Here is a 134,783-nt window from a genome sequence, read left to right as displayed (position 1 = left end):
AGGGGATGGGCATATTCACACCTAACAGGTACAATGCACACTATCCGGGTGATGCACACAGTTATAACTTTGACTCGAATGGTACAAAAGCAATTTATGTAACTAAAACGTTTGTACCCTCATAATATTCTGAAATAAAATTAAAAATATCTTTTAAAATTAAAAAAAAAAAAGTAAGTTTGCACAGTGTACCTCTCTCTGTTCCCAGCAATTACTTTGTGTCCAAAATGAGATGCAGCAACAAAATGCAGATTATTACAAATAAATCCAAGCTTATACTGGAAATGATGATGGCTAATGGAATCATATCGTCTTTTATTATATGTCTAGGAACTGGAATAATGTCTCTTTTATTATAAGAGATCAAAAGTTTTTGGTTAAATAAATATTTTTCTAGAGGTATGCTATTTTTATTGAAGACTGCCATTTAAGCAGCTGGACATCACTAAGTCATTGGACTTTCAAATCTTTGTTTATTTTTTACCCAAAGGATCTGAGATTTTTCCTCACCACTATTTCAAAACGCTAAAGTACAAGGTAAAACCAACAAAAATGTTTCCTTACTCATTGACTTTTTCATTATATTCAGTCTCATTTTTAGTCATTTGTCTTACCCAGATAGAATCTTTCTAATATACTTTCTAATATACTAATATTCTAATATACTAATCTTTCTAATTGTTCTAATATACTAAATGTTCTAATTTCAATGTAATGTCTCACTTAATATTGAACTATTAAACAGCTACAAACTGATTTGTCTGTGTATCCAAAAAGGTCCCATTTAACTAATTTTTACTCCAAAAGGTAAGGCTATCTATCTACATTTACCACCAACTATAAACTGCTAGAACAAAGCTTTTGCTGTATTGTTTTATCATCTATTTTATGTGTTTATCTTTTCCAATTGATTTAAATATATTAGGTAAATACTTGCATTAAAGTTCTGGGACAAATAATTTTCAAAGTGACTAAAATAATATAAAATAAAATGTTACCCTTATGGGTAACCATTAAGGGTAATGGTATAATTGCTATTCCTGTTCACATTTTTGACTGGTTATCTAGAGTTACAAATATATTTAGACTTTATTTTTAATATATCATTAAAATATATCTTTAAAATCTGTATTTCTCAAAATATTTATCCATACTTCCTATTTCCACTTCCTGACCTCCCACACACATTTTTCAACCCCGTAGAATCTAGCTTCTGTCCCATCATCATCACCAATGAGCACTATATCACTAAATTCAACCAATATTTTTCAGTCCTTGAATGTCATTACTTGATTTCTCAAGGCTTTCCACACTTGGACCGATTACACTCTCTTTCCCTGAACATCTTGACTCTACTCTCTCCTGTGATCCTCCCCCTATCTTTCTAATCACCCTATCTGTGTCTTCTTTGTAGGCTTATTCTCTTCTATCTGGCCATTAAATGTAGGAGCCTCCCCCGCAATATCAGTCTAGGGCTGTCTCTTCATCTCACTCCTCCCTTTCTTTCTAGGAAATGTCACATGCACATAGTGGTTTGATACACCCTATTACACCAGCCCTTGCATGCAGATGGATTGCAAATTTATATCTTTGGCTGGACAAGTCAGCTGGCCCCAGACCCAGTTATCCAACTGTCTAATTGTGGCAGACATTGATAAGCACCACTTAGACCCCAATCCCTTCAAAAAAGACTCACCCTCCAGCTGCAAAGAATGTGTAATAGCATGCTGACAGCCTTTGACTTTGGCTCCCTCAGGGTCCATCTCAGGTTTCAAGACAAAGTCATACTCTCCTTGGGAAGGTAGTGATGATGGAGCAAGGCCGTGGGACAAAGGCCTAACCATATCCACACAATGCAGGTCTCCTCTACTCTTTTGCTCCACAACTACCGGAGACTTGTCAGCTCTGCATCATGGTCTGATGCTCCCTCTGCCCAATTCTCCCTCCTCCACTTTTCTTTCACAGGTGTTACTCCCCAGTAAAACTTTTTAACTTCTAATTCCACCTCAGCATCTGCTTCCTGGAAAACACAATGTTTTATATTAGGAGTCATCCATGAAAGCCTATGTGGACAGGCATATGGGAATGAGCACAAAGGGTGAAGATCTTTGTAGCATATATTAACACTCACCAAAAAGTACCCACTATGCCAAGAGGGACTAAACAATTTAGGCAAAATGAATTGACTGGCTGGTGATAACCAGACTTTCTTGGTAGCCACTCCAGTACTAGCTAATAGCTAGAACAACAAAGTAGTCAAGGTAGCAGAGATGGAGGCTATGCATGGGCCTTATACCATAGACTCCCACGGCTTCCTCTGAATGCCTTGTTTGCCAGCCACAGAGACCAAAGCCAAGTCCCTATTACAGTACTCGTCTTTGAGGAAACCAGCTGGCCGCTTGGTAACAAGTTGACTATATTGGACCCTTTCTATCCTAGAAGACCAGCAATTCTTTCTTGTAAGAATAGATAAACATCTATGAATTTGCTTGTTCTGCCCTCAAAGACTCAGCCAGTACCACTATGCCTGATCCATAGGCATGGAGTCTCCTACAACATAGCATCTGACCAGGAACCCACTTTATAGCAAAGCAAGTACAGGAATGGGACAATGACCATGGGATACACTGGCCATATCACATACCTCACCACCCAGAAACTGTCAGCCAGAGAGCATAATGAAATGGCCTTCTAAAGGCACAGCTGCAGCACAAGCTTAGAGGCAATGCTCTGTTAGAATGAAGCACCATTTTTCTAGGACACAATATATGCTTTGAGTCAGAGATCTATACATGGTTCTGTGTTCCCAGTAAAAAAGAACACAAGCATTCAGAAACCAAGTGTGGACGAAGTAACCCCACTTTCCATCACTCCCAATGATGTACTTGGGGGACTTTGAGGCTTTCTATCCTCTCCACTCTGGGCTCTGCAGGGAGTACACTCTTGCCAGGGGACACAGCAAAGATCCTAATGAACTGAAAGCCACAGACACCACCTGGGCTCTTACGGCAATTTGTAACTAGGGACCAGTAGGTATGGTGAGGAGTTACCATAGCATCAAAGGTGAATAATCATGATCAGCAGGACACTTAGGGCTCTGTGACACATTCACAGCATGGAGGAGTAAGTGTGAAACTCAGGGGATCTACTTGGGTGTTTCTTGGTTTCTCTCTTCTCCAGTTATGATTGTGAATGGAGAAGTACGGCAACCTTAGCTTGAGAAGGATCTGATTATGAGGCGCTCTGACACCTAGGAATGAAAGGCACATCACTAGCAGCTCACCAAGAGCAGCAGAAATATTACCTGAGGCTGCAAAATGATTCTAATGGAGAAAACTAGTGAAGAAATTGAGTCACCAAATAATAGGCATACTAGATTTTTTTTTAAAAACCTACACTACCTGGGTCAATGTGATATTTATGTTGCAAATAACAATTTACTTTCAGTAAAAGAACAGCATCTACCTCATTAAGTCTTGTTCATTTGAACTTGGTTTTGTTAGATTTTTGGTGTTTAATTTCTAAATGTACTTTGGGTTTGTGAATGTGCATCTACATACATAAGTAATTAAAACCTAGTTTTATGGTTGTATTTATACAGCAACATTTGTCATCACTGGGAGTTCATGAAAGCTAGTGAGATTTGTTTGTAAATTACTACTGTTTGAGATAACACTACACAACATTAGTACTTGAGTGACTGGCCCAGTCTCCTTAAATTTTCTCTGAATCAGAATAGGGTCAGCTTGGAGCCTGGGTTAAAACAGCTTTCCAAGGGAAATTACATGGCTCTGGGGGCAGGAATGGGAAGGCCAAATAGGTACAGTGGCCTAGTGAGCTTTCCTGATCCTAGTATAACAAAAATGGTTTGTGACAATTGTTGTCACTAAATGATGGCTACTCAAAATGGAAAAGTTAACTTTTTCAACATGAACAAAATTAGATCTGTTCTTGCAGCCATCCCACACAGACTTCTTTCTGTCATGTTAATGTTTAAGAGTTTCATTTAACTCATTTCTGACAGTAAACCTAAGTGCATTTCTCCCATATGACTTGGAATCATTTAAAAAATAACACTATAATCATCAATAAGATAATCCATCAAATACTGTATCTTGCACTTACATTACAGGAAACTGAAGCCTAAACATATTAATTATGGTCTTAAACTGTCATTGAATAGCATGTCAATACAACCAAGAGAAATATTTTGGCAATCTGAAAACAGTATAGCTTATGACACTGATTTGGTGATCTACATCAAACGAGACAGTTACAGCAATTAGAACCATTGTACATTGATTAAGATGTTTCCATAGAGAAAGGCTGAGATAAAAGGAAACCACCTAGGTTTCACTTATCAATAGCAAATCAGGAATTTAGCAAAACTCAGTGGAGGTTGCCTAAATTATTAATAAGTATATAAACACATTAATTTCCTACTTTTTCACCTAATTTTGTGAGAGAAAACCCAACACCCAAACCTAAATAGTAACTGACAGAGATCCTTGCTCAGAACAGTACTTTTAATATCAAGGGGAATGACAAACTTTAGGATCTATGGGCTTGAAGAAACACAGTAGTATCACCAGACCCAGCTTTCTTTTTTTGCAGAAAAAGGAAACAAAAGACCTATTTCAGGCAAATTGCTATTGAATTCTTTTCCTAAAACAAACAAATTTATTAATTTAATTACATTAAAAGAAAAAAGAAGCAAATCTTTTAAAGAAGACCTGTTAGGAAATCCTTTCTTTTATCTAATTTCCCATGTGTGGTCATAATATCCCTGTATTTCCTGCTGATACTTACACTCCGAAACAGAAGCAGGAAGACTGTGAACGTGTGTGGACACTGGTATGCCATTCATACGGACACACTTAACTAATCTGAGTTACATGGACAAGAAAGCTGAAGAAAAATGTGTTCACCCCACATCTTTGATCTGGAGGAGATGACTAGGGATGAGCGGCTAGCTACTCACTCAGCTCCTAACAGGGTGGTGTTACCTTAAGTGAATCCCTCACCAGCTTGGCTCTCAGCCTTGAAAGGCTGACCTGGTCTGCCAGTACACCATGCAGCATCTCACTGATCCAACTCACAGACTGACATATAAACCAAGTATATTAATTTGCAAAGGAAAAAGTGTTTCCCACTGCTCATTCCCATAGGAATGCTACATGAGAAGCTAAATTATAATCAAAAGCTTTCTTGGAGACTATTAACTTGGAATGAGTGGTGTCATTTTTATGCTGTCTCTGGGCCAAGGTATCCTGTCTCTAGACACAGTCAACCTTTGCCTCTGTGCTCTTTCTCTTTCTGAAATTTCAGGGCTAACCAAGCCCTCACACCATCTGACTAACACATTCTTTCTTTAGCTACTAAATACATTCCATCAGGTTACAGTTCAATGTTACCTGCTGGGCAACCATTCTTTCTCTTTAGAGAAGATTTTGCTATTCTATGCTGTGATCTGTTTAAACTTGTAATTCTCAACAGGTAATCTAAAGTCTTTCTGAGGAGGAAGGGAGCTCACCTTCACCCCCAAATATTCATAGCACATAGTAATCTTGAATTTCAAAAATTCCTCCTTCTTTAGATTCCCTTACATGTCTCTGAAGTGTCATTTGGGCAAAGTACTGTTTTAAGCAGAACTGCATTTAAAGAGAAAGAGAGATAATTGGGAAGTGTTAGTATTTGGATTGGGGAGGGTACCAGTTTACTTTAGCCATAGTCAGTCCCCAGACCAATAGGTCAGAAACTCTAAAATATACACAAGATGAAAGTAAAGAAAACCAAGAAGAGTCAGAAACTAGAAAGGCAAACAGAAGTCATGACCCATGAATAGTGAAACGCAGAACATAGAGTCAGTCAGAAAACTGGTGCAGGCAGGAATCAAAAAAGTCAGAGTAGGATTAGGGCTGCCCTAATCCTGGACAGTTCCAAGGGGCACCTTTCACATCACTGTCGATATGAATGGTGCCTGCTGGAGCTTTGCATGCACACGCATGGTATTTACAAAGGCCCTGGACAGGAGAGGAAGATCTGAGGCCTAGATGGTCAGGAATCAGGGAACTGAAGGGGGGCAAAACAGGCAGGACAGAAGATGTGAGGCCATGGCATCAAGAGGACTTTAAAAATTCAACACTTTGTCTTAGGGAATTTATCTATAGTTCTGCCAAGGTAAAAAGACATTTCCTAAGTATGACTGGTCTATAACAGCGAATTGAAGCAGGCTATATATCCTGCTGTAGTGAGGAGAGGTTGAGTAAGGAAGACAGCAAATCCCAACAGTAAGAGTTATTTATAGCTGGGATTTCATTCCAAGGTTCACACTTGATCTAGAGTGATGTTTCCAAACATATATTCTGATCCAGCCTTATGCACCATTAAAAAAAATGCTTCTGTGGCCGAGAAATGTTTGAGAAAAGAGTGGAATGTTTTCCCCTAGTAGGAATTCACAATTCCCAATAATTTATAATTATTCATACATAAAAGGCAAATCCAGTTTATTTGAATATAGAATAATACTCTTTTGGTAACATTAAGATGCCATGGAATACACTTTAGGAATGGGCATTACTGTTATGTGAGATAACTTCTTAATTCTCCCAGACAAGATTGATTGTACATTTCCATTTAGAAATGTGCTCCCAACTAGACAAGATGAAAGAAAAGGAGATCAGGGGAAATACATCAGTTCGGAAATTGTTTGTGCTGGTAACTGAGGCTCAACTACCATAGCTTAAACCCATTAGCATCTCAGTCTCTTTCTGTCTTTGTCTCTCCTTCTCTCTCTCTTTTTGTCTCTCTGTCTCTCTCTCTCTCTCTCTCACACACACACACACACACACATACACACACGCATGCGTACGTATTCTGGAGGCATGCAGTTCCGTAGTGCTATATGGTCCTACAAAGTTATGAGAAAGTTAAACTTTGTCTTTCTATTTCACCGTTCTTATCTCACAGCTTCCATCCTATGATGGTTAATTTTATGTGTCAACTTGACCAGACCATGGGTTCCCAGATTAAACGTTACTTCTGTGTGTCTCTGTGAGGGTGTTTCAGGATGAGGGTGTTTCAGGAGGGCTCAATAAGGTAGATTGCCCTCCCCGATGGGAGTAGGCATCATCCAGTCTATTGAGGGCCGAACAGAACCTGGATTTATACCAGCTGCTCCCCTGATTCTCAGGCCTTTGGTCTCAGACTGATTTATACCACTGGTCTTCCTAGGTCTCCAGCATGCATACAGCAGATCAACGGACTTCTCAGCCTCCATAATCACATGAGCCAATTCCTCATCATAAGTAATAAATAAATAAATATCTTCTATTGCTTTGGGTGCCAAAGTTACATGATGGGTGCCAGGAAGAAAGGGCAAGACAAGGCACAAAAACCTCTCCTCTAGGCTGAGTCAGCCCATCACTTATGTTTTCTTTTAATTGAGTTAAAATTTACATACAATAAAATGTACATGTCTTACCTGTATAATTCAATGGGTATACTATGTAAACCCATTAAGACATAAAATGTTTCCATAATGGCAGCAATTACTGCCTCCTTCCTCTCAACTCCAGTCCCCACAGACAGCCACTGTTCTGATCTATTACTGTAGTTTAGTTTTGCCTGTTCTAGAGCCTCATAGATATGGATTCATGCAGAGTGTTCTTGTCTGTGTCTGGATTCTTTCATTCAGTATAATGATTTTGAGATTTATCTATGTGATAGTAAATGTCATTTGTTCCTTGTTTTATTTTTTAAAAAAAGTTTTCCTAAGCAGTATTTCATTGTATGAATATGCCACAATTTTTATTCACTCTCTTGTTGAAGCCATTTGTGCTGCTTCCAGTTTTAAGCTTTTATGAATTAAGCTGCACAACTATTCTTGTATAAATCTCTTTACGAAGGTATGTGTCAAGCTCTGTCCGCTGAGAGGACCTGAGAATAGCAACATTCCAATAGTAATGACCACACTTTGTGCCCAGTACTTCATTATTAAATTACCATTCTCAACTAAAAGGAAACCAGGAACTCTTGAAAGAACGACTGATCCAAAAAGTGGAGCAAAGAAAGTACAAAATGAGCCTAGAACAAGAGGTCTGTTTATTTACTTACTTATTTTATGAATAACAATTTTAAATTTTATTTTATAATCCATAAAAATCCATAAGTCCATGAAAAAAGAAAGAAAGAAAGAAAGAATTCTATTAATATAGGGAATGCTATTTTTACATAGTCCCAAAGAATTTCTCCCATAAAAATTATTAATTACAGTGAGAACAAAAGATAACTTTACAGTGGAGAAAACTGACAGGAAACACCTTCAAGTGGTCAAAGTGAATGATATATTTTGGATTTTGTCCCCTCCAAATCACATGTTGAAATATGATCCTCAGTGTTGGAGGTGGGGCTTAGTGGGAGGTGTTTGGGTCATGGGAACCAATGACCCTCTGAACGGCTTGTAGTAGTGAGTTCTCACTTTATTAGTTCACATGAGAGCCTGGCACCCTCTCTTCTCTCTCTTGTTCCCTCACTTGCTATGTGACACACCTGCTCCCTCTTTGCCTTCTGTCATGAGTGGAGGCTTCCTGAGGCTCTACTCAGAAACAGATGCCAGCACCATGCTTTTTGTACAGCCTGCAGAACCATAAGTCAAATAAACCTCTTTTCTTTATAAATTATCCATCCTCAGGTATTTCCTTTAGAGCAATGGAAAAAGGACTAAAATAGTGAACGTTATCAAAAATGGGTGTAGTGGGGAGCAGGAATGCCACCTCCCAAGATGTCCACATCCTAATTCCCAAAACCTGTAAATATGTTACCTTAGATGGCAAAAGGGACTTTGCAGATGTGATCAAGTTAAGGATCTTGAGATGGGGAGAACTGTCCTGGATTATTAAGGTTGGCTCAACGTAATCACAAGGATCCTGAAAAGTAGAAAACGGAGGCAAAAGGAGTCAGAGAAGGAGAGTTAATGAAAACAGAGTTTGGAGTGATACGATTGTTGGTTTTGAACATGGAAGGGGGCAATGGGTTGAGGAATGCAGGCAGCCTACAGAAGCTAAAAAGAGAAAGGAAACAAATTCTGCCGCAAGCCTCCAGAAGGAATGCAGCTGTGCTAATACCTTGATTTTAGCCCAGTGAACCCATGTCAGGCTTCTGACCTCCAAAGTGCGAGATAATAAATTTGCATTATTTTTAATTATTTTAATTAAAAAATAACCTAATAATTTGTGGTAATTTGTTACAGCAGCAGTAAGAAATAAAAACAATGGGATATATTTTTTGCAAGGAAAGGAATTTGGGATTACTTCTAAGATATTCCTGACAAAGGCACAGAACCTAAATTTAATCATGAGGATATATTAGACAAATCCAAATGAAGGACATTTTACAATATAACTGGTCTGTAATTTGCATAAGTGTCAAGGTCATGAAAGTCAAGGAAAGACCAAGAAACTCTTCCATATTGAAGGAGACTAAGGAGACGTGACAAATAGTACAACATATGATTCTGGACTGGATTCTTTTTCTGTAGAGGACATATTGGGAAAAATGGTGAAATGTGAATGAAATCTGAAGATTAGATGATAGTAATTCACTGATTACAGCTATGTAGGAAAATGTGACTGTAGGAAATACACGCTAAAGTATTCATGGGTGACGATGCATCACATCAGCAACTTACTCTCAAACGGCTTAAAAAAAAATTCATTATACTGTACTTGCAAATTTTCTGTAAGTTTGATATTGATACTATTTTGAATAAAAAATAACCTAAAACTAGGGGGAAACCTATATACAGATTATAATTAAGTCTTTGGAACCTATGAATAAGGAAACTGACGTTCAAGGGTGAATTAACTTGTCCAAATGCAGGTAACTAGTAAATGACAGAATGTAACATCAAATAACAGATGCAAACTCCTGGACCAGATTTATAAAGATTTTTTCCCTGTAGGAGACAATCCTATTACATCATCTTGGGTCATTTTAAATTGTCCACTTCTTCATATCAAAAATTTCAAATGTTTCTGTCTTCAAAGTTGGGTTTCAGTCTACTTTCTGATTCTATTCTCATTGTGTTGTTCAAAGCAGCCACATGGAGATCTTTGATCTCTTTGGGTTCAGGTCATCCAAATTCAGTTCTCCAGTGGTGGTAGGGAGAGGCTGGGGGATGAGAGATGGGAAGTAAGGGAAGATATTCTTTTTCTCCAATTTAACTCCATCTCTGCTTTGCACAGCATCCTTCCCAACTTCCATTTTCTATCATTCTCCCCAAATGAAAACCCCAGATGAGGCATAGGTACTAAAATGTTTGGGAAATATAAAGAGTATCATGGAAGACAAAGAAAACCATTACATTTCCTTCTTCCCAATCTAAGAAACTATAAGGATATGGCCTATATATCATTCTATACTTTTTCTACATATTGTAAAAAGTAATTGATATTATGATTTTCCCATTTAAATATTGTGCCAGTGTTTCCACAGTATTCTCTGAATGCATTCTGCCTGATCTTTGTTCTAATTTAATATTCTTCCGTTTTTGTCAACAGCTCATCTAAGTGCTGACAGCTCAAATAAGCAGCATATGCTCTTCATTCATTCTTGTTTCAAATAATTATGTGAGCAAACAATTATTAGTTGCTAATTTGTCATTTGTCAGAAGATATTTTTATTCATGTATTTAATTACCAAATCTCTCATCTGGAGTTTACACTGAGGCATTATAACTTCTTGTAAGTACCCATTAGTTCATGGGGCTCAATCCCCAACTTTTTCCCTCCCTCTTCCATAGTTCTCTACCTCTGCCTAACACTTTACCTCCTCCTTCCATTGCATTCCATTGCATCTCTGCTCAATTGCAAAACTCTCTGTACCCTCAAACTTTTCTAAAAGTGTTCTTGCAATTGTAATATGAATAACATTGTCAAACTCTGTCTTTGCCCTGTTTATATTTTTAGTCTTGAAGCCTGCTATAATGGGTTATTCTTATTTTCTCCAATTCATATGAAAAGAGGGTTAAAATTTCCCTGCTTCCCACTGCCCTTTAGTTGTCCTCGTATGACTTCCCCTTTTTGCCTTCCATGTCTTACACCACCTGCTTCTTATACTTGTGCAGCCTGGCTTTCTAGGCTATATGATCTATGTACTAGATCTACATGATCCAGCTATATCTAGGCCTATGATTATAAAACAATGTCATGATAACTCTGAATATGACCAAATTCCATCATTGTGAACCACTGCTCCCTTGATTATGGATTTCATTTTATCTTTGTAAAGTGTTCCCCCAGTAGTTATTTCATGTGTGCCTACTACTCATCCTGTCTGTTACAGTTACCGCACTTCGTATTCTTCTATTTTTCCAAGTTACCATGTCTTCCGTATTCTTCTACTTTTCTTTCTCTAGTTCTCTCCATGTGATATGGACTGCCCTTTGAGCTGCCTACAGTAACACTATTTTCCAGTTTCTACCTATGAAATTTCTAGGAGAAAAACCCTAGAACCCAAGAGACATTGGGGGGCACTTCATTATATTTGTAACCTACCAAATTCTAACACTGTCCTACTTTCAATCATTATTTTAGCCTAAGGTTTAGATTCTTCTCTCTCACTTCTGACACTATTATCCTTTGACTTCAACATCTATTCTGGTTCATTAAATATTATGGACTCATATCTCAACCACAAAAATTCCACTCAACTCCTAGCCACCAGCACAGCCATATCATAGATATTGCCTTCTAGAGGAATTTTGCCATTGCTAAAATCTCAAATTCTGAGTTTCATCTCATTGCCCCTTCTCTTCAACTCTCTCTATTCCATCCTTATTCTTTGCTCCCTAGGAGGCTTTATGTTCAGGTAGAGCATTTAATTACAAATAAAGACATCCCAAGTTCAAAACCAAATTATTTCTCCTTTGCCTGAATTTTTATATTAGACAGATCTTCAAGGACAAAAGCTATACAGTTTATTATTCATCGTTATATCTACTCTTTGTTCTTTGAAAAATGATTAGCACATACTAGACATTCATAAATGTTTGATGAATGGTCACTCCTGAATTACTAAATATTGGACATTGTTGGCAGGCTGGCTAGATATCCTTCACAAAAACATTGAACATCCAGAAGAATTGGCAGGGGAGGGGGCAAAGGATGGAGGACAACAAATTCCCTCTGCAAAGATATTCCCTCTTTCCCCTTCCTCCATTAGATTTATGTACATTACTAAACAAAATCTAAAGCATTAGTACCTGAATATCTTACGTGTAAACTATTATAAAATAATGTGAAAAATTTGAAGGCAGAATTGTTGTTTTTTTTTTTTTTTGAGACAGCGTCTCACTCTGTTGCCCGGGCTAGAGTGCCATGGTGTCAGCCTCGCTCACAGCAACCTCAAACTCCTGGGCTCAAGAGATCCTCCTGCCTCAGCCTCCCGAGTAGCTGGGACTACAGGCATGCACCACCATGCCCGGCTAATTTTTTCTGTATATATTTTTAGTTGTCCATATAATTTCTTTCTATTTTTAGTAGAGACGGGGTCTCGCTCTTGCTCAGGCTGGTCTTGAACTCCTGAGCTCAAACGATCCACCCGCCTCGGCCTCCCAGAGTGCTAGGATTACAGGCGTGAGCCACCGCGCCCGGCCTGAAGGCAGAATTGTGTAGGATTTTTTTTTTTTTTGCAGCCATGCTAATATATTACAAAGCTGGAACAATTTGAGGAAGAAAACAGAATAAAGTAGTATTGGACTATAACCCAATGTATATGATAAATATCTATGAATTTATACTGATATAAATAAATGATTGAATAAGTTAAGAAATGAAAAAAAATAAATCTCCCATATAGAGTAATTCCTAATAATTTGTGTAGATATTCCAACCCTCAAGGAGAAGGGTATAGAATAACTCCCCACTCCTTACATGTAGGCTGAGCATAGAGACTTCCAAAGAGTACAGGAAATGGGGGAAAATGTGTAACTTTGCAGGGGAGAATCCTGACAAAAATTACCTTAGCCAGGTGATCAAGATTCACATTAATAGTGGAAAGTCATGTGGAGAGTATATACCTTTGATGTGATGTGATGAAACTGGCAACTAACCTCTGTGGCCTTCCTCCCCAAAACACATAATCTAAGTCTAATCATGAAAAATATCAGACAAATTCCAAAAGAGGGGCATCCTATAAAATACCTGACCGGTACTTCTCAAAACAGTCAAGGTCATCAAAAACAAAGAAAATCTGAGACACTGTCAAGCCAGAAGGAACCTAAGTAGACATGACACTTAAATGTAATATGTCATCCTTGATGGGATCCAGAATAGGAAAAAACTAAAGAAATATAGATAAAGTATGGACTTTGCTTAATAATACTATATCAATATTGGTTCATTAATGGTAACAAATATACCATACTAATGTAAGATGTTAGTAATAAGGGATTCTGAGTGTGGGGCATATGTGGACTCTGTGATATCCTCTCCATTTTTCTGTGAATCTAAAACTGTTCTAAAACATAAAGTTCTATATATTTAAAAGCTTTTTGGCTACATCTAAGGCTGGTCTCTAAGTCTGTGGCCTTCCTTTTTCACTGCATACCAATTAAAAGTTCAAACTTCTTAGCTTAGTATCCAAAGACCTAGGAGATGGCAAAATACTGTCCTTTGATAATTTGCAGTCTTCTCCTATCAAGAGGTGAAGGCTTTTCTTCCAACTCTTGTATGTGGAAGAGTTGCTAATATGAAACAATTAGAGGCTTGAAAAGTTCTTAAACACTGAGACATACCTTGTTTGCTGCTCTGGGAACACTGCTGCCACATGAATAAGCCCAAGCTAGACAACTGAAGTGATAACATGGAGAACAGAGGCACACCAGCCATTAACCTATCGACTAGACATGTGAATGAGGGCATCCAATCCCAGTTGCTCTCCCAGCTGACTCCAGCTGCATGGGTGAACCCAGGTAAGTCAGCACAAGAACTGGCCAACTGCTGATAGCCCCACTGCCCACCCATTAAATAGTGAACTAATATTAGGTCATTAAATATGAAATGTCCGATTTCAATCAAAAGTGTGGTTTATTATATCTCAAACAAGAACCAGTACAATTAATTAAAGTATGCACCTAAACTGTGGACATAGTTTTGTCGTCTTAATGGTAGCTTGTTTATGCCAGCAGCAAAGAAGCCTGGAGAACAAGTGGCGATGAAATGGTAAAAGTTGTTTTCCACAGCTTGTTGAGAACTGAATATTTTTCTTTGCAAGAAATGGTCCAAAGCCTGGAAGAAGTGGTAGTCAGTTGGTACAAGGTCTGGTGAATACAGTGGATGGACAGAGTTTCCAATTCCAGCTGCCGTAGTTTGAGCAGTGTTGTTTGTGTGACATCTCATCGAGCATTGTCTTGCAAGAGGATTGGCCTGTCTCTATGGACCAATCTGGGAGGCTTAATAGCAAGCATCTTCACCATTTCATTGAACTGGTTGCAGTAGACATCTACTGTAATCAACTGACTAGTTTTCATGAAGCTGTAGTGGGTAATACCAGCACTGGACTATCAAACAGACACCATTAACTTTTTTGATGAATGTTCGGTTTTGGACTGTATTTTGGCACTTCATCTTTACCCAACCATTGTGCCAAATGCTTGTGATTGTAAAAAAGAATCCATTTTTCATCACACGTAACAATACAGTGTAGAAATGGCTTGCCTTTATGTCATGACAGCAAAGAAAGGCAAGCTTCGAGACCATTTCTCTTCTGATGTTTAATTCATGTGGAACCCATGTATCTGGCTTCTTTACCTTGCTGATTTGTTTCAAATGGTCCAATATTGTTGGAATAGTAATGTCAAACCTTGCTGCTAGTTCACATATAGTTTGAGATGGATTTGCTTCCACTACAGCTTTCAGCTCATCATGATCCACCTTGGTCTTAGGTTACCTATGTGGCTCATTTTCAAGATTAAAATCACCAGAAGGGAACTTCTCAAACCATTGACATACTGTGTGTTCATTAGCCACAACCTTCCCAAACACTTCATTGATATTTCAAGCTGTCTGTGCTGCACTGGTTCCATAACAGAACTCATATGCAAAAACAACATGAATTTTTGACTTATCCATGGTTTCACAAAAATTGCTGTAAAAAAAATGTGAAAGAATCATGAGCCAAAATGTGCATTTGAAAGACTGAGGATGTACCTTCACAATAAAAATAAAACAAGAAATGTCAAAGTGAAATGTCAGCAATATCAACTGTCAAACTTAGTACTTAAATCAGACATTTCATACTTAATAACCCAAAAATTGTTTTAAGATACTAAAAGTTGGAATGTTTTGTTACACAGCAAAGCAGCAAAGCCTAACTGATACACCTCTCTATTACCTTACCTGACCCAAATCATATTTCCACCTTTGTTTTCCAGAATTCCCCTATGCTCTAACCAAAGTGCAGGGTTTTTTGTTCCCTAGAAATACTTTGCACTTTTCTAAATATTTGCTCATGAAATTTTCCTTCACTTGACATTACTTTCCTCCCAAATCTCTGCTTAAGGAAATGTCACTCATCTTCCCCTTCTACAGAAAGTCTGATACATAAATATAAAGAGGGGAAGAAAACTTGGTTCACCAGATTTCCTCTTAGAAAGAACACTATATTCTTAAGAAATGCCTTGGTGTAAAAGGTGAGAGCCTGAAGGGCATCATATTGATTAGGATAGAGACTCAGCTGGAGAAACAGAAACCCAAATTATAAATGGATTAAACAGAATAGAAGTTTATTTCTCGCTCATGTAACACGGCATAGTCAACCAAAGGTAAGCACAAGGACTCCACAGTGTCAGTCCATCTTGTTGCTCTGCTATTCCTGTTGCCCTTTCCTGTATAGTTCAAGATTACTCATTACCACCACACCCACATGCCAGCCAGAAGGAAGAAGGAAAGGTGAAAAGGAGGGCAGGCTCATTTCTTTAAGGAAAAAAAACAGATGTTGCACAGTTCCGTTCTGCTTATATCACTTTGGCCAGAGTACAGGCATATAATTATACCTGGCTGAACAGAAGGCTAGGAAATGTAATTGTTATCTTGGCACTCAAATATTCAACTATTACTATAGAAGAAGGGAAGAATTATTTATGGGGCTCAATATCGTCACTATCACAAGTAAGCTCAAGTATATTAGCATGCCAAAATGCTATGGAAAAGGCAAGATGACAAATTGGCTTTGTTCCTGAAAGGCAGGAGAGAGAAAGTAGGAAAGGCGAGAAAGAAGCCAAATGGTGGAAGGCTATGATTCCTCCCTGAAACCTTTAACTCTTTTATGAATTTATTCTAAATTCTTGGAATGAGAACCCTCATGGTAACTGGTGAAGAAATTCAATTAAGGTAATATAAAGTACTATATGCCTGAATGTAAGAATTTGAGGAAGAGAGAGCCATGATAGTATGAATTCCTAAAAACCTGCAGATGACAAAGGATATCTTTGAATGTAACTGGACTTTGGAATTGGGCATTAAGAAAATCTTACTTTGATTTCACAAGATAGGAGATAGGAGACCCTAACCGACATCTGAGTACTGCCAGTTTCTTTTAAAATCCAAAACATTTAAACAAACAAGGGTGCTAAAAGCAGGAAGTAAAAATGAAAAAAACATGGTTTCTTTAAAAATAATCAGTGTAGAGTTCCTAATCATGCCACTTATAGCAACTATAAAGTTAGCAATTTGAGAGAGCTTTAGTTAGGCTCAACATAGTGTTAGTTTTAGCTACTGGAAATAGACATGAAGTATGAATCATTTTCCTAACTGAAATGTAGGCTAAATGTAACCATCACAGATTTTAAGAATGTCACCCAAATTTCTTCTCAGCCACACTTTGTGTACTGACACTGAGGCAGTAAAGGAAACAGGATGAACTGGCTAATTTCCAGTCTTTTCAACAGAGGCCAAATGGACTATAGTTTATATTAGTGGAAACTATACAACAGAAGGACAACTGTGCATTTCTGACAGATTTTGGCATGCCTGATTACAAAATAATTCATTGGTGAATAGGACTCATTACCAATACAAGCTCTCATGGAGAAAGTTTATTCAGAATCAAATAATCATAAAGTCATCAGGAAACTCTAGGTGAGCCTTGATGTTTCCTTTTCACAGAAAGTGATCTACCAGTTGTTAACCAGGTGCAACACAGGTAGCCCTTTTAGAAGAAATTGCTTGTTAAACAATTAGCCCAGGCCGGGCGCGGTGGCTCACGCCTGTAATCCCAACACTCTGGGAGGCCGAGGCGGGCGGATTGTTTGAGCTCAGGAGTTCGAGACCAGCCTGAGCAAGAGCAAGACCCCCGTCTCTACTAAAAATAGAAAGAAATTATCTGGCCAACTAAAAATATATATAGAAAAAATTAGCCGGGCATGGTGGCGCATGCCTGTAGTCCCAGCTACTCGGGAGGCTGAGGCAAGAGGATTGCTTGAGCCCAGGAGTTTGAGGTTGCTGTGAGCTAGGCTGATGCCACGGCACTCTAGCCTGGGCAACAGAGTGAGACTCTGTCTTAAAAAAAAAAAAAAAAAACAATTAGCCCAGTCTCCTAAGCTGTGGGAGAATAGAAGTTGAAAATATCTGGTCATCCAGGAAATGCAGAACATCACTCCATCCCATTTGAGCTACTGGTGAAAACTTCAGTTGTCTGCCCAGATATTCAGGTAACCTCTATGTTACTAGTTACTGAGATATAAAATTCAGGTAGTTTCTATAATATATTTCACTTTATTAGCAATATGAGAATATCTATTATAATAATATTCCTTTTGTGTACACACAATGGCTTGCAAGTTCTTATGTCAGTTACATTTAAAAATATGTTGAAAGTAATATGCAATAACTTTTTTCCAGCTTCTAACATAACATTTACAAAATCCTAATATTTTTAATCCCTTCATCTCCTATGAGAGGGCTCAACATCTCTGAACTGTGCTCTATAATCACTTCTGTTCTTGACTGTCACTGGAAAAGACTCAGGTAGATACTCCACTTCCAGCCCTTTCTGGGGCCCAGAGGCAACCCTGGTCTTTGGAATACCCTCAGCTGTGTTGATTATCTCTTGAAAATACTGGTAATTTCCAGGTACATGTTTCCTCCAAACTCCATTTCCTATGGCGCAATGCTATTAACTGGAATTCCAGTCCTGGTTATCCATTCTGTATCTCCCAAATTTCAAATTTTACCACACACAAAAAAGATAATGAATTAAAACATACATACATACTGTGTGAAAACTTTTATTAACTATGTAAAACCAAATACTATGCATCAAATATTCCTTTAGCACAATAATATTTTTGAGCTATTATTAATAATTGGTTGCTGCTTCTTGCTGTCCTTACTTGTACCTATTTTCCTTCCTCTACCATAAAGGCAGCCTTGATAATTTTCTCAGAGAACATACATACGGGCTAGAATAAAGAAATGAATTAAATTTTTTAATGTATTTTTATAAATTTATATGTGATAATAGCATTGAAATCCAGAGCTTTCAATCTTTAAAAACTAAGAGAAGGAAGTTTAGCCCTCCTAGATCAGAGTTTATATCATGACCCAGAGCATGGGGAGAATGCTGATGACATAGAGCAGTTTTTCCAAACAAAAGGAGTAAGAATTTTGACGAACCTGAGAAGGGACTCCATATGCTGCTCCCTTCATAAAGTCAAAATCCTAGAGCAGAAGGACAGGAATAGAAACCCCAGATACGTTTATGGGGATCCCAGAGAAGGTACTACTTTCTGGTTTTCCAGGGTTTAGTCCAGAAGATTCCATGTTTTAGTTAGCTAGTGCTGGGGGGGAAAAAAACATTACTCCAAAACATAGTGACCTAAAACAACAATAATCATTTTATTATTGCTCCTGGTTTCTGTGGGTCAGGATTTGGGGAAAGGCTGGGATAAACAGTCTGACTTGTGGGCCTCTCATGCTTTTGCAGTGAGATGACGGCTGAAGCTGGAGCAGTGGATGGAGGATGTCCACAAATCTCTCCAAAAGGTGGAGCCTAATCTCTATCCACCTGAGAGTCAGCTGGCCCTAGTGACTCACTTCTAATGAAGAGAATAGAATGGAAGTGACAATGCAAACTTCTGAAACTAGGTCATAAAAGGCTTTCGGCTTCCTCCTTGCTCTCATTCTTGGATCACTTACTCTTGGGAAAGCCAGCTGCCATGTTGTGAGGACACTCAAGCATTCCTATAGAAAGGCCTATGTGGTGAGGAACTGAGGTCTTCAATAGCCAGATATGATGCCTCTTGCCAACAGCCACATGAATGAGCCATCTTGGACCTGGATCTTCCAGTCTCAGTCATGCCTTCAAGTGACTGCAGCCTCAGCTGACATCTTGATTGCAACCTCATGACAGCGCCTAAGCAAATCACACAGCTGAGCCACTCCTGAATTCCTGACCCACAGAAACTATAAAGAATTTCTTTCTGCATTAAGCTACAACATTTAGGGGTAACGTGTTATGCAGCAATAGATAATTAATAAGGGAAGGGAGGCTGGAGTAGCTAGGGGCTCTCCAGTCATCCCTCTCTTTTCATACAGTCTCAGGCCATTCCACATGGTTTTCCTGCATGGTTTGGCTGATAGGCCTTTTAGAACCTATTTTCAGAAGTCACATAGCAGTACCTCCTGCATATTCTATTGGTTAAAAGAGCCACAAAAGCTGCCTAGTTTCAAGAGGAGGGGGTCATACACCACTACCTCTCAATGGGAGGAGTGTCAAAGTCACATTGTATGAAAAACTTGTTGGATATGAGATACCGTTGTAGCCATCTTTGAAAAATATAATCTGCCACATTGCAAGCCTTATAGGGAAGTTCCAGATACAATCGGGCATTTGAATAGACTGACAGTGTTATTAACTTAGGAATCATCAGTGAGTATATAGAGGGCAATTGAAGCCATTGCAGTAGGTGATATCATCACTTTGGGAAAGACAATAGAATGAGAAACGGGCCTAAAAGGTCACTGTGATGAACTCTGAAATTTAAAAACCAGGCCAGCAAAGAAATGTTTAGAGAGGTAGGAGGAATTTCAGAGTACTGTATTGCAAAATCAAGAAAAAGGGTATTCAAAGAAGGAAGAGGTGTTCATTTCAGTAGTAAATGCTGACAAATTAAGTAAAATGATCATAGAAAATGGTTCATTGGATTTAGCGATGTGGAGGTCATTAATGATCTTCAGTGGCATGCTGGGCACAGAAAAGTTGAAAAGAGAATAAGCGTAGTTCTGGAGGGAGATGAGAACAAAAGTAGTTCTGGAGGGAGATGAGAACAAAAGTACAAAAGAAGGGATTAGCATTGAGTAAGAGAAGAAATATCCCCAGGATTGGAGGGAAGGAATTTAGGATGAGCACACAGGTGTGAAGGCAGGCTACTGAGGGAGTTTATGCTTAAAAGTCTCCGTAAAGGTCATTTGTTGAGAGAGAAGTAAAAGGAATAGCCATCAGCATCTGAGGAGCACTCTGAAAGTTTGTTACAGAATGAAAAACAGATGTATTCCTTGCAAACTTATAGTGTATGATTCATGACTTTTAAGATTTCACTGGAATCTAACTTCATTTATTACTTGTTCAGGCAACAATAAAAAGAAATGCAATCACCCATTTTGCTTTCTATTTAAAATTTAATAAAAGATTAAAGAATATCAGATTCTAACACCAAGTGAATATGGGAATGATAGGAAAACCATGGTTACTTGTTGCATCCTACCATCAGTTATAAGTCATCTACCCTAAGGAAATTTAATTTTTAAATCCTTCATTTATTAGTTTATCAAATTGTGGTTGTGGTGAAGAGAGAGATAGGAAAAGACCCAGAAGTAAAAGACTGCAGATTTCTTTTCAGTTTTACCCACTGCAGGAGACAGTTATCTTATACAGTACTATACTATCACCTTTTCAAATAACATATTTTTAATATTATATATGAGACATTATTGTATCATATATTTCTCCTGTAATTGGTCCACAGAGGTAAGGCAGCATGGGTTCCTTCTCAGAGGAGAGTCTTGTGAAAATGTGTTATAGGCTTAAAGATCAAGAGTGTTCTCAGTAGATAATGATTCCATGGCAGATGGCTCTTTTGGCAAAGGAAAAGAAAGTAAAGATCGCAGCATCATGTGAAAATGGACTCCTGTTCAACAAAAATGGAGCTTATCCAATTATATGGAACTAGAGAACAGAGTTTCACCCTGTCTCCGAGAATGACTGCAACGGCCTTATGCTATACCAGGTTGAACCAACATAGACCAAAGTTGGGTATAAATGTAAACTTCTGGTAAGAAAAGTAAAGAGACACAGAAAAAGATATTAGTGATACTGTTACTGAAGTCACATATCTTCCTTACCCTAGGTTTGCTAAGATAGATATAATACTGCTGCAATGGCTATAATTACAAAACATGATTATACATAATAATGTTATTTTCAAGTCTAAACAGATGGGCCATAGCAACTCTGCTTTCCTAGTCCTATTACTCCTAATTTCATTAAACTAAAAATTGTGTATTACACGTCTTTGCCAGGTCTGCCCACTTAAGATGCAGTCATCATAACAAAAGTATTATGCTCTGGAATTTGACAGTTATATTTATTACAATGTAGATATTCTTAAATTAGGTATTCAAAGACTGGGTTGATATTTCAGGGGACTTGGGGGAGAGGAATAACATGCTTGGCAAGAAGTGTCTTCTTTCAGGTCTAGATTTTAACTAATAATTTCAGGTCAAGAAAGACCTTTAGCTTGCATTGTTTACATGCATTTGTTGTATGTGTATTAGGGGTATCCAGTGAACCCCAGGAGAGGGAGATTCCTCAAGTAGGAGGCCATATCTCTTTGTTTAATACTAAAACACTTTGCCCAGTAAGATGAAAACAGGAAAATTTCCAGGAAGAACCAAAAAAAATTTTTTAAAAATGGAATTTATAAGAATCCACTTCCATACCCATCAGCAATAAACTGCCATTTGGAAATGTAGCTTAAAATAAGTTAAAAAGGTATCTAGAGACATATTTGATAACCCAATCCTCTTAGAATTGTTCCCCTAACAATCCCACAAATCCCACAAAACAGTCAAAAAATAACAGTTCTCTTTTGTTGTTCTGGGTAAAAACAAATAATATCTAACACTTCAGAGTGCTATTTGCCAGATACTGTTCAAAGTTCTTTGAGTAAGTAAGAGCAGTGGATGTTGGTCCACCTTTCCTAATATTTGCAATTTAGCTTAATCTGATGATACCAAGTGATCTGATTCATATTTTGTCTTCAGCCCTCATTATTAATTATGAACAAGAGTTATAGGCAGTTGCCAGTAGTTGGTACTTCAACCAAAAATGTTCGGTACAAAGATGCACTGAAAATACTACTATAATGTAAACTCCTCCACTAAAATATATGTTCCTTAAGGGTAGGTATTTTGTCTCTCTGTTCTTCACCATGTTTCCTGTGCCTAAAATAGTGCTCAGTCCAAAGTAGGTGCTCAGGAAGATATGCAGAATAAAATGAATGAATGAGTGTATCACAAATGTGCAAACTCCTGAAAGTTACAAAGCTTACAGGGGTTCCTTGTTTCTCTGTCACTGCATATTCTGCACAAGGGAATTAAATGTACGTTGAATAGAAGGGAAGATTAATCTACAATAAATCTTTAAACTAGAGAGCTATTCTATATTTGGATTTCAAACCATAATCCCTATCCCTTTGGTTTTATTATTGTTAAGGCTCATCCTTGGTTTACCATGGCATATCATTAGTAATTCAAGCCCCCAATTTTCGATCTACTGTTGAAGCTACTACTCTGCAAAGAAAAAAAAAATCTTGCTGAACAATAGGGACATCTGCTGGTTAAAACAACATGCTTCTATCCTTAAAATACTGCATTGCATTTAGATGGACAAGATTTGGGCAATAAAGTTGGAGTAACATCAAACATGTGACATTGTGTTAAAATAACCTCCTTCCACTTGAATAATAATAAAAGGTAACATTTTATTCTAGAATTGTCCAAATACTGACACCATCTGGAAAAAGACCGTTCTCTCCTTAGTCAGTAGCTATTGCAAAAGAATACAAATGCCTAGCTTCCAGATCTTCTGGCTTAAAACACTTAATTATCTTTGATATCAACAAACATTTAAGTGTCTACTAACTTAAGATACTATGTCATATGCTAGCAAGCCAAAGCTATGACATGGCAGAGGTGACTCGTCTCTGCTTTGTCTGGGTATGCGCTGAGCTTCAGTCTTAGAGGAGTAGGAATACATTTAGCCTTAAAAAAGAAGGAAATTCTGCAATATGTGACAACATGGATGAACCTTGAGGACATTATGTTAAGTAAAATAAGCCAGCCACAGAAAAACAAATACTACATGATTCCACTTATAAGAGGCATCTAAAAGAGTCAAATTTATAGAATCAAAGAGTAGAAGGGTGGTTACCAGGGACTACGGGGAGTGGTGATGGGCAGTTACTAAAAAAACAGGCAGAAAGTTTCAAACAACACGAATAAGCTCTAGAGACCTGCTAGATCTCATGTTAAGTGTTCTTACCACAATAAAAATTTTTTTGAAAAATTCAGTTAACATTTGCAAGGGATTTAACCTACCACTTGCCAGTGCTGTGCTTTCACCATTTTATAAATATTATATAGGCCAGTTGCTTGCTGCAAATATGTTCTTTCCCACACTAGCCGAACTAATGCCTTCCCACCTTCCACTGCCTACTATGGGTTATTTCTCTCATTCTAGTCTCTGCTTAAGTATCTTCTCAGAAAGGCCTACTCTGAACTCCCTGTGTAAAGTTCACTTTCAGACTTGCAGAACACCCAATTTGTATCTTTCTTAGAACTTATAAAAAGTGGCAATTATTAATCAGTTTACTAATATATTGTCCCTCTCCCTTCCACGCTAGACTATAAAGGAACTGGTCTTTGAGTCAGGTCCAGATGTTCTCCCAACTTAGAAATGTAACTGAACTGTTTTGTTTGGCACACCGAAATTACAAGGACAGAATGAAAATTTTATCCTCACTGGCAGGGAGTTATCGGAAGCCTTAGCTCCCCATTCCCGTAATTGGAAGAGGAACCCATTTTTGTTACTAGTCCATTTATAGGTCTCAGTAAAAGATCTAGTGCAAAAGAAAAAGAAGAGAGTATGGAAAGGTGGTAACCAGGTGGAGGTATTAAAACGAGTGTGATGAGACACAACATGGAGGGCAGGAAATGAGTTAAAATATGGAGTGCCATAAAGCCCAGACGAAAGCCTACAAGAAGAATCTGAGACAGAAGACCCCCTGGAAAAGTCTGGTGTGTGGGCCTAACTAGGCCAGTTTGTTCATGCCTCTTTTAGCATAGGAATCCCCATCACCTCTCCAGAAGTTCTGGAAGTTCCAGTGGAGACCCATCAGCTGTATTAACAGGACTCGGAGACTGTAGAAAGAAAATTACTAATTGTATTTTTCTTTCACTCTGAACAAGTGTTTACAAACATGTATCTTTTTCTGAATTATTCCATATACCACATGAGATGGTCATGAAACAGAACCCACTTCTCAGTATTTGAGACACTTTCATATCAATATATTAACCTTTCATAACAGAAAGGCAATTTCATCAATATCCAATCACTGATGAGGCTCATTAAAGTGTTATAAAAATATCTGGCATCCAACAGAGTAAATTATAACTAGCAACTGCAGGAAATACCATAACTATGCTATAAATACATTTATAATACAATAACTACTGTTTGGGATAGAAATATTTCTCATATCCAGGTGCCCCTCCAAGGGAAAAAAAGAAAAACAAATATTTATCATGATTTTTCCACAAAATATTTAATTCCTAATTAGTTACATCCTAGGATAATATTTAAAATCTCATGCATTCCCTAGGTATACGTTGACTAAGTAGTGAGGTAGGCATAACCTAGAAGTATAACTGCAGAAAGTTGCTCTAGGACTCAAATTGTGTTATGGATAGTCTATACATTGATTATTCAAGCTAATTATGATAATAGATTTACTTTTTAAGTTATGTATTTAATATTAAGCTAATATTAAAATACACTTATCTTCCCAAGTATGTCCAACTGACCTTGGGAAAAGGAACTCACCTAGAAAGGCAGAATTTTATTACAAGGATGCACTGGATTGTTTTAACGGAATTAACAGGTGCAGGCTGACCTAAGATTTTGCAAAAGAGAATGGGCACCAAGACCATAATTTACATAGCACCATTTCATGCCTTAGTGAAAAGAATCCTATATGGTTATGCTTTATGAAAAATGTGGCCAATTAAGAACCACCTCATAAATGTTAATGTCAACAATTTTGCATATGTAATTATTTCATTAGAACTGTTCTGTGAGTAGTTTTATTGCTTTTGTGGTTCAGGGGTTTATTAGTTTCTATTTTTAATGCTTACTACATATGTCAGGCTCTCTGCAAAGTAAATGGTGTACATTATTCTGGAAGGTACATCTTATTACTCTCATTTTTCTAAGGTAAACGAAGCTTGGACCGGTGAAGTGCCACATCCGCTATTAAGCAATGGAGCCAATATTCACGCTCAAGTCTGACTCTAATGTCTATACACAAACATTATTATAGGCTCATTAGAAAATGGAATGATACATGCCACAACTCCAATAGAATGCAGAGTACCACAAATTGGTAATAAAGTTACCAAAGACAGTAAAATGCTGCTTCTGACATTTATTTCTGAAAATTGGTCAAACATGTCCAACCTCCAATAAAATACAAAAATCTGCAAACTGGTTGTAATCATTTGTTTTCATTATAAGACTATTGCCAAGGAGTACCTTGTGAACTGCAGCAGGTAAATTCAAAACACAGGCTCTGCAGCTGAGGCTTCAATTCTGACTCTACCACTTATTTGTCGTGTGCCCTTGGACACATTTATAACTGTAGTGATGCATCTGGCACTTAGGAACGTTAGAGTTTAATACATGTAAAGCACTTAAGTGACACCTAAGCACTGAAAGACTGCTGCCTCACATTGTTCAAATCCAAAGACTCATTTAGCACTTTCGTTTATCGGGGTATTAAATGCATTTTCGACTCACGATGGGTTTGGTGGAGCCCCAATCGCAGCATAAGTCGGGGAGCGGCTGTACTCTAAGAGCTATGCACAACACAAAAGCACCTGCCCAGTTTAACAGCGAAATCACAGAGGACACATTTCACCAAGAACTGCTTCACATGGCCAAAGAGGTAACACCTCATTTTAAGCGTCTTTGGCAAGGCGGACCAAGTATGAACAGACTCGCTGTTTTCTTCTGCGCTCAGAACCGTATTATATCCATTCCACACCGCGGCTCCCTCCGGTCAGAGCCACACGGAACAACGAACATCAGCCCGCAGGGCCTAAGATTTCCCAGGGCCGGTGGGAACAGAGTAGCGCAAAAGGAGAAGGGCTTCCATTATGGCAACAGCAGTGAGATAGTCAGTTTCGAGATTCCCTAGCAGAAAGAGAGAAGTGCAAGGAGCAGCCACCACTACACGGAACAACACACAAGCTTCAGCAACCCGGGACCTTTTTCCGCGAGCCAACACAGACGGAAGTGAGGCAAGCAGCCGACGCGCAAGGCGGCCCAGCAGGAGAGTCGGGCGGGAGGGGGAGCGTACGGGGGGGTTGAGGGCGGGGCGCGGGCGCAGCTCCGTTTCCGGTGGCTCGTCGCGCTCGCTCACTCCAGCTGCAGCCACTCTCGCCCGTGGCTGCTTCCTCCATCCTGGTATTTTTTGGAGCCTCCATCCTGGTTCTTCCAAAGTGCCCGGACCCAAAACAGGAAGTAAGTGCGATGGAACCTTCAGGTCCCAACCGCCGCCAGGGCCGCTCCGCCCAGTGGAGCCTGTCCGGCCCCCTTGCTGCCCGCTAGCTCCCGCCGGCTGGCGCAAGCTGCCGGCGCCTGGGCACCGCGGGCGGGGTCGGAGCCGGGCCTTCCTGACGCTGAAGCTGTAGTCCCCACACATTCAGGCCAGGGCCTCCCTCTCAGGGCCGGGCGGCGGCGGTGGTGGCTCAAGCTGCAGAGCAGGGAGCGAGCGGCCGCTGAGGCACAGCAGCGATCCGGCGGGGGCGGAAAATGGCGGCGGCTTCGGAGAAGCTAAATGGCGCCGGGACCCCTGGGGGGTGGGGTGGGCCGGGAGCTTTGGTAGAGAATTGGGCCGGAGAGTGGGGACGGTAAGGAAGCCTTACTTGTTTTCTCGTAGCGTTGCTTTTTAATTATATTTTTTGTTACCTTTTCTGGTTTTGTTGTGTTGTCCAGCGAAGGAGAGGTGGGCTTGGGTGGGGTTGAGAGAGTGGGGGCGGGTCTTGCTCGAACTCCCTACCCACCCCCCCACTCCCCCGCGCGTTTTTTGTTTTTACCTTGTTTGCGTCTTAAGACTCTTCTCTGGTCTTTTTGGGCTCGGTCTTGCTCAGCAAGTCACAGCCCAGGCAGAGAGAATCGGGATTTCTGGTCGAACCGTCTCTGTCAGCCTGAGTCCCTTTAAAGTAGGAGGGACGTGGATTGGGGTGCGGGGAGAGTCCTAGCTAAGCGGAGAAAATGCGTCTGTAAAGTAGTAATTGTCTACTATGCCGAGTTCCGAGCAAGTTTCTTAAATTGTAAAATCTACTTTGTTCTTTAAAATGTACTTTGTTTTTGAGAATCTCTTCAGGGAGGTATGCAATCTGTTTTACCCCAATCTCCAGAGTAGGTCTGAGAGTAGAAGTGGCCAAGTGCCGTTCTGTGCTGTTGAATGGTATAGCTTATGTTTTTATAAAAATTTTCGGTGTGGATAAGGAAAGGATGATAATCCTGGGAAATGTTAAGTCAGGATCCCTTCCTTTCCCTGATTGAATTTGCTTTTCTCGCAACTTGATTCATTTTTACTTCTTTTTTAAAAAATTAACAAGAACTCGATTTCTTTTGTGTGTGTACTTCCTGACAGGCGAGACTGCTTGTTGGGACATCCTACAAAATGCATATTCTGTAGAATTACTAATATTACCGTGTCTTTAAGTTTAAAATAATACCATTTGGAAACTTTTTCATTATACCTATATTTTAAATTCGTGGTAGACAACCATTTGTAGCTTTGAAGCTCCAGTCCAAGTAAGAAAATATTTTTCCACTATGTTGAAAGTTTTACAAACATAAAAGCCATCTTTAATTTTCAGTTAAAGATTTTCATATTTTTCCATTACTTCCAATTTTTTTTAAGCTGGTCTTAAATTTGTTTCAGATAACTGAAGATTACTATATCTTAATTATGTTAGTAATTTGAGTAATTTACCACCACTTTAACATTTAAAGACTCCGACTGTGGTGGCTTTTTACTGAGATGGTGTAGTAGAGGTAAGATTTCATGTGTTTGGTTAAGATTCAGAAATTTAGTTAAGATTTAGGAAAAAATAAAAGGTTAAATACATTCCATAACACACAGATTGTCATGCTGGGAGAATACAATTTGGTGTGAGAATTAAGGTTAGTTTTCTTCCATTCACAAACACAAAAAGCTCGATCCTGTCTGAATAAAAAATTTGTTACAATTATGAAGAAAAATATAGTTCATGATTTGTGATGATTTTTATCTGATTTTAACTCCCTGTAGTAGGTGCTTCTGTGTGCCACCAGACAAGCTAATTTTTTTTTTTTTTTTTAACTATTGTAGTTCATAGGGTCACCCCAAAATATGCTCTTTGGGACTGATTTAGAACCTGCATATTCTGTGTGAATCTCTTTAATTGATTGCAGTTGAGCTAGATGTTGGAGCCAAAATGCTATTGCCCTGTCTTCATCAACATTTAATCAGTAAGTACTGGGCGTTGCATAATTCATAGAACTTTAAGTTCATACTTTTAGCAGTTAGGTGACTAAATATACTATATAGACATTTTTCTCTGAGTGTTCAGGTTTTATTAGCAGTATTTTGAGGAGAAGAAATCACAAAATTTTGGAGTTAGGACTTGAGCTTTGAAAGCAGAGCATGACTGGGAAATGGTTGCTTGTAGAGAATCATCAAAAATTGATAGGTGTCCTCTTTAGTCTTTTTTTATTTTAAGTCTTCTTTTTCCAGGTGCTTTTTTTTCTGTAGATGAAAAAGATGGTTATCTCATTCCACCCCAAGGGTGCTGCCTTAAAGGCCCTTTGGATAGGTGTATTTACAATGTTAGAGACCACTAGTTAGAATTTAAATAACAAACTATCCCTTACCTTCCCCACATAATGCTGACCTTTCTATTAACTTTGTTTATCTTTCCAATATCTGCAGACCCTAATATTTATTAATGGTGTAAAAAACTGATTTTTATTTAAACTGATTGCCAAGTGTTGAATATAAAATACCGATAGTTATCAGACATATGTGGCATTTGCTTTCCGGTCATTTCTTTGTTTTGATGGTATTTTTGTTTTGTGTGAATTCCTGTGATAGAAATCACAAATAGATTTTGTGTATGGTTTGATTCTAGAAAGGTAAATATAAGTTTAAATAAAAGGGGGAACATTTGATCATGTCTTTTTTCAAGTTTGTGAAAAGATAGCCTATTCCATGACTGAATACCAGAAGTTGTCAAGAAAAAGCACACTGGAGAGCTCTGTATGAACGATTTAATTTTCTTTTTTAGGTCATTCCATTTTCTAAAATGAGTCATTTTGATTACGTACACTGTCAGGTCATTCTTCTGAGCACCTGTGGTCAAAGCAATCATTCACTTACGGTCAGGTGTTATGTAGCAAAAGAAATTCTCATTAGATTTATTGACTGCCTTTTTTAGAAACTGCTGAGGAAATGTGTTTTAAAAATTAACTTCAGTGTAAATCATGTATATAGAGATAATTTAAGTTTCCCTTCAAAGAGCTTCTGATGATGCCTTGCTTAAAAGTTTAGTGCTCAGTTTTGAATGGTTGAAATCTTGGTGTAGCCAAACACAGAAGCTTTTGAACCATGAGCTGAGTGAAAAATAACATTTTTGCTTTTTAATACCAGTATAATTTTATTGCTAAACCAGGTATGAAATGCTGCACCTTAAAATAACCTATATTACCAAGTAATTCTCTTTACTGAAATGATGACATTGTTTTCAATAGTTGATAATTGAAGTCAACATTTTAAGCAATTAAAGTGCATTAGAATAGACTGTTAACAGCTTTATTGACATTTTATGGTGCATAGTCATTTTATCATCTTAAAACCAAGACATAATGAACATTAATTAGTTACTTTAATTCAGTATGCTTTATGTTCATTTATGGCTCTACTTCTCAAATTTTTCCACAAAGTATACAGAGGAGCAAATCCCTAGGGACCTGGGACCATAATCCAAAACATTCTGCCTCAAGTGTGAAGTATTCCTATCTTGAATAAAGTTAGTACTCGTGAAGATGTTATGCTTATTCTGTGGCCATGTCTGTTGTCTAACATCCTCGGTGTACTCAGTGTTCAGGATTTAGGAATTTGTTACCCATTATCTTCCACTAAAATTCTCTATTTAGCAAAAAGTTTCATCCTTTCAAAATAAAAATATCCTAATATCTTTCAGATCTTTATTATACAATGCTAAGCAAATCTCCTTTTAAGTATTTCCTAAGGTATTAATTATACACAATGACAGGTATGGTAGTTGTCAATATGGAGTTTTTATAGTAACATAACCTCAAAAACAAGTGTTGAGTAGTAGTTACTGTTCAGTAATAGTTAACAATAGATAAATTTAGATCTATATACCCATTAAAAATGGAGAATAAAGAATGATACTGGAAAATGCTCTTGATACGAAAAGTCCACAAAAGGTGATAAAAGATGTAACAGTATGATCTCAATATTGTAAAAACAGTAAAAGGTATGTTGGTACAGAGATAAAAAATTTAGAAGGTAATTGCAAAAAAAGTAGAAGATGGGTAATTTTTGTTATGCTGTATTGGATCAGGAAAAGACATCTGAAAACTAAACGTGTCCTTACTGCCTTGCTAGTTGAATTATGCCAGGGACTTTGCTCCCAGCCAGTGTTTCTCAATCTTTTGACTTAACCCAATAAAATTGCAGTGCTGTAATGTTCTGTAGTTTGCTAAATTTCCCATTATAAAAGTACCTTACAATAGTGAATGTTTTTCATACCAGGTAGTCTTATCCCATCCTGCAATTTAGAATCACAACTCCAAGCATCTAGAATCAGCAATTGTTAATTGTTGGCTCCTGTGCTTCTCATTGCCACTAATAGTGTCTTCTCTTCCACACTTGTACTGTGCTAGGGAACCAATAACAAATCTGTTTACACAATTAGTCTCCAAAACCAGGAAGAAATGTGACTTCTTTCCCTGGTTCTAGTGTTTAGAAGATATTTGACACTTAATTGCCCAGAAAGTTAGGACAGGTAGACTCAATTGATGGAAATACTGGGTCTAAGATAACCCATTGAGTAAGAACTTAACATCAATGCTGGAATGGAAAGTAGTGTGAATGACTCATTTCTTTAATTCAATTGTGTTAAATAACAGACCAGAGAGTTACTACTTTGTTTATACTTATCCCTTTCTTTTGTTCAGCCAGGTTATTGTATATTAAATAAAGTCATCTTGTTCATTGGGAGCTATAAATGAAAAATATACTTCTCAATTAAATGTAAAGATATATAAGAACTCCATTATAAGCGTTTTATACCGTATTTCAGAGTTTGTTTTTTTACCTTCAAAATGATTTTATTTTTGTCATTGACAAAATGTACAGCACTGTAATTGTATCATCTTGTTTGGTTTCTTAAGTATTAAGCATGCATTAAAAATACATGTTTATATTTAAGAAATGTGATGCATTAAAAGAAGTCCTCTGTAGACATAATCCTTTCTCAATGTATTCCTGCTTTGTTTCATACATAAATAATCCACAGTTATAAATCTGTCAACTTTTATATCCTAGATCATGTACAGATTTTGGAGTTTGACGAAAGTGTTCTTTATGATTTTATGAATAACAATGTAGTATTTGCAGTGTTTTAATCAAGTGGCTTATCACAAGTTCTTACTGTCTCTCAACCTGTTACACTAATTATAGAACTTCTAGTGTACTTGGTAGAGATGCCATGCATTTTTTTTAAATGATCACAAGCCTAGATTTTTAAAAAGCGGAGTAGTTTGCTATTTAAATGTTAATATTACTAAGTCTTATTAAAACCACTTCAGTTTGTCTGGAAAAACTATAAGGGTTAAAATAATGACAATGATTTTAGAAAGCCATACTTATCTTAATACAGAACATTTGATTATTTAGTTTTTAATGACTGGAACTTCTTCAGAAAGTGTTGAATAGCTGTTGAAACATAACCACTCAAGATTTATTAGGTAAACACTCAAATTACTTTTATATAATAAAAGTATACAGAAATTTTGCACATTGGCTATGTTTCATTTTATATCATTTCATGTTATTTTTAGGACCTCATTTATAGGATATAAAACTTAGAAAAACATTCTCAGCTAATATTTTCCTCACATCTAAATGATTCAAACTACACGTAATACTCAGCTAAGCATAGTCATTACAATTAAAATGTAAGTTTCTAAAACTTTTTATTTTTCAATTAATACAAAAGTGATCTGGTTCACGCTATTAACTGCCTGGCAAACTTTAAAAAAAAACTTTTTTGTTAAAGAGCTGATTACAAGAAATTTTTTCATGCTATTTAAAAAATAAGATTCTGATATATGTAATTAATCTAAATCAAAATTCACAATGGTGGCTGAAATCCTGTCAACTTTCAGCCCAATACAAAAAAATCTGGGTATTATGCATAAACAATTCAAAATTAAAGTTTAAAATGGAAATGTCAATAAGTCATAACTACTGCATATCGCAGCTGATGGCTTCTGCTGTACCAGGCATCGCAGATATGCACAACTGATAGACTGCTTGGAAAACTAAAGCTATCTGAGCTATAAGTAAGGAATACATAAATATGGACATAGCAATGTCAAAGCATTAGGGCTGTTAAGTAAGATGCAATATAAACACATCCAGTTGTTCTCTCTGTAAGCCACTCTTCACTGATTTATAGAGCTATGGTTTTATAATTCATTTAAAAGAAAATTTTTCTACGCTGCTGCATGCAGTAATTTCCTTGTATATCTTGACTACAAGGCAATCTTCAAATCCTCTTACACAGCTTGATATATCTCATTAGGATTTCTCCAGAAAACTTGTCATACTTTCAGCAGCCTTTAGTATTTCAGTAGTCTTGTGAAGCTCCCTAATAACTGATGGTAATGCCTCTGGGTTAGTTGCTTGTTCACAAAGCTTTACACAATTGACTAACACATCTAAGCCAGTACTCAGAATTCTTGAAATCTCAAGCAGAAAGTCCATCTGTGGTCTCCTTTGCTGCATTCGGATTTGCCGCTGCCCTCAGGTATTTTTTTCTTAAATTTAATAGGGTATTATTGCTGTATGAAGGTATCCAGCAAATGATGGCAACATGCCAAAATGCTACTTTACCAGTTAAAATGGCTGTTAAAATTTTATTTTTCTTTCCTTCATTATATCATTTCTAGTTAGTGTAAAAAACAATGCATGTAGTGTAACCCATTACAAAGGGAGAAGGGAAAATTGAAAAGGGCTGAGGTGTTTTTCAATCATGCATCACTTAATGACATCTCTGCTTTCTGAGAAACGCTTTTTAGGTGATTATGTTGTGCAAGCATCATAGTGTGTACTTAACAGGAACCTATACAGCATGTTACTGTACAGCATGCTGTAGGCAATTGTAACACAATGGTAAGTATTTGTGTATCTAAACATAGAAAAGGTACAGTAAAAATATGGTATTATCATCTGATTGGACCATTGTCATATATGGGTCCATTGTTGACCTTAAATGTCATTATGTGGTGCATGACTGTTTATCTTGCTCCAAAAAGTTAATGGTGGAGTTGGAGAGCTTCATGATACATTTTCCTGGTAAACCAAATTGAGGAGGGTTCCAGAAGTTGTTAACATAGTTTCATGTATAATGAATTGGAATAAAGTCACCAAATTACTTAACTTGTTACCAGGTTATCATAAGTTAATATATTCACCAGCATTTCTCAGTCTAACATCAGAATATGTATGGATGTATTCTTCCATATAATAACTGTCTTGACCCCACTTGATCCTCTTATTCTACTTCAGAGCTAAACTTTGTGAAAAAGTTGTGTGGTAGCTTGTCTTCTGCTTCCAGTTCTCTACGTATTCCAGTAGGGCTTCTGCCCCTATTACTCTACCAAAACTACTTTCATTAAAGATACCAATTGTTCTTTATATTACCAGATCAGAGGCACTTCTCTGTTCTCTCAGCAGTATTCAACACACTTGACTAATTAATGCTCATTGGAAAAACAGTTTTGTGCTTCTTATTTAACACCTCTTGGTTTTCCTCCTATATCACTGGCTGGTCCTTCTCAGTCTCCTTTGCTTGACTTCCCAAATGTAATAGAGAGCTTTAGAACTGGACTCTGGGCTATCTTCTCTAACTTCCCTAAGTAATCTAACAATTTGCATGCCACTAACTCAAATTTATAGGTCTAATCCTGGCCTGTTGGACTCTAGTTTATGTATTCAACTACTAACTTGATGTCTTCATTTGGATGCCTTATATCTTCAGTTAAATTATTAATATTAATAAAAATATTTAATCAAATACCTTTGGATTTAAGTGCCTCAAAACTTAACTATTCAAGCCAAAAGCCTAGAATCATCTTGCAATCCTGCCCCTTCTTTTAATCTCCATCATCTCTTCATTCAGCAAGTCCTGTTGGCCCTGCCTCCAAAATGCAATATATCCTTTGTCTAGCCTCGTGTCTTTCATTGTTGCCATCTTTCCAAACCACAACCATCTCTTGGACAGCATGTTTTCATCATTTACTCCCTCATCCATTCTTCATACTGTGGTCTGAATGATCTGTTAAAAATCGTATTCCTCAGCTTAAAAACCTTCCAAGGATTGTCAAGGTCTTACATTATCTGCCCTTATCTGTCTCCAGCTTCAGCCATACTAGCTGCATTTTCTTTCTCCAAAAGGCCAGATCAGTCCCATCTTAGGGACTTTGCTGTTAACCCATTGGCTGATTTGCAGTTACATACTTGAGGTGGTGTCTTATCATTTTGCTGTTGAGGCAGTGTAAAGTGGCCATTAAAGTATATTTCGGTGTTTATAGTATACTATTTAGGTAAAAAAGAGTGTAGCGGGAGGATGTGTGGATATATTGGCTTATATATGCATAAAATAACTGTAAGGAAGCCCAAAAATTTGATAACATCATTTACCTCCAGGGAGAGGACTGAGTGACTGGGGGACTATAGTGGGAAGTAAACTTTACCATACAACTGCCATTACCTTTTAAATTTTGAACCGTGAAAAGGTATTACCTATTAAAACTAGGTGAAATATATATATATACATATATATAATAAAATATAATAAAAACTAGATCAATTTTTTAAGTAATAAATATTACTGATCTTATAGCTCTAACTACAGGGGAAAAATGTGAATCAAGACATATTTAAGATGACAGGGTAAAACAATAGTGGTATCCCCAGTTCTAGCACGTAGAACACATGTGATATATATTTGTTGATTGAACAAATAAACTTGTTAACTTACAAAGCAACTTAGACTCATTTACTGATCTTTAGCCTGAGTTGCAGAACTTTAAAAAAGGAACCAAGATTCCCTGATTTCTTTTTCCCAAGGTTTTGGATTAACTTGGGTCCTAAGATGATACTCGTTAAAATGCTAAACCAGTAACCATTCTGCACCTAGCAAATGAGCAGTTGTGGTTTTTGCTTTGAATACACGCACGCACACACACACACACACACACACACACACGCAGAAAGGGCAAGGTTGCTAGGTACTAGGAGTAGAGTTTATACCCCAGTGGTTGGAATATAAATTTGTGCAGCCTTTTTTTGGAAAATAGATTGCAGTATGATTGAAAATTCCTAAATTTTGCATATCCTTTGATCTAAAAATTTTTATTTACTAATATTTAAGGTGATAGATTGTAGAAATATGTTTGCTTCAATGTGGTTTGAGGAAATTAAAAGTTGGGAACAGGCCAGGCGCCGTGGCCCATGCCTGTAATCCTGGCACTCTGGGAGACCTTGAGGGAGGATTGCTTGAGGCCAGGAGTTTGAGACTAGCCTGAGCAAGAGCAAAACCCCACCTCTACAAGAAAAAATAGAAAAATTAGTCAGGCGTGATGGCACATGCCTGTAGTGCTGGCTACTCAGGAGGCTGAGGCAGGAGGATCATTTGAGCCCAGGACTTTGAGGTTGCATTGAGCTCTGATGACGCCACTGCACTCTAGCCAGGGTGATAAAGCAAGACTCTTGCCTCAAAAGAATAAAATAAAATAAAAATAAGTTGGGAAACAACATAAATGTCCAGTGATGGGGAATTGCTAAAATAACGTCACATTTTTTTATGCAGCGTACACTTTAAATGATAAAAATAAAATGTCAAAAGCCTGGTTTGGTTTCCTTCACACTTTGCAGTGTGAATGAACTCTAAACAAACAGGACATAAAATTCCATATACAATTGCATATACACACAAACATCAAGGAATAAGATTGGAAGGAGCTGTATTAAAGAGTATGAAAACTTATTTTAGAAAGTTTATGGATGATTTTAACCTTTTTTTTTTTTTAAGCAGTTCTTTTCTCTATCTTTTACAATAGGTATTCCTAACAAACCTGGTATAGAAAACAATTTAATGGATTCAGAAGAACAACATGAAATCTAATAGCTGACTGGAGGTTTCTCTAGCAGAATCTGTACCTCTTCCACTGCTAATTGATTTATATACAGTAATTCTAAAATATAACCATCCTGGAGAGGAGTTCTAGTTAGAATGGAATTTTTAATCCTTAATTTTTGCTGAAACATTCCACTTCAACTTCAAATCCTGTGCTGTTAAAATTCTTGGTTGGCTTTTGGGGATAGAGGTGAGAAGTCTGTTGAAGGAAACGTTTTAAAACCATTTCAGATTTCTTAAGGTTTCACACTACATTCCAAAGCTTAGTTATAACTTACCTTTTCCCTTTTTCACAGATTTCCCCCCCAGTAGGGTCATTCACCTGTCATCTTAAAAGTGCTTTCTGAATGAATAAATACTATGGAATTTCTAATGCTTTAAGATGACATATATCATAGAGGGATTAATAAATCATTATAAAGAAAAACTATAGTTACTGGTCATATTTATGGTACTATAATGGTTGATAAACCCACCAGGTCATGTGATACACTGGTACCAAAGCCTGTAGTCCATAGACCCACTAGCGTAGCTGAACCTTTTTTTTTTTTTTTTTTTTCCAGAGAATGTTTGCCTGCCTGATGAGGCAACTTGGGTTGAGGCACTGCCTATGAACTTAATTAGTAGGTACAAAATCTCATCATTTCTGGCCTTTCTTCATTGAGGAATACTTTTAGAGCCTGGTTTCCAAAAGGTCTACCAAAAAAGAATTATGGTTTTGTCTTAATCTTCTGGTTTGAGACATCACAGAGGCTTGAGGCTAGAGAGTCATCAGCATACTGCTAGTATGCAATTGTTTGTTCTTAGTAAGTCTTATTGTATGATATTGTTACTTTTTCAGACTGTTGCAGAGATAGGAACATGGGGGAGAAACAATCTGGATAACATGAAAGTGATGCCGGTGGCCAAGAGAAGGCGACTTGATTCTCTGGGAAGGGCTATAGCTGATCCATCCGTTGTCTAGGTAAGCCTGCCTTTCTTGCAAGGACCTTATCTCATGATTTGCAAATTTTAGTCAAAACTAGATCATGATTTCCATTTATCTTTTTTGGGACTAGCATCATTTCCATTGTAAAATGAATGATGTCCTTTTCAAACAGTAATTTGTATAGTAAAATTGTAATGAATAATTGGATCGTCAACATGTGGATTTGAGTTTTCTTGCCAAAGGAAAATACATTCACTTCAGTGGTAAATATATGAATGGACTAATAAATTTTGTGTATAAGAGCCAAATAGATCTAGTCATGGTAGCCTGTGTCTGTAGGCCCACCTACTTGGGAGGCTGAGGCAGGAGGATCACTTGAGCTCAGGAGTTCAAGGCTATAGTGTAGTGAATAGCTAATAGCTATTGCACTCCAGCCTGGGGAACACAATGACACCCTGTCTCTAAAAAAAAAAAAAAAGAAAGAAAGAAAGAAAGAAAAAAGGGAGCCAAATAAATACTGAGTGATGAGTTGAAAATGTAGACTAGACCAAAAGTGAGGCAAGTACCTCATTGAACATTATAAGATGGTTCTGGAGACCAGACCCGTGATTGCAATCCAAATACATTTCCTCCTCCCAACCATTGTGTTCTACGACTCTAATCATTCAGTTTGTCTGAACAAGAGGAAAATGATATTTGTATAGAATAGTAGGTGAAGTCACTTTCAACAATGAAGAATTTTCTATTTTAAAAGAAGGCCTAATGCCGTATCTATTAGAAAAGCAATTTGGTTGATGATGGATTTTATGCACTTGTTTAATATTATGGGAAAAAAAATAGTAAGAAGAATTATTTAATGTTCCTGTTTTTCAGACAATAGAGCTTAAATACCTGTAAGAAGTGTTTTCGAAAAATTAATTCTTAGATAAAGATAAAAGTTTTTATGAATCTTATGCTAAAAAATCAAAGGTTAAACACCTGCAAAGCTGCCAGTAAAAACATAGACCGGGTGCAGTGGTTCATGCCGGTAATCCCAGCACTTTGGGAAGCCAAAGCAAAGAAGATCACCTGAGGCCAGGAGTTTGAGACCAGCCTAGGCAACATAGCAAGACCATGTACCCACAAAAAAAATAAAGAAATAAGCCCGGCATGGTGGCGCACACTTATAGTCCTAGTTATTTGAGAGGCTAAGGTAGGAGGACGGCTTGACCCCAGGAATTCAAGGCTGCAGTGAGCTATGATTGCACCACTGCACTCCAGCCTGGGCAACAGAGCGAGACCATGTCTCTAAAGGGGAAAAAAAAAAACAAAAATTGGTGAGAGTTTTTGCTGATATGACAAAGAACTTCAAAGAGTTCTCTTTCATTGAATGTGGTAAAAACACTTCTTTTTAAAAAGTATTCTAAATGCTATAAGTTTTAAAAATTTATCAGAGTAGTGAGATTCTTGCAGATTCTTACATCTAATTCTAAATAATGGGTATAAGTTTTTGAAAGGCAGTTTTTTAAAATCTCTAATCTGGACTCTATTATGCAGATTTGAGTATGAGCACAGTTGAAGAGGATTCTGACACAGTAACAGTAGAAACTGTGAACTCTGTGACTTTGACTCAGGACACGGAAGGGAACCTCATTCTTCATTGCCCTCAGAATGGTAGGAGAACTTGCTGACATATACTTGTGACTCTTTGAATTTCTGAATTCCATGTCACTTTTGATCCTGTGCAGATAAGGGAATTAGGTGCCTATGAGTTTAGGCTAGCACATAGAAAAGGTTATCTCCTTGGACCATTAATTAATCTTAATTTATATTTTTTATTTTTACATTTTTAAAATATACTTTTATATTTTTTAATTTACCATAAATTTTAGCCTGTCAGTCTCATTGCTATTTCGTAAATAGGATCTGTTGGGCCTCCAAAGATTATGATGGGGTAACTATAATACGCTATTTCCTTTATACCATTCAGTATAGAGTTCATTTATAAAAAGCAGTTTATCTGGTACATTAGAAAATGTAGAAGTAGTCAAATCAATGCAGATAGACATTTTTTTGTTAGAACCTATGTTAGAGAATTTTACACAACTATTTGAGTAAGATATGATCATCTATAATGAATTAAGATACAACAGCCTTGAAGGCTGGTAATTCTGTCTCTACCTACTCTTTATATTATTTAGTTATTTTGCTTTTAAGTTTATCTTTATTCAGCCTAGGCTCTGTCTCTCTTTTCACTCTGTACGTAATCCCTGGGTTATTTAATTCAAATTCACGGTTTTAGCTAGCACCTGCCTATTACGATGACTCAAACTTCTATCTTTATTCCGAAGTCTCTGTGCTTCTCATAGGCACCTTAAGTTCCACATCCCAGACAGTTCTTCATGCACTTTCTAAACTTCATTCTTTTTTTCTTTCCCAGTTAATTTCATTACTTAGTGCCCCAGATTATATGTACATGGTTAGGAATAAATTCCTTCTCTCATCTCCCACATTCATTCCATCATGAAGACTTGCTGATAGTAGTATTATGTTTCTTGAATCCATTCCTTCCTCTCTGTTTCAAGTCCACTTTCTTAGTTCAGATTCTCATTTTTCATCAGGGTAGCTCTAATAGCTTTTTAACCCGTCTCCCACCTATAATTCATCTTTCCAACTGTTGATGAAATTGTTCATGAGACACAATAGCATAAAGCTTCCCATGTTTTCTAGAATATAACATAAGTTCTTTCATTTGGCACCTAGGCCTCCCATCATTTCAGCTTTCCTCTTAGCTTCACCTCCAGCCACATTTTGTATACCTATGTTCCAGCAGTTCACACTATTTTTATTTTCCTAACATATCTTAAGTTTTTCATGCCTCCGTGCCACTGCACAAATTGCTTCTATTGCCAGAAGAAATAGTAATTTTCCCCTGGCTTCCTTTTTCTCTTTCAAGTTTGAGACACCTCCTTCAGGAAACCTTCAAAAGTTGGATACTGTCCTCTGCATAGAGAAAGCAATGTCATTTTGAGTCCTGTTTCCACAATTAGGTTTAGTTAAATGAACAAATGGGTAAGAAGATTGTTTTAATGGATAAGAAAATTGTTGTAGTGTCATTGTTAATTAGAAATTTTGTTTTTTCCTCATTGATTTGAAAGTTTTGAGATTTTTGTTTGTTTCTTCCATTAGAAGTGGATGAAATAGACTCAGAAGATAGTACTGAACCTCCGCATAAAAGGCTTTGTTTGTCCTCTGAGGATGATCAGAGTATTGATGATTCTGCTCCTTGCATATCAGTTGTTGCACTTCCACGTAAGTCACTATGTATTAAGAATATAGAGTTCCCTTTTGAAATCAAATTTTAGCTTGCAAGGGATTCATTTGGCATTTCTAGGTAGATTTGAAGTCATTGCTTTTCTCCTCATTTAGTCAAAAAACCTCTTTTAACCAACACTTAGTATCTATTATGTGCCAGGCATATCTCTAACTGCTTTTACATTATTGCCTAGCTTAATCTTCTCAACACCTTTTTTAAAATTATTTCCCCACAAGGAGCCTTTTTAGACATTTTTTTCCTCATTACACTCTTCCTCCATGATAAATACAGTATAGCCCCAAAGATACATACTGTATTTTTTAAATGCACTGTACATACGTCCTTGCTTTGTTCATAAAGACAATAAAATGTTTTTTTACAAGTACTGCCTTCCCAAGAACCATATTTGCCCTCATTGAGAAGGCATGCTCTATAAAAGGTACTATTATTATTATTATCATCCCTATTTTATAAATGAGGAAACTGAGGCACAGAGAAGTATAATAAATTGTCTAAGATCACATCCAGGATTCTGGTTTCTGTGGTACATACTCTTAACCCCAGTGCTATACTGCCTCTTATGCTATATGATTACATGAAAGTGAGATAGAAGCCTAATTTATTCTCATTAAGAAAGTTCTTAACATGTTTATATTCCGAAATCATCTAGAATAGATTGGATTCTACAGGAGGTATATTTCAGGTGGAATACTGTTGGCAAAAGACTACTAAGTGCCAATTGCAACATTAAGTTATATTTCTGATTTGCTTAGCAAATATGGAAACTTGTTTAACATTGGTGACCCCCTCAAAGCCAGAGTACATCTTAGTCCATGGCAGTGAAGATGGGACATGTGACTATTGGTGGCACTCCTAGCACAAGGGAGAGTTTTTCCATATCTGAGAACTTTCATTTTGCACTCAGCATCAGGCAAAATCACATCTTCATCCAGTGAAAACAAGACTATGTTTTCAGCATGGAAAATTTTGTTAACAAATAGATATGTACTCTGTATTTTGAGTTAATGGCTTGTTAAATTGAACAGAAAAGAAACCATTTTATTTCAGTTTGCTATGAGACTTCAGCAAAAAGTGTTAATATTGCTTTAGTTGTAGCATATATGAGTGCAGTATTTCTATTTAAAGATTATTCTCCTTGATTCTTTTTTTTTTAGATCTTTTCTAATTTGACTGTCATGTGATTCAGTTTTAAAACTTGATTGGCTTATCTGTACAGATGTAATTCTATGTGGACGTTTCCTACACTAGAATTTTTGAGTGGTTATTTTGATATAAATTGACTGGTTCATTCATTTGCTTAAAATAGAGTACCTGGTTCATGTTTGTAGGTTCAAACTACACTTGGTATTTTGTTCTGTTTTATGGTGTTAAACTGAATCCTTTATAGCCTCATTCACTTACCTAAGATAATATAGATACGTTGACATGAAAGCACACAAGCTGCTTAATGTTAAGGTCAGGTCGTAGCATCATCACATATGAAGATATTCTGGACCTAATATTTAATAATAAGACTGATAAAATTTATCTGGTCTTTAAAAATCCTCTCAGCATCCTGCCTTAACTCTCTTGTTATTCATTCTAGCTCACTAACCACTTCTTTTCGCAGTCATCTACCACTACATTTACCCCATCCTCTATTCATAGTTATAACTATATGGTGAATGCAATATTCATTTAGATGATTCAATACCTTAGCCTCTTATTCCTTTTGTTCTGTGTTTATTACTCTCTTTACCTCTCTTGCTGTTACTCATTACTGTCCATTTGTGATCTATGTCATATCTTTCCAGCTCATTTTCTCTAGTACTCTTTAATTCCTGCCATCTTTTGCCCCACTGAGACCCATGGATCTTACCACTTTTTCATTGTTCCTTCTTCACTTATATCCTTTTTTTCCTCCTTACCCTGTTTCAGTTTCCTGGTTAATCATTATAGTCACTGTTTTATATTTACCTTCAAGTCCTTTTTCCTTCTCTCATTTCATTGTTCTTTGGTGAAACCATAACCCTGTCTAAATCTGTCTTCACCTATTTGTACTATATCAGTGCAGCTAGTTGAAAAGGATTAGAGAAAAACGATACAAGCAAGCTGACTAGTCTCGCTTTAAATTCCTGATCATAGGCTCATAATGCTGTCTGCCAGTAGCACCATAGTTCTCTAGTGTTTTTTTTTTCTCACTCTGAAAGGACTATTTCATGTGTCCTGAAACCCCTCCAATACCACCTCCACGTTTTTACTGTGAACTGATAACCTTGCTTCCTATTTCACTGAGAAAATTAAAGTAACCAGCAAATAATCTGTACAAATTCCCACTACCACAAATACATACTCACCTGCATCTGTGTCCATATATTCTGCTTATCCTAGCTAAGGCTTGTGCCTCTGTTTGCTAGATTTTATCCCCTTTGCCTACTCAAGCACATTGTTGTAGTAATTAATTATTTCCTCTCTTCTGAATCTTCAACTTTTCATTCTCTACTGGATCATTCCTGTCAGTATTACAAACATACTGTTATTTATTTATTTTTTTTAAATAGTCCCTTTAGCTCACTTTTGGCTCCTATTCAGTTTCTCTCCTTGCCTTTAGATCAAGATACCATGAAAACTGCCCATATTTGCTTTCATTTCTTCTCCCATTTTTCTTAAACCCACTCTGTCAGGCTTTCACCCCTTAGCCAAAACTATTTTTCTCAGGTCTCCAGAGACCTTCTTATTGCTAAATCCAACATGGTTTTGTTTTTTGTTTTTTTATTTTTTTTACTTTATCTGTCAGGAACTTTTGACAATATTACTCCCTCCTCCTTGAAACATTTGTCACTTGGCTTCTAGGAAACACATTTCTTTGGTTTTCATTGTATTTTTCCCTTCATTCCTTCTTAGTTTCTTATGCTAACTTGTTCATGTCACCCGAACCTGTAAATGAGTCCCACCCCGGGACTCAGTCCTAAGGCTGATTTTACTGTTTTTACTCACTTTCTAGGTGACTTCAGTTCATGGTTGTAAATACTATCTAATGATAACTCTCAGATTTATTCCAGCCCAGACTTCTCTTAAACTCCAGATGTTTAGTAGGTATCTCAAACTAATGTGTATAAAACTGAGCTCCTGAAACTTCCTAAATCCTTAAATTTGCTTCTTTTAACAGCTTTCCCCATCTCATTAATAGCAGATCCATTCTAATAGTTGAGATTTTTTTAAAAGATTAATGTTATCCATGGCTCTTCAGTTTCTCCCATATCTGGTTTTTCTGCAAATCATATTGGCTCTACCATCAAAATACATTCACAATTTGAACCACTAACCACTCTTCACTTGCCTTTACCCTAGTCCAGGCCACTGACCTGTCTTATTTGGATTATTGCATTAGCCTCTTAACTGATCTCACTCCAGCCCTTGCTGCCCTTCAGACTGTTTTCTTCATAGCAGCCAGAGTGATCCTGTTAAAATAAAAGTCAGATTATTATCACTCTTCTATTCAAACTCTTTTAATGGTTTCCCACCAAAGTCTTTACAGTGGCCTATAAGGCCCCACACAGTCTCTTACTGTTTGTATTCGGTTTGCTCTAGCCACACTGGCCTCCTTGCTATTCCCATGAACACTTCATGCATGCCCCATCTGAGAGCCTTTGCGCTTGGCTCTCCTTGAAATGTTCTTCATTAAGATACTTGCAAGACCAGATTCCTTCCTCACTTTGCTCAAAGTCTTGATCACTTTTTCTAGCCCCCTATCTAAAATTTCAAATACCCTCCCCCACCCCAACACATTCCCTTTCCTGCTTTATTTTTTTCCTCCTTTCTACTAATTACTCTCCAACATAATATCTTGTTCATCTTTTGTCTTTCCCCACTAGAATATAAACTCCATGAAGGCAGGATTCTTGTTTCTTTTTCTCACTGCTGTATTCCTAGTACCTAGAGCAGTATCTTGTGGGAGTTAAGTGCAGAGTAAATATTTGTTAAGCAAAGAAATACTGACAAGAAGTATGTTAGAGAATTAGATGGTTGCATTTTAACCGTGAATAATTTTAGAATAATTATTACTTGCCATTATTATTCAGGAGATGAACTACTCTTCCTTTTCTTGAAGTTTCAGAAAATGATCAGAGCTTTGAGGTGACCATGACCGCGACCACAGAGGTGGCAGATGATGAAATTACTGAGGGGACTGTGACACAGATCCAGGTATAATAAATCTTTTAACTGGCCTCAGGAGAATGATCCATTACACTTAGCTTAGTTGATAAAATGATGAGAATATATTTTGTCTGACAAAATAGCAACCACAAAATTGAGGTAAGACTTACTACTTCTGTCAGATTTCCATTCACCCCACGTAAGTCTCAGTTGTAACCAGAGTTTTAAAATTTATTCCCTATAGAGTGATTTACATCTGTTGAAACAGGAGATGATGCATGTGCATTATCTACATATAGTGATCTCACTTGGGCTGTTAAATAACAACAATCATAGGTATGGTAATACTGTTCCTTTTGGTGCTTTATAGGCCCAGATACATTATATCATGTGTTGTGTTTAGCTAGTAATCAGACCTTACTGTTCCTTCTTATGGAACTTCATTGTCTCATATAAGCTGTAGCCAGCTAAGTTACTTCTGCCAAAAGTAATCAGAATTCTTTGTTTTCTTAGGTAGCCTGAAGCTTAACTTTATTTTACTTACACAATTATCTTTGGCTGATTGTACCTTTCTTTTTTAGTATTTTGTCCTTTTGCTTCATCTCTTCATTTAGTAAAATATATGTTTGAAGTAGAGACATTGTAGCATTTTACATTAATGAAGCATCACAGTGACCCTTCATTTAAAAAGTATAATAGTTGCAAGTTGATATGTAACACCAAGGACTAAAGACACCTCAGGTATGTGCAGTATGAACCTTTTGCAATAATGTTTAGTTCCAGAATCTCAAGATTTCTGGAAGGGTGAGAGTCTCAAATAGGGTTCAAACATCTTCGAGCCAGGCTGGAGATCCTCATAATCTGCCCTTGGATTTCACCTGGTGATTTGCATAGGAAGTTTTTTCCAAGCTCCCTGAGCAATAGCATGTACCTTTCCTTCAAAATAGGACTTGTCAAAGTCATTCCAGATTCAAAGACTATGTAGTCTCACTTCTATCCAATTTTCAGCACATAAAAACATACATATGTGTATTGTGTGTGTGTGTGTGTGTATATATATATATGATTTGGTTTACAAACCTAATTAGTATAAGATTGAGCAGTGGCAATATTGGTCTTTATTATAAGACACATTATAAAGTTGTTTTGATTATTGCCAGATATTTAATTAGTTATTTAATATTTAGCCTCTTGGTTATTACCATTTATTAAATGAAAAACTTTTAATAATTTCTAATATTTGTTTAACAAGATTAACATTAGGTTATGAATTCAAAGTCAACATGGTTAAAAAGTTCAGAAATAGTCTGCTGTTTACTGTATCCTTGCTATAAACCAGGTTGCAGCTATATTTGACATAGTTTGGTAGTTAATGTACTGTCTTACTCCAGTAATGGGACTAGCTTGAAAAATAATCAGAAACTATAAAATGTCCCAATATATACAGTACTTTGTGGTTACAAGAGGTCTTCAGTGGATTGAATATTTGTGTTTATATTTCTAAGCCTATATATATTATAGACATGAAATCCTGCAACCAACTAACAAAGACTTCATTTATAAAGCAACAGGGTATTAAATAAAGCCTGAGGAAATTTAAAAGATTTATGCACAAAGTAGTGAAAATGGGGGTAAAATACTGTAAAACTTATTATCTGTATACTAAATATAGGTAGGTACCCTTCGGAGTACCTAAGTCTCCCATACTCATTAAATTCATTTGTTACTGACAATGTTGAATATTACTGTTACCACTTAATAATTATTTGCTCATTGGTGGCTACATGATTTAGTGATAATTGTTACTGTTTATCAGGACAATTTGAGCCATAAGGCATTAAGTTTGTCCCAAAATAGCAGTTAATTAACATGACAGACTTACTCCTAAGATTCATGGAGTGGGTTCTGCTATATAAACATACTTTGGGAAATGGTGACTCCTTAAGAGAAGATCTTTTAAGAGTGTTTTCTACATTATAGTTCTTAAGAGTGAGTATTGAAAAAATAAATAAATAAAAAGTGGATATTGTGTCAAGGTCTTTTGATCTATTTCACCCTTTATTAATGTATAACTCTTGGGTCAAATCTTATAGAATTGTGAGAATTGTGATCTTCAAAGTACAAGGGTCCGTAGACATCATCTGTCTCAATTCTCAGCTTTAGAAAGGTCCCTCTCTCGGTTTTTCTTTTTTTAATCTACAAAGTATGACACATAAATAATAGGGCTATAAAACTTTTCAGACTTGTTCCAGTGATTTCCAGCTTTTTGCCCATGGATTTTTAAACATTTTGATAAATATAGGTATTACCACCTGATACTAAAATAAAGTAGGCAACATTAGAGATGTGGCTTATCTTTTCATTGTACCTTGGTTGTTCACTGACAGCTTATCTCTTTCTAAGTGAGCTGATTTTCAATTCCTCTCCAAATTATAAATTCAATTTCTGCTTAGTCAAGAAACAGTAATCCAGTCATTCATTCCTAGGACTCCAGCCAGTGACATTGATTAGTAGTTTATCCAGCCCAGAGACTGAATTGGGTTGAGTAGTCACTAAGCATGTGATTTCCCCCTTATCCTGGTCTGCCTGTGATTGGATCATACCTGATATGGTAGCACTATTGCCAGATCTTCCTCATTTACAGTATAACTCTCTTTAGGACTAGGTCAACTCTGTTAAAAGCAACTTTTTTCCTGCAGAATTTGTTAGTTTAGGTGTGTTTGTAATTGAAAATATACCTTGTGGTGGTTGCACAAAAGACTGCTTTAGCTGCAGTCATAGTAAGTAGTACCACGCAGTTCTTTGAGAGCAAGGTATATTAATAAGGCTATGAATCACCTCTAGGGAGTGGCTAAAACAAAGTTGTCAGTAAATAAGCAGAACATGATTTTGCAATAATGTCTTTTGATTTTTACCTGTTAATCCTTTAAGTTAAGCAAGAGATTACATTAAGAGATAACTATATATTTAGGCAGCAAACTACCTGTGAGGACATTAACCAGTCATAACACCAAACCCTAGCATTTCCGTTTTCCTATCTGGAACTGATTACAACTGTATATGTATGATGAGTTCATTTACATTTATTATGTTGATTTAAATACTTAATAGAATATTAGCCCATTTTATATAAAATTGAAGCCACTGCTACATCACTTGCTTAAACAAAGGTTATATTATGTTAATGTAGATAATTTTGTTTTTATACTGCCATAATAAAAACAGCAAGAAATGTTTGTTTTTCTGTAAATTGACCATATCTAAAATAAGTGAATTCTATATTACTGTGTTAAAGTTTCATAATGCTTAGCATTATAAAGATGAATCAGGTTGGGTATTAAATCAAACTGCCACTGTTTTTATTTGTTTTTTGTTTTTGTTTTGTTTTGTTACTTTTACTTATTCAAGATTTTACAGAATGAGCAACTAGATGAAATATCTCCCTTGGGTAATGAGGAAGTTTCAGCAGTTAGCCAAGCATGGTTTACAACTAAAGAAGATAAGGATTCTCTGACTAACAAAGGTAAGATACACTTGAATTTTAGTGTCCATTGGATAAAATGGAGATAGAAAGGGCTTGTAGTCATTGAGATTCTGAGTTGGACCTTCATCACCTGGATTGAGTAGTTACAGTAATTGATCTTTTCTAATTGAATTAAATTTGGCCTTAATGACTTCAAATAAGGCCATGAAACCAACAGTTGTTTTTCAGTAATTATTATTTTTCTGATACGAAGTAGGTTTTATTGTTAATTTTTGATAGTGTTAGACAATACAGTTATTGCTTATGAGAGTAATGAGTCAAGCCTTTTCAAGGGTCTGCTAACTTCAATTTGATAAGCGTCTTAGAGGCATAAAGTATAATAAAAATATTTAAAGTGCTGCTGTGCTCATAAGCATAGCTGGTGAAGCTGCTCTGAAAAAGTAGAGGTTGTATATATGCCACTCTACAGTACAGAAAGGAAGTAGAAATAAGTAAATTGATTGTTTTCAACCATTGTACAATATATACTCCTTAAGAATATATTATTTACTTGGTATACAATGTATTGTGTTTACCTTGCCCTAGAATCTTTTGTACGTGTTCTCTTGCCCATAAAATTTATTTTTTACTGGAGAAATTCTTCCAAAAGTTTTGAGTGTGATTTGGCTTTTCTTATTTTTATAAGTGTCTTTTTAGCAGTTCTGTAGCTCAAAGGATAATAGAAGTAGTATTTTTTAAATCTTTTAATCACCATTGACTTTTTAGTAGGGTCAAATACATTCTTTCTTAAAAAGCAAGGGTTACAAAAACAACTTTACCTGGGGATCTTTCAAATGAATGAGAAATTAAATTAGCTATATTTTATTCTTACAGATAATTTAGTCACAAAGGAAATCTTTAGTTAACATACAGAATGTCTTTAGTATTTAGTCCTCTGAAGGAGTAACATTTTCTGTAACATTATTTATTGTTTTTTAAAGGACATAAATGGAAGCAGGGGATGTGGTCCAAGGAGGAAATCGATATTTTGATGAACAATATTGAACGCTATCTGAAGGTATCTTATGGCATATTTTTGTTTCACTGATTTACTGCCAGCTGCAAAAATATCAAAGCAGCATACTGTTTGTACATATTAGAAACTTTTAACTAGTTTTTGTAACATGATTAGCTAATATGTTGTAGCTTAATAATTCTAAGATACGTGATTATGGTATAACATTTTTAATCAAATTTTGAATTCTCAATTTTAAATAGCTTTATTGCTTTAGTTGCCACCCTTAAGTTTAGTCAGAATCTTAACAGTTTCTCAACATCTTAAAGCCTTTTTAAGCTGTCCATAAACTACAGTTTATATTTTCTAAAGCTTAATGTCTACTTCTTCTGTGAATGAATTTATGATATGCTAGTCCTTTTAAAACAATTAAAAATTTAGTTTATTTTCATATTCAGGCTTATTTCTTGTTAGTCCTCTTCATGAAATGTTCTTTGAACACAGTATTTTTGAGGGACTGGAGATACATGAATTGCCTTAACAGGTAGTGTTTGCTTTTGAAAAGCCAGCAGTCAGTTTGGGAAAGCTGAAAACAGGTGAAGGATGATACAGGTTTTGTACAATGTAAGTGATATGTGTTGTGAGTTCTACACAAGTTCAGAGAAGGAAGAGTTTATTCTCAGGGTTAGGATAGTTTTAGAAAATTTTTGGAAGAGCAAAGATTTGGGCTGAGTCTTAACGGGATAGAACTTGGACTGGCATGGGACTGGAGGCAACAGCATGAGTAAATCAAGAAATCAGAGATCAAAACCAGGACACATTACATTAACCCCTTTACCTTGATCTAAGATCAATATCCTGTGGAAAACTGGGCTTTGAAGTCCAAGCCAAAGAATTAAAATTTTATCCTATAGGAAATGAGAAGCACTAAAGGATTTGAGGAAAGCTGGTAGCTTAGTTAAGTGAGAGATAAGTGGAGTAGATTTTTCTCAAGGAAATCTTACTAGAGACTTGCTCACCATTCCTGTAATGGGGTTAGATTCAAATAATACACGTTTGAAATGTAGACTGTTAGCATTGCTTGCGGGTAGGGTACAGTATTTACTCATTCTCCTATTGTTTGGTATGTAGGGTGTTTACTACTTTCACTGTACACTAATGTACAAATACATTGTTGACAAGAATGTCCACATTTAAGCTTAATTTTAACTGCAACCTTCCTAAGCTAAGCTTTGTACACTATGAAGAATTTAAAAATTTTAATTCTTTAATGAATGAATATCCTTCCACCAACTTTATTGTTTTAAGAGAAACAGGAGTACAGTGACTATTGAACTATTGTATCCAGAAGTGTATTAAAGTTGTCTACTGGTCACATACACTTTAGTTAAAAATGCTATGGGTTTAGATAAGGCAGTAATGGGTGGTGAACTTTGGAGATTAAGATCATGTCTAGGTGATTGAAGTAGATGATTTCCAAGCACCCTTCCAACTTAATAATTAATGGAGAGGACTGTCAGTAGGATTTGAGACCTTATTAGAGAACCATTTCAATAGACCAGGTGAGAATGGCAAGGACTTAAACTACAATGGTAGAAATAGAATTGGTAGGGAAAGGGCAGATAGGCAAGTAGTCTGTAAGGAAGCCTGGTGCCTGGATGTTGGGAAAGAAGGAGGAGGAGGAGTTGGAGTAACTTAACAGTTTTTATTTTGGGTAATTAGGAGAATGATGATAGGATTGGCAGAAATAATGTCAAAAAAAAATTCACTGATTTTGGAAAAAGATAAATTTGTTAAATTTTCATTCTTGACCATGCTTTTTATTATGTGATGCTTTTCTATAAGAACACTGTAGAGCCAGTTTTAAACTTCAGAAAGTTCCGCTTTATTAATAGTTAGATATCTCATGTTTCTTATTTCAGGTAAAAGGCTAATGAAAGTAACTGTCACAAGCAGGAAAAAGGACAGGGGGTGTGAGGGCAGAAGAATCTTTTATCTCACTCTAATGGTCATCCTGCAACTCATTGTGTCTAGCATGTAGGAGCTCAATAAATATTTAGTCATTTGCAAAATTGGAACTGCATAAATGAAAGAATCGTAGAAAAGATTCTAAAACTTAGAAGCTTTTACTGTGGAATTCATACATTCAAAGGAGTATAAAATGCATACCCAGTCTGATTTCTTCTGTTTTTAAAATTTATATAAATTAATTCTCTGCGTATTCTGTAACTTGCTTCTTTTGCTCAATATTAAGATTTTGATATCCATCCCCTGTTAATTTGTTTAGCTATATTTCATTGTGCAAATATACTACAAGTTAACGATTTTACAGTTAATGGTTATATGGGTACTTTTTAGTTTTTTTGCTATTAATTTGTACAAATTTGGCGTGTATGAATGGTATTTCATTATGGTTTTAATTTGTGTAATATTTCTCTGATAACATTTTATTTTATTTTATTTTTTTTTTTAATTTTTTTTTTTTGAGACAGAGTCTCACTCTGTTGCCCAGGCTAGAGTGAGTGCTGTGGCGTCAGCCTAGCTCACAGCAACCTCAAACTCCTGAGCTCAAGCGATCCTCCTGTCTCAGCCTCCCGAGTAGCTGGGACTACAGGCATGTGCCACCATGCCCGGCTAATTTTTTCTATATATATTTTTAGCTGTCCATATAATTTCTTTCTATTTTTAGTAGAGACGGGGTCTCGCTCTTGCGCAGGCTGGTCTCGAACTCCTGAGCTCAAACGATCCGCCCACCTCGGCCTCCCAGAGTGCTAGGATTACAGGCGTGAGCCACCGCGCCCGGCCACATATTTTAAATGTTTATTGGCCATATGTGTTTCTTTGAAATTCCTGTTTGTATCTTTTACCAGTTATTCTATGGAGTTGTTCGTCATTTTCTTTTACTTAGACGTTCTTAATATATGCTGGATACTAATGGTTTATTGGTCATTTGTGTTACAGATATCTTGTTCCAATTTAGTGGCCTGTCTTTTCCTTCGTTCTCTTTTAGGTATCATTTGATGGGCAAAGATTCTTAAATTTCAATATCAATTATATCATCTTTTTTTTACATGCTTCTTTAAGCCCCAGCCTCAAGGGCATGGAGACATTCTCACATATTATCTATCTTGTGAAAGTTTTATAAGTGATCCTGCTGACTTTTTTTTTTTCTCCTATGAGATAGGTTTTCAGTTTTATCTTTTTCTGTATGGAAGACTATTATCTCAGCATCATTTATGGAACCTCAGTCTTTTTCCCAATCTACAAGGTCCATTCTGTCCTAACTCAAGCTTTCACAGATTTGTTTCTAGGTTTTCTAATTTGTTTACATTTGTTGATACCTGCACCAATACAGCATTGCCTTCAGAAGTCCCAGTATCTGATGGGGCAAGTCTCTTCATCAGTGTCTTGGCTATTCTTGGCCATTTGCTCTTCTGTTATAAATTTAGAGTCAGCTTTCAGAGAATGAAATACTGATGGAATTTTTATTGTGTTGGCATTGAATTTGTACATTAGTTGCAGGGGTGATTAATATCTTCACAGTGTTTCTTTCATCTTCCAGTTGAACGACATGGTGTATAACTCTTCGTTTTAGTTAGTTCTTCTTTAATGTCTTTGGATAAAGTTTTCATAACTTGCCTAAGATTTAGTCCTGATGCTTTTAACTTTGATGCTGTTGTAAGGGAGAACTTTTTAAAATATTCTATAAGCTTTGTATAGAAATACAAATGCCTTTATATCACTTTTGTATCCAGCAACCTTGCTAAGATGCTCTTTTTCAAATAAAATAATTTTTTCATAGATTTTTGAGTTTCTACGTATATAACATTATCTACAACAGATTCTTCATTTCCAGTCTTTATGTTTTGTATATTTTTTATCAGACTATCAGCAAATCCTAATTTGCTAAGAGTTTTATCACATAGGAATATTAAATTTTATAAATGCTTTTCCATATCTATTAGATATTACATTTTTTCCATAAATCTGCTGATGTGATTAATTATATTAATAATTTTTCTGAAGTTAACAGAAGTTTGTATTCCTGGGATGAACTTACTTTTTACACTGGTGAATCAACTTTTTTGTGCATTGCTGGGTTCAGTGTGCTAAAATAGGATTTGGGGGTCTATGTTAGTGAATGGGCTTGGCCTGAAAACTGTTTTCTGAAACTGCATTTGTCTGGTTTTGCTATTCAGGTTATGCTAGCCTGATAAAATGAGCTCTTTTCTTTTCCTTTCCTTTCCTTTTTCCTTTCTCCTTTCTCCTTTCTCCTTTCCTTTCCTTTCCTTTTTTTTTTTTTCCTTTCCTTTCCTTTCCTGTTAGTACAGATGGAGTCTCGCTATGTTGCTCAGGCTGGTCTTGACTCCTGGCTTCAGATAGTCCTCTCACAGCTCTAGCATTACAGGCATGAGCCACCGCTCCCTGGCCCCCACTTTTTTCTTTACTTTAGAATAGTTTGAGATCAGAATTATGTATCTTTTGACTATTTGGTAAGATTTACCTATAATGTCATCTGGGCCTGGTTATTTTCACTGTGGGAAGATTATTAATAACTCATAAATTTTCTTGATGGTCAGTGCCTATTCAATTTTCTATCTCTTTCAGAGTCAGTTTTGGTAAGTTGGCTTTTTCTAGGAATTTATTCATTTTATCTAAATACAAATTGATTACCATAAAATTGTTTATAATGTTTATTAACAGTCTAATCTCTGCAGCATTTCTACTTAGGGCTCATTTTTTCATTTCTAATATTATTTGTGTCTTTTCTAATTTTGCCAGAAGTTTATCATTTCAAATTTTATTAATCTTAAAGGATTTTTTTTCAAAGAACCAACCAATTTCTAGGTTTGTTTATTCTTTCTATGCTTTGATTCCTGATTCCATTTATTTTGCTCTTATGATTTTCTTCTTTCTGCTTTCTTTAGATTCATTTTTAATTTTTTATAATTTTAAAAGGAATTGACAAATTGAATTTGATAGTTTATTTTTACAACATTTAAGTGTCACTTTATTATCTCTTACACCATATATGACTTGTTAATGAATTAGCAATATATTCTTTTTCTAAATGCCATTGATGACCTTTAATATTAAAACCAGTTTTAAAAGCATAGTATATCCATATGCATTTTATCAGAAATCCCTAAATCAAAGAAATGTAACCCATTTAGGCACGCGGAATAAAAGATGCTACAGAAATCATCTTTGAGATGTCAAAAGACGAAAGAAAAGATTTCTACAGGACTATAGCATGGGGTCTGAACCGGCCTTTGTTTGCAGTTTATAGAAGAGTGCTTCGCATGTATGATGACAGAAACCATGTGGGAAAGTATGAAAACTTGTAATGCTGCATGTTTTCATGTAATTAGGGAAAATATTTAAGGAACTGTCATTTTCTAAAAATTGGATTATGATCAGGGCCTTAATTGGAGACAACTGTGAATGACTTTTGAGTTAATGTTTTTATCCTCCAGGTCCATGTTGTAAATATGGTGAAACCTCATTATAATGAGGCCTCTTTTAGAAATTAGAATCTAAATCACTTTATGTAGGTTAGATTTACTTAACATAGCAAAGTCTACTTTTGTAGTAAGATAACATAAAAAGTATAGTAGTGGTTAAAGATTTAGAAAGTGTGTGAAAAGAACTCCAAATTCATTGGTAACATTTTTCTCTATTGGTTTTTTAGGGTATAGCATTCCTAAGTCAGTGACTTTTTTTTTTTTCTTTTTAAATAAAACCAGACTGGAAAAGAACTGTATTTCTGGAAACAATGCATGGATTCTGTTATAGGTAGCATTTATGAGAAGGCATTACTAAGAGTCTTCAATGCAATGATTTTATGTTGTTACTCTTGTACTTTCAATTTCTTTGGAAATTTTAGGTAGCAGTAGTATGGCTTACTAGTTACTGCTGAGCTACTGGTGCAGCTTTTCCTCTTCAGCAGCATGCTAATGACAGCACATTTAAGAGCTGAAGAGAATTAAATTAGGTTTTTATGACAGTAGAAGAAGAGAAATTTTTAAGTAGAGCATGAAGGACTTGTAACTATGCATAAACTTTCCATGTACTACAAGTGGTTATAAAGTGAGCAGCCTTTCATAATTATTAAGTGGACATTTTTAAAAAGAACATTGCATTGGCTTTATTGAAGACTTGACTACTGAACTAAAGAGTAAGAGTATATAAGATGTCCATGCCTGGGTAGAGGAAATTAAGAGAATCTTAATTTTTTCAGTGCCTTGAGAGAATTTTTCCATAAATTTCTTTTACTCTAGTTTACAGTGTCATCCATAAGTCTTTCAGAACAGTTGTGATTTCAGTTATATTTCAGTTATGAAACAAAATTTTGAAATAAAGGAAGTGTTAGGCAGCATTGGGGCAAATATATGTTTTAAATATTGAATTTTCCTGGAGAAAGTTGTACAGTGCTTACCTTTATTATAACTAAAAGTATTTACTATTGGTGTTTTTTTTTAAGAAGGAAATTAGAAGCCTTTGTTTTTAGCTTTTATTAATCTACTTTAAATAGGCTACTTTAAAAATATTATCAATATGCTAAGTAACTTAACATTCAGCTCCCTAAGTGAAATTCTGGTTTTTATTAGGTTGTTAGCATTTCTTGTTTTAATTGATTTTTTTAAATTTCTCTGAATTTGTAGGTACACACCTGAAGAAATTGAGAAGCTCAAGGAGTAAGTTTTAAGTTTTGGTTTTTTTTTATTAATTCTAATTGTTTTTTATGTCTTGTGTTTTTTAAAGTTTTACTTTGAAAATTTCAAAAGGTTTTTGGCAGACTGGTGTAATGTAATTCTGCTGTTAAGCATTATTGACTATAAGAAGATCATATCAGATCCATACCTGCACAGAGTAGCCATGCCCATAAAGCATAAATTTAGTCTTCTGTTGTCAGTCACCAAATGCTTCCTCAGACCACTAATAGGGGTTTCAGAAGAGATTACATTAGATGGCCATTTTTGGTGGTCGGAACACTAAATTTGGGGAATTTATATACCAATATCAAAACCAGGGTTGTGCTGCATGGCTTATGTTAGAGTGGAGACTTGGCAAATATTTCACTGAATATCTCTGGGCTGACTCTACCTTGTAAAGGCTATTGCATCTCAGGAAACATAATTTTGCTTCATTGAGTTAGGGCCATAAGGTATAATTTAATGAATTGCATGGATCATGAAAAAAATTGAAGGTAGATTCTGTTTATGATGATAAAGACCTGTGAAACTTTTTCAGGTATCTAAAGAAGAGCTTGTTAGGTGTATGCTCAAAAGGGAAGAATCTGGGGCTTGCCTGGGAGATTATGTCAATAACCTGAGGGGAAATTTGGTCTTTTTTGAACACATATCCAAGTTACTTATTTCTTCTCTGACCCAGGAAAAAGGCAATTGCTGCCTGTTTTTTTTTCACCCACAGACAACTGTGGACCCCAAAAAAAGGCCACACTTTCAAACTTTGGCTCTCAAAGTATTGCTGCCCACAACTTCCAAACCAGTCAAATGGGAAGAAGAAGAATGAAGAATAAATGATGAAATTAAAAGGGAGAAAACAGTTGAACCAAATGCTGATTGGCAGACTCTTGTTTTAGGCTCCGGATAAAGCATGGCAATGACTGGGCAACAATAGGGGCGGCGCTAGGAAGAAGTGCATCTTCCGTCAAAGATCGGTGCCGACTGATGAAGGATACTTGCAACACAGGTACTGTGAGTGCTACTGGTGTCGTTTTCTTGTCACCATTTGCACCTCTAACCCCTTCAGATACTGCCTTCTCTTTGTTTTGGGGGAAAAAATTGTCATTTACGCCAATTCAAACTTTATTTTCTAGTCTCTTTTTCTTCAGGTTAATACCTACACGCAGCTAATCTTTTACTTTGTTTTTGTATAAGGTGACATTATTCACAGGGATACAACATGACTTCAGTTTCAGGATGTTTTAGCTCTAGCATGTTTCAATTTTATAGCTATTTAAAATCGTCCCAGTTGGGAAAGTATTGATTTTTAAGGCATATATACAGGAAGTAATTTTAATTTAGGCCCATCTAACTATTAAGTTCAGGTTCACAACAGCTTATCAACATGTATCTATGAAAAATGTTAGTTGCAGGCAGGTCCCAAGAAGCAGCTGTGTTACAAAGGTTTATATGTATTTTGCTTAGTTCAAACTCAAAGTATATTTTTCCATAGGAAAAAAACGTATGGTTGGTGTTTCAGTCCTCAGGCCAGACCACAAATGCCTCTTAATGTGTACACTTGTATCGAGGATACTTGTTAAACCTAACTTTTATGACTGACAACAGCATTTAGGCTCTGCCATTAATTGTCATTTAACCTTTCTGAGCTTCACTTAAACCTCTGTAAAATGAGCAGGTTAGAACTATAATTTCATAGTTCTCTTTAGCACTAATGTTCTCTGAAAGATTCACAATCTGTGCTCTTTTTCAATTAAAAAAAAAAAAACTAGTTCTTAAGTTTAGTGTTAGCTTCTAGGGCATATATTTTTTTATCTTCACCCCGCCCTCCGCCCCCAAAATGAAATGGAGAATGTTTCTTGCTTAACTGTTGCACCATCCCTATTACCTGCAAGGCAGTGAGTATACATTCCACCAACTCTGTCATTTTGTGACATGGCTAACTTAATGAATGAAGCAAGGTTGGAAGCTTTAGATTTAGAATAGGACCCCAGAAGTTCATGTAAGATGCTGTGAGTAACAAAACCCCTTTTGTTAACATTATTTGGAAGGACACTGTGCCATTCCCTGATTGCCAGCCTGAGGGATTGATCTGTTGGGTTCCTTCTCATGTTGCAACATAGAGTTTGTGATGAGTTTTCTCCTGTGTTCCACACCATGAAACAGCACAGTCTCAGAGTATTCCCTTCCTTTCATATCATGCTAGCGTAGGAGAATAGGACTTTGTCTTGAATTTCACCCACAGTATCCAGAACTGTGCTTACCATAATAATAAACATTCAATAAATATTTTATTGAATGAATGGATCCCTGAAGCAAGCACATAGTCTTTTTGATATTTTCTGTAAGTTTTTAGCTACTAGTAACAGAATGGAAACAGAAGTAAAGGAGGTTTTTTCCTCCCATCTTTTTTTCTGCTGTAGCTTCATAAGAAAAAGACCAAGAGGAACATTTGGTATTATTTATTAGTGGATTTATGGGTTCAGAAAAACCGAGAATAAAAGTATGCATAAATTCTAATGTCAGACTTTACTGATATTTCATCACAGCTTGGAGTTAGAATAATGAGGAAAGAAGATGATATAAGTTGAATACGTAATTCTTTGTAGTTAAGTTTTGGGTAGCTTTGCTTTTCTTAAAGAGTCAGCCAGTGCTTTCCATTAGAATTCTGTATTTTCTTTTGTACTGAGAGTATTACTGGGCTACTAAAAGTACAACTGTCTTAGTAGGTTTCCCATCAGAGGGTCATTCAGAAATAAACTCTTAGTACTGCTGCATACTACCATCAGTCCTTATAAATACAGGACTGAATCAGTTTTGTAAAAGAAGGAGGGGGTAGCAGTGGTAGTCTGGATGATTTCCTTTTTCAGGGAAGTGGACAGAAGAGGAAGAAAAGAGACTTGCAGAAGTGGTTCACGAATTGACAAGCACTGAACCAGGTGACATAGTCACACAAGGTGTGTCTTGGGCAGCTGTGGCTGAACGAGTGGGTACCCGCTCAGAAAAGCAGTGTCGTTCTAAATGGCTCAACTACCTGAACTGGAAACAGAGTGGGGGTACTGAGTGGACCAAGGAAGATGAAATCAATCTCATCCTCAGGTTTGTGTCTTAAATCTTTTAATGACAAAAGTTGCTTTAATTGCTGTGAATGTCTTGATTGACTTTCCTCTTTTGGTTTCCCTAGATGCCTAATGAAAAGTATCCTTTCCATAGAGAGCCACTATTTAAGATCCTAAGTATTTCATATTGAGCTCTTTTTTTTGTTTTGTTTTGTGTTTGTTCCTTTTTAGTGGATTTAGTGCTCGTGCAGAGTACCAGATTGAAGGCGTGGAGACTGAAGTCCTCTCTATGTCCACAGAACAGGTACGGCACAGGCAGCGGCAGTGCAGCTTTTCCACTGTCCCACCAATGTGCCTCAGTCCTAGCCTAGGGGGGATCATGTTTAGGGGAAGAGGGCCATCAGTCTCCATGCCCTTCAATCTTTGGCTACTGTGCTAAGATTGCCAAGAAGAGGGGCCTAGACTAGTTACCCCCACATCTTCAAATTGGACCAAATGAAACATATCCATTTCATGCAAATCCAAAAATATCTTTAAGGTAGTAATTCTTTATTTATTAAATTAGTTGGTTTAACCATTAAGACTCAGACTATAATGGGCAAAAATACCAGCAAGAAATATTTAAGACACCAAAGTAATAGAGACCATCATTGTAGCTACTCCCTACTGAAAGTCAAAATCATCATGACAGTTAAAGAAAGCTAGAAAATGAATAGACTTTTAAAACCCCCAATTTAGTTGTACTATTGTGTTGGTTGTTTTTTTCGTTGCTTCTATTATTTTTGTCTATCATTTTGTTCTGGATTTTGTTTAGTTTTTCAACTAGTCATAAAAAGAGTTCATTTTTAAACATTTTTGTTCGTTTTAGAAATGGAAAAGTTTCGATCCAGTAAATAACTGACTTAGTAAAGGCCACACTATGAAACATCGTAGAACACTGTACAACTAAACCTGTTCTTATCCTATTCTAACCTTTCCTTCACAGTGCTTCATCTGGTTCTAACCATTTATGGTTTGGCCCTCTGGTTGTACCTGTAACAAAAGGTTGTTGCTAGTGGTATTTCTTAGCTCTTACCTCTGGAAGCAGGTCTGCATTCCTGGTATCCTTTCCCATGCATCTTAACAATAGCCTCTCATTGGTATAACCTGCCACTCCCTTTATTGCCAGTGCCATCACCTGTAGTCAGAGGAGGGGTCTTAGGGAGAAATAAATTTAACATCTAACAGATGCTTATTTTGTAACCTGTAGGATAGCAGAGCTTGATGTAGCTGATGAAAATGACATTAACTGGGATCTGTTAGCTGAGGGATGGAGCAGTGTCCGTTCACCACAGTGGCTTCGCAGTAAATGGTGGACCATCAAAAGGCAAATTGCAAACCATAAGGATGTTTCGTTCCCTGGTAATGTATTATTTGCTTTTTAAGTTCTTCCTGTTTCTTACCATATTTACTCTTTAGGAGTGAGAGGTTAGAAGTTCTTTGCTCGGCTAAAGAGATATCATAGCAGATTTTTCACTTAAACTTCTGCCCTATTTGTTTGAATAATTGTTTTTTCTTCCCTAGAAGAAGAGTTAATGTGATCTGTAATCCCCAAAGCCCCAAAACAAAAACATATACATATACACTCAAACTGTGAAGAGGAAATAAATTCTATATATAGAGTCATGCACCATATAACGATGTTTCAGCTAACAACAGACTGCATATACAACAGTGGTCCCATATTTATACCATCGTAGTTTTACCTTACCTTCTCCATGTTTAGATATGTTTAAATACACAAATACCATTGTGTTACAGGTTTGTAGCTAGGAGCAATAGGTTATACCATATAGTGTAGGTGTGAAGTAGGCTATACCGTCTAGGTTTTTGTAAGTAAGTACACTCTATGGTGTTCACATTACGATATGATCGCCTAACAACACATTTCTTAGAACCTGTCCCCATTGTTAAGTGACTCAGGACTTTATTTTCATTTTGTACCAAGATATCCTTCTGAAAACAATTTTAAATCAGCTTTTATGAGTTGACTAATTTCAAATAACTGGGCTTGTTAATTTAGAGAAATTCTGTGGTTATTTATTTTGTTGAACAAAGTTGATAAATTTCTTATTTCACTTGTTATATAAATCCAAGATCTTAAATTGGGTATATTTAAAATGAGGTGTAACATACTTTTCATTTCATTGCCTGTTTTGCATTTAGGCACTAAACTAAGTTGTATAGTCTGTTTAATTTAGGTTTTCAAATTTATTCCCCTTATTAAAGCACTTCAACTTACATTTTTCCAAAGGAAAATTAAATGCTGAGGAACTTTGGCTTGATGAAAATGTGATTTTTAAAAATTAAACACCCAGTTATAGAGGATTAGTATAGTTTATGAATAGAGAGAGCAAAGTGTAGAATTGGCCTCCCTGTGCAAGAACTCCTGGTGGCATATATTACTCCTTTGAAAAGGTCAGCTGCTACCTTTGGAGTTGTGAGGAGACCCAGTCAAGTGCCTGTAAGTCCTTGTGGGAAAAATGTACACTATTTATTTAGAAAATGAAAATAAGCTGCTTAGCATTGCCAGAATTTTTCCTAAATTATAAGAATTCTATCAAGAAGCCCTGGGACATAGAAAATGTTGTATTTCCATGTTCTTTGCAGTGTCCACGTATTTTTTTTGTTTGTTCGTTTTGTTTTGTTTTGTTGGCATTATGAATCTTAAGGTGGCAAGAACAATATTAAGAATTTTTATGCCATGATGAAGTGCCAGTTCAAAAAAAAGAAAAAAATGATGCAAAAAAAGAAAAGCAAGAATTTTTAAAATTAAATATTATGTTGGATGTTTCCAAAAATTTCAGGACAAGTGGTTGTTTTAAAATATTTTATTTTTACATCTAATATGCAATTATTTATTCCAAATACTTTCCCTCCTTACCCTCCCCCCACCTCCCTTGCTGCTTAGATGGTGGTCTGTCGGAGAATCAATGTTCTTTTTGTCTACCCATCTCCCTTCAGTCTTAATAAAAGGTCTTAAACAGTTACATGAGAACCAAAAAAACAACCCAACGCTTTTGGAGAATAAATCAGGATCTGGAGTTCCAAACAGTAATTCCAATTCCAGTATACAGCATGTTCAGATAAGAGTTGCCCGCTTGGAAGATAATGCAGCCATCTCTCCTAACCCCGTGACAGCATTGCAGATTCCGGTCCAGATCACCCACGTCTGTGAGTGTTTGACTCTCATGACTCCTTGTTATCTGATTTATATAATTTGGTTAATGGCTCTGACACCTTTCAGTCCTCTACAATATTGATAGAAGTTTACCCAAGTTGATGAATTGAAGCACATTTTATGTTTATCTAAGGCATTTCATGTTTAGCTCAGTTAATATTTGCACAAAGAATAAATGTGTGTCAGAAAGGACTTAAATCATCTGCCCAACCATTTTAAGCCATCTTAATTTTTAGATTTTACAATCAGTGATTTAATAGAAATAATCATTAAAAATAGAAATTAAAATTAATGGTTAATAGAAAACTACCTAAAAAGCAGTCAGTCAAGCAAAGAAATAGAGTTAACAAAGTGAAATATCATTTGTAGTAATATCACCAAAAGACACACAAATCAGGGATGGATTTGAGTAGAAGAATGAGTAGATAGAAGAAATTAGTTGTGGCAAGGTTGAGAAAGATTCTCTTCGGAGAGTGAGGGTCAGTTTCCTATGGGAAGCTCCTTTTTTTCCCTTCTGTTGTCCTTATCCTCTGACAGTTTTGTGTTTAATGAGACTGTGTGACCCCCAGCAGTTGTTACAGGAGGGGAATTTTTTTCTTCAGATCTATGTCAAATTAGTATTTCTCCCTTTCTGTCAGTCTTGAATTATAGTGACAAAAAGAAAGGCTGGGTGCAGTGGCCCATGCCTGTAATCCTAGTACTTTGGGAGACTGAGGAGAGAGTATCGCTTGAGGCTTGGAGTTTAAGACCAGCCTGAGCAACATAGCGAGACCCCCATCTCTACCCAAAAAAAAAGGAAGAAAAATTAGCCACATGTGGTAGCACATGTCTATAGTCCCAGCTTTTCAGGAGGCTGAGGCAGGAGGATCACTTGAGCAGAGGACTTTGAGGTGCAGTGAGCTGTGATGACACCACTGCACTCTAGCCCAGCAACAGAACAAGACCCTGTCTTAAAAAAAAAAAACAAAAAGGAATGAGAATAAAATTCTCAGAACCACAACCACATCATTATTCACTTTTATCTCACTTTTTGTTTTGGTCTACATGATGCTATTTGTACCAATCACTGTGTTACTCTAAACTGGGTGATTACTGGCATTTTGAGTGAGATAGTATTTTGCAGGACTGTCCTTCACGTTACAGGATGCTGTGTCCCTTTATCTCACCCACAAAATGTCAGTAATGCTCTTCAATTATTATGCCAAACAGAAACATCCCACACATTTCCAAATGTACCCTACGATCCCATGGTTGAGAATCACCGAACCACCATCTGTCTGTGTATGCAATAACTGTCAAAGTTACCTTAGAGACATTAAAACTTTATTTCTTCCAGCAAGAAATGTGACTATAGTAAGAATTCTATAATCCACCCATTATTTGTAACCTTCTGACTAAAATCTCTTGTTTCTTTTTTTTAAGTTAGGGGACAGAGATCAGGAAATGTCTTTATGGAATGAGCATTTTATGGGAATGGGAATGATTATTTTAGGCTATGCAGGCCACATAGGTCTTTGTGGGATATTCTTTGTCTTTAAATAACCCTTTACAAAAGTAAAAACCATTCTTAGTCTTGAGCCACATTTGTCCCCAACTGTGGTTTGCTCACCTTGACTTAGGTTATTTATCTAGAATCACTTCAAGTTATTATAGCTGTGATCTTAAGGATCCATCAAATAGTAAGAGAAATGACACAAATCAAGTGCATTTCTATAGGAAATTACATTCCTCTAATACCTAAAGGGTATTACATTCCTCTCACATGCTGAGAGTTGTCAGAATGTAATAAACTAAATAATAATAAACAGCACACGTTATGTCAGTTCCAGAATCATTTCCTACGTGAATTTACCTATAGGGATGACTTGAAAGCACCAAAAGAAATCACATTTCTTCTAGTTAGTCTTAGTTCTATATAACCTTGAGCAGACATTAATCAAGTCTGAGCTTCAGTTGACATACCTATAAAGTGATTATACTCTTATACTCTAATCTCTAAAGTGCTGTTCACTCCCCAAAATGTGGTCTTGTGAAATAATACTATCTTAAATTTGTATCTTGTTTTTAAGAGCACTTTTGATCCTCACAACAACTATATGAGTTAGGCAGAACAGATAAAAATCTCTGAACGTTAGTTTGGATCAGAGTAAGTTACTTGCCCAGGTTTACTTTGCTACGAATTGATGTTGCTAAATGAAAGCCTAGTGTTTGGAGACTACCAATCGAGATATCTATATGGCTTACCAGAACGTTCAAGAAAATTAGTTTTTACCAAGTTCCTGTGTCTTTGCAGGTTGGCCTTAGTGTGTTCCAGTTACTTCCTTACATTAGGAACATTTTATGACATATATATACCAGGGGTTAGCAAACCTTTTCTATAAAGGGACAGATAGTAAGTATTTTAGGCTTTATGGGCCTTATAGTATCTGTCACAGGTTCTCAACTCTGTTGTGGTGTGAAAGCAAGCATAGAAAATACATAAACAATGAGCATGGCTGTGTTCCAGTAATACTTTATTTACAAAAATTGGCAGCAGGCTGGATTTGGCTGTGGGTCACAGTTAGCCCAACCCCTGATCTGTATGCCATCTCAGACAAATCCGTTAGATTTCTTATCTCTCATAAGAAATTTAAATGACTTCAGGTCTCCAGACAAATTATTCATTATGAAATTGCCTTCATGACAACTACATTGAAAAAATGTAAATATACAAAGCATTTTATTTATTATTGTCCTTGTTCTTATCACAGCTTCAGCAGACTCCCCTGCTGCTACTGTTGACTCGGAAACAATAACACTAAACAGTGGAACACTACAGACATTTGAGATTCTCCCAGTGAGTAATACTCCAAAAAATAGATGTTAGCCATTTTTATGCATAAGAAAGATTAATTAGTATTGTCTTTAGAAATGTTATCATATAAGCAGATGAAATATAAAAGTCTGAGGCCAGATGGGTGGTAGACTAGACATAAATCAGACTTCTACTTTTATAATTAATTTTAATTTGTTTTTTTATTTATATATAAACTAGTATGTTCTTTATATATATGAAAATGACAGTGCTCATGAGTGCATACTGTAGATTTGTACTAAGTCATAAATTTATAACCAAAAGTTCATATTGGTTATTTGAGGCAGAGTTTGTGGACAAACTAATCATGAGCTATTTAATAATATTCATTCACTAAATACTGTAGTAGCCATTTGGGGATACAAAATTTAAAAGTCCCAGTGCTAAATGGTTTAGCCGCTTTGGAAAAGTCTTATAGTTCCTAAAAAGGTTAGACGCAGACGAAATGATCCACCTATTCTAATCCCAGATATATCTAAGAGAAAGGAAAGCATGTGTCCAATAAAAACTGTTCATAGTATTGCATTATTCATAACAACCCAAAAATGGAAACCCAAATGTCTGTCAGCTGAAAAATGGGTAAGTAAAATGTGTTACTGCCATACAAATATTATTCAGTGATAAAAAGGAATGAAATACTGATACATGCTACAACGTGGATGAACCTTAGAAACCAGACAACACAAAATATCACATGGTATATGGCTCTCATTTATTTGAAATGTCCAATATAGACAAATCTGTATATACAGAAAGTAGATTAATGTTTGCCTATGGCTGCAGGAAAATGGACATGACTGTTGATATCCTGCTTTCTAAAACAAGTAAACCTAGAATTAGTTTGTGTTTCATATTAAGAAAATATAAAGCAAATTTAAATTTTGTCAAGATTTATTTATTGTGAAGAACATAGGAATATTAGTGCAAAACTTTATTCATCCTCTCCCCAACCAAATCTCAGGAGGATGGCCAAGGTAGCAAATGGTTTTCTTTCCATTTTTGGAAATTCTGCTGGCAACTTACTTAACCTAAGCCTGTTTCCTAATCCAGTGGTCTCCACAATGGGAATGTATAAGACAACCATTTGACACAGGTAGAAAACAGAACTTTTTTTTTTTTTTTTTAAACCCTTCCTCCCCAGTAAACAAATATATGTACATATACATTTGGGGTATGTGTTCACATTTTTATTTATGGGGTCACAATAAAAGACTTAGAAACTTTTCAGTTTATTAATATGGGATGATAATAGTACCTCATCTTCAAAAAATTGTGAGAATTAAATGTATTTAAATATATTAAATAAAATGTACATATAAAGTATTTACAGTAATGCCTGAGCATATGTGATTACATGCAACCTATAGGAAAATGATTAGCTTTCACTTTTATGGAAAGGAAGGAAATTGAGTCCCTGCTGAGTGCTAGGCACTTTATAATCATTTCTAATTGTAACAACCCTTTCCATGGGAGATAGTTATTATCCTCACTTAAGCAATAATGAAACCTATATTTAGGGGATTCAGTACACAGGAGAGTTGTTTTGCCTAAGTCCATAAGACTACAGTGGACTAAAAAACAGGCTGTGTGATTTTAACTCCTAAGACCTATCTTAAGTACAAGTACTTTTCCTGTTTTAGGGTATCAGGATAAACCTAACTCAGATTTTTATATAGAAGCTTACAGTTGTGAAAGGTTTATTAGTAAATCTGTTATACTTCCTCAAAAGATAAATGTATTATTAGTTAGCTTTTCAAATATTTCTTCAGTAGAACATTGCTAATTGCTATTTCTCTATATTTTTCCTTAATATAAAAAATATTTCCTAAAATTATACTATAAAAAATGCATTCAAGTAAACACTGCTATTGTGCGTTTTCAAAAATACGAAGTTTTGTTTTTTGTTTTAACTTGAGAGATTGCCAATTTTTTATGTGCTACAGAGAAAGGATAAAGAGGGACTATTGGTTGTGCTGGGTTACTGCACTGGGAACAGTGTTCATACAACTGTGTCTTGGTGTCCTGAAACAAATAGTGGAGACCAGACCATAGGAATACACCGGAGCAAAGAGCACAATAAATGTCTTGCCTCTTAAACCTCCAGGCTGAGTAATGACTTGAGACAGATAAATAGCAAAGAATAGTATACCCTTCATTTTATTACCTGTTCATACCTTCACAATTGGTAAGTACATTTGTGGCTAGTAAACTAAAGCGAGTCCCTGTTCGGGGTATAAAAGTAGACCTAATCATAGTCTGTTGAACTCTTTTTTTTTTTTTTTTTTTTTCCTTTAGTCCTTCCATTTACAGCCCACTGGCACTCCAGGCACCTATCTACTTCAAACAAGCTCAAGCCAAGGCCTTCCCCTAACTCTGACTGCTAGTCCCACAGTAACCTTGACAGCTGCTGCGCCTGCTTCTCCTGAACAGATCATCGTTCACGCTTTATCCGTACGTTACATAAATTACTTGATTTTTGAGTACCTGTTATGGACCAGGATTAGTTGATATAAAATATAAGCACTGAACTATGAGGTAGTCCAATTATCTGAATAATTTTTCCTACTGCTGTTGTCCCAAGCACAATGTTTTATGCCATCATTGTGCCTTCACTGGGATGTTATCTCTCACCCCCTATATCCCCTTAGGTGAGATGGATGCACATTGGCATAGGTATATTAGGAGAGCAAGGGCCCCAGCAGGCAAAGAACAAGGGTTCTAGGAAAACAGTAATAACATTGCAGTTCCAGAGGTGAGAGGTAGGGGAGGAGACAGTAGGGTATCACCTATGAATTTATGTCATTTGTTGTATAACTTTAGTAGGTACTTTCTCATTTGATATTGATAATTTTTTTAATATTTTGTAGCCAGAACATTTGTTGAACACAAGTGACAATGTCACAGTGCAGTGTCACACACCCAGAGTCATCATTCAGACTGTTGCCACAGAGGACATCACTTCTTCCATATCCCAAGCAGAACTGACAGTAGATAGTGATATTCAATCATCTGATTTTCCTGAGCCTCCAGATGCCCTAGAAGCAGACACTTTCCCAGATGAAATTCATCGGCCTAAGATGACTGTGGAGTCATCATTTAATGATGCTCATGTATCCAAATTCAGTGACCAAAATAGCACAGAACTGATGAATAGTGTTATGGTCAGAACAGAAGAAGAAATCTCTGACACCGACCTCAAACAAGAGGAGGAATCACCCTCTCATTTAGCCAGTGCTTACGTTACTGAGGTAAGTTGCACTTAAGAGAAAAACTGAATGGGTTCTTGCCTTGAGCTTCAAACCTGCAGTTTGGAAAAAGCTTAGAAATAATTTAAAAGGATATTCTCTGGTACCTTCCTTTTTTCTTTAGTCTCACAAAATAAAGTACAGTCCCTGTCTCTGGCCTCACAAGTATCAGAGAGCCAACGGTGTTGTTGCTGACAGAAGTGGGCAGGCAAAGAGATCTTGAGGCAGTTGGGGGAATAAGAAAACTAGGTTCCATCTTACCACAGTTCCTAAAACTTTCCCCTTTCCACCTGCAATAGATTGAGAAATGTTTGTTGAAACCCGTAGAAGCATTTTCCTGAGAGTGGTTAGTAACAGATCTCCATGGTTCAATTCATCCCATAGTGTAACCTATAGTCTTCTATATTCAGGTGACCTGTAACTGAATCAATTCTTTTAAGTTCCTTTTTAGTATCTAGAACATTAGATTATGAGATCATTAAGGTTAACTTACATCCATTTTTGAAGACTTTAACTTTTCATTTATGTTCTAAATTTAAAATGGAATGTGTTTAAAACTTGTCAGTCCTATCCATCCTATATGTGCTTGGGATCTTAAGGAAATCTAATAAGGAACATGAGTCACAATCTTTTTTTTTTTTTTGAGACAGAGTTCACTTCATCGCCCTCTCTGGAGCGCAGTGGCGTCATAGTTCAGTGGCGTCATCATAGTTCACAGCAACCTCAAACTCCTGGGCCCAAGCAATCCTCCTGCCTCAGCCTCCAGAATAGCTGGGACTACAGGCATGAGCCACCATGCCCAGCCCTCATCTTTTTTTTTCTTTAATATTATTTAGGATTTAGAATCTCCTACTATAGAAGAACAAGTTGATGAAACAATTGATGATGAAACAATACTTATCGTTCCTTCACCACATGGCTTTATCCAGGCATCTGATGTTATAGATACTGAATCTGTCTTGCCTTTGACAACACTAACAGGTACTGTAATACAACTCCCATGTGCTTGATAAATCTTATGGGGGAAAAAATTAAGCAGATATTCAGCTGTTTTAGTGGTTCTTGATCCAACGATAAAGATATTAGTGTTCTTACATTTAGGTAGAATACTTTAAATTCTTGACCTGATTTAAAGAATAAATATGTACATTTAAGACTAACTTGAAACTGTTTCAGATCCCATACTCCAACATCATCAGGAAGAATCAAATATCATTGGATCATCTTTGGGCAGTCCTGTTTCAGAAGACTCAAAGGATGTTGAGGATTTGGTAAATTGTCATTAGGTAATTCTTAGAAACAGGCAGTTCAAGCAAAGAAGCCACACTGTTAATTACAACATCTTTAAGGAAATAGGAGCAACTCCCCCAACCCAAGAGGTTTAATTTACCATTTTAAATAGCTACAGTGCTTAAGGCACACACATTGTTGCTGCTATGACTTTTTACCTCCTTTAAATACATCATTTGAGGTCCAGTTTTTATGACAGTGTGTAGTTAAGTGGAATATGGGAGTTTTAACTGCATAGATCCCCTGTGTTTAGTGTTATTTTGAGAGTAGGAATTTCATTCACTTCAGCTACTGAGAAAAGTTTAAAATCAAAGTTTAACTGCTCTGGTTTACAGACAGTACTATTCATCTCTAAAGGTCAGGCTTAAGTAGGCCAGGTGGTATTTCAGAGAAGTCATATCAACATGGTCTACAGTTTATCAGAGTGACCTTCTTCAAAAAGATTAAATGTCTTCACTTTGAGACCTGATCAGCATACAAGTACAGAGACCTAGGATGTGGTGGGTGATTCTGGTTAACCCATTGCTGGCAGTGGGAGCTGATTTAGTCAGGGTAAAGAGGGAAAGCATTAAAAGCATTAACATTCACTACAGGTTTTTTATTACTTTAAAGGGAATATGGCATAGTAACAAAACCCACCAGAAACTAAGCAGTTTTCCCCCTTCAGAAACCACTGTCATTAGTTTACAAAGTTAGCACTTTGAAGTAAATTAAATTAAATAGTATATGTAATTACCCAGAAAAAAGTTGAGGGTATTAGAATTTGCCATTCACTTAGTGCATTAGCTGGTGGGATACAATATACCTTCTTCCTCTCAGGCAATTTTAAAAAACAAAACAAAATTTGGTTCTGTAACAAAAGGAAACAAATCAAGAGTCATTCCTATACTAGAGAAGGGTTAAGCCAAAACTAGCCAATAGGGCTTTTAATGAACATGACCCCCTATAGAAAAGTCACAAAAAAACCCTCGTATAAATTATTTTATTTATTATTGTAATTAGATCTTCACAATCAAAGTTGTCTTCACCGTCTGTTTTGTTAACGTGAAATTGTAGTTATAAGCAAAAGTTGGTTGCCTAGGGAACAATTGTATATTCAGTTTAACAGAAATAAAAGAATATTTGTCTTAAAATGCAAGATTGATTGTTACATAGCCTTTTGCCATGCAATTACATTATAAAAAAAATTTTAATTTCAAAAGTGAAAGTTGGAATGTTTAAGTGTAGCATCAGCTCCTTAAAGGAAAAGCAAAGTGATCTGTATGTCTCCCTTGCAAGAGGGAATTTGGATTTACAATTAACATGAAAATCATGTATCAGACTTCAGCAGGAGATTCTTCAGCAAACCTTATCCAACAATTAGTCACTGTTCTAATATGTCATTTTGAAGAGTCCTGGTAAGTATTTCTCTTGGCAGCCTCACCTTCCCACATCGTGGAAGTACAGGTTTGCACATATACATAACATGATGATAGAAAATATGATATAGTAAATTAGCTTTCTAAATTTCGGTTCTAAGTCTCCTTGTTGATACCAGTAGATCTATAAAAGAAGAAGAAATAAAGTTTACTACCTACTAGGCCAACTCTTAAAATTTTAACATATGACTATTTTTAAACCATCAATTTCATCAGTGTTTATTACCCTAAATGAGACAGTCTCTTCCATATCAATGCACCCAGAATTCTTATTCTTTATAATTTAAGTAGTACCATCTGAGTTTCCACATCCAAGTTTATACTTAAATTTCTCTTCCTCAGTTTACTTTCTTCTATGTTCAAACCTGCGTAGTCCACCAATCATTTGACAGGCTATCCATGAACATATACCTGGATATGTTTAAATTGATTTGAGTAAAAAGTGTAACCCTTTTATGTAGTGCAAGGGAGGACAATTTTAAATTCATATGATTGATTCAGATTCCCAATACAAAACTGGGCTTCCATACTGTATATATTTGGATTAAACTAGCTTATTGTTAGTCACTTTAGGCTGCAGGGCCAAGAAGGCTCCCACAGTGGGATGGGCCAGTTTTCTTCGGGTCCCAGGAGTATAGCGGGATCAGTGAATTACGACACTTGAGAGATGTCTCCTGGTTTAATTTTTAACTCAAAGAAGCAAATTACTATCACTATTTAAGCCCCATGTAAGTCAAAGTAACTGTTTTTAAGGGTTTATTGTTTTGATTCTGCTTCTCAAGAGACATGAAACAGCCAACTAATGAACAACTGAACACTGAGGAGCCACCACTATCTTTGTTTCTTTACTGGGCCCTGTATATAGTCCTTGGGTGAAGATGAATTAAGTACATTAAATCAAATCTTTGGCCACCTGAAGTCTTTGCACTAATTTTCTCTTTTTTTTTTTTTTAAATACTAAAGGAACAGTTTCCCTTTAGGGTTACAACTTTGAGACTGAGGAGGAAAAAACAGATTTCCAAAAAATGTACAATACTGAGAATTCTGAGATCCTGGAGGGGTGTAATTAGAGATAACATTTTATATAGACCCAGAAAATCTCTGTCCTAAGCACTGCAACATTAAGCCCTCAAGAACACTCTATGTAAATTCTAAACAGTACTCACAAGTATGCAGGCAGTAATACTACTCAAAGAGATGCAGACAGCAAAAAATATATTCAGTGGTTTTGGAGGTAGTTGAGGGAAAACAAAAGCACTGATCAGCGTTACCTGGATGAAGAGAAAATTATGTAAGGCCTTCAGAGTAATTCCAAGACTTGGTTAGACTACAGTTTAGGTAACATGATACTACAAAATGCTTCACACTATAGAATTATATCTATCACCAGGTTTGTTTTCTGGAATGTTAATATTTAATAGTTACATGTTGAAGTTATTTTTAGTACTACTTCTCTACTAACCTTTCCCTCATGCAAGAGACAAAGTATCACTAAAACTAGCTAGTAAGAACTAGCTAATTTCAAAATAACCTCATTAACAAAGATTAAAAATCATTTAAACCTCATTCACAGGATGAATGATTATACTGGAAAAAGTTGTGGTTTTTTGTTGTGTTTTTTGTGAGAGAATCTTGCTCTGTCACCTGGGCTAGAGTGCAGTGGCATCATCATAGCTCACTGCAAACTTCTGCGCTCAGATGATCCTTCCTGCCTCTGCCTCCCAAATTGCTGGGATTACAGGCATGAGCCACCGTGCCCAGCCCTATACTAGAAAAAGTTCTAACCATTTTGAATATTCCTACCAAAAGTGAATATAATCAAAGCTGGTTTTGCTTTACTAGTATGAAAAATACTAAAAGATGGGTTTCTAATACCATATGCACAGATATAATGATACATACAATCTTTTTATTAAGAAGCCATGGAAAAAACCTTAAAATTCTCTTAACAAATTTAATGAAAATGTACCAGAAAAATGTTATCACGTTATGGAAAATATAGTTTTTATTGTGATAGTACCCAGCAGTGTTATATAGGGATGAAAAATTGCTGTACACTGACAAAATCTTTTTAAACTTGACCAAAGGGTAAAGAATATTCTTTAGGAACAAAATGAACTTAAGGTATTAATAAAAATGGGGAGTTATGGTGGTTTTAACAGAAAGGAGTTGCTGGTATCCGTGACATTTTTCAAATTTACCAGGCACGCAAACAGGGCAAACTCAAGTTATCTGAAAAGCAGGTAGTCTGACTTGTGCTATTTCACTTATTCAACTGGGGGTTGGGGGTGAAAATCAAATTAGCTACTCCAGTTGCCAATTGCAGTTTCGTGGTAATAAAATTAAAAGCACTGATTTAACTATGACTGAAACACATCACATACTCACGTCCTAGCCCCTTTTAAGTATTAAATTCTTTTGAGAGTTAAACCATAATACTAAAGTTTTCAAAACTTTGGCTAAGAGCCTGAGTGAGGCACAAAATAAAGATACTTACGAGAATGAATAAGGATGTTAAGCTGCCAACAACTAAATTGATGATTCGATCCTGAAAGAGAAAAAGAATTTTTAAGCCATATGACTTGGACCCATTGCACTTTCAGAACAGTACAATTCTAAGCACTGGAGTTGTTTAGAATGAAGAAACCAAGATCTTGCCCTTCTCTGAGCTGCCAGATGAAGCAAAGTGTACTGAGCCATAAGAGGGGAAAATGGCCAACTGGGGAAGGTTTCTTGAAGGCACAGAACATTTACACCAGTCTTGAAGACTGAGTAGCACTGAATGGGGAAGGGAGGCTTACAAATAATCCATGTGCTGCTGGGAATATTATGAACAGGAGAAGGATGGGGCACTGGGATGGTCAGGTCAGGGCCTTGGTCAAAAGTATCCGGAACCAGACTTGATGATGTAGAGTACCCTGATGAGTTTGGACCAATACTTGTGATACAGTTTAGGTGTCCTTGTCTAATCCAAAAAATAGATGCTACTACAGCAAGGCTCATAGACAAGCCAAAGCTAGAAGCAATCTGAAAGACCAGCTACTGAGGTGGTTTTCCAACTTATTAATAATGAAATCCTTCAATATATAAGAAAAAAATAGAACTATTTAATTAAATGAGCCTGGGGTCCTACCCACTGAGCTTTCTTGTCATTCTCATCCCCATCTCCCAACCAATAACACAGAATGTTTGAAAAATTTCTGCTCCAATCCTAACTTTATAGGTTAAAGTAAATACAGGCCCAATGCAGCGAAATTATTTGCTAAAAGCCATATAGCAAGTTAGGAGCAACTTTGAAACTAGGAATTCCTAAATCTGATTAGAAGTAGTTTCAGGTATAGGGACTAAAAAGTTAAAGTAGCATAATAGGTTAATTAGAAAGCACTACTTTAAGGCCAATGAGAATGCCAAGTAGTTAAGTCAAAGCTGAGTTTTTAATGAATCAGTAGTCTTAAAGATTGTTTTGATAAGGTCTGAACAGAGAACAGCAGGATATGCAACTAGGCAGCGCCAATAAACAAAACCTCAGATGGGAAGGACATAGGAACAATCACAGAACAGAAAATGAATTCTCATTTCCAGGTTGTCTGGTTTTAAAGATAAGAATCCAAAGAAGTTAAGAGACAGGCAAGGCTGAGAGGGAAAGAGTATAGGAAAGCCAAGTATTAAATGGGGTGCGCCTGATCTAGCCAAGGACAAACCACAACTCTCCAAGGCCACTGCAATTCAAAGGTTACAGGACAAAAGATACCGAACTTCAGCCACACCCTTACTAAGAGGACTTAACAGATCTTATCCCCATCAGCTAGAGGAGCCTACACAGCACACAGGACCCTGAAATTAGGACCATTTGTTAATGAAGAGAACCAGGGACAAGTCACCGATCAACCTGAACTTAGTCCCACACAAGACAAGTGGGTGTGTTTAACATAAAATGTGTATAAAGACAAAATTTATGGGAACTCCATTGTTTTTGCCTTTTGAAAAATGTTAAGGTATACTCTTCTATTCTGAGAAGCAAGAATATCTCTTTCTCTATGACCCCTAGGGATTCACATTTACGAAGGTCTGTATACCTCACAACAGCTCTCCCACCGGAGGAGGTTCGGGGAGAGACAGCCAAGAAGATGAATCACTAATTGCCAAATGGCACATGGCAAGTTGCCCACCAGGATCAAAGCTGAGGAAAAAATAATAATTAATAGTAAAAGGACACTATGCCAAGAGTTTTTACATACCTTCTTGTCTTAAAAATCGTCGGGATGAAATGATAATATGACTATTTTACAGGTGGTAAAACAGGCTCAGGAAAATTGAGAACTTGCCCAAGGTTTCAATACCAGTAAGTCATGAAAACAGGATTCAATGCCAAGCCTGCTTTCCCGAACAGAGATTTCATTTATATTCGTCACCAGAAAGCAAGCTAGAATGCTACACTCTCCAGTTCTAGAAAAAGGTGTCAAGTGGCAGACAGCACCTCAAAAAGCCTATCAGTGAAGTACTGCAGTAAGTGCTTATTTTTCAAGAATGAAGATTGCCTCATGAGTGATTTTTTCCAGATTGTTTAATTTATCCATGTAAGCATAACTAGTTTTCGTCATTCTAATGAAAATATGTCTAAACTTCGATGAATAGTTTCCTGCCTGCCTTCTGGACAGTCACTGAACAGAATTCCAAGTCATCTTCAGGAACATCAGTTATTGTTTTGATGCAGTGTTCCCCTCTGGGGCTCCCAAAGTGGGATGGGATGAACTCTTTAGGATATGGCAGAAATGTTTCTCACAATATTTTCTTTCTCCAAGCCAAGGCCTTGTGTTCAGACCTGTTATCGATGTAACCATGAATTCAGATCAAAGAAACAGAAGAATTAACTTTGGAAGCCCTCCCACTTCTAATGCTTTTGTCTTCTAAACTCTTACTACTCAAAAAGTGTAGTCTTTGGACCAGCCGCATCGGCCTCACCCGAGAGCCTAATAGAAATGAAGACTCTCAGGCCTTACCCCCAGACCAACTGAATCAGAATCTGCATTTTAACAAGATCACCTGGTAATTTGTCTGCACATTTAAAGTTGAGAAGTGCTGCTCTAAAGTTTAGAGTCTAAACCATTTGGAGTATTAAGTTCAAATCGTAGAGTGGAGGCTGGGCACAGTGGCTCACACCTGTAATCCTAGCACTCTGGGAAACAGGCAGGAGGATCGCATGAACTCAGGAGTTCAAGACCAGCCTGAGCAAGAGCAAGAGCCCATCTCGAAAAGGAATAAAACAAATCATAGGGTGGAAACCTTTCCCTGGGCCCAGAGATTATTTTTCAGAGCTTTAGTAGCTCTTCCAGCTCCCAGTCGCCAAACAGGATAATGGGAAATAATTAAATAGTTAGTTTAATTAGAACTTCAAAGGACAGTTTGGGGACTAATATGCTCTAAGCCAGAACTGTAGTACATGGAGAAAAGTGAATATGGCGTTTAAACTTTGCTGTTTATGGAATAAACTGAAACTCAAGTTATTTCTACCTTTATAGCTAGTATTTAATTTCTCACAGAATCTAGCTCTGTCTCCTTTCCAGTTTTATTTTTACTCTAATTCCACCTACCAAAACCATACTCCCCTACCAGAGTTTTAAACCCGATTGATTGATTTATTTTTTGTTTTTTTTATTTTATTTTATTTTATTTTTTTTGAGAGAGAGAGTTTTAAACCTTGTACTGTAGCTTATTTTTACTCCCCAAGAAGTTTGACAGTATCAGAATCAGCCTGGATCCTTTACCTGCAGAGAAGACAGGATAAAAGATTTAGACTATCCCTCCTGGAAGACAATGTATGTACATATATGTAGGTATAGTTTTGAAAGGGATCTCACACGCCTCTTAAGTCATTTATTTATTCATTTAAACATCTATTATGTTTCAGCTGCAAATATAACAATAAAACCGTCTCTACCCTCCAGATGTTTACAACATCCAGAGCTCTGGAGGACACTAAGGAGAAAGGGAGTGAGGTTATCTTGGGCAGTCAGAAAAAGACTACCAGATAAAGTCAAAACCTGAAAGCTAGCAGATAAGAAGGACAGGAAAGGTGGTTCATGAAGAGGAACGCCACAAAGACCAGGAGAGAACAAAAGCACTGCTATTACAAAAAAAGGAATAGGGCAAATGGACAGGGTTGATAGTTGATCAAGTTTCATGAGAGCTGAGAGGAAAGGAGCTGGGATGAAATGCACATAGAGATCAGCCTGAGCCCTTGAAATAAGGAGAAAAAGATGGGCGTATGTGCTACCAGTTTGTGTCTGGGATGGTAGAAAATAACCCTGTAAAGCAAGTAAGGAGTACAATATCACTATTTACCAGTGGGTAACTAAGTTTGCTGAGACTGATTTGCCCAAGGTCACACAGCTAGGTAATGGCTAAAGCCTCCTATCAAATGCTCATTGCAAAATTTAAGCCTAATGAACAGTTCAAAAGATCCAAAAATCCTTAGGCTAATACATATAGACCCTGAAATTAGATCCAGGAGACCAAGGTGCTCATCTCATTCTGCCACCAGCTAGCAGTGTGATCACAAAAGAATCCCTTAACCCTGCAGTCCCCAACCCCCAGACCGGCACTAGTCTGTGGCCTGTTACCTTTCCACCGACCCCGGTTGTGGGAAAACTGTCTTCCATGAAACTTAGGAGGGGGCTGGGGAGCCACAGCAGGAGGTGAGCAGCGGGCCAGGGATTGTACTTACACCCACTCCCCAACATCACTCACATCTCCACCTGAGTTCCAGTTCTAACAATTTATGGTTCTGAATCATCAGCTTCAGCCTGTACTTGGGCCAGAGTACAAGGATCAAACGAGGGAGCCCCCATAGTTGCCAGACCAGTCATCAGGCAGCATCTTCATACAATAGAGAGCACCCCAAACTCATTTTGAATGCTCACGTGGTAATGATGGCCCTAGGAGGAAATTGGCAATAAGATCCCAAATATGCAAAAGCTAGCATCTATCCTCAGCTCCCTGGAAATATCCTGGTTCTAAAGAGTTTGGAATGCTAACAAGTGACATTGTGTCAACCTTCCATTGCCATGGCAATTTATGTTTTGCCTACTTCGAAAATGGATTTGACAGGCTTTTGCTACTTTAATAAAACCCTAACCCAGGTAAGCAACAATGAAAAGGCCAGGGCAAAATTCCTAAAGGGGTATGAGGAATAGAAAAAAGGAGTAAAAGAATTTACAAGAAAAAAATTGGCTAAAGAATACATTTCTGATTTAAATTCAAATGTTAGTATGAAGATTCCTGGCAGCCAAGTGAAGTACAACAGGGTGTTTTAAATCTCACTAATAAAAGTAAGCAAGCTGGATCATCATCAGAAGAGGCAAACTTCTGGCTCTAAAGCAGAGTTTGTCCCATGAGTCATTACAAATACAGGAACACAGAAAATGCAGCTATTTCATACACAGCATTTCTTGTATTGGTCCATAAGAAAAACTGAAGGCATAATGTCAGGTCATAGTTCTCAAAAGACTGAGCTGTGATTTGGGAGGTGGGGTGGTTGAAATGCCACTCCCCAATTTCAAAACTCATCCTTCAGAGGTCATCTCTAACATCACCTCCACTGTAAATCCTTTCTGGTCACCATCCCGGGCACCTCCCCTCAGGACGTGAGATGCTCCTCTCTGAGAGCTCCCAAATCACTCTGCCTAGACTTTACCCTTCTTACTACATTGAAATAAAATATATTGCCTGTGTCCTCCACTAAGACTGGCAGTTAGTTAATTGTGGGGAAGAGAGTCTACAGCAGTCCCTCTTTACCAGTGGGGGATATATTCCAAGACACCTGAAACTGCAGACAGTACCTAACCTTATGTATAGTACTAGGTTTTTTCAATCTGGTAACAGACAGCTACTAAGTGACTAACAGGTGGGCAGCGCATACAGTGTGGATGTGCTGGATAAAGGGATGAATTCACGTCCCAGGCAGGATGGAGCGAGATTTCACATGACACAGCATGGTGAGCAATTTAAAACTTATAAATTGTTTATTTCTGTAATTTTCCATTTAATATTTTCAGACCGTGGTTGACCACAGGTAACTGAAACCTAGAAAAGCAAAACTTTGGATAAGGGGGGACTACTGTACTTGTAAAACCAAAAGTGGCCAATAACATGGATGCCTCTCACCAATAAATAGAGGCTACTCTCCCCACTCATCTGGGGCCTGATCTATCAGAACAGAATGTGGCCTCACCGCTGCAGGGCGGCACGCAACAGCACAGCAGAAGCTGTGGCCCGGTCCTGCAACCCAAGAGGTTGTAGCTCTCCAGCCACAAAGGCCCAATGCGCTAATGGACGCCTCTCTGGCAAGGCTCTGTTGAGTACAAGGACCTATCAATAGTACACCATGGGAATCTCGAGGGTCTGGGTTTTTCTAGCTGAGTGCAAGCCCAGTTACTTTCTGCTAGAGCAGAACCAAGCATTAATTTCCAATACACCACAGCTCAAACTCCAGCTGACAAATTTGTCCTTTAGCAATGCTCCTCAACACTCAGGAAGGGGCAAAGCAAAACAGAAAGCTCCTTGCAGAAAAAAACCCTGGATGCACAATGCCATGAAGACATTCCTTTCCACACTCCTGAGGACAAAGGTGGGACAGAGGGGAGGGAGACTGAAGATTCCATTTTTGGTGTTACTTCAAACTTTCTGTGTGACTCCACAAGTCATCCTCCGCATCACAGGAAGCCCCATCACATCCCTCCCCAGGTGCTCTCAGTCCTAGCCAGGTCCGTCTTCACGCTCTGCTCCTGCAAGTGTCTCTCCCTGTCAGCCATCCTACTCTCTGAAAGCTGTTCCCTGTGAGCAACTACATCCTGGGCTACTCAGAGTTCCCCTGCTGCCCATCTCAGAACATTCTGCCCGATGGAGCCCATGCCCCCGTGTACTCATTCTGGGCTCACTGTGCCGGGAACGAGTGGGAGGCCAGGTGTTCCCTGCTCCACAGGCCAGCCTGGGATGGCAATTTCAATAATATCCCATATTTTAAAAATGTATGTCCCTGGGCAGACTCATGTCAACTGCTTCCCTTCCTCTTTTCAGTTACTTCAATTATTTCAGCACCTACTATATCAAATCCCTTCTTCCCCCAACCCTCTACCCTCCTCTCCTCTACTGCCCCTAACTCTGGTCTTCACCTACATCCATTGACTAGAACATTCCCAGTCGGTTACAGCAAAGCTCTGATTTGAGAGCTTCCCTACTGATTTCTGACCATGGCATCGGCAGTTTCAGCAATGCACGGAAAACTCCCTGGTGCATGTGTTCATCTGCTCTGATACTTGCTCTGAAAACCGCCAAGTAACTCCCAAACCTCCAACCATTTCTAGACACCAGTGATAAGCCTTGCTCTGAGGCCTGTAAACTGCCCTAACTGTAAGTGCCAGTTTACTCCTCTACATTGTAAGGTCTGGGAGAGCAAGGACCAGGCCTTACTTGCTCACTTGCATTTTGGGCGACTGCATATGGCCATATGGCTAAAGTCCAGCCCAGTGCTGCACTTCCCAAGTTGTGTACCCTGGCACCAGCCTGCATCCACCCAGAAGCAGAAAGACCTTTTTCTAAATCAGACAAAGCCAAGCCACATGCCTGTGGGGGATGCCACTACCCAGAGTAGAAATAACCTCCTGGTTGTACAAAGGTGCCACCTTTTGGGTGGGTGACAGCACTGGCCATATTCCTCTCCCAACCACAGTGCCCAGCATGAGATGATCAAATGTTCTTGAAAGAACTAACTGGGTTTACTACAAATTCACGTTTTCTATCCTTAGTTGGGCCTTCACTGTATTTCCATGGCCTTTTATTTTGGGTTGGGTCCCTGCCTCTCTCCAGAAAGTGGTTTGAAGCTCCACCTCCCCTCAGGTTCCCAGTTCTACTCTTGCAGCCTTTACTTCAATAGACATCCTTACAAGATGCCAAGAAAGAGAAGAAAGCTCCTCCTCCCCAATCTCCATTCCTTCCAGCCTGAAAAGGATCAAAAAGTGATCCATTTCTCTGCCAATCCTGCATCCATCCCCTGGTTCAATTTATTACCTCCATCCTTACCTCTATATTGAATCTCTCTCCCATGGAGTCCATTTCTGGCCCCAAAATCTCAAGTCCCTCCAATATCAGAAGAGCCTTCCCCCCATCCTGGTTCCCACTTTGATGTTAAACATTCATTCTCTACTCTTTCTACATTCTAAGTGGCAGGAAGAAAATAAAACAACAGATGAAGAGTGACCAGGGTGAAGACGGGGGCTATTTTTTAAAGGGAGGTCAAGGAATCCTCCCTGAGGATGTGACATTTGAGCAGGGGCCTTCACAAGAAAAAGGAATGAGATGTACCAGGATCTAGGAGAAGGTACTACAGATAAGCAGTGTGTGTTCTTCTATTCAGTTATTAATCAAATGCATATTACATCCCAGGAAATGTGCTAGGTGTTGGATAGCATGTCTTTTCTCATGGGTGTATGTACTGCAGGGAAGATAGAAAGGCATTAAACAAGTCCTTGCCCTCTCTCTGCTTTAGACGCCCTGGCCTTCTTTTTGTTCTGTGCAGCAAGTGCAAAGGCCCTGAAGCAGGAATGAGCTTGGTGAATTGTGCTATGGTTTTAAGGATGCTGTCCCTCCAAAATTCATGTTGAAACTTAATCCCCGATGCAACAGTAAGTATGGCCTTCAGGGGGTGATTAGGTCATGAGGGCTCTGTCCTCATGAATGGGATTAGCACCCTTATAAAATGGCTGGAGGTTGAAGGGAATGCTCTCTTGCCCTTCCATCCCTTCGGCCACGTGAGGACACAGCATTCCTCCCCTCCAGAGGATGCAGCAAGAGGCACCACCTTGGAAGCAGAGCAGCCCTCAGCAGACACTAATCCTGCCAGCGCTTTGATTTTGGACTTCCCAGCCTCCATGACTCTGAGAAAGTAAATTTCTGTTCTTTGTAAGTTACCCAGTCTGCAGTATTTTTGTTATAGCAGCATGGACTAATTCAAACTGGAAGAACAAAAAGAAGTCCAGGGTGACTAAAGCATAGAGAGAACAAGGATTTGTTTAATGCCTTTCTATCTTCCCTGAAGTACATACGCCCCATGAGAAAAGACATGCTATCCAACACCTAGCACATTTCCTGGGACGTAATATGCACTTGATTGGTAACTGAATAGAAGAACGCATACATGCACACTCAACAACCTACAACCTCCCGAAGAAAATCCAAATCTTCAGCACATCACTCAAGGCTCTTCATCCAGCCCAAACTTTCCTCTCAAGTTCTAGGTCCAGTCATAATGGAACACTGAAAGTTCCCTCACCATTTCCTGTACTTTCCTGGCCCACCCTTTTGACTCAAGCTGGACCTGCTGCTTGAGATTTCCTGTCACCTCCTGTCAAAAATCTTACTGCTGCTTCTAGGTCCAAGACTCAGGAGGTCCTCCGATTTGACGCCCCCAGGAGAACTACTTCCTCCATGCTCTCCAGCACTGTGCTCATCCTTTTATTAGAGGGCTCCATCCCATTGTATACTCAGTACTTATCCCCCGAGCCCACACATTCCTCAGGTCACTGGAGACGGTGATGATCTCCTCCTGGGAGGGAGAGAAGCAAGGCAATACATTCAGCAGGTTATTAAATGCTCAAGGGCACTACCCCTTGCCATTGTTTGCCTGCACTGAGTGATTCAGACCCTTGAGCCACATCCTACAATTGTGCCTCTGAAGTTTTGCATTTCTCAAACTCAAGGGTCCTAATACCATATATAAAAGTTTGACTCTCAGAAATGACTTCACTTCTCTTCTTCCAAATCACAGTGGAAAACTTGTTGTCATGAAAGCTGTAGAAATGGCCTCATCAGAAGCCTAAGGGGCAGCCCTCTAGGAATAAATGTACTGAGAAGATGTAAAATGTGGGAGGTGGTTTGTCTGGGGCCCAACTCAAGCAGGAAACCTCAGGCCCTGTCCATGGTTTAATCTGGTTCCCCCAGAGCTGCACAGCTCTGCCTCAACAGGAGCGTCCTCTCACAGTGTGACCAGAGACAACCAGAGGGACAGTGTCCACATGGGTGGAAAGCAAGGAGACATCTTATCTCACTGGCTGACCCTAGGGCATGGTGAACCCTGACCTTAGGTACTACTGTTCTGAGACTTTGCTAAGAAACACCAGACTCTGAATGGTGCCAAGCACAGACGACATGCATGAGAAAGCATTTATGAGAATACAGGCACAACCGCCCTTACAACTCTCACACTCTGAACTTTCTCTCAAACACAGAACCTCCACTGCTACGTGTGGATCTGAACACCAACTTCCCCTCATTTCCAGCTAGAGAAAGTAAATTTAGAGGCATTTATTAACTTTCCTCTTATTTCACAGATTCACATTTTGAAGCATCTTTCCGTTGTGAATATTTCTGTATACCCAAACTACCAGATTCTCCTCACAGCTGCATGCACCTGAAATACATTTTCACTAAAACACCATTTATGGAAATCAGATCACAGTAAAACAGAAAACAAACCTATTTCATATGTTTAAAGGAGAAAATGACCTCTGGAGTTGGTTCCCACAGGAAGCACCCTAACTGGATGTGCTCCAAGCTTCAGAATGGGAGGCACAGCGTACACTGTGAGGTAGCAGCCTGACCGACCTGACTTAGATTTATTCTCCTGCCATATGCCCTGGGAAAGTCACACTTTTATGCCTTACTTTTCATGTTTGTACAGTGGTCTAACATGGGGTTGCGATGAGGACTAGGAGATAACACACATAAAGCCCCTACATAGAATACCTGACACCTAGCAGAGGGTTGGTAGATGGCAGCTAATATGGTATTAGCACTATTTATACCATGTCTAACGGGGAGCCTTAGCAATGAGAGGCTCCTCAGTGCTCAGAGGGAGCCACGCTGGCCCCTTGCCCTGGCCCCAATATCTAGAGCAGCCTCAATTTCAAATGCATTCCATCACTCCCATCCAGACACTCAGGTTTACCAACCCACATGTCCCTTCGGTGGTTCAGAAAACATAAAAAAATAAAAAATGACTAAGCTCAGTAGACCCAGTCTATTACCACAGACCAGCAAAAATCACGTCTACAGGGAGGAAACTCAGTAGACCATCAGCTTCTGAAAGGCCAGGCCTCAGTTCAAGTTCTTTTTATACAATATTGTATAACCCATTTACTACTGGCCTCTCTGCTGTATATGGCTCAGCAGGGAGAGAGAGAGATGACTTTAATTGCATGAGAGCTTCAAGCGCCACCTCCTGTTTTGATATTCAGCATATCCAGATTTCTAAACACCAGCCCCTACCTTGTAACTGTGACTTCAGAATGTCCTAAGAATGCAGGTTACTTTTGGTGACGCTAGATTCTTACGTCACTTAAAACTTAATGTACGTGAAATCAGGAACTGGGTAAGGCATTGGGCTTAGTGCTAAACAAGCTACAGAAAGGAGGAGCACAAGGAGTAGGTGCTGCGGGCATCTCTGACAGTCAGGCTCATTGAAGGGAAGTGTGGAGAGGCTGGGCGGCCGGGAAGTTTCTAAAGTGAGGCATTACACTGAGCGAGATTCAGATATTTGGAGAAGAAAGGACGCTCCAGAAAGGAGAAGAGCATCTGCAAAGAGCAGGGAGGCAGCTAAAGCAAAGGGGTCAGTGCAGAGGTGCTGGCCTGGACTGGGCTTAACACAGAGCAAGGCGAAGGCCCGTGGAACTTGTTCTCCCTATGTACCAGCATCTCCTGAGGACTTTCCAAAGACACCAATGCCTGGGCTCCATCCCCAGAGATTCCAGTCCACTGGTCTGCGTGAGGGGGAGAGAAAACATACAGAATACAGAGTAGGAGAAAAAAGTCATGTCTATTTGTCCTTAATCGCTTCTCTAGCACAAGAAACAACACAGTAGTTTGGCAGGTTGCATGAGAGGAGATGAGACAACCATTTCCAGTCCCTCAGGCAACTAGCCCTCCCTTGAGAGAGAGACAGGAGCTGTGCTCAGAGGATCACCCAGAAGCTCTGTCAGAAGGAGAGAAGCTAGAAGCCTGCACTCCTCAGAGGACAGCCTTGGGGGCGCTAGGCAGGGAGAAGGAATGCGGGCACAGACAACAATCTCAACCACAGCTTTGTTCTTAAACAGCACCCCCCCGACCCCCCAAAAAAGGCAAGAAGTAGCTCTCTCATCTTACACTATTTTTTGCCAGTTTGAATTGCTTGACTAGGACTACCAGTCATGAAAAGCCCTTGCTTTTCACCATCACTTTTTTAACTGGGGATAAGGGGATGCAGGAAGTTGCCTTTGCCTTTGGGACCAAGGATCTGCACCTCTAAGCCCACTAACTTGCCCCCTGCACAAAGGTCCTCCCTCAACCCGCACCTTCTCCCAAATTCACTCACTTTTCATACATTATATCCAAGAAGGAATAAAGGGGCAAGAACTGCCACTACCCTTCTTAGAGACTAAATCACTTACTTTTGATCACTGAAAATCAACAGAATAGGCTGGTCTAGAGACCAGCTCATACTACATCCCACCAAGTGGACAGTCATCCTTTTCCCATTTGCCGTAGCTATGGGATACTACTTTGCTTTCTCCCACTGAGAAAAAAACCATGCCCTCGCTCCCCTCCTAAGTTCACCAGTCTAGACTGGCTGAAACTGATTTCGGATGATTTGGCCACCAGCTAGCAAGTCAAAAGATCAAGACTGACTCACAAGCCCTGAGAATAACTCAATGCCCTCCTATTACACAGACAGTGGGAAAGACTGCCTAAACTGTGTGTTGTCCTAAAGCCAACTTTAAAGGCACCTGTGGGCAGAAGAGAGGGATACATCTCCAGGTTTTAGTTCACACTAGGGGAGGGAAGGGTATGAAAGGACAGCCTTGCTAAAAGAAATAACAGAAAAAATGATCTAACTCACAGTTTTCTCAATAAAGGCTAAGATCGGTGAAATATGAGCTCTCTTGCTAACAGGCACCCCGCAGGGTTCTGTTTTCACAATATCAGAAAAGAACTGAGCAGACAGAAGGGAAATGTAAATCTTTCTCTTTTACATTCGCCAGACCTAAAACTGTTTTTGAGGGTTTGCTTTTTACAACCTTGAAGAGTTCCTGAGCTGACAGCCAGACCCTCTCCCTCTTCTGTCATGGCTCTTTTTCCATCTGGAAAAAGTAAAATAAACTTTTCTTTCTTTCTATCCTAATATTTGTTTGGAGAAATCTTTCTCAAAACCCACATTCACTAGCTCACACCCTAACAGGACGGAGCAGAGGAAGGAAATTCCTAGAGCCATGTTTCCTAAAGTACATCCTGTAGAGACCTGTCTAGTGAATATTCCTGGGGGTGGGGGAGGGTAAGAACTGGGTAAGGCACTGTGCTAGGGATAAAAAGGTGACACCACCAAAATAGTTTAGGAAGTACTACTTACCCACTCTCACCAACTAGAGTTACAATGAAAACTGGTACATTAAAGCTTTTGAAAGTCCCATAATAAAGAAAAATGTTTCACAAATGTGACTATGGAACCAACATAACTAATACTTCAGTTGCTTTAGAACTGTGCTGTAACATATGGTAATACAGGTGGAATACCCCTATCCAAAATGCTGTGGACCAGAAGTGTTTCAGATTTTGGATTTTTTTGGATTTTGGAATATTTGCATATATGTAATGAGATATCTTGGGGGTGGGACCCAAGTCTAAACATGAAATTCTTTTGTTTCATATACACCTTATATACATAGCCTGGAAATAATTTTATACAATATTTTTAATAATTTTGTGCATGAAACAAAGTTTGGGTTATGCACTTACGTGTGGAATTTTCCACTTGCGACGTCAAGCTGGAACTCAAGAAATTTTGGATTTTGGAGGATCTCAGATTAGGGATGCTCAACCTGTACTGGCCATGCACAGTTACTGAGTACCTGAAACATAGCTAGTCCAAACTGAGATGGGCTGTAAGTGTAAAATACACACTGGATTTCAGAGGATTAGTACAAGAAAAGATTGTTAAAAATCTCAATTTTTTATATTGACTATATGTTGAAATAATGTTACTTTGGGTATATAGGATTAAATGAAATTATTACTATTTCACCTGTTTCTTTATACTTTTTAATGACTACTAGGAAATTTCAAATTACATATATGGCTCACATTATATTTGTATTGGATAGCACTCCTTTAGAAAATGCTAAGCCACAACACAGGCTTAGAAACTTCAGATATTATCTTAGTATCTGTGCCATATTTTTCACCTGAAAGAGTTGTACTATAGCTCAGAACTTGGGAACAGTGTAAAAGAGATGAACAAAGCATTCAGACTAGAATTCATAAGATAGCCCACCTAACAATATGTAATGCCAAAAGTATCAAGGAATGAGGTCTATGGTTTTTTTTTTGTTGTTGTGTTTATTTTACAAAAGATAAACACCTCTCATTTTTGTCAAAAATCTCTTAGATAGTTATGTAAGAATAGAGAACTATTTCACTTTGCCTTTCACTCCATGGCTCCACCTGTAAAATTATTTCTAAATAGCATGTGAAAGATTGAGTAAATTTGAGTTTTCAGTAACTGCAATCACTATGTGCATCCAGTATTGGCAAAGACAGAAGTCCCTTCAGGGATTGCCCACGAGGGTGCTGCTCATGGGCCACTGGGTTACACATTTATTGTTCTATAGCAGATTCCATTATCTACCACTCACTACATAACGTGTGGCAAACCACTTCACCCCCTATTTTCTGTGAAAGGGCCCTGGTATGTGAATGTCTAAAGTGCTGGAGAGGCACAAACCGTGTAATTACATTACTACTGACTTCACTATTCAACTCATGAAAGCGAGTTGGTAAAGTATCACTAGAGGAAAACTATTGTACAACTGAACACACAGCCCTCATTGATTGAGGTTCCACTTCCTTAGTTGTAAAACAGGAATAAGAACACCCATCTTACAAAGACATCTGATGATCAAGCAAGGGAAAGTTGAATGTGTAGCCTGTTGCCTGGCACTGAGGAAACACAAACTTCCCTCTAGACTCTGCTCTTTGGGCTTTAGTCCTCTGCCTTCAAGTTTGGGGTTGCACCTAAAATTGAGAGGCTGTATACTGTCAGTTGTTATAAAGCAAGTAAGACTACAAAAAGCTCAGAAAATCTGTCAGACTATGACAGGAAGTGGGTTTTTCCCCTTCTTGATCTTTCTCCTCAGAGGTGGTAGTTCACTAACCTCAAGTTTCCACTGTGAAGTGGTTATTGTGTCATTTTCTGGCATCTGAAAGAGAGCAAGCTGGGGGCACATACACACAAGGGCCAGTGATGGGTTTCTCAGGGTCCCCAGGAATCCACCCGCTCTAGCAGTCACTGTCCTCCACGGAAATGGCTCCACTGTAACGTGTCCTACCCTTTCATTATTGAGGCCCCATTCCTGTGCCTTGCCCACCTCAGGCCTTCAAATAAAATCTTCATTTGCTGTGAACCAAGATGGATGCCTCTCCTCCCTCAGATGCAGCATCTCAATTTATAACAAACACAATGTTTTTTTTCTCCTACCCTCCGACCTGGGGTCTCTCTCCTCCATTCTGTGGAATTTCTCTATGTCCAATCACCCCGTTAGCCTCACAGAGGGAGTTAAAGGGAGAAATTTTGAGAAATCAGGAATTTATATTAACTTTTTTCTGTAAGTAGCTGAAGCTACTATTATAATGCCCTAACGTTGCCTAAATAATCCCAGGGCAATATACTCTTGTACTAGATAAGTACGCAATAAACAGAGATACATTTGGAATAGTAAAGTTCTTGGATGGATTTCAAATGGATATGGATCACAGGCAATAGGAAACAAAGTCATTCAAAGTTTTGGCCCAAGCTGTTCAGAAAACATAGACATTTCTAAGTGTCTACATAAATCAATAAGTCCATTAGCAAATCACCTGTCTCTACATTACAAGAGCTATGGGGTTAAAAGAGGTCAGAGGTCTGGATCAACAGAACCCCAATCGTGTGCCAACATGTTGGGGAGACACTGAACCTCTTAGCTCTTGAGACAGATGGACAAATTTCCCATATAAAAGTGACCCGTTCTCCTCTGTACCCCAATCTGTCCTTGTCATAGCACAGATCCAACCACATCACATTTGTCTACACATTTCCCCCACCTGACTAGGGCCCGTGGATCCCTAGGGCCAAGTATATAATAATGCTCAATATTTACAGAAACAGGAACATCTACTGGACTAGCCATGTTTCTCAAACCAGGAACACTGTGGGCTGGGATTATGCAAAGCCACAAGATGAACAGGTGCATCTTCCTGGAGATCAAGCTTAATATGTATTCTTATTAAAACATTTTGAGAAGAGACACCAAAATCTATGTAGAGTTCAAAAAATAAAGTCTTGTGGCAGGCTGGCAGCTTCCAAATCGAGGGCTATAACCCAGACTGCCAGGTGTACAAGTTCCCAACCCTTCTGCTACAGGGCGCCTGCCAAAGCTAAGAAATCCAAGAAGCCCTGGACTCTATATGTGCCTTACCTTTTGAGAGGCTGAAAGCACTTTATTAGAGGTCAAAGATCACCAATGCCACTTTCTAAGGGGAAAAAAAACCAGGGTAATCATGCCTAAACTACTCAGAAAGGTAATGCTGACAACAGGAAAAGAGCTCTCCTCACATGCTGGCCCAGGACATCACTTAAGTAAGCATTTTAAAAAGGCGTTATACTTTTAAAAGCCTAGAATAATGTACTATATACAGCTTGTTTGGGTCCAGGTACCCTTTGATCATCTCCTGGAATGGAGGCCATCATCAAAGAAACCCTCATTTCGTGCCTCTTCCCTTTTTCCCTGCTTGGCTGGTTCACCCCTCAGCAATAAACCCTCAGAGCTCTATGTAAACAGGAACCCCAAGCACCTCTCCTTTGGCTTTCTTACGGAACCCGCCCCCTCCCAGTCCCCCCCCCACACACACACACACCTGAAGCCTCTAGGCCAGCACTCCTGCTGCAGGTGCGCTTGTGCAACCACCCCATCAAAACCTCCCCTCCAGAGAGGGACTTCCGCACTTCCCAGAAAGGGCTTCCAACAGCCCAGAACTTTCTCAACTTTTCTCCAGTCCCAGCCTTCAAGGCTCTTGGCCAACCATGTCCCAAAGCAGGCAAAGAGTGGCAGGGCAAACATCTTGAGAGGAAAGCGAGATTGCAGAACCAGCTTTCCTCCTAAAAGTGCTTCCAGGGGCCGCAGGCAGGAGGGCAGACACTTACACACCCCACCCGACCCCGGCCTAGAGCCATGGGCCGCGCTCACCTTGGCCGACGTCTCCCCAAACAGAGGTCTGTTGTCCAGGCGAGTGGTGCCGTAGGTCCTGGTAGAAAAGTCCTCCATTTTGGGGTTTCTTCGCTCTCCCCAGGCCACTCAAAAGCGAGCCAGCATTACCTCCCGAAGTCTCCGGCCCACAACTCCGACCGCCGGGTTCTCAGGGCGCGCGCATAGCCGGACCCCCGGCGGGCTGGGACGTGCGGGCGGCGGGTGGGCGCTCACCGCCGGGGCGCGCGGCCGCTCCGCCCGAGCCCCGCTCTCCTCATCTTGAGCAGCTGCCGCAGGAAGTGAAAGGAAACAAACACTGCGCGGCCGAGTCGCCGCGGGACGCCCCCGCCCAGCAGCTCCCACTTCCCCAAAGCTAAGCTCTCGCCGCGCTCGCCCCCGCTGCGGTTAGCGAGGCAAATGGGTTTCCGCTCGCCCCGGGGGTGATCCCACGCCTCGCCCGTTTCTTTACACAATAATTTCCCAGGTTTTCCAGATTTTCTCCAGTGAGCACGTACGCCTTCATGCTCGAGGTGGGGAAAGTTTTCATGGAAGAAACCATCAGGGACCCCTCTCCGGGTCCTCTGCGCCTCCCCAGCCACTCCATTCCCGAGCGGCGGGAGAAGTGAAGTTGGCGGAGCAGAGCCGGGCGCTCCGCACGCCTGTCCCGCAGCGCGGCGGGTTCGGGTCGCTGCCGGGGCCGCGCCGAGCAACTTGGATCCCCTCTCGGGTGTTGTATCTACCCGAGGGCCGGCGTGCTCGCCGCTGCTCTCCCCGCGCTCTCTGCAGGCACCGCGGCAGGAGCACAGCCAGGGCACAGCGAGCGGGAGAATCCCGCCCCGGCCCTGCACAGATTGGCCGCCCCGCGCCCGCAGGCCAAACCTCGGCTTCCTGCACGCTGAGAAGCCCCGGCCGCGCCTGGGAGCGCGGGCCCCGGATCCACGCCCCCGCCGGGATCCGGTGCCTAGGCTCGGGGACGCCGGCTCGCTGCGTGGGGGAGGAAGAGACCTTCCACGCTGGCAGAGAGCGGGCGCTCGGCCCCCGGGCGCCGCCGCGGGTCCCCTCTCGGCTGTCCCCCAGCTCCCCGGGCCGGGACCCGCGGCCACCGTCGCAAACCCGCCCGACCTGCCCAGACCACGTCACGACCGAGGCCGCCAATCCCCCGGGCCGAGGCGCCGCATTGGCTGCGGAGATTTATTTCTAGAGGTGCCGGGTTATTCCCCGTGGGGCGGCCAATCTCCGCGGCTACACGTTTCTCAGCCTCTTAGTAATTAGCGTCTGCTCGATCCTCCTGGGCAAAGCACATTTCTGAAGATAGCTTTGCACTTGGCTGAAAGCGTCTTAGAAACAATCAGCCTGCTTTAACCACCCCAGTCTTTGCACAACTAGGATAGAGTGGGATTTATTGGTACTCTTTGCTTAAGGTTTACTGTATGTCTTGTTTTGTTCTGTGATAGGGATCTTAATGTTGTTTACACTCGGGAGATAATAATGCTAGGTACTTTTTGGACTTGTCCATTTATTCTGCCAGTGATGGTGCTGACTCAGCAAGTTTGCAGCCACGGAGCTAGCACTGCTCGTGTCAACCTCTTCTCCAGGTTTTAGGGTATAAAGAACTGGAGGTGGACAGGCCAATGAAGGTAACTTAAGTCTCTCTTCATTTGGAGTCATTTATAAATATTTGGAAACAAACAGCCATGCTGGATTCTAGGGATACCATGCAGCAGTCATGGAAGACAATTTTTCCAGGGATATGTTGGTGAAGTGGGGAGGCGGAGCTCAGGCGGAGATGTGAGCGATGGGGAGCGGCTGTAAATACAGATGAAGCTTTGCTCGCTTACCCATGGCTCACCTCCTGCTGTGTGCCCCCCTCTTCCTAAGTTTCCTGGATGACAATTTTTCCACGGCTGGGGTGAGGGGTAGTGGGGGGAGGTTGGAGTGTACCACTCTGTGGCCGGGGGGATTGGGGACCTCAGCTATATAGCACCTGTTGAAGAGGCTCTGTAAATGTTTGTGTGCAGCAAGAGTCTAGGTTGAAACGTTGTACCCATACAACACTTAGCATCCAAGCTATGATTCCAAGTGGTTACTCAACAGTTTAGGATAAGGGATGAAGTAAGAACTGCACAGCTATGTAGATTTGGAATTTGCAGCACTGAGTAGAATTAGGTATGGTGCATATCTGATTTACCAGTTATATATTTTACAAACGATCTTCTGTTTGCACAGGACATTCTGATCAAACAGCATGCTATACAATCCTGCACCCAGTTGTATTAGGTTTATTGGCCCTACAAATAACTTCTTGATTCACTCACATTCAGCCTCATTCAACAACATACTTTTGAGAATCTGCTATGTACCAGGCAACTACCAAACGGGGTAATATAGTGATCAAGACACAGGCATAGTCCTAATCTTGATGCTAGAGTGGAAGATAGAGATACATGATAGCCATCTAGAGAAAGGAGAAAGTACAGTGCCTAAGAGTGCAAGCTTTGAAGTTGATCCATCTGCCCTCAAACCCTAATACCACCATCTACAAACTATATGTTCTTATCTAGCCTCTCTTGAGTTCCTTCATATGCAAAAAGTGAAGATGATAATAAATTGAACTATAATATCTAACTTCAGTTTTTTTTAAAAAAAAAAAGAATATTTAATAGAGAATATATAAGACATCAGCAAATAGTAAGCATCCAAATGGTGGTTGTCATAAATGGTGATGAAAGCTGTGAACTGGACACCATGGGGTGTTATGGGGATACACGGAAGGGTACCCGCTTGCTTCAGGTGGCAGGGAAAGCTTCTTTAAGGAAGGCTCTAAATCAGAACCCGAAAGGAGACTATGAGTTTGCCAAGATGAGGAGAGGCAAGAAGCCAATCTAGAGAGGCCAGATATTTGTATAGGTGTGTTTGAGGAGGAGGGTTGAGTCAGATAATGACCTCACTCTAGAGGTGTTTATTCTCATATCATCAATTTTATATATTGTTTTTTCTAAAAACCAGCTTCCTCTGCTTCCTTGTGATTATGACTTCCCAAAACTTCAACTTGCCTATGGTTCTAGCTTGTTTTGATGCTAAACTCAAGGAAAAGTGGACCTTACAGCTCCAGTGCCCACCACTGCTTGGGAGGCTCAGTCTCTGTGTTTCAGTTCAGATTCTCCTAAAGAATTTTGATTGGCTCAGTCCAGATTATGGATTGATTTCTAGCTGCATCAGGCCCTCCACCCCCAGCCAGCCAACCTAAGGTACCAAGTGGAGCACAGTTTCTAAGGTCTGCCCTCTTCAGCAGAGTGGCATAGCGGATTATTTAAAAGAAGGGAGTATGTGTGGAAGTCAGTGATAGGGTTATCCAGTGCTTTGCCACTCCAAGTGTGGGCCTTCAGACCAGCAGCATCAGCATCACCCTATAACTGGTTAGGAATGCAGAATTTCCAATCACCCCAAATCTACTGAACCATAATCCACATTTTAGTAAACTAAATACCCAGGAGATGCATATGAACATTGATGTTTGAAAAGCACTTATTTCATAAACCTTTATTTTTACAGATGAGACCAACGCCCTATACTTGACCCTCCCAATACCAGGACTTCTCAATTCTTACTTTCCATTCTGCTTCAGCCACTCATTCCCATTTCACACTTTGGACTTTGTCAACATTCAGAATTGTACCAATGTCTGATATAAATCCAGACTGTTTGGTAAGCCTTATCCTCCAGTTCTTTCACTCATGGTCAATATATGATTCTTCTGGCCACTTTAGTGTCTCTGATCCTTTGGTCTTTTGACTTTCTCCTGGTGGACCTTCTCCTGTTATCACTTTCTTCCGATTTAGATTCTGTGTTCTATCCCTGCAATTGCTCTTTTGATAATATCTTCAATTCCTTTTCCCCATTTATTTTATCACACCTGTGCAGAAAGTCCCCCGAGATACTAATCCTTCTGTGTTCTCAACACTTGTGACCAGGTGTCTAGTGCAGCTGGAGGGAAAAAAAATCCTAAATGCCCCTGATTGCAGTATTCTTAAATTAACAGCAGCCAACCTCAACTGTGCCCTTAAAACCATCTGGAAATCTTGTGTTGCCTGGGCAACTCTCTTATGTTGTCTACTATCTTCAGACTCCTCCCCCTCTCTACCCCTCCTTCCCCTCAGCAGATAACTCGGCCACCTGCTTCACAGAGAAGAAACAGAAGCGATCAGATGGGAATTCCCTCAACTCCCCAACAAACCTACACATTCACCTAAATCAATCTCTTCCGTTACTCCTTCCCTCCAAATAGAATGGAAGAGATGCCTGCCCAGCTCTCACATTTTACATCCCATTGCACCCCACAATCCCAGACATGTCACTATTCTGGTTATACTTTTCTCTATGAAAAGCATTTAAACATGCTCAGTTCCAACCATATTACAACAAACAAGCAAAAAAAATTTCATTGAGCCCATGTCTTCCTCTGGCTACCACACTCTCTGCACACCCTTCTAAGGAACCCTTGGTTGGCTGTACAGCCACCTTTCTCCTTCCCTTTCTTCCTTGAATGCAGAGCCTACTTCCCAATATAAAGAGGGGAAAACACCAGATAATCACTTTGAGACTCCTTTGTAGCTGAAGGAGGAGATGTGAGTGTTTAGGCCAATGAGTCATCAGGGCAAGTCAGCTGTGGGCTTTCTGGAAGGTTTCCTCCCTGATGAAAGGAGAGAGGCACATGAGCAGAGTTACCTCTCCAGAAGTTTTCATGTGAGGACATGATGTTTGGAGATGATTCCATCTTATGACCATGAAGGGTGGCCAGGTGTATCCCAGAGAAGGCCACCATAGTCTAAAGCTGTGAACCTCCCACTTAAGGCTTCTTGTTATGTGTCATGTGTGTTGAGTGGAGAAGATCTCTGTTATGTAAGTCACTTTTATTTGGATACTCTCATGCTTACAGCTGAAACATATTGATAACATTTTTAAAGCTCGAATTTCTGCAGAAAGGTCCATACAGATTGTATCCACTTCCTTACCTCCCACATTTGCCTCAACTGACTGAAATCTGATTTACCTGCATTCAGTGCTCCACAAGTATTCGCCCACGAAGGGTCCAGTGAGGGCTTTTTGCTGAATCCAGTGAACACTTTTCAGGCCTTCTCCCACATGGCCTCTGAACAGCACGTAGAATTAAAAAAATCCTGGAAATAAAGGCTGAGCGCAGTGGCTCGTGCCTGTCATCCAAGCATGAGGTCCAGGTGGAGGATTACTTGAGGCCAAGAGCTCAAGACCAGCCTTGACAACATACTAAGACTCCCATCTCTACAAAAAATAAGAAAAAATTAGCTGGGCATGGTGGTGGCATGCACCTGTTGTCCCAGCTACTTAGGAGGCTGAGACAGGAGAATTGCTTAAGCCCAGAAGTTCAAGGCTGCAGTACGCTAACAATAGTGCCACTGTACTCGAGGCTGAGCAACAGAGCAAGACGTTGTCTCTAATAAAAATAAAATAAAATTTAAAAATCCTGGAAATAGCATCCACTGTAGCTCTTCTGCTCTTCCTTCTCATATCTCTTAAATATTATTGCCAGGAGCTCTGTTCTTGGCCTTTTTCTTCTCATGATATGCTTTGCAAGAAAGAGTTAATCATCTACATCCGTGACTTCAATTAATATCTCTATGCTTATTTCTCAAACCTGCATAAATAGACTTCCACAATGGCAGGAGACATGTAATTCATAAAACCATTTTTTAAGTTGACTTAAATAACTCTATTCATTTTGGATGTAATTTAACTGTGTTTCTCTGCTTTCATTGTCTCCACAGTAAAGCTATCATGGTAGAAAGCAGTGGCTCTCAATTCTGGCTGGACATTAAAATACTTTGGGATTATCCTAAGTATTAATAAAGGGATTTATTCTGTGAAGTTTGGATTCAGTCGAGGAGCCGCACCTGGGGATCATGTGGCCTTGAGGCTGCAGGTTCTCCACCCCTGCAAGATGAGACTCTGGCAACAGTATTTTTAAAAGTTCCCAGGTGATTCTGGTGTGCAACCAAGGCAGAGAACCACTGGTTAAGCCTGGGGTTCTTCAGTGGCTCCTCGCTCTATTACAGTCAGTAGTGTAGACTTGGAAGTCAACAGACCTTGGTTTGAATCCTGGCTTAATCCCTCACCAGATGCATAAATTTGAGCAAGTTACTTAAATCCTATGAACTTCCATTTTTTACTTTTGTAAAATGAGTAAAACAGTACTTGCCTTGTAGGGCTTTGTGAGAATTAAAAAGAATAATGTATTCTAAACACCTGACACATAGTTAACATTCTGTAAATTATGCCTGTCATGCATCTACTAAAATTAGCATCATGACAATGCATGATTTAATATTAAAGAATAAGTAAATATAAAGTAGAATCTGTATGGTATAACCTTGTGAGATAGCTATGCATATTGTGACTTAACAAGAAACATATATTTGGTCTGTGCTCCCAGTTTGTGACACAGACCTCCTAAATGCCTTTGAATTTCCTGGGTAATAGGAGCATCTGTTGCTTCTATGAGGCAACTCTTGCTGAGCCCTTACATAGCTTCAGGATGGGGGTAGTCACAAGAAAGATCAAACCATGATTAGAAGCTTGAAACTTTCAGCCCCACCTCACAATCTTACATCGAGGGAGAGGGGCTGGAGATTGAATTAATACTTGATCATGCCTATGTGATGCAGCCTCTGTAAAAATCCCTAAAAGAGGGAATTTGGAGAGCTTCTGGCTTGGTGAACACATCCATGTGCCAGGAGGATGACATGTCCTAACTCCATGGGGCCAGGAGCTCCTGCACTGAGGACCCTTTCAGACCTCACCCTGTGTACTTCATCTGGCTATTCTTCTGTGTCGTTTAGAATATCTACTATAATAAACCAGTAAATGTAGGAAAGTGTTTCCCTGAGTTCTGCGAGCCATCATAGAGAATTAGTAAACCTGAGGAAGCGGTTGTAGCAACCCCTGATTTGTAGCCCAGTTGGACAGAAGTGTGAGCAACTGGGGGACCCACTACTTAGAGCTGGCATCTGAAGTGGGAGGCAGTCCTGCGGGACTGAGCCCTAACCTGGGGCGTCCGCACTAACCCCAGGTAGTTAGTGTCAGAAGTGAAGTAGTTAGTAGAGAAAAATAGGTTGTTTTTCCTCTTTAGTTAGTATCAGAAATCGAGATTAGGGTAGGAAAAAAAACAGCATGTTTTTTCTTTTACCTATGAACTAAGACTGGAAGGGAACAATGAAAAATATGAAAATAGTATTTTTTTTTAAATTAGTCTTTATCTCTTTTGAAATTCCATACCTTTGTAAGAAGACAGGAAAACTGGCAAGGATGCACTTGTGCTCCTTTATTTTTTTTTTCACCCTTAATATATGCTCAGTAGCAACAGTGGCATCATATGATCCTTCAATAGCCAAGTGCAAGAATAGTCAGAAACTGAAACTAAAGTCAAGAGAGGGTGAGGGGAGAAGCAATGTTCAAATCAGTCCAAGAAAGGAGAACTGAGTTGAAGAAAAAAATCAGAATCCAATACCTGTCAGTAAGGCGGGTTATAATAGAACCAATTATCCACATGCAATCCTTATTGATGCACAGAATTCTATCAAGTAGCTGGATACAGGGAAGGTCACGCTTGGAGCAGAATTTTGGAGATGTGTGCTTTCTGTTCCCAGTGCTCAAGAATGAGAGGAGTATACCAGGTCAGCTGTGCTTGAGCCTTGCTGAAGTGGGGTGTCTCTACAGGGCAGGAGACAGCGAGAAGCACATGTCTTCAAACTTCTTTGAGTGTGACCCACATAGCCTCACTCAGCAGACCCCAAGAAAAAAGGCAAGGAGGAAAAAACAAATCAAGATGAGAGGAAGGCTATGGATCCAAAGAAAAGCAACAGAGTTAGAATAAGGGAGAAGGGATGTTCGAACAACACAGGAGCCAGATGGAAGTAACCTCTGGGGGTGCGCATAGTCTGAAGAGTCATGTAATGGGAAACTGGATTCACGGATAAAAGGAATTTAGAGATTGCAACAAGTTGTACATATCAACCTGTATGTACTCCTACATGTAGATAGGAGATGTGGGCCTACTGATAAAACTTTCTGAATAAAAGAATGAGATTTCTACACACCCCTTGCAAATCAGGCAGGTGCTGTGGAAAAACCAGCTCAGTAATTAAGAGACTTGAGTCTGGTCCGAGCTGGGGAAAGTCAGCTTGGGTACCATTTCCTCATCTGTAAGAGGAAAGATATATTCTACCCTGACAGATCTAAAATGCTAACACTCTGTGAAATAATCAGAGGTTCTATTTTTTTAATGTTTTGAAAATAGTTTTAGATTTACAGAAAAGTTGAAGAGACAGTACAGAGGGTGCAGTGTACCCTTCGCCCAGCTTCCTCTGACATTAACATCTTATAAAACCACAGTACATTTAACAAAACTAGGAAATCAACATTGGTACAATACTATCTTCTGAACTACAGGGTTTATTTGGAGTTCTCTATTTTTAAATAAGGCTGATGTGTGGTGAGAACTGTGACCTTGAGCAAATCTCAGAGGCTTTTTTATATCCATTAATAAATAAGAAAAAAAATCCTCTCTCAGAGTTGTGGAAATTAAATGAGATATCGTAGGTGAAGTGGATTTTTACATTCTGAATTGCTGTTCGCTGGAATGAGCCACAATGGCTAAAAGGTAATTTTTAGATGTTTTAATAATTGACTTAGCACTGCGACTGAAACGGATATCATCCGCAGCACTGGTCTGGCAGACACCACTGCACATGGTTCTCAGTCTGAAAGTACAAAATTTGCACAGAGAAATTAGAATAAACAAGTATGTTCATTAAGCCAGTCCTCTCAAATATGAGCAAACAGATTCTTAAGCAGACAAAGAGTTCACTGAAGTTCCTACAATAACTTTTGGATTTTTCATTTGTGTGTGTGTCTGTGTGTGTTGTTTTTAACTAATTAATTTCATGAGTTAGAAATCTGAGAATATTCAAGGACAGGTAAATAATTTTTTCAGGTTTTAAACTATATTTCTTAAGAAAGCTTGGGAAAAAATAATGGGAATAACACCAATTATTATTTTGTTATTTCATTCGAGATCTAGAATATTCCTGATAATGATTTTGATTAAATTATTTAAAATTCAGGTATCGCTTTAGGAGATGTGTGCACTAGACCCTGGCTTTTGTTTTTTTTTCAGTTATTCATTTTGCCTTAAGAGTTTCCATTTCTTCACTGTAAAATGGGCACAATGGAATAGATTGCTTTGAAAACGCTCTGATGCTGAAATCATGTGACTTTCAGTCATAAGAGAGAGAGACGTAATGTTAAAGAGGAGAAAGAAAGAAAAAACAAAGTAAATGGGTTAAAAAATGTGGTTCACAGAGGCAGTGTAGTTATAGCAGCTTTTTATCTAGTGATATTATTGGCCCTTGTGTGTTGGAGGGAGGGGTGGTTTAAAGTTTTTCTCACAAAGGTATTTTCTCTGTGATAATTTTAAGCAGAGCACACACTCAAGCCCAAACCTGCCAGCCTTGCTGTCAGCAACTTTCCCATAATATTTCAGTTGTTCTCTAGATACATATAAGAATGGGGTAATCACACTTCTTTTCTTAAAATAATGCCACTCTAATTTTTTTTAAGGAAGACTACACAAAAATACAATCTTTTTTTAAATCTGTGATTTTGTTTTTAATTAAGTTAGCACACATAATTTCAAAATTTGTGTTTATCTCCTCTACTTTAATCCTTCTAATGAGTTGGTAAAAGCACCATTACTAGTCACACATATACAGAAGTTCTACAGTTTTATGTGTTTCTGAAGAGCTGTTTAAAGACAATCCTAAATTATAACTTAGTCTGAATTAGGTAGTGAAGAATTCAAAAGTTTAATTTGCTATTTCTTGTCACATTGACTTTTAAAAGCATTTAACCTTATAGATTGTCTATAAAATGTGATAAATGTTAAATATTCTTTATTTGATATTACACATAAACAACACTAAAATGCCTTTCAATAAATAAAAGGCAGCATTTTAGTAGACACAGGGAAATTAGATTGGCATAGTGAAGACCAAAAATATATAAACTAAACATTGCTACCTTATCTCCAGCTCTCGCCTTTAACAGGCTAATAATGAACACAAGTTAAAACACCCGTGAGTCTTGCTTGGCGGTTAATTCGGTTTTTTGAATTTTGATAGTAATTCCAATACAGTAAATGCTATCACTGTATTCTCCTTCTGAAGATATGATTGGATTAATTAGTAGTGTTCAACTTTTCACAAGGATGGTAAATTGCCATTTCAAAACCTGTTGAAGATTGGTTTTATATTTAGATTTATATAACTGGTTATGTGAATATATTTAAATACTAGGGAAATTGCTTCACTGTCAAAAATACAATCTTATTGCTTCAAAATCCAGCTTTATAGTTAAAAATAAATATCTGAAGAAGTAAACGGTATTGCTTAACATATTTGTGGTATCGCTTTCTAATGATGGGCAATATATCAAGTTAACTTTTTAAGTGTAAAAATACAGAACAATTAAACAAACAGACAAAAAAAAAACAAGAATGAAAAGTTAACATTTTGTCATTATTACTTTCTGACTTTTTAGATAAAATAAATAGAACATTACAGAACAGGTTTAAGTCCAATTTGTTTCTCTCTCCAGGGAAAAACTTTTGAAAAGATTTTTTTTAAAAACATCAAGATTGGGAATGAAAAATCAAATAAATATCAATCAGGATAAATTCTCTTACAATCTGTCCATCTAATGGCACACATATTTTTTCTTATCAGAGAGCCATTTGTATTCTCCCACTTGAAAATATTAGCACCGCTACCCCTTGGCTGAGTTCCTTGAGAAATCCCTGCAGGGAGAACAGACATCTGTTACCGAACCTCTATTTAGAGAAAAGGTATTAACTCTCAGAATACACAAAGGCAGAAATCTCATCTCTACCACCCTGCATGGTGTTTTTCCACCTTACCCCCTAAGGACAGCAATGGCCAGAATCTTTGAATATTTAATGTAATCAACATCTCCCACCAAGATGTTTTCCGTTGCCTCTGGTAATGGGTTTCATTGTGGCCTCCCAAAAGATATGTCCAAAACCTGTGATTGTGACTGTGTTAAAAAAAAAATTATTCAATGGTGCTTATTAAAGCACAGCAAGGAAGACTTTATTCAGGACTACTGCGATAGGTATAGGAACTACTGCAATAGGGTCTTGGGCTCAGCTCTGAATACAGCATAGGCAAGTGGAAATTTATACCCAAGGAGCAGGGTGAGACTCAATGGATGGAAAATTATTACTAAGAGAAAACATCAGGCGTAAACATCTGGCTACACCAACCTTCTTGCCTAAGACAGGCCAGGGTGATCAGACATCACCTGGGGGATGGTAGAGGATGAGAAACCTGATCAGATATCAAGGGTGATTAGATATTGAATGTAGGGGATTCTGGCTAAACTGACTTAGGAGGGTTCTTTGCTAAAATGGATTTTTACAAAGAAGTGCACAGATGGGCCTAAGAAAAGGGGCCTGACTATAGTTTGGTAAGCAGTGTATCTTTGTCAGCTGGCATGGACTGAGTGTATATGTCCTCCCAAAATATATGTGCTGAAGCCCTAATGCCCAATGTCATGGTATTTGAAGGTGAGGCCTTGAGGGAGTAATTAGATCATGAGGGAAGAGCCCTCATGAAGGAGATTAGTGCCCTTGTAAGAAAAGACATGAGAGATGATATCTATCTCTCTCTCTCTCTCTCTCTCTCTGCCATGTGAGGATACAACAAGAAGCCAGGAGTCTGCAAGTCAGATATAGGTCTCTCACCAGAACCAAACCATGCTGGCACCCCGATCTTGGACTTTCAACCTCTAGAACTGTGAGGAATATATGTTCGTAGTTTAAGCCACCCAATCTATGTTATTTCTTATAGCAGCCTGATCTGACTAAGGCAGTGAACTTATTTGGAAAGAAGGGTCTTTGCAAGTGTATTTAAATTAAGGATCTTGAGATGAGATCATCCTGGGTTGGGGCAGGCCCTAAATCCAATGCCCTTACAAGAGAAGAAGGCTTTGTGAAGATGAGGCACAGACCGGAGCAGGGTAGCTAAAAGCCTAGGAGCACCAAGGATTGCCTCAGCCACCAGAAGCATGGAAGAGATTCTCCTTCAGAACTTCCTGAGGGATCCAACCCTGCCCACACTTTGATTTCAGACTTCTGGCCCCCAGAACTCTGAGAGAATAAATGTCTGTTGTTTGAAGCCACACATTTTCTAGTAATCTGTTACAGCATGCCTAGGAAACACCACAACTCTTAAACTGGGAACTGCGTCTTCCTTCACTAAAGATGTTGCAAGAATTTATTAATGTTGACAAAGCTTTCTCCTGTGAAAATCCCCCTAGAAGAACTACTTGTTCCAAAGTGAAAAGGGTTCTAAGAGAACCATTGCATAAGAGTACAGAGTAGGAAATCAACCACCCATATAGTATGAAATATACGTATAAATTAAGGACACTGAATTTTTAATAGACATGGAATTTTTGTGGTCATATTTCAATGTCATCCTTAGCCTTAGACTATACACATGAATCAAGTTGCTACATTCATTCATTTTTTTTTGTTGTTGTTGTTGAATCAGGATCTTACTCTGTTGCCCAGGTTGGAGTGCAGTGGCATGATCATGACTCACTGCAGCCTCAAATTCCTGGGCTCAAGTGATCCTCCCATCTCAGCCTCCTGAATAGCTGGGACTACAGACACGCACTACCACACCTAGATAATTTTTTTTATTTTTTATTTTTTATTTTTTTGTAGAGACAGGGTCTCCCTATGTTGCCTAGGCTGGTCTCAAACTCCTGGCCTCAAACTCCTGCTTTAGCCTCCCAAAGACCTGGGATTACAGGGGTAAGTCACTGCATGTGCCTGGCCTCACTCACACTTTTGAAAGTCTTCCTTTGTATTCATATTAGATACTGTTGGCAAATTATGCAAGCAAAACAATTTCATTAATTTATAGACCAGTTCCAAGTATTATTATCCAATCTTTGTTCTTAGACAACTTAAAATGGCAGAAACAAATGGTAAAATTGACCCCACATGATTTTTAAATTAAAAAAAAGTCAAGAAATTTCACTATTTATCATTTCATATCCACCAGACTAGCGAAAATTAAAAGCCTGACAATAGCATGTTTTGGCAAAAATATAAAATATTACAAAATCTCATACTGTGCTGGTGGGGGTATAACTGGAAAAACTACTGTAATCATTACATAGTAAAGTTTAAGATGTAAATATCTCCTACCTCAACAATTCTAAACCTAGGTGTATAGGAGAAACTCTTGCCCAAATGCACCAAGAGACTTGTGCAACAAGGTTGAAGGCAGCGTTGTTTGTGATAACAAAAAGGTAGAAACAGCCCAAATGTCCATTAACAGAAGAATGGTCAAATAGATGGAACATATTCACACAATGGAGTATAGCAATGAAAATAAATGAACCACAGTTATATCTATCAACATGCCAACAAGGATGAATTATGCAACCACAATGGTGAACAATAACAACCAACAAAGAACATTGCAGAATCTCATGGAGTTTGCAGCAGACACCGGCAATGCCCTCCTTGTGTCCCTTTGGGCCATAAGCACAGACCGGTCCCACCTCCAACTGCCAGAAACTGCAGCCCTTTGCCAGAGGAGTTTCTCTGTTTGGCAGGGCAGAAGTGCCAGGGAAATATAGGCAATGTGTATATACACCCCAGCTCCCTTACGCCTTGGGTGGAATAACTCTAAGGTATGTATTCCTCTCTGGTTCCCAGAGTTCCTCAGTGTGATTAAGATGTAGTTGTCCACAGCAGTAACCTCTTTGATAACAACCCTGTGCTGGCCTCCTTTCCCTCCCTGTCTCAGTTCCAAACTCCCCAACTGGGCTTTTGTGGCTCCCTTCCCAAATAAAACGTTTGTATTAGAATCCATATCTCAGGGTGTGCGTCTGGGTAAATAAAACTAAGACAGTATGATTCTATCTGTATGTGGTTTGAAAATTAGTAAAACAGCAATACAGGGATCCCTTGGTTCAGTTCACAAATACTGCAATAAAGTGAGTCACAGAATTTTTTGGTTTCCAGTGCATATAAAAGTTACATTTACACTTACTTTAGGACACTAAGTGTGCAATAGCATGTCTAAGGAAAACTGTACATACATGAATTTAAAAATATTTTATTGCTAAAAAATGCTAATGATCATCTAAGCCTTCAGCGAGTTAATAATCTTTTTGCTGGTGGAGGGTCTTGCCTCAATGTTGATGGCTGCTGACTGATCAGGGTGGTGGTTGCCGAAGGTTGGGGTGGCTGTGGCAGTTTCTAAAAATAAAACAACAATGAAGTTTGCTGCATCGAGTGACTCTTCCTTTCACAAAAGATTTCTCTGTGGTATGCAATGTCATCTGATAGCATTTTACCCACAGTAGAACTTCATTCAAAATTGAGGCCGATCCTCTCAAACTTTTCTACCGCTTTATAACTAAGTTTGTGTAATATTCTAAATCCTTTGTTGTCATTTCAACAATTTTCACAGTATCTTCACCAGGAGTAGATTCCATCTCAAGAAACCGCTTTCTTTGCTTATCGATCAGAAGCAATGCCTCATCGGTTCAAGATCTGTCATGAGATTGCAGCAATGCAGTCACGTCTTCAGGCTCCACTTGTAGTCCTAGTTCTCTTGCTATTTCCACCACATCTGCAGTTCTACCACTGAAGTCTTGAACCCGTCAAAGTCATCCATGTGAGTTGGAATCCACATCTTCCAAACTCCTGCCAATGTTGATATTTGAACCTCTCTTCCCATGAATCACAAATGTTCTTAATGGCACTTAGAATGGTGAATCCTTCCCAGGAGGTTTTCAATTTACTCTACCAGGATACATCAGAGTAATCACTATGTATGGCAGCTGTGGCCTTACAAAAAGTATTAAGACTTGTAAGTCAAAATTTTTCATTGATCTATGAGCTGCAGAATGGATGCTGTGTTAAGAGGCATGAAAATAATATTAATCTTCTTGTATATCTCGTCAGAGCTCTTGGTAACCAGATGCATTGTCAATGAACAGTAATATTTTAAAAGGAATCTTTTCTTCTGAGAAGGTCTCAACAGTAGGCTGAAAATATTTAGTAAACCGTGTTGTAAACAGATGTTCTATCATCCAGGCTTCGTTGTTCCACATAAATGAACTCAGAGTAGATTTAGCATAATTCTTAAGGGCCCTAGAATTTTCAGGATGGTAAATGAGCATTAGCTTCAGCTTAAACTCATCAGCTGCATTGGCCCCTAACAAGAGAGTCAGCCTGTCCTTTGAAGCTTTAAAGCCAGACATTGACTTCTCTCTAACTATGAAAGTCCTAGATGGCATCTTCTTTCAATAGGAGGCTGTGTCATCTACATTGCAAATCTGTTGTTTAGTGCAGCACCTTCATCAATGATCTTGGCTAGATCTTCTGGATAATTTGCTGCAGCTTCTATATCAGCACTTGCTGCTTCACTTTGCACTTTTTTATAGAGAGAGCTTCTTTCTTTAACCTCATGAACCAACCTCTGCTAGCTTCAGATTTTTCTTCTGCAGCTTCCTCACCTCTCTCAGCCTTCCTAGAATTGAAGAGAGTTAAGGCCTTGCTCTGGATTAGGGTTCAGCTTAAGCCAAAGGAAACCCTTAAGGAAATGTTGTGGCTGGTTTGATCTTTATCCAAGCACTAAAACTTTCTCCATATCAGCAATAACGCTATTTTGCTTTCTTATCATTTGTGTGTTCACTGGAGTAGCACATTTAATTTCCTTCAAGAACTATTTCTTTATTTTTGCTACTTGGCTAACTGCTGGTGCAAGAGGGCTAGATTTTAGCCTATCTTGGCTTTCAACATGCTGCCCTCACTAAGCTTAATCATTTCTAGCTTTTGATTTAAAGTAAGAGACATGTGACTCTTCCTTTCACTTGAACACTTAGAAGCCATTGTAAGGTTACTAATTAGCCTAATTTCAACATTGTTATGTTTTAGAGAATGGGGGGGGGGATGCCTGAGGAGAGGGGGAGAGATGGGGAAATGATTGGCGGGTGGAGCAGTCAGAACACACACATTTATCGATTAAGTTTGCCATCCTATATGGGAGGGGTTCATGGCACCCCAAAACAATTATATTAATAATGCCAAAGATCACTGGTCACAGATCACCATAACAGATAAAAAAAAATGAAAAAGCTTGAGATATTGCAAGAATTACCAAAATGTGACTGAGACATGAAGTGAGCACATGCTGTTGGAAACACAGCACTGATAGACTTGCTCCACGCAGGGTTGTCACGAACTTTCAATTTCTAAAAACTGCAGTATCTGAAATAAGGTATGCCTTTATATGTTTAGAGGAGATGGATAGCTAATGGTTAAGGGTACAGCTTGAACTGGGCTGCCTGGGCGTGAAGCCAGGGTCTGCCATTTATGAACTGTGTGATTTTGACCTCTCTGTGTCTCTGTTTCCTAATCTACTAAATGAGGATGATAATAATAGTATTTTTATCATCATATGGTGATTCTGAGGATTAGCGTTAACATATGTAAAGAATTTATTATAGAACAGTGTCTGACCAAGAGCAAGCAAAGAATATTAGCTGTTATTAATACCGTTATTAAGGATGCATACATTTTTAATAAAACCATAAAGGAAATGTCACCATAAAATTCAGAGGTATGGTTAATTCTAGAATGGAGAAGGGAGGGAGCGTGATAGTTTCAGGGAGGGGCATATGAGGGTCTCAAATGTATTAGTCGTGTTCTATTTTTTAAGCTTGGGTAATAGATATATTCTTGTTGTGTTTATTTTTTTTTTTAATTTTTATTTTTAGAGACAGGGTCTTGCTCTGTCTCCCAGGCTGGAGTGCAGTGGCACAATCACAGCTCACTACAACTTCAAACTCCTGGGCTCAGGTGATCCTCCTGCCTCAGCCTCCCAAGTAGCTGGGACTACAGGTATGTGCCACCATGCCCCGCTAATTTTTTTTATTCTTTGTAGAGACAAAGTCTTGTTATATTGCCCAGGCTGGTCTCAAACTCCTGGCCTCAACTGATCCTCCTGCCTTGATCTCCCAAAGTGCTGGGATTACAGAGGCAAGCCACCACGCCCAGCCTTTGTTGTTTTATTATTATGCTTCATAACTTACAGATAAATTACATCTTTCAAACATCAAATATTTCATAATTTTTAGAAGTAAAAAAACCCCAACAATCTCTACCAAACATATTCGATCTTTTGTGTCCTTTAATGGCATGCTCTCTGCGTCAGCTACAGTCAGCCTCCCACGAGAGAGGCACTAGCCTCTCTGACTTTGGTCAGGGTGGCCCCTTTCGGGAAAGTTCCCTCCAGGACATCTCCACATTGCAAGTCCTCTGGGGCCCAGCCAAAATCACATGATCTTTCTAGAGACATTCAGCAACATGTGCTGTTATCTTTAAAAAGATCTGGGTTTTTTAATTTTTCTCTTTCTCTTTAATGAAACTCTTTAAAACTCTTAAAACATTAGAGTTTCATTAGTATATGCTTATTTTTTTTAAAAAAAAAAACACTTACTGTAAAAAAAGAAAAAAGTATGCCCACTGTGAGTAGAAGAACTCAAACTATGTTTTCTTCTGCTCTGACCCCATAAAAGCAATCAACCCAGAAGACTTCTGTGCGATCCAGTGTGTGGGGGTCTCTCCCCTCACACCGAACAAGCAATGAATTCTGCAGTGGGCATCAGCTCAGTGTCCTCCGATTCAATTCAGTCCTGGTGCCACGTACCTGGAGATAGCCTCAGAAACCACAGGCTGGGGACTCAGTACCATGAGACCACCCCCTCCTTACTGCCAGTCACAAGCAAGTCAGGGCCTCGGTTGTCTGGCCTCAAGTTGGGGTTCCCATGACCCCATCTTTGGGGTCGATTAATTTGCTAGAGCAGCTCACAGAACTCAGGGAAACACTTATGTTTACCAGTTTATTACAAAGGATATTTTAAAGGATACAAACAGTTAGACAAAGACATATAAAGGGCAAGGTCTGAAAGGGTCCCAAGCCAGGAGCTTCTGTCCCCCTGAAGTTGGGGTGCACCACTTTCCCAGTACATGCATGAGTTCTTGTTCATCTTCCTGTCAGCCTCCTCGTGCTCAGCTGTGCGGAAGCTCTCTGAACCCTGTCCTCTTGGGCCTCTTATGGAGACTTCATTGGATAGGCATGATTAAAGCATGGACAATTGAAACGTGATTAGACAAAAAGGGTATGATCTAATACTAACAGACTAAACGGGGGAACCCAGCAAGCACTGTCTGTTCAGATTCTCCTTGGCCTCTCTGTGCAGCATTCCTTCTTCCAGGGTATGGGGCATGACCCTCTCTGGAATGAGGATCTTATGACCTAGAATCAGATTAGAATGCTGACTTGGGCAGGTGAAAGGAGGGCAGGAGAAGGTCAGAGAGATAGAGAGAAGTTCCGTTTCCTGAGGCTGCTTCTGAGGCCTGAAGTGCTCCACCATTGTCTCAAAAGACTGTAACAAGGCCTGCGGGAGTTATGAACCAGGAACCGTGGATGAAAACCAATATATCATACCACACCCACAGTGCCATCGTTCAGCTCTAACCATCATTAATATCTTGATGTATATTCTTCCATATTTTATGTATTATACATTTTTAAACAAACTTAGCTTATAAAGAGATGCTACTAAGTTATTAATATATGCTTTTTAAGTTTAATATACTAGGAACATCTTCCCTCCCTTCCTTCCTTCCTTCCTTCCTTCCCTCCCTACTAATACTCCTTTGTAGGAATATACAGAAGAGACTCAACTGCTGCTAGGTCAGCAAAAGGAGAAAGAATTTACTGTAATGATACCTGGGAACTAAGAAATATAGGGAGCCATACAAAATCTAGAAAGAGAACACAAATCTGACTGGGCCTTGTAGAGCCTGGAAGCTCTACCGCTGCCAGCCAGAGCCTGAGGCGTAACTCTAGGGCTCCATTGCTCCTGCGATTGCATTTTCATGCATATTGCTCACTCGCTCTCTCTGTCAACAGGCTTCTCAACCCTCTATCTTCCCCCCTCTTATATCTTTTGCTTATTCATAGTTTCTACTTCCCCATAACTTCAACTTATTGAAAACTTTTGCTTTATTAATGACCCATTATTACCATTGTAGCCTCTCCTTATCTCATGGATTTTCACCTTTTGCCTACCCTGTCAACCGCCTACCTTTCTGCACTTTCTATTTCAGATTCATGACACTGAGACTCTGATGGACCCCCACAATCTCTGCATCGGCCAGGCGTTTAGTATCAGGCCCTACGATAAGCAATTGGTCAAGAAAGAGATTGGCTACCAGGGGCTCACTCCTGGTCCGCTGGGCTGTGCCCTGCAAAAGACATCCCTGCCCTTCTCTTTTTTCCCCATTGGAGATCCCATGGTGTTTGGCTAGAATTGTGGTGCCCCCTCCTGGATATGTTAAGTATTACAAGAACCATGACTTTCTTCTAGGATTGTTTTCAAACTATGGGTACATTAATTTATGATAATGAAATCAACAAGAGGTTAACAGCCAGAATTTTAAGAATGGAGTGGAATGGAATAGAACATATAAGAGTATATCACATTTACTATATATTATTTCAATGAAACTTCTGTTTCAGATGTGTATGTGTATGTGTATAAAACAATGTATATGATATTCAAAATATTTAACAACTGACATAACATAGGAACAGAAACCCATTGTAAACAACTAGCACAGCTGTACTGGTGAGAGCCAGTGGATCCTCGACCTTTTATGAATGGGCAAGGTTGAGATGTAAAATGTTTATTTTTTTAATATAGGTCATGTCAAAAAAAATTTGAAAGATAATTTTCTAGGATATAACTCAATATAGTTATATATCATATTTTTAAATAATTACATAGTATTTGTATAAATGTGCTCTAGTTTATGTAACCCAGTGGTTCTCTCTCCTCTCCTCCCCATTATTCCTGAGGAGCATACACATTCCCACCAGTAAGAGAGGCTCTAGGTAACAATTTGGAAACACTCTCATGACACTTCTCTCCCTGATCTGATACACACATTCATTCTTTCTCTCTCGCATGCACATACACACACACGTTGACCATTACTGATTTTAACCATTTTTCTATCACTGGCTGTTTAGATTGGAGAATTTAGAGAGAGAGGGAGAATGAAATGGTTAAGAACACAGGCTCTAGAACTAGATTGCTGGGCTTAACTCCTGACTCTTCCATTTACTGGGTGTGTGACCAATTTACTTAACATCTCTGTGCCTCAGTCCGTCATCTGTAAAATAGGGGGTGATGATAATAATAGTATCTCCTTCATAGGGTTGTTTGTGAGGTTTGAATGAATTCACCCATGTAAAGTGCTCAGACCAGTGTCTGAGACATAGTAAATACTCAATTAAATGTTAGTTATCATCATTATTTAGGTTCTATTCAATTTTTCACTATTGTAAGTAAAAATATTGATGCAGTGAACATCTTTTTGCAAAATCCTTGGAAAGCAGACATTATTAAGTTAACTTGTGGAAATACAATTGCTATGTGTAATGATAAGTACATTTTTAAGGTTTTAAGAATTTTGCCAAATTATCCACCTGGGAAGACCCTCTACCACCAGTGTTTGAGAGCGCTTTCCCCCAAACTCTAGTCAACAGATGTTATGATTTAAAACAAAAAACTTGCCAATTTTATCAGAGAATAATACTTATTATTATGTAAATTTTGCTTGTCTTTGATTAATAGTGAAGTAGAACGATTTTTCAAGTGGTTATTCATCATTCATTTTGACCCTCCGGTGGAGCACCTTGAGAGTGTGTCTTGATGTAGAATTATTTTTACATGTGACTGTTTCACAGTTAACCTGTGAGGCTCTCATTTTTTAATCTTCCACTCTGGCTGAGCACACAATCCTGCACGCAATAATCCCAATATATTTAGTTGAAGTAAGTTTGAAAGTCGCCACCTCTGATCTCTGTAACGAATTTTTGAGCAGAATTATCTGGCAGTCAGGAAAAGGAAGACATCAGACTAATCAACTCCCTACTGTCTCAAAATGACCTTGAGGGATCCTTCCTTAGTGCTTCTGAGAATTGGATGATTATATAAAAACATTTAAATATATTTCTTTATTATTACAGCTTCTCTCTGATGGTTTTATGTTGAAATGTTCCCTTTTTCAAAGAAAAAAAGAATCCTTTTCATATTTGAGACTACACGAACATTGTAGTTCCAAATGGGAGTGCCTTTTTACCAACAGCAAATATTTATAAAGTACCTACTGCATACCAGGAATGGGGAAGGTATGGGAGGAAGGAAAATGTATGTATATAGAGTATAAAACGCATTCCCTTCCCACAGGAAGTTAGCCTTTAGTTGGTGAGGGAAATAGCATAGTGAGGGGAGAATACTGCAGAAGAGGCATCGGAAATTGGTATCTATACCCAGGCCCCCTCTGACTTACCGCATCACCTTGGGTAAATCCCTTAACCTCGCTGAGCTTTTCTTTCTCTGGGAAATTAAGAACATGAGATTATGTTTATAACATCCTCTCAGCTGCATCATTCTGTGAGCTACAAGGCATAAGAGATAAAAGGATGGGGTGGGAGAAAGAGACACAGCCAGACTCCTATGTGGTCATTGCCGGGCAGCAGGAGAAGAGTTTGAAGGGGGAGGGGGCAGGTCCAGTTGAGGCAATCGAGGGGGATTTGTAGAAGTTGGAATCTGAACTGGCCCTTGAGAGGAGGAGGGTTTAGTAGGTGGAGAAGATGGTGTGAAAAATGAAGTTAGGGAAACAGCATAAGCAAATAGCAGATGCCAAGGTGGGAAGGTGCCAGATGTGCTCTGGAGACCATGAGTAGAGCAGTTTGGCTAGAACCAGAGGGTTCGTGCAAGTATCCATTGAGATTTCGCTCTAAGAACAAAATGATTATGGGGAGGGCCTTCACTGGGCAGCACAGTTTACCCTTGGGGATCCAGGTCCCGATGCCAGGAGTGTCTCCTGGGTGCCCCTCTGACTTGGTGGAAGTGGCAGGATGCTGAGTGAGAGAGGAGAGGGGTACAGTCTGTCAGCGCTGGGTGCTGGGACAAGAATAAGGGGGGGGGCATGAAGGGACTCTTCTGTGAAACATGTTTGTTGTTCCAGTTGTAGGTCCTAAGATGACTTGAAGGTTTTGAACAACACAAAGCAGTGTTTTAGGGCAACTTGCCTATGTGAAACACAGATTAAACTGGAGAAAGAAGATGCTGGAGGAAGGAAACTGATTGGGAGATTATGGTAGCATTCAATGCCTCAGGCCTGGCTTTGGGCGCTGGCAGTGGGCACAAAGAAGACGTGGCCACAAGAGATGGGTGCAAGGAAAGGCCTATAGAAAATTCCAGAAGGAAGTGGCCATGCAGGCCTAGAAGGTGGGGAGGTAGGAGAGGGCCCAGCAAACCCCAGACAGTGGAACCACAGAATGGAAAAAGAGAAAGGAAGACAAACACTTCTTCCTCTGAGGTGGCGGGAAGAACAGATGTTGAAAGATTCCGAATACAGGAAGGAAAGCTCACGCCTTTGTCTTTTTCTTTCTTTTCAATACAGTGTGGTGCAGTGAGAGGCAATCTACTGGCATGGTTAGGAGCATGAGTTCTGCAGACAGAATGAATTTTAGTCATTAAGTTCTAGTTAGTGGCTCCAACAATGATGGAATATGTTATTATTGGCCAGTCCCGGCGGCTCACACTTGTAATCCCAGCATCTTTGGTGGCTGAGGCAGGAGCATCTCTTGAGGTCAAGCATTCAAGACCAGGCTGGACAAAATAGTGGTTTTTTTTTTTTTTAATGGAATTATTTTTAAAAGAACATTGGAGTTCAATTCCCAGCACGATATGGATGAGATATTTTTAGGGAATGCCTCCACTAAAATTTAAAAGGAAAAATTGCTGGTTTAAATTAAGGGGGAAGAACACTTTTAAAATACATTAAAGAGTTGGCAAGAAAGAAGAATTCTCAGAGGCAGACAACTAAGTGAAAGTAAAAATCAGAGAAGTAAGCAGAGAACTGAAACCAGCTTTCATGTTGAGGATTTTAATGTAACCCAGATGAACTTGAACTTCTATCTTTAATGGTTTCTATGGATGCACTAGACAGGACCCAAAACCCAGAATCCACATAAGGTGGAACTGTAATAACAGAATTCCACTCTTCCACATTTCAGCTGGGATCCCATAGGGCGACATCCTCGGTGTTAATATAAACTAGAAGTAGCCAACTTCTCCAGGGAGCAGCAAGGAAAATTGATTGTCTCAAACTTTGATATTGGGAGAAATAGAAAAAACAAAAATCCATGAAAATGTATAACCACAAAATGCCCTCACAGTAGGTTCTCAGCCCCCAAACAGCATTATTAGGGTAATTTGGACAAAGAAAAACCCTCAGGGCAAGACTTTAAAGGGGTTCTGTGTTGGCAGTGCCCTCAGGCTCCTAGCAGACACAAACATGTATCCTCCCTGGAGAAAAACACCTTAAAGTCAGGCTTCTGAGAATTCTCCCAGGTAAAGTCCCAAGAAAGTTGAATTCACTGTCAAAAACCACAACACACACACACACACACCACACAGAGTCATAAATGAGAGCTAAGAGAAACAAACAAGACACCAGAATTACAACCACGAAGACTTCACACACAAGATTTATCAGACAAGTATCAGAACATAAAGTGTGTATGTAAAGCAACTGAAGCTGAGAGAAGTTAAGCAGCTCGCCTAATGTGACAGGGATGTAAGTGGCGGAGCCAAAGTTTTTAGCCAGTCTGAAATCAGGCCTGTCAGATGCTAAAGCGTTTTATTTTTTCTTTTAAAGGTACTACTTAAGAACCCAAATGCCCATCAATACATGATTGGATTAGTAAGCTGTGGTATATGTATACCATGGAATATTACTCAGCTATAAGGAATAATGAAGATACGACATCTCTACGGTTCTCCTGGAGAGAGTTGGAGCCCATTATATTAAGTGAAGTATCCCAAGAATGGAAAAACAAGCATCACATGTACTCACCAGAAAATTGGTTTCCCTGATCATCACCTAAATACACATCTGGGAACGACACCAATCGGATATCAGACTGAGGTGGGGGGTGGGGGAGGGGATGAGGGTATGCCTACACAATGAGTGCATTGCGCACCGTTTGGGGAGTGGTAACACTTGAAGGTGCTGACTCGGGAAAGGGGGGTTGGGGAAGGGAGGGATATATACCTACATGATGGGTGCAACGCGCACTGGCTGGGGAACAGACACGCCTGGAGCTCTGACTTGGGGGGAAAAGCGGTACATGGGCAACGTATGTAACGTGCAATTCTGTATCCCCCATAACAATAAGATGAAATAAAAAAAAAATAAAAATAAATAAAAATAAAAAAGGAGGGCAGCAGTAAGATTAGCAAGCAAGATAATCTAACATGTTACAAATTTAGTTGTGCTAACTTACGCTTTCCATTAAAGAGGTGTGAATATATTCGTGTGTCATTTCATAAAGGTGACTTTCCTTCTTGGCCTTGATGTTTAAAGTTATTACAAAACAGATGAACCTCTTATAACTGTGAATTGTTTTAAGTTCTTGTTTCATTGTGGAATTTCTTTTGAAGCAAATAAAACAGTTAAAAAAGAAAAAAAAAAGTACTACTTAAGGCATTATGTATATACCTCCCCCAGCTTTGCCAACACTTTATCATGTTTGCTTCATATTTTTGGTAAAGAAATAAAACATATTTAATAGGTAAAATTGGAGTCCCATTTGCAACTCTGCTCCAACACACTTCCCTCCTACCAGACCCTAGAAGATGGTAATACCCGTGCATGCTTTTATAATTCTTCTGCAATCTTCTTTTCCTCTTAACACTATGTTTTTGAGATTTACCTATGTTGACACATGTTAGCTCTAGTTCATTTATTTTAAATACTGTATAATACTCTATTGTTTGAAAATATACCAGGATTCATTTGTTCACTTTCCCAATAATGAAAACTTGGATTGTTTTGAATTTTATACCACATGTGGGAGTTTCTTTGGTACGTTTAGAGGGCAGGAAGACATAAGCATCTTCAGCCTGACCAGATAAAGCCAAATGGCTTTCCCAAGTTGCACAGTCTCATGTTCCCACTAGCTGTGCAGCGGCGACTTCAGCTCCACATTCTTAACAACGCTCGGGATTGTCAGGTGTTTTCATTTTTGCCAATATTATGAATTTGTATCTCATTGGATTAATCTGCATTTTCCTGATTCTAGTGAGACTGAAAATCTTTTCAAATATTTATTAGCCTTTGGGTTTCCTCTTTAGTGATGTGCCTTTTCAAATCCTTTGCCCATTTTGCTATTGGCTTGTTTGCCCTTTTTCTTACTGATTGGTAGAAGTTCTCTTATATATTCTGGATACCAGATACCAGTTCTTTGCTGGTAATAAGTGCTGTGAATATCTTTTCCCAATTCATGGTTTGACTTTTCATTGTTTTAAAGGTATCTCTTGATGTACAGGTGGTTTAATTTTGACACAGTTTATTAATCTTTCCCTTTTTGGTTTGTTCTTTACATATCTTATTTAAAAAGCATTTCTCTACTCAAGGTTATAATGATACTGTCCTATATTTCATTCTAGATGTTTTAATTTTTCCCTCCATTTTTAGATCTTTAATCCATCTGGAATTTATGTTTGTGTATGCTATGAAATCGGGATCTAATTTTGTTTTATGCTGTGTAGGTGACCAAGAACCCATCCTTTCTCCCTAGACTTGTAATGTAATGCCAAGGAAGCAGAGGGAGATGATGACTCACAAAATCAACAAGCAGAATGTGGGAGAAATGTTGACTAACTAAGTCTGCTAGAACTGAACTGAAAGCATAACTGGAAGACAAGCCATGCTCTGCTTTAAACACAGGGGATGTCTTTAGATTTTTTGCCACTGTCTCGCTCTCTGTTTCAGAAATTCAAGGTCTATTGGCCACTCACGGGCACTGCTTTTTGAGACAGCCATTGTGCTTTCCCCATTTTCCCTACTGCCACCCACATCAGTTTACTCCTGTTAAAATTCCTTCTTGCAATGTACCTGTCTTATTGACCTTTGTGTCCCCAGGTGCCGTTTATACTGCTTAACTCATACTATCCAGTTACTATTTCTTGCACAAATGTATTAAATGAATCAATTCCTTTCTTCCTATATCCCTCAAGACATTGCAATGCTCAGAAAACAATTAAACAAAAAGATATTTGCAGTCATACAATACATGCTGGAACACACAGTCCTCATAGTAAAAGCGGCAAATCGGGGCAGAAACATTCTTGGAAATATTTTTGTTTCATCTATTTGATGACCAGACGAAGGCAGTAGAGGCAGAAGGCTCCGTTTCAGTTGGCAAAGTCACATCGGAGTGACTGCCGGACACTGAACGTCAAGAGACAGGCGCACAGCTAAGACCGTGGGAAGGGTGTCTGCCAACAAGTTATCAAAGACCTGAAAAACCATAATGTCTGTGCTCTATACAACACCTGGCCTCTAGTAGGAGCCCAATAAACTGTAGTTTACCATAGTAGTTATTATTTTTCTGTGCCAGGTGCTTGCAAACTCAAGAATAAGACAAGGTTCTTACCCCAGTACATTTTAAAGAGTGGTTGGGGTGAGCAGTGAGGAAAGCCAGATTACAGAGAATGAGGAGTGAATCGAAGGGGAGAATTAGGTCTTGAGGGAGGAGGAGCAGAAAGGAAAGGGGCTGGGATGTGTGATTTGTAGCATAGGTGAAATTGAAGCATGTGCGTGGACTGAGGGGAAGGAATCTGTGATGAAGGAATGACAAAACCTAAGAGAATCAGAAAGTCATGAATGCAGAAAGATTCCAGTGAAGTGTTAGGAAAGAGCTCAGGGGAAGGAGTCACATATAGAAAGCAGGGAAACGTCTCTTTGTCTACAAAGATGGGCGAAGGTACCAGGGAGCTACAGCAGACTTAAGATCTACTGGGCTTGCCCTGTGTAGATTAAGTCCTAGTGCCCAAGGGCAAGGGGACAGCTGCATAGAGAAAAGGGACTTTGGAGCCAAACAGACCCAGCGTTACATCCTATCTCACCACTTACAGTTCTGAATCCTCAGTCAAGTTTCTTGATGTTTCTCTTCTTCCTTTTCATCATCTGTAAAGTGGAGATAAAATAAGAGCATGAGGGTTCACATAAAACTACACAAAATTCTGACCAAGTGAGTGTACAGCTTTGTACAAAAAGAATTCTTGAGTAAGAACCTCTTGAACCCCTTTGTCCACCTGAGAATGTTTCTCCATTAAAACAAATTCCAAGATGAGCCTTCCTGCTAGTTTTCCTATCACTGTCCGCCACACTCCTAACAACTGCAAATGCTTTCTCTACTCAAACTTACTCAGTTAATATCAAACACACACAGTTTTAAAAGTCAGATATTTAAAAGAAACTTTTAAGAATAAAAAATCTTAGAACATATTTATGAGATATTTATATTACTGAATATTATTCAAGTGGGTTAAATATATAATTTAATAAAAATATAAAGTTATATATTATTACCTGTATTATATTAATTAAAAATCAAATAAAGTATTCATATATAATAGATTAATTTTTAACACTGAAATTCCAAATTTGGAAAGATGTTTATGATTTTTTTGTGGGTTTTTTTGAAAATTTAAGAATAGAAAATGATTTGTTTTGTTAGTAAATAGAATCATGTTTAAAGATATGGTATGATAGAACCACCCAATCATCATCTTATCAAAATTGTTTTAAAAAACCATAAGCATTCACAATAAAAATGCAATAATCCCCTGTCCCACCTCTGCCTATCTTGACTCTCGTCTCCAGAGACAACCACTATTAACCATTTGCTTTTAGTCTTTTTGGCATTATCATCCTACCTCTAACAATATATTAATACTTTCTCACACTATTTTTTAAATATTTGTCATTGAAAAGTAATTTCATTTATTTAACACAAAAGTTCAAACAAAATGATCAAATAGCAAAAACTAATTTAAAAATCTAATTCAATTAAACCTTAGGCGTGATACAATCAGAATTCTAGAAGAAAATGTAGGAAAGACTCTTACAGACATTGGCCTAGGCAAAGAATTTATGAAGAAGACCCCCAAGGCAATCACAGCAGCAACAAAAATAAATGAATGGGACATGATTAAATTAAAAAGCTTCTGCACAGCCAAAGAAACAGTCACGAGAATAAACAGACCACCTACAGAATGGGAAAAAATTTTTGCATACTACACATCAGATAAAGGACTGATAACAAGAATCTATTTAGAACTCAGGAAAATCAGCAAGAAAAAATCAAGCAACCCTATCAAAAAGTGGGCAAAGGACATGAATAGAAATTTTTCAAAAGAAGATATAAAAATGGCTAACAAACATATGAAAAAGTGTTCAACATCTCTAATCATCAGGGAAATGCAAATCAAAACCACAATGAGATATCACTTAACCCCAGTGAGAATGGCCTTTATCAAAAAAACCCAAAACAACACATGTTGGCGTGGGTGTGGAGAGACAGGAACACTAATACACTGCTGGTGGGACTGCAAACTAGTGCAACCTCTGTGGAAAGCATTATGGAGGTATCTTAAACAGATTCAAGTAGACCTGCCATTTGACCCAGCAATCCCATTACTGGGCATATACCCAAAGGAAAAAAGGTCATTCTGTAACAAAGGCACGTGTACCCAAATGTTTATAGCAGCACAATTCACAATAGCAAAGATGTGGAAACAACCCAAATGCCCATCAATACATGATTGGATTAGTAAACTGTGGTATATGTATACCATGGAATACTACTCAGCTATAAGGAATGATGAAGATACAACATCTCTATGGTTCTCCTGGAGAGAGTTGGAACCCATTATATTAAGTGAAGTATCCCAAGAATGGAAAAACAAGCATCACATGTACTCACCAGAAAATTGGTTTCCTTGATCATCACCTAAATACAAATCTGGAAAGGACACCAATTGGACATCAGACTGAGGTGGGGGGTGGGGGAGGGGATGGGGGTATGCCTACACAATGAGTGCATTGCGCACCGTTTGGGGAGTGGTAACACTTGAAGGTGCTGACTCGGGAAAGGGGGGGTGGGGAAAAAATATGAAACTATTGTTTTTAACTTGCACTGTTCACTTAATAATTTATCATGAATATTTCCCATATTATTTCATATCATTGTACAAGAAATAATGTATACATTATGAGGACATACTGTATCTAACAAGATATACTGTTAGACTCTTTGATTCTGTAAAATTAAATAAAAAAAAAAAGTAAAAAAAAAAAAACCACAAAAATATAAAAAAAAAAAATCTAATTCAAGATAATTTAAAGTGTGCTCAGCTTCTGAATAGCATCTATCTATAGTAAACAAACTCGCTTTAAACATATGGCATAATTTAGGTGGCAATGCATGATTCTAAATAGTCAAAAAGTTCAAATCAACAAAAATGGTCCAGGGGCAGGGTGTGTGAACTTACATACCCTCACAAGGCTCTTAAGCAAGACGAGCAATTGTACTCTTTAGGAATGTGTATGATGCTCCTTCTGGTCACTCTTAATTGAAGTACCATCACCCCAGAGCAGAGGCCAGACAGGTAACATAAATGAGGGGAGAGACTAGGATGCAAGAAAAATTGACTTCTAGAATTGTACTTATATTTTCTTTATTTTTATTAAACTGTAGTGGAAGTATGCACCACATCTGAGTCACACCAAAATAGGAATAGTGTGTCTCTCTCTGTCGGGCTGCTAGAGAGATGTCAAATTGGGTCTATGCAGTCCTTGTTTACAAATGAGATTCTCCGTCCTTTCTCCCCACCCCGAGATATCTGTTGTCCAGCTCCTGTTCTGGCAGCTTGCTTGCCTGCAGTACCGTTGGAAGGTGAGTAGTCTGGTGGGCTGGGCGCTGATGGGACTCTGCTACAGCTGGGCACAGTCCTTTCCATGCAGTTCCCTGGGCCTCGTGATGGACCGTCCTTCCCTCCACTGCTAGACTCAGGCTGCCCACTCTCCCCCTTCTCCTTGATCCTAGTCTCTCTTTACACTCCTCCTTCGTCTTCCGCAGTCTGACTCTTACCTAATTTTTAGATATGGATAATTTTGCTTTACAAGTAGGTTTCTAAAACAAGTAAGTCAGGTCTATAGATTTTTGGAGTGAGAAGGAAAAAAGCAGAGACTAGAAAGAGCAGCAGGAACAGCAAACACACAGGAAACAAGCGTGTCTACTCACAGACATGGACCCAGCATACATATATTATGTTGAAGGTATTTTAAATGTGATTGTGAGAAATAGAAATAGCCTAGTTATTACATTCCTTTATAATTCACCACTCTTTTAATTTGGAAGTGGAAACCCTATACCTTTTCTTCTGTTCCTAGTTGTCAGTTTCAGTTCTTGTGCCTCTGAGAGAATTTTTTGCCTTGGATTCTTTAATTGGCAGCAAAAGTTGGTTTTATTTAAAATGGAAAATAAACATAGGTACTTCTGAACATGAAAATATTCCATGATTTTTATATTTAAGAAAAGGATTTCAGAGATATTTATAATACATTTGGTTTGCCAAGAGTCTCCTAATTAGTTTTCAATACTGTATTGCACCACAGTTCAATACCTTCCATTTTTAGCTCTTCATTCACACTGTCAATATTAATTGCACAAAGAGAGAACAGAACAATGTTAATTTAGTTTTCCCAAGTTTTAGGACAGAGAACCTTTCCTGAAATCCATTTTCAACTCCACAATTTTAGGAATACAGCCGCCTTAGAACATCATTTTCATTTCTGGGAACCAACTTCAGTGTTGAAAAGTAGGACACATTATTTCTTGCCAAATTAGTGAATCAAATCATACATTCACGCAGCTATTGTTAGTGCTCATGCAGAGAAATATATTTGGATTAATGGGAACTTCAACTCCAAAGGCTTTGGTTCATGCTTTGCTGGTGAACTGAAGTAGAGATTTTCTTTTAGATGCCATGAACAATCTGATTTCTTTCATTTTAATCAACAAAAAAATTACTTTGCATTTTCTTCTAAGTTCCATTAAAAAAGTAATGTGTGATAGTAAATTATGTTCTAAATCATCTAAAAAGCTGTGCCTGTTTCTTTACACAGGAGTGGATTTCATTAGCAGTTTATGCCTGATAGAATTCAGTGTCATTGCAAATGTTATATATTTCTTTTTTAATATATTCAGGCTTTGACTCAAAAGAGATACAATTTCAATCTTCCTAACAAGTTTATCTACCTGCTCCTGCTATTTTTGATAAGAAAGAAATTTATGTTTCCTGTAAGCTCTGGTTCTGGTTTAAAAAAAAAAAAAAAAGAAGAAAGAAAGAAATTTATGTTTCAATTAATGTATTTTTCAATCAATGTTTTTATTTTTCTTTGCTTATTAGCAGCTGAGCATGAGTTCCTTTTTTATCTTTACCATTAAAACAACATCACAATTATTTTCTTCACTGTTGGGTGACATACTTGGTATGCCTAAACATAGAGCTTTTCTAGTGTACCTGGAAATGCTGTTGTAAACCTTCTAATCCTTTCAATATTATGACTCTCCCAGTATGTAAAAAGCTTTCAAGAAAAATACCAAGTGAACATTGGAGTGCCAGCTAAGGCATTTGAAACACTTCCAAATTTTAATCTTGTGTTTTTGCATAGACTTATTAAGCGTACTTCTTTGTTACAATCAAAGTAATTTTTTTCCAAGTGGTAAAAGACGAATTATTATTTTGCTGTGGCCATGTTGAACTATTTTCTTTACTATTTAGTTTTTCAGTAAAGCCATGGAGTCTCGATTATTCATTCTACACAGTAAAGACTGCCAATAAGTGGTCTGGGCCCAGATTTTCAAAGATATGAAAAGAATGTAGAACCAATCAGGCAGTAAAGAGATTAGTTGAATCCTTCTTGAAGGAAATTAGTATTAATCTGAAAGGAATAGGGGTATAGAATCTACCAAATAAAATCAAGACATTAAAGAAGACGAGTAGGATAAAGCCTTAATACGATTGAAACTAGAAGAACCTAAGGGATCTCTGATGCTGCGGGGTTGCATAACGAAGTCCCAGCTGAAATGCGGTTACAGGGTCTCCCAGTTACCTGGTTGGCCATGGCCCAGCTGTAAGAAAGGGCTTGGATGTCCACCTGCAGCTCACATGAATTTAACCAGGAAACGTGTAGGGCCCACGTCTCATGTCCTAATGTCCAAACTGCTCAGCAAGTGAAAAAGATGAACTGACACCATGTCTTAGTGCCACATCAGATACCATAGTCAGAGAAAAAACAAAAGTACTTTGTCTTTAAAATAAAATTTTTAGAAAGGTACTATATCTAGCACTAGGTGAAACGGATTCTCTAACAAAAACAAATTTGACACTGAAATTTGTGTAGCAGATATCTACAGATAGTGATGCCTCTTGCAGATACTACTCGTGGGAAAACACTACTGCTTTCCTGCCATGGACACACTAATCTTGGTAACTTTTTTCTTATTCTTTTACTTTTTTATTTGGCAAACTGATTCTTGTAAAATTTGACTCTTTTGCAAAAGTTAGCAAGTGTAACTAATTTATTTTCTTAATGTTTTTGTTTCTGAATATTCCTTCAATATAAGTAATTACTTCGTGGCCCCAAATCTTCTGTCTAGTACGCTCAGCCCTTCAGAAATGGCAACTCTGATTATAAATTTTGTATTCATTGGGATGAACTCTCCGTATTTTTCCATTTAAGGTGTTTGTAAAAACTAACTTGTTAGAGAATCTGATATTCTAATGTGATTTTTATCTGAAATGTCTGATAGATAATACACTTTCAATTTTGATTTCACATTTATTAAAGAATCAATTGATTTAACTGCTCAAAATCCCCCCCACTCCGCCCCACCCCAGCCAAAAAAAAAAAAAAAAAAAGAATTTGATTGACTTTTTAAACTGGTTACGGATTTTGAATGTGTAAGGGAACTTGATTTACAAGAGTTAACTGCTAAGAAAGATCTCGCTTATGTATCTTGTTTGGCTGCCTCATCAAATGTTTGAAGTGTTCAAGAAAGTCAGATACATTACATCTGTACTTGTTGCTTTAAATGATGAAGGTCATGGTTCTTAAAGTGTGGTCCCCAGACCAGTAACATCAGCATCATCTGGACCCCAGACCTACTATATCAGAAACTATAGGGGTGAAGTCCAGCAATTTTGTTTTAATAAACTCTCCAGAAATTTGAAAACCACTGATTTAAAGTGATTTAATTAAATAAGTTTATAAGTTATTTGTTCAGGGAAATTTAAACTGTTAAGGGAACATTAATTAAAGAATATTTGGTTTTTCTTAAGATGTTTGAAATTATTTCATTTATAAGTGGAAAATCAAGATTTTTAAGTTGAACTCAGTACCTTAAGAAAAATTAGGTTGAAAATGTTTTGACTTTAGCATTGAATATTAATTTAGTACAGTCAACTGTAAGTAGTTCTTTCAGCACACAGAAGTTCCTCTCGAACTTCAGAAAATTCAACTGACAAAGACTTAGATACATTTTAATTTTGCTTGTATATTTCTTTTGGTGACACCAATGTCAGGTCAAACAATTATGTGGGCTTAGCATTTTCTGCCTCCCTCTCATTTCATGTGTTTCAAAAATATGGGGAAAAAAAGATGTGCTAGATTAAAAAGGACATGACAAAGGAAAAAGTTTTAAGGCTGGTTAGGAAGTCAGCATGCTTCTCAGAATTGCAAATCCTGGTACTAAGTATTGTACACCTCAAAATTGCTCATTTTCTGTCTAGTACTAAATTGTTTTCCAAATGCCACAAGAACAATTTTCACCATAATAGAACTCCTGGGGCTTTATATCTCCACAGTATAGTAGTGGTGCCAAGTACTGCATTTTTAGTTTTATATTTCATCTAAGTTTGTTCAAAATACACAATTAAATTGCAAGATAATAAACTGCATAACCTATATTACTTTTGTGTGGCAAAAGATTTCAGCAGTTCTGGGAAATCAATGGCAATACAAATTATGCTTAGAACATTCAACACTTGCAATAAAAGTTATTGTTACTGATAGATATGGCAGAAAGTTTGTTAAAGTGTATCAAAAATATAATGGACTTATTCAACTGTGAGTCATTTCTACCAAACCACGTTAGAGGTGAGCTATTTTCCTTTTCAATCATTAAAACTTTATAGTGTGCTTAAAATCAATTTTATTATACTAGAGAGTCTGTGTTAATATGAATCCTTCCCATCTCAAATTTATGACAGTTAAAATAAAAGACATAAACAACTATAAAGCATAAAAGATACTTCTCTTTGTATCTACCATAAATTCCTTTCTGCCCCCTGAAGGAGTGTTTGACCTTAGCAAACCATTTTTTTCCTGAAATATGATTACACTTTTAGTGGTGAGCTACGGCCAGCTCCTACCAGCTTGCAAAAGCCAATTGTTAAATTTTCAGGAATTCTATGAGCCAGTGTTTAGACTAGACATTATTAAAAATTAAAGTACAAAAACTTACAATTAGGTAAGTTACATATTTTTATTGATACATAATATTTATACATAGTTATGGGGTACATGTGATATTTTGTTACATACATTAAATGTGTAACAATCAAGTCAGGGTATTTAGAGTATCCATCACCTAGAGCAGTTCCCATTTCTATGTGTTGGGAACATTTCGAGTCCTCTCTTCTAGCTATTTTGAAATATACGATGCATTATTGTTAACTGTAATCACCCTTCTCTACTATCAAACTGTAGAACTTATTCCTTGTATCTAACTGTATATTTGTACACATTAACCAACCTCTCTTTATCACACCCCCACCCCAAACACACTCTTCCCAGCCTCTGGTATCTATCATTTCATTCTCTATCTCCATGAGATCAGTATTTTCTAGCTCCCACATGTGAGTGAGAACACACAGCATCTGCGTTTCTGTGCCTGGCTCATTTTCCTTAATGTAGTGACCTCCTGCTCCGTCTACGTTGCTGCAAATGAAAGGATTTCATTCTTTTTTTTTATGACAGAATAGCATTTCATGGTGTATATATACCACATTTTCTTTATCCATTTGTCTACATATGGGAACTTAGGTTGATTCCATATCTTTGCCATTGTGAGTAGTGCCGCAATAAACATGCAAGAGCAGGTATCTCTCTGATATACAAATTTGTTTTCCTTTGGATAAGTACCCACTAGTGCGATTGCTGGATTGTATACTAGTTCTATTTTTTCGGTCTTTTATTGAGAAATATCCATCCTGTTTTCAATAGTGGTTGTATCAATTTACAGTCCCACCAACAGTGTATAATAGCCTTTTCTCTGCATCCTCATCAGCATCTGTTATTTTTTTTTGTCTTTTTAATAATAGCTATTCTAATTATGATGAGATGATATCTCTTTGTGGGTTTGATTTGTAATTCTCGCATGATTGGTGATATTGAGCATTTTTTCACATACCTGTTAACCATTTGTATGTCTTCTTTTGAGAACTATCTATTTGAGTCCTTTGCCCATTTTTAATGGGATTATTTGAGGGTTTTTTGTTTTTATTTATTTATTTATTTATTTATTTTTTTGCTGTTGAGTTCCTTGCATATTCTACATATTAGTCCTTTGTTGAATGAATAGTTTGCAAATATTTTCTCCCATTCAACACATTGTCTCTTCACTCTATTTATTGTTTCCTTTGCTATGCAGAAGCTTTTTAATTTTTTTTTTTTTTTTTTTTTTTTGAGACAGAGTCTCACTTTGTTGCCCAGGCTAGAGTGAGTGCCGTGGCGTCAGCTTAGCTCACAGCAACCTCAGACTCCTCGGCTTAAGCGATCCTACTGCCTCAGCCTCCCGAGTAGCTGGGACTACAGGCATGCGCCACTATGCCCGGCTAATTTTTTCTATATAGATTTTTAGTTGTCCATATAATGTCTTTCTATTTTTAGTAGAGACGGGGTCTCGCTCAGGCTGGTCTCGAACTTCTGACCTTGAGCAATCCACCCGCCTCGGCCTCCCAGAGTGCTAGGATTACAGGCGTGAGCCACCGCGCCCGGCCGAAGCTTTTTAATTTAATATAGTCCAAATTTGTCTATTTTTGGTTTTGCTGCCTGTGCTTTTGAGGTCTTATATGTTATAAAAATCTTTGCCTCAACCGATGTCTCGGAGTGTTTACCTTATGTTTTCTTCTAGTAATTTTTTATTACTGATTCAATTCATTACTAGTGTGTTCAGGTCTTCTATTTCTTACTGATTCAATATTGGTAGGTTGTATTTGCCCAGCAATTTACCCGTCTCCTCTAGGTTTTCCAGTTTGTAGCAGAGAGTTGTTCATAATACTCTCTGACGATCATTTGTATTTCTATGGTATCAGTTGTAATGTCTTTCTCATATTTATTTATTTAATATTAATTAATTAAATTTAATTAATTTATTTAGACAGAGTCTCACTCTGTTGCCTGGGCTAGAGAGCTGTGGCATCAGCCTAGTTCACTGCAACCTCAAACTCCTGGGCTCAAGGGATCCTCTTGCCTCAGCTGGGACTACAGGTGCACACCATCATGCCCAGTTAATTTTCTCTCTCTCTTTTTTTTTTTTTTTTAGTAGAGACGGGGGTCTCACTCTTGCTCAGGCTGGTCTCAAACTCCTGAGCTCAAGCAATCCTTTCACCTCAGCTTCCAGAGTGCTAGGATTACAGGCATGAGTCACTACACCTGGCCTTCATTTCTGATTTTGTTTGTTTGGGTCTTCTCTCTTTTTTTCTTGGTTAGTCTACCTAGTGGTTTATTAATTTTGTTTATCTTTTCAAAAAGCTAACTTTTCATTTCTTGATCCTTTGTGGGTTTTTTTAGTCTCTATTTTGTTTAGTTCTTCCCTGATCTTTATTATTTTATTCCTTCTGATAATTTTGGGTTTGGTTTATTCTTGATTTTCTAGTCCTTGGGGTGCACTCTTAGGTTGTTTTTTAAATATATTTTTACTTTTTTGAGGTAGGCATTTATTCCTATAAACTTCTCTCTATAGCACTGTGCTTGCTATATCCCATAGTTTTTGGTATTTCAAAATGTCCTTTTTAATTTCTTTATTGACCCAATGGTCATTCAGGAGCATGTCAGTTAACTTTCATGTATTTGTACAGTTACCAACATTCCTTTTATTATTGATTTCTAGTTCTATTCTATTGTGGTCTGAGAAGATACTTTATAGGATTTCATTTTTTTTTTTAATTTGTTGAGACTTGTTTTGTTGCCTAACATATGGTTTATCCTGGAGAATGTTCCATATGCTGATGAGAAGAATGTGTATTCTACAGCTGTTGGATTAAATGTCCTGTAAATATCTGTTAAGTCCATTTGGTCTAAAGTACAGTTTAAATCCAATGTTTCTCTGTTGATTTTCTGTCTAGATGGTCTAATGCCAAGAGTGGGGTGTTGAAGTCCCCAACTATTATTGTATTGGAATCTATCTCTTCTTTTATCTAATACTATTTGCTTTATATATCTGGGTGCTCAGGTGTTGGGTGCATATATATTTAGAATTATATCCTCTTGCTGAACTGATCCCTTTATCATTATATAATGACCTCCTTTGTGTCTTCTTACTATTTTTGACTTAAAGTTTGTTTTATCTGATATAAATATAACTACTCCTTGCTTTTGGTTTCTATTTGTATGAAATATCTTTTTTCATCCGTTTACTTTTGGTTTATATGTGTCTTCACAGGTAAAGCGAGTTTCTTATAGGCAGCATATAGTTCAGCATATAACTTAAGTTATGCAGCTCTAAGAGTTTTCTGGGGGAGTTCTTAGGTTTTTTAAATCCATTTAGCCAGTCTATATCTTTTAAGTGGAAAATTTAATCTGTTTACAGGCAAGGTTATTATTGACTTGTGAAGACTTATTTCTGTCATTTTGTTAATTGTTTTCTGGTTGTTTTGTGTGTCCTTTCTTCCTTTATTTCTCTCTTCTTGTTCATCACTGCAATTTGTGGTTTTCTGTAGTGGTAAAATTTGAGTCTTTTCTCTTCCTCATTTGTATGTTTGCTCTACCAGTGAGTTTTATACTTTTGTGTTTTCATCATGGTAGATATTGTGCTTTCATTTCCAGGTGTAGGATTTCCTGAAGCATTTCTTGTAGTGTCAGTCTACTGGTGATGAATTCCCTCAGTTTTTGCTTGTCTGGGAAAGACTTTATTTCTTCTTCTTCATTGTTGAAGGATAATATTGCGGGGTATACTATTTTTAGGTGGCAGTTATTTTCTTTCAGCACTTTGGATACATCATCCCATTCTTTCCCATCCTGTAAGGATCCTGCTGGGAAATTTGCTGTTAGTCTGATGGGTCTTCCCTTATATGTGACTAGATGCCTTTCTCTTACTGTTTTTAGAATTTTCTCTTTGTCTTTGACATCTGACAGTTTGAATATAACGTGCTTTGGAGAAGATATTTTGGGTTGTGTGTATTTGGAGATCTCTGAATTTCCTGTTCCTGGATATCTAAATCTCTTGCTAGATTTGGGAAGTTTTCAGCTGTTATTTCATTAAATAGGTTTTCTATGTCTTTACCCTTGTCATCACCTTCTGGAATACCCACAATTAAAATGTTTGTCTGCTTTATGGTAGCCCATTGCTTTGTTCATTCTAATATATATATATATATATACACACACACACATATATATATGAATGATTATTTTATGTATAAATTGTTATATATTATATATAAATTCTTTATCTATATATATCTATACACACACACACACACACACACACGTATCTATTTTGTTCTGACCAAGTTATTTCAAAAGACCTGTCTTAAAATTTTGAAATTCTTTCTTTTGTTTAATCCAGTCTACTGTTAAAGCTCTTGATTTTATTTTTTTATTTCATTCATTGAATTCTTCTATTCCAGGATTTCTGTTTCCTATTATATATCTCTTTGATGAATTTCTCATTCATGTCCTAAATTGTTTTTCTGATTTCTTTGTATTGTTTAATCTGTGTTTTCTTGTATATCACTAAGCTTCTTCTTCCCCCCCGCCCCCAGCTTCTTTAATATCATTAATTCTTTTTCAGGTATTTAACAAATTTATTTTTCATGGAATCTATTGCTGGAGAATATTGTGTTCCTTTGGAGTTGTCATATTTTCATTCTTTTTCATGTTTCTTGTGTCCTTATGTTGATATCTGTGCATCTGGTATAACAGATACTTGTTTTAATTTTTTGGATTGGCCTTTGTAGGGAAGAATTTTTCCTGTAGATGTATCTATGTGTTGGTTGGGCAGGGCACTTAGCTTTGAATCTAGGTGAGTGCAGTAGTGTAGTCTTCATGTGATTTCTTCAACTGTAAATGGCACCAGCCATGTCTGTGATTTCCTCAGTGGCTTAAGGTGCAGTTGTTAGTGAAGGTTGTGCAGAACCTTTTCTTGGGACAAGGACACCAGGTGGGCCAATCTTTGTCACCAGTGGTGGCAGTGGTGCACTGAGTGTGCCTCTCCTTGGGTGCCTGGGTGGCATATGCTGGTACCAGCATTAGTGGGTCCAGGCAGGCTGATTCTTGGGCCTCCAGTGGCTTGCCTGAGTGCCAGAAGTGGAAGCAGCAGACTGGGAAACTTGGTGTGTCCTCAGGCCCCTTGGTAGCATGCATGGGCGATGGCAGTAGGTGATGACAGTACCACGTGGTGGTGGGACAGCCCTCAGGATTCTAGGCAGCATGTGCTGATGTTAGTGGTGGCTGCCACAGGCTAGGCAGGCCAGTCCGTGGGCCCCCAGATAACATGTGCAGGTGGATGCTGGCAGTGGTAGTGGTGGAAGACTGAGTGGGTCCATCTTCAGGCACCCAGGAGGAGTGCACAGATGCCAGTTGTGGTGGATGAAGCAGGGCAATCCCCAGGCTTCTGAACAGTGTGCTTGGACACTGATGGCAAGTCTGTTGTTAGGCCCCCTAGTGGTGCACACGTGCACCCAAGGTGACCAACAGGGCTGGGCAGTCAGGCACTAGAGAGGGTAGCAGTGCCAAGATGGGGGGGTCTGTCCTGAGTCCCCCAGGTGGTGTGCACAGGCACAGGCTGTGGCTGGCAGGACAGGGCCATCTCAGGCTTCCAAGGGATGTGCTTGGGTGGTGGCAGCAACAGCAGCAGTGGGTGGGGAGAGCTCGTCCTCAGGGAGCATGCAAGTGCACTGCAGCTTAGCTGCTGCACAGAGGGAAGGTTGCTGTCAGTAGCAAGCAACTCTCAGGCTCTGACAAGTGTGTACTTCAGCTCCCTTTGTCCTGGGGATAGTCTCCCTGATGCACTGTACCTCCCGTTTCCAGGATACTGTGTGGGCTAGAGTTCTGCGGTACCTGCCACACTAGTGAGTCCAACCGGCATCGCATCTCTGGATCCCTCTGGGTGGATGCAGGGGACACATCAGTGGGGCTGTGAGGCTGCAGGGGCTCCTGGGCCCCAAGGCAAGATGCAGTCTGGTGGGGGCTGGGCTCTCAAAATGGTGCCATACTGCAGCTTCTTGTGTCTCAGGAGGTGTGTGGAACCCAGTGTGAGCTCCCTCTCTGGAGCAATGCCATCATGCCGACTCCAGGCAGCTCCCTATGCTAGTCTCAGGGCCTGACAAGGTTGAGCAGCTCTCCTGTGGCTGGGATTGCAGGAGTCCCTGGTGGGATCTCACCTGATTCTGAGTGGGCCAGCCACCTTGCTTTGCTCTCATCACTTTTTAGTCACTTTATTACATTTTACTACTACCTATGCTCTTGATGTTATTTAGTGTATCATATCTATATGGTAGATATAATATAAAATGACATGCTGAGCATCTCTTCTCAAATTCATGTTTAGCGACATCACCCTGGCAGCTTGAAATCAGCCACAGGGGCAGTATTTATATCATGGAAATGAGCAAACACTTCAAATCCAGGTTTTTAGGTGTTTTGTTTACTTTTGTTTTCCCAGAGAGCTGGATGCTTAACACTTACCAGCATACTACTGGGTATACTGCATAGGCCAGGCCACAGCTATCAAAGGTATTCTCATCTATTTAGGAATGCCAGAAAAAACACAGGATGCCTAATTAAATTTGAATTTCAGAAAAACAATGAATAAATTTTTTAGTATAACTATATCCTATGCAGTATTTGGGTATATTTTTAGTATAAGTATGTCCCAAATACTGCATGGAACACACTTATATTTTTAAAAATTATTCATTGTGTTTGAAATTCAAATTTCACTGGGCATGTTATGTTTTTATTTGCTAAATCTAAAACTCCTACACCTATTGTCTCTTTCTAAGGCCTTATGTCTGTGGAGTTACCATACTTTGCTCTTGGTGACCCATCATCATAAACACAGCTTATTGAGCCACAAGGGGGCGCCTGGTTAGTAAGTAGTTTAGGAGTTGGCTTAATGAGAGATCTTGGTCAAATAGGGATACAGAGTAAGGAAGTACACTAATTAGATGCTGTCTTCTTCACATGTGAAACCAAGATTCAAAGGAGTATCAGTTAGCTGGCAGTGGGAATAAACAGATAAAAAAATGCACCGTAAGTATGTAAGCAGCAGAGGCCTTGAGTAATGAGCAGTTGTCCTGTCCTAACCAGTGCAAGGTGAGGAAGTTGACTAGCAGCCTCAAAGGCTGACAGAAGCAGAGACAGAGAGAAGTCACCTTAAAGCTAAAGCACATTAAAATCACCTGGGTCTGACACGGTGGCTCACACCTGTAATCCTAGCACTCTGGGAGGCTGAGGTGGGAGGATTGCTTGAGCTCAGGAGTTGGAGACCAGCCTGAGCAAGACTGAGACCCTATCTCTACTAAAAACAGAAAAATTAGCCAGGCATGGTGGCATGTGCCTGTTGTCTCAGCTACTTGGGAGGCTGAGGCAGGAGGCTCGCTTGAGCCCAGGAATTTGAGGTTGTTGTGAGCGATGCTGATGCCACTACACTCTACCCAGGGCAGCAGAGTGAGACTGTCTCCAAAAAAAAAAAAAAAAAAAAAAAGGAAATTGAACCTCCCTCCTCACTCCCTCCACTTCATATTAAAAAAAAAAAGAAAGAAAGAAAAATAAAATCACCTGGGGAGCTTTCAAAAATATCAATGCTCTGGCCATGTGACAAATCAATTATTTCAGAACCACTGGCAGTAGGACCCAGGTTTCAGGTTGGTTTTTTGTTTGTTTTCAAGCTCCCCAGCTGGTTCCACTGTGCAGCCAAGTTTACATTTCATTAGGGCAAATGAATTTTCTTCATCTGCTGGGGACAAAGTATGACTAGGTCATTTACTGGACTCTGAATGATTACCATTACACTGTAAATTACAGCATATTCTGGTCACCTTGAAGCCTGCCTGAACTGCAGTACCTGGTTTTCCAGGGTGGTCTTGCTTTGTACTCACATCTTCTGCCTTTTAAAAATGTCAGAAATTTTTCTCTCCTGGCTGAGGTGGGAGAATTGCTTAAGCCCAGGAGTTCAAGACCAGCCTGGGCAACATAATAAGACTCTCAATAAAAAAGAGAAGAAAGACAGAAAGAAAGAAAGAGAAAAAAGAAAAATGGTCTATCCAGAGCCTCATAGTATCTTAAATTCATATAATATTTTATATCTTTACAACAGGCTTCTATTGACTCAGTTAACAGTTTCTATCCTTATAACCCAAAGAGCCTATCCAACACAATAAAACTTCTAAAGCCTTAGTGTCTTTGAATTTCCATTTTCTTTTTCTTCATATTTATAATCTCTAGACTAGTAGTTCTCAAACTGACTCCCCCCTCCCTCCTCCCCTGACCAGCAGCATCTACATCACATTGCCTGGGATGCAAATTCTCTGGTCCCACATACAGAACCACTGAACCAGAAAGCTTGGGGTGGGGCACAGCAATCTGCATTTTTAACAAGCCCTACAGGTGATTCTGATACACTTAACATTTAGGAACCTCTGCTCTCTCCAGGCTCTAATTAAAGGCAGCCACTAATTAAAGGAAGAATGTTAGCCAAACCCTTCTCTTGAGTCTGTTTCTTCATTTGCAAAATAAGGGGATCAGAAGTGTTTGCTAAAGACACTTCCAAGAGTCACCTTTGGTAAATGTGTGAAATTTGATTTGGAAATGTAACGTCTGATTTGAGAAAATATATTAGGAGAACTATTGAAACAGTAATGCCTTTATTGACAACATTTTCTAGGAGTTCAGACTAAAATACATCCTATATTAATCCCTGCCCATTACCCAGAACTGCCAATATGTGTTTTTCTTGTACTAACTCCTATGCTTGGAACCAACAACTAAGGGCTGAATGCCTCACTTTGAAAACAAGACTGAAACGCCGGACACAATTTTTACTTTTTTTTTTTTTTTTGCAGTTATTCTTTAATGAGTATAGTACTAATATGATGAATCCTTTCTCAAAGATGAACCCAAAAACATTTTTCCAAAATTCAGTGACTTTTTCCCCTGAAACCATTTTCTAAGTTTAAAATTAGAAAGAAATTAGAATTATTATTACTCTCACCTGTCACAAAAATCAACTCACAGTGGATAACAGACTTAAACCTAAGACATGAAACTATAAGAATTCTAGAAGAAAATGTTCGAAAAAGTCTTACAGACATTGGCCTAGGCAAAGAATTTATGAAGAACCCCAAAAGCAATCACAGTAGCAACAAAAATAAACAAATGGGACCTGATCAAATTGAAAAGGTTCTGCACAGCCAAGGAAACTATCATTAGAGTGAACAGACAACCTACAGAATGGGAGAATATATTTTCATGCTATACATCTGACAAAGGGCTAATAACTATAATTTATATAGAACTCAGGAAAAGCAGCAAGAAAAAAATCAAACCACCACAT

The 134,783-nt window shown here is 38.4% G+C and overlaps 2 protein-coding genes across 5 annotated transcripts; one reads left to right on the top strand and one right to left on the bottom strand.

Moving 5' to 3' along the window:
- The first annotated feature begins 26,758 nt into the window (after positions 1–26,758).
- Positions 26,759–71,255, top strand: DMTF1 (cyclin D binding myb like transcription factor 1). Of its 4 annotated transcripts, none has more exons than XM_069461754.1 (18): positions 26,759–26,862; positions 37,687–37,809; positions 39,310–39,426; positions 40,942–41,064; positions 45,180–45,274; positions 48,635–48,749; positions 49,691–49,767; positions 54,879–55,036; positions 56,370–56,402; positions 57,311–57,420; positions 59,282–59,510; positions 60,720–60,871; positions 62,474–62,683; positions 65,441–65,526; positions 67,840–67,995; positions 68,412–68,792; positions 69,626–69,770; positions 69,966–71,255. In XM_069461754.1, the coding sequence occupies exons 3-18, from the start codon at positions 39,318–39,320 to the stop codon at positions 70,073–70,075; spliced, it is 2,289 nt and encodes a 762-aa protein (XP_069317855.1). In that variant the 5' UTR covers positions 26,759–26,862; positions 37,687–37,809; positions 39,310–39,317; the 3' UTR covers positions 70,076–71,255. The 4 variants fall into 4 exon arrangements, with proteins under 4 accessions (XP_069317855.1, XP_069317857.1, XP_069317858.1 ...); XM_069461756.1 differs by lacking the exon at positions 26,759–26,862 and adding an exon at positions 27,118–27,251; XM_069461757.1 differs by lacking the exon at positions 26,759–26,862 and adding an exon at positions 37,414–37,472.
- Positions 71,256–71,324: 69 nt separating this feature from the next.
- TMEM243 (transmembrane protein 243) lies at positions 71,325–91,735 on the bottom strand. The gene is made up of 5 exons (XM_069461759.1): positions 91,681–91,735; positions 90,802–91,088; positions 73,995–74,045; positions 72,664–72,768; positions 71,325–71,621 (listed from the first exon to the last, which is right to left on the bottom strand). The coding sequence occupies exons 2-5, from the start codon at positions 90,877–90,879 to the stop codon at positions 71,499–71,501; spliced, it is 357 nt and encodes a 118-aa protein (XP_069317860.1). The 5' UTR covers positions 90,880–91,088; positions 91,681–91,735; the 3' UTR covers positions 71,325–71,498.
- Positions 91,736–134,783: the final 43,048 nt, after the last annotated feature.

Source organism: Eulemur rufifrons, chromosome 29 (genome assembly GCF_041146395.1).
Source record: "Eulemur rufifrons isolate Redbay chromosome 29, OSU_ERuf_1, whole genome shotgun sequence".
In the NCBI taxonomy this organism is placed as follows: Eukaryota; Metazoa; Chordata; class Mammalia; order Primates; family Lemuridae; genus Eulemur; species Eulemur rufifrons.
The sequence above is the reverse complement of the archived record's forward strand: the minus strand, read 5'-3'. Positions and strand labels throughout refer to the sequence as shown.

What these genes read in the sequence shown, in the direction of transcription:
- TMEM243 (XM_069461759.1), bottom strand. Translation starts at nt 90,879, where the DNA reads ATGGAGGACTTTTCTACCAGGACCTACGGCACCACTCGCCTGGACAAC. An exon ending in TTGGGGAGACGTCGGCCAAG is followed by an intron (nt 74,046 to 90,801) that starts GTGAGCGCGGCC and finishes TTTCTCTTTCAG; the next exon opens with GATCGAATCATCAATTTAGT. An exon ending in TAACATCCTTATTCATTCTC is followed by an intron (nt 72,769 to 73,994) that starts GTAAGTATCTTT and finishes CTCTTCATCCAG; the next exon opens with GTAACGCTGATCAGTGCTTT.
- DMTF1 (XM_069461754.1), top strand. Translation starts at nt 39,318, where the DNA reads ATGAGCACAGTTGAAGAGGATTCTGACACAGTAACAGTAGAAACTGTG. An exon ending in TCTTCATTGCCCTCAGAATG is followed by an intron (nt 39,427 to 40,941) that starts GTAGGAGAACTT and finishes TTCTTCCATTAG; the next exon opens with AAGTGGATGAAATAGACTCA. An exon ending in GAAATTGAGAAGCTCAAGGA is followed by an intron (nt 56,403 to 57,310) that starts GTAAGTTTTAAG and finishes CTCTTGTTTTAG; the next exon opens with GCTCCGGATAAAGCATGGCA.